The sequence below is a fragment of the Rhamphochromis longiceps genome, linkage group LG23 (genome assembly GCF_057381845.1).
Source record: "Rhamphochromis longiceps isolate RC_006_pf linkage group LG23, R_longiceps_female_GT1.1, whole genome shotgun sequence".
Lineage (NCBI taxonomy): Eukaryota > Metazoa > Chordata > Actinopteri > Cichliformes > Cichlidae > Rhamphochromis > Rhamphochromis longiceps.
The window spans coordinates 40,857,851-40,996,711 of record NC_140578.1 but is presented as its reverse complement, the minus strand read 5'-3'; the positions used below and the strand labels follow the sequence as shown (position 1 = coordinate 40,996,711).

At 41.9% G+C, this 138,861-nt stretch overlaps 12 protein-coding genes across 22 annotated transcripts in view; 4 read left to right on the top strand and 8 right to left on the bottom strand.

Annotated features, from left to right (window-relative positions):
• Positions 1-19,844: 19,844 nt before the first annotated feature.
• Positions 19,845-24,087, bottom strand: cpb2 (carboxypeptidase B2 (plasma)). The gene is made up of 11 exons (XM_085398128.1): positions 23,966-24,087; positions 23,649-23,724; positions 23,440-23,564; positions 23,241-23,349; positions 22,372-22,473; positions 21,815-21,919; positions 21,066-21,176; positions 20,887-20,983; positions 20,580-20,782; positions 20,398-20,482; positions 19,845-20,313 (listed from the first exon to the last, which is right to left on the bottom strand). Exons 1-11 carry the CDS (start codon positions 24,040-24,042, stop codon positions 20,102-20,104), a joined length of 1,302 nt encoding a protein of 433 aa, XP_085254254.1. The 5' UTR covers positions 24,043-24,087; the 3' UTR covers positions 19,845-20,101.
• A 290-nt stretch (positions 24,088-24,377) lies between these two features.
• alg11 (ALG11 alpha-1,2-mannosyltransferase) lies at positions 24,378-28,365 on the top strand. The gene is made up of 5 exons (XM_085399134.1): positions 24,378-24,513; positions 26,064-26,285; positions 26,369-26,740; positions 26,853-27,418; positions 27,507-28,365. The coding sequence occupies exons 1-5, from the start codon at positions 24,467-24,469 to the stop codon at positions 27,788-27,790; spliced, it is 1,491 nt and encodes a 496-aa protein (XP_085255260.1). The 5' UTR covers positions 24,378-24,466; the 3' UTR covers positions 27,791-28,365.
• A 1,457-nt stretch (positions 28,366-29,822) lies between these two features.
• spp2 (secreted phosphoprotein 2) lies at positions 29,823-31,226 on the top strand. Its single transcript, XM_085398895.1, has 6 exons — positions 29,823-29,969; positions 30,052-30,179; positions 30,256-30,378; positions 30,678-30,791; positions 30,885-30,933; positions 31,047-31,226. Exons 1-6 carry the CDS (start codon positions 29,918-29,920, stop codon positions 31,148-31,150), a joined length of 570 nt encoding a protein of 189 aa, XP_085255021.1. The 5' UTR covers positions 29,823-29,917; the 3' UTR covers positions 31,151-31,226.
• Positions 31,227-34,842: 3,616 nt separating this feature from the next.
• raph1b (Ras association (RalGDS/AF-6) and pleckstrin homology domains 1b) lies at positions 34,843-76,167 on the bottom strand. Of its 3 annotated transcripts, none has more exons than XM_085398757.1 (18): positions 75,907-76,167; positions 63,786-63,854; positions 51,409-51,528; positions 50,993-51,098; positions 50,716-50,910; positions 49,157-49,581; positions 48,575-48,661; positions 48,057-48,131; positions 44,290-44,367; positions 42,395-42,554; positions 42,067-42,188; positions 41,673-41,738; positions 41,423-41,566; positions 40,897-41,007; positions 40,174-40,272; positions 39,953-40,073; positions 39,358-39,494; positions 34,843-39,268 (listed from the first exon to the last, which is right to left on the bottom strand). In XM_085398757.1, exons 3-18 carry the CDS (start codon positions 51,526-51,528, stop codon positions 36,650-36,652), a joined length of 4,665 nt encoding a protein of 1,554 aa, XP_085254883.1. In that variant the 5' UTR covers positions 63,786-63,854; positions 75,907-76,167; the 3' UTR covers positions 34,843-36,649. The 3 variants fall into 3 exon arrangements, with proteins under 3 accessions (XP_085254883.1, XP_085254884.1, XP_085254885.1); XM_085398758.1 differs by lacking the exon at positions 75,907-76,167 and adding an exon at positions 75,384-75,498; XM_085398759.1 differs by lacking the exon at positions 48,575-48,661 and having other exon boundaries at positions 75,907-76,166.
• LOC146642575 (uncharacterized) lies at positions 73,294-80,430 on the top strand. Of its 2 annotated transcripts, XM_085398763.1 has the most exons (5): positions 73,294-73,448; positions 77,693-77,877; positions 78,683-78,982; positions 79,067-79,209; positions 80,101-80,430. In XM_085398763.1, the coding sequence occupies exons 2-5, from the start codon at positions 77,787-77,789 to the stop codon at positions 80,209-80,211; spliced, it is 645 nt and encodes a 214-aa protein (XP_085254889.1). In that variant the 5' UTR covers positions 73,294-73,448; positions 77,693-77,786; the 3' UTR covers positions 80,212-80,430. The 2 variants fall into 2 exon arrangements, with proteins under 2 accessions (XP_085254889.1, XP_085254890.1); XM_085398764.1 differs by lacking the exon at positions 73,294-73,448 and having other exon boundaries at positions 77,626-77,877.
• Positions 80,431-81,243: 813 nt separating this feature from the next.
• Positions 81,244-91,391, bottom strand: fastkd2 (FAST kinase domains 2). 3 transcript variants are annotated; one of them, XM_085398761.1, is made up of 12 exons: positions 91,209-91,391; positions 90,344-90,993; positions 90,143-90,246; positions 89,935-90,043; positions 89,593-89,716; positions 88,102-88,241; positions 87,809-87,981; positions 87,371-87,528; positions 87,060-87,296; positions 83,683-83,806; positions 82,070-82,184; positions 81,244-81,669 (listed from the first exon to the last, which is right to left on the bottom strand). In XM_085398761.1, exons 2-12 carry the CDS (start codon positions 90,962-90,964, stop codon positions 81,544-81,546), a joined length of 2,031 nt encoding a protein of 676 aa, XP_085254887.1. In that variant the 5' UTR covers positions 90,965-90,993; positions 91,209-91,391; the 3' UTR covers positions 81,244-81,543. The 3 variants fall into 3 exon arrangements, with proteins under 3 accessions (XP_085254887.1, XP_085254886.1, XP_085254888.1); XM_085398760.1 differs by having other exon boundaries at positions 90,344-91,391; XM_085398762.1 differs by having other exon boundaries at positions 83,683-83,779; positions 90,344-91,391.
• A 243-nt stretch (positions 91,392-91,634) lies between these two features.
• On the top strand, positions 91,635-95,672 carry mdh1b (malate dehydrogenase 1B, NAD (soluble)). Of its 2 annotated transcripts, none has more exons than XM_085397430.1 (10): positions 91,635-91,831; positions 91,921-92,033; positions 92,115-92,249; positions 92,334-92,476; positions 92,636-92,726; positions 92,801-93,143; positions 93,243-93,384; positions 93,716-93,888; positions 94,000-94,139; positions 94,260-95,672. In XM_085397430.1, the coding sequence occupies exons 1-10, from the start codon at positions 91,810-91,812 to the stop codon at positions 94,296-94,298; spliced, it is 1,341 nt and encodes a 446-aa protein (XP_085253556.1). In that variant the 5' UTR covers positions 91,635-91,809; the 3' UTR covers positions 94,299-95,672. The 2 variants fall into 2 exon arrangements, with proteins under 2 accessions (XP_085253556.1, XP_085253555.1); XM_085397429.1 differs by having other exon boundaries at positions 91,636-91,831; positions 92,558-92,726.
• A 105-nt stretch (positions 95,673-95,777) lies between these two features.
• retreg2 (reticulophagy regulator family member 2) lies at positions 95,778-105,750 on the bottom strand. Its single transcript, XM_085397428.1, has 9 exons — positions 105,405-105,750; positions 104,864-104,967; positions 104,235-104,265; positions 103,748-103,877; positions 101,256-101,340; positions 101,009-101,146; positions 100,630-100,718; positions 99,975-100,110; positions 95,778-98,620 (listed from the first exon to the last, which is right to left on the bottom strand). The coding sequence occupies exons 1-9, from the start codon at positions 105,656-105,658 to the stop codon at positions 97,854-97,856; spliced, it is 1,734 nt and encodes a 577-aa protein (XP_085253554.1). The 5' UTR covers positions 105,659-105,750; the 3' UTR covers positions 95,778-97,853.
• A 114-nt stretch (positions 105,751-105,864) lies between these two features.
• On the bottom strand, positions 105,865-113,123 carry prkag3a (protein kinase, AMP-activated, gamma 3a non-catalytic subunit). Of its 5 annotated transcripts, none has more exons than XM_085397434.1 (13): positions 110,599-111,131; positions 110,456-110,495; positions 110,155-110,255; positions 109,955-110,036; positions 109,810-109,868; positions 109,447-109,492; positions 109,289-109,343; positions 109,079-109,205; positions 108,824-108,989; positions 107,555-107,592; positions 107,298-107,444; positions 107,018-107,210; positions 105,865-106,897 (listed from the first exon to the last, which is right to left on the bottom strand). In XM_085397434.1, exons 1-12 carry the CDS (start codon positions 110,614-110,616, stop codon positions 107,094-107,096), a joined length of 996 nt encoding a protein of 331 aa, XP_085253560.1. In that variant the 5' UTR covers positions 110,617-111,131; the 3' UTR covers positions 105,865-106,897; positions 107,018-107,093. The 5 variants fall into 5 exon arrangements, with proteins under 5 accessions (XP_085253560.1, XP_085253557.1, XP_085253559.1 ...); XM_085397431.1 differs by having other exon boundaries at positions 109,432-109,492; positions 110,599-111,129; XM_085397433.1 differs by having other exon boundaries at positions 107,022-107,210; positions 109,432-109,492; positions 110,599-111,129.
• A 484-nt stretch (positions 113,124-113,607) lies between these two features.
• cnppd1 (cyclin Pas1/PHO80 domain containing 1) lies at positions 113,608-119,727 on the bottom strand. The gene is made up of 8 exons (XM_085398915.1): positions 119,530-119,727; positions 118,935-119,037; positions 118,568-118,649; positions 118,344-118,464; positions 118,093-118,221; positions 117,938-117,999; positions 117,697-117,814; positions 113,608-116,839 (listed from the first exon to the last, which is right to left on the bottom strand). Exons 1-8 carry the CDS (start codon positions 119,590-119,592, stop codon positions 116,195-116,197), a joined length of 1,323 nt encoding a protein of 440 aa, XP_085255041.1. The 5' UTR covers positions 119,593-119,727; the 3' UTR covers positions 113,608-116,194.
• A 394-nt stretch (positions 119,728-120,121) lies between these two features.
• LOC146642569 (ATP-binding cassette sub-family B member 6-like) lies at positions 120,122-131,133 on the bottom strand. Its single transcript, XM_085397729.1, has 20 exons — positions 130,905-131,133; positions 130,072-130,595; positions 127,880-128,020; positions 127,578-127,767; positions 127,310-127,402; positions 126,194-126,386; positions 125,858-125,979; positions 125,578-125,687; positions 125,391-125,456; positions 124,355-124,480; positions 123,937-124,013; positions 123,704-123,767; positions 123,519-123,604; positions 123,367-123,424; positions 123,171-123,275; positions 122,789-122,963; positions 122,116-122,228; positions 121,945-122,039; positions 121,779-121,847; positions 120,122-121,560 (listed from the first exon to the last, which is right to left on the bottom strand). Exons 2-20 carry the CDS (start codon positions 130,585-130,587, stop codon positions 121,401-121,403), a joined length of 2,559 nt encoding a protein of 852 aa, XP_085253855.1. The 5' UTR covers positions 130,588-130,595; positions 130,905-131,133; the 3' UTR covers positions 120,122-121,400.
• Positions 131,134-133,456: 2,323 nt separating this feature from the next.
• Positions 133,457-138,861, bottom strand: part of LOC146642568 (ATP-binding cassette sub-family B member 6-like) — a 10,461-nt gene continuing 5,056 nt past the window's right edge. The window contains exons 12-20 of the mRNA XM_085397728.1: positions 138,808-138,861; positions 138,623-138,708; positions 138,472-138,529; positions 138,276-138,380; positions 137,896-138,070; positions 137,536-137,648; positions 137,365-137,459; positions 137,198-137,266; positions 133,457-134,890 (exon numbers count right to left, since the gene is read on the bottom strand). The exon at positions 138,808-138,861 is cut by the window's right edge and continues 10 nt beyond it. Coding sequence (XP_085253854.1) covers positions 134,731-134,890; positions 137,198-137,266; positions 137,365-137,459; positions 137,536-137,648; positions 137,896-138,070; positions 138,276-138,380; positions 138,472-138,529; positions 138,623-138,708; positions 138,808-138,861 — 915 coding nt within the window. The 3' untranslated portion in view covers positions 133,457-134,730. The remainder of the gene's footprint in view (positions 134,891-137,197; positions 137,267-137,364; positions 137,460-137,535; positions 137,649-137,895; positions 138,071-138,275; positions 138,381-138,471; positions 138,530-138,622; positions 138,709-138,807) is intronic.

Below are 138,861 nucleotides of genomic sequence, written 5' to 3'. Positions count from 1 at the left end.
AAAACCTCATTTCTGCTGTTCAATACTGAACAAATTTAAACTTTTTAAAATTATTCAAAATGCAAAACGCTTAACCGTGTCTCTAATAAAACCGCTGTAACGTCAGAGGTAATGTTCATATGTTGATTAATGGTTTTCTTTCGTTTTTGATGTACTGCAGAATATTTTTATAAAATCCCAGGCCAGGAAAATCACCTTCATGTTTTTCTGTGTTTTATCTTCAGCTGCTTTGACACAAAGGCATCTGCTGTGATGCTTACACCTTTGATAAAGTCTTGCGTGTGTCAGCTTCCTTTTTATTGATACAAAAATATGTAAATGTACTGATCTGAATTATATTTCTGACTGTCAAAATTTCCCAGATTTAAATCGAATCGAATCGAATCGAATTAAATCAAATCGTGGATCGAATCGATTCGGGACCTTGTGAATCGGAATTGAATCGATTCTAGAAATCAGTGACGATACCCAGCCCTAGTTATTACAGCAGTGAACATGAACTCTGACAAATACTGAGATTCAGTAAAGATTCAAGTTGAAGTTATTTATATTTCCTATCAACTTAAATCTTCACTCAAAGACCAGTATCTTTGACAGTGTATATGTAGATGTATTATATATAAGATAAGATCTTATCTTATCTTATCTTGTCAGGAAACTGACAGACCTGGGCATCAGTTCCCTCATCTGCAAATGGTTACTGGACTTCCTGACTAACCGCCCCCAACATGTCCGGCTGGATAACCGCTGCTCATCTACCATCACAATGAACACCGGTGTACCACAAGGCTGTGTGATGAGCCCTTTCCTCTACTCCCTCTTCACCCACGACTGCAGACCGGCTGATGGTTCCAACACCATCATTAAGTTTGCAGATGACACCACGGTGATTGGCCTCATCAGTGACAACGATGAGGCCGCCTACAGGGAGGAGGTGGATCGTCTGGCTGAGTGGTGCGACAGAAACAACCTGCTGCTTAACACCGAGAAGACCAAGGAGCTCATCGTGGACTACAGGAGGAATGCTGACCCACATCCACCCATCCACATTAAGGGGACGGCTGTGGAGCGTGTGAGCAGCTTCAAGTTCCTGGGAGTCCACATCTCCGAGGATCTCACCTGGACGACCAACTGCTCCAAGCTGGTCAAGAAGGCTCACCAGCGCCTCTTCTTCTTGAGGACTCTGAGGAAGAACCACCTGTCCTCAGACATCCTGGTGAACTTCTATCGCTGCACCATCGAGAGCATCCTGACCAACTGTATAACAGTCTGGTACGGGAACTGCTCTGCCTCGGACCGGAAGGCGTTGCAGAGGGTCGTGAAAACTGCCCAGCGTATCGCCGGAGCACCACTTCCTGCCATAAAGGATATCTACAGGAAGCGGTGTCTGAAAAGGGCTGGGAAAATCATCAAAGACCCCAGTCACCCATCACATGGACTCTTCACCCTCCTGCCCTCTGGGAGGCGCTACAGGAGCCTCCGGACTAAGACCACCAGGTACCGGAACAGCTTCTTCCCCACAGCTGTCAGACTCCTGAACTCTGCCTCCTGACATCTGACCCACGTTAACACATGGACTGAACATACACACACACACAATGGACAACTGTACCCTCAAACACACAATAATAACATGGACTGAACCACCACTCACAACCACTAGCACTTTATATAGCCTCTGTAGAAACTATCTACACCCTCACTTATCTTAACTGCACTACTGTATAGCTCTGTGTAAATAATCATTCTGTACATACGATAATTTTTAATCCTACAACTGTTTACAACTTGCATAGTTCCCATTTCTGTATAGCTGTATATCTCAGATTTCTATAAAGTTATTTATTTCATATTCTGTATAGTTTTTCATATTTATATCCTGTTCATAGCCTGTACATAGCTTGTACTCACTACAGCCTGTACATACTTATAGTTATAGAATATTCACAACATACTTCATACCATGTACATTATAACATACCATAATAGACCCATTTCTGTAATATACTTACATATCTATATTATTGCTAATATATATTGTAATATATCTATATCACTAAAGCAATTCTGGATGGATGTAAACTGCATTTCGTTGCCCTGTACCTGTGCATGTGCAATGACAATAAAGTTGAATTCTATTCTATTCTATTCTATTTATTAGTCCCATAGGTGGGAAATTTGTTTCGTTACAGCAAAAGTGCAAAGTTATGTAGCAGAAATTAGAAAACACTGGAATGGAATAAAATAAAATAAAATACTATATACAATAAGATAAGATAAAACTATAACAAAATAATGAAATAGAATAATATATACAATAGAACACAATAGAATACAAATGCTATATACGGCTGAGTAAGAAAATACAAAAGTACAACTTTGTCAGAAAAAGAATTGCACTTATAGCAGTCTTATTGCACGTGTGGGTTTGATCAGCTGCAAAAGTCTTTGTTGTAGAGTCTGATAGCAGTGGGGAGGAAAGACCTGCGAAACCTCTCCGTGGGTGCCGCAGCCTGCCACTGAAGGAGCTGTCAGATTCTCCTGCATGGAGTGGGAGATGTTGTCCAACAGGGATGAAAGCTTAACCATTCAAACATTCTCCTGTCACTCACCACCTCCACTGGGTCCAGAGGGCATCCTACAACAGAGCTGGCCCTTCGAATCAGCCTGTTCAGTTTCTTCCTGTTGCGGCAGAGATGTTGCCGCCCCAGCAGACCACACCGTAAAAGATAGCTGAGACATAAGAGACAAATATTGTTCTTTTAATATGTTGGCATTACTAAATTTGGCTCAATGCTTACGTATATGTGTAAAAAGAAAGTGTACGAGCTCTGATAACTATTTCTGACAGAATAAAGAGTAAACTGATATATTAAATGTTCCTGTATTGGGTGAGAAAATCAGACCATGTCATAACTGCTTTAAGTCATACAGAATAGATATCAGAGCCTTAAACGGGGCGATCGTGGCTCAAGAGTTGGGCGTTCGTTTTGTAAGAAGAAGGTCGCTGGTTCGAGACCCGATCAACTTACCTCAGAATATATAAAGCATATAAACAATTACAGCAATATGATGCAACAAACACAGCAGTGCTACTAATCCAAAATACTCAAAGCTTCATAGAGCTGAAACAAGCATTTATTTTTAGGTCCATTCTGCTGCTGATACATACTTTAGATTTCTGAATATTAAACTTGTTGCTGTCTTTCATAGTGTGTAACTTGAAGGCCCTGAGTACTTTCTCCCACACTGAAAACACTGAAATGATAAAATATTTTGAACATTACCTAATGAGACTGATTCAGGACAGGCAATTAGTTATTTTTAATTTTCCTAGCAGTCCTTCACAAACAGGGAACAGTCTGTCTATTCTCTCCATCTGTCAGCTGCTGCTGGCTCTTCCTCCTCCTCTTCCTCACACACTGCTGAGTTTGTCCTGGTGGATCATCAGGGGTGCAAAGCCTCACAGGTGATGTGCAGCAGTGGCTCCCTCAGTCTGTCCTCACTCTGGACACTTGCAGTTGTCACACATGGAAATCAAATGTGTGATAAGCTGCAGGATTCAAACACAAGTGTGACTTATAAATACATGTTCATACTTTTATTCCACAATCAGAGAGAAAGAGAGAGAGAGAGAGTGCAGGACAGACAGACAGGTGACAGTCTCAGTTGTATACACTGCTACAAAACAGCACAAGAGAAGGAGGATTTAGTGTTTGTGTTAGCAGAGCGGCTCCTTACAACATTATGGCATAATAATTGTAAGGAAGAATAAAAGGTTGGCACACATATCTCATTCCTGACGGAGGACTCTACCACAACCCTTCTCCAGTCCACTCACAGAGTCGTTGCATGGTAAGACATGGATAGGTTATGGGCGGGGCCTTTTACCGTCATTTTATTACGATGCAAAGTACAAACACCTGTGGACACACAATCCAACACCCCCACTTGTACACAGGTTGGGAAGAACAATCCTCCAAAAAAACATCTTACATTCCAAACACAAATACAGAGAATTTTTCTAGCTTAGACTTTGAAACTGGTTTCGTCATCATATCTGCTACCATTGACTCAGTTGGACAGTAATCAATGAGCACTTTCCTTTCATGTACAGCTGACCTTATAAAATGATATTTCACATCAATGTGTTTACATCTTTGTCTGTTCACTGGATTTTTTGACAAAGCGATTGTTCCCTGATTGTCCTCCAATATCATAGGTGTTTCATACTTAAACTCATCAAGATCTTGAATCAAATAAGTCAAATACATACATTCCTGAATTGTTGCTGCTAATGCCATGTATTCGGCTTCACAAGTTGATAATGCTGTAGTTGTCTGCTTTTTGGTTTTCCATGATATCAAAGGACCATTTTCATTTAGGCTTACACAATAACCTGTCATACTGCGTCTATCAGAAACATCGGATGCCCAATCTGCATCACTGTATGCTTGTAGACCTAGTTTTCCACTTGAACATTTCCTAAAACACAGTTCTTTTCCTCGACTACCTTTTAAATACCTCAAAACATGTTTCACTGCTGTCCAATCATCAGCAGTTGGCGCATTGAAATGTTGTGACAGTTTGCTGACAACATAGCATAAATCAGGTCGCGTACAATAGCTCAGATAAATAAGACAACCTACCGCTTCACGATATCTCCTCACATCTGGTAATGTCTCGGATTTATCAGAATGAGCCCATTTCTGTTCACAAGGTGTTAACCTTGGCTTACAGTTTTGCATGTTAAATCTCTCTAAAATGTTCTCAATATATATTTTCTGTGACATTTGGACACATTCTTTTTCTTGAAGAAAATCTATTCCTAGGAAATGGTTAAGTTTCCCCAGATCTTTCATTTGGAATTTAGAAGAGAGCATTTCTTTCACGCCTGAAAGCACATTTTCATTGTTAGCTGCAATGAGTAAATCATCCACCCACACTATGATGATTACCTTTTCATTTTCAGTCTCTTTTGAATACACACAATGATCAGCAATATTTTGTCTAAATCCACAACTGCTTAAATAGTCATGTAAGGTTTGATTCCAGTTACGACCTGATTGCTTCAGCCCATAAAGTGATTTCTTTAGTCTGTACACCAGTTTATTAGTCTCACTTGATTCTGTCTCAAAACCTTCTGGTTGTTGTATATATATTTCTTCATTTATTGGTGCGTGTAGATAGGCGGTTTTGACATCCGTCTGGTGAACCAACATATCATCTTGAATCACTTTCTGCATCAAAACTCTCACACTCGATAAGTTAGCAGTCGGTGAAAAAGTCTCCTCATAATCAACTCCTTTTGTTTGACTAAACCCTTTAGCCACAAATCGAGCTTTATATCTGTCTGATCCGTCTGAGTTCTTTTTAACGGCATAGACCCATTTACCCCCCACTGCTTTCTTACCCTCTGGTAAAGTGGTTAAAGTAAATGTGTCATTCTCCTTAAGGGATTGAATTTCTTCATTCATCGCCCTTTCCTATTCTTTTGACTCACTTGACACAATAGCTTCACTAAATGATGTGGGTATTTCACACAACAATCTGTAGCAATAATCAACACTGGTTTGCATCTGTTCATTTTCACACTCTTTCACATCCGTGATATAATCACTCAAATAATCAGGTCTCTTTCTAATTCTGGATGGATAACGTGTAGCTCCAGCATCTACTTTATCATCAGTTTTAACCTCGGACTCAGTTTGACTGCTTTCACTACCATCTGGAATATCCTCATCCTTCGTCTGTTTGGGTTCACCATCTTTTCTGGATTCATAAACCTCATCTTCATACATCTGATCACTCTGTGTTTGTTGATCCATTGTCGCGGGATTTAGTATTTTTATCAATCTGTGCTTCTCAACCTTCCCGGTCTTTGGGAAATGGATCAAATATGCTGGACTATTTTTGTCATATCCCAAGAAAACACCTTTATCACATCTTGGATCCAGCTTTCCCCTATTTTGTTTATAAGCATAGCACAATGATCCAAATTTTTTTCATTCTAGAAAGATCAGGTCTTTTTCCAGTTAACATCTTATACGCTGTCTGACCTGTACGTTTGTTAAAACATCGGTTCCGAATCACTCCCGCGGTTTGTACTGCATATGGCCATAAAGACTTTGGCAATTCGCTCTCAACTAACATGCATCTCGCCATGTCGAAAAGTGTACGCCAGTTCCTCTCTGCTGTTCCGTTTTGATGAGGCGAATATGGCGCCGAAGTTTCCTGCCTAATGCCATGTCTACTTAATAAATCTCTGAACTGTCTGCTTGTAAATTCAGTTCCATTATCAGAACGAATGCACTTGATTTTCCCATATGACGCCATCTCTGCAATAAATCTTTCAGTTGCTTGAGTTGTATCACTTTTGTGTTTCAGATTATATACAAATGTTGCACCTGAATAATCATCAACAAACGACAGAACATACTTAAACCCTTCTTTAGAGTTCGGCGTAATCGGACCAGCTAAGTCCGTATGTACCAACTCTAATGCTGCCCTGGCCTTTTCATCTGGTTCTCGATTCCTAGTTTGAATGAACTTCCCTTGTATACAGGTTTCACATTGCATATTTTTGTTGATTTTACCCTTAATTTCCATTCCATCAACGACATTTTGCAGATTTTGAACATCCTCATAATTACAGTGTCCTAGAATTTCATGCCACGTTTGCATATCAAAACATCCATTACATTTCTCTTCAAACTCTTGCACAGTGTTTATAAAGAACAGTCTCTCATGTTCATATATAGGGAATTTTGTTCCATCAACATGTTTAAGAAAACTGTCCCCGTGTTTGAAAACCACAGTGGCTCCGTTACTAGTAGCTGCTTTTACTGAAAAAATGTCCTGTGGAAACGATGGAATGTAGAGTGCTTGTTTCAATGTTACCTTGTGACTGCGTCCTTTACTGTCAATCATACTTATCTCAGCATCTCCACGCCGCTTTGCAGCTCCTCTGCTCCGCCTCCCGTCAGCCAACTCTACACAATGAGCCTCGGGTCGAAATGTGTCATCAAAAGTCTTAAAACTCTCGATCTTCGTAAAGATATGTGACGTCGCTCCCGTATCCACCAGTAGCTGGTTATCCAGCATCTCTTGGCCGCCGTCCGGGACCCTCAGAGGTTCGGATCCCGTCTTGAACGCGTAGTCCTTCTCCACAACCCCTCTCGCTTCATCCCGTATTAGCTTCCTTCTACAGGTCGCATCTTTGTGTGTACTACTCCGGCAAAAACTGCACCATACTCTGGATCGGCACGTTCTTGCAGTGTGTCCCTTTAGTCCACATTTAAAACACACAATCTCATTATTCTTTGATCTTCGGTCATCTGCTCGCCATGAAGTAGCATCCTGGTCTAATTGCACTTTTGTCCTCATTACGTTGTCATCCGTCACAGCCGCACGCATTCTCTCGGTTTCTTCATAACTTCTGAGTTTTACTTTAAACTCTGAAAATGTGGTTTTTGCTTCGCTCTGTGTAACGTGCACAATCAGAGGTTTAAACATCTCTGGTAGACCTTTCATTACCATTGCGATCAGAAGTCCATCAGTTAATGACTCGCCCGCATTTTTTAACGCTGTGATAATTGCTTCTGCTCGGATAATATAGTCCGTCACACTTTCATCCTTTTCATTTGTGAGAGAAGTAAGTTCGGTGTACAGACTTATGATCCTCGGCTTGCCCACTCCTGCATAATGACCTCTCAAAATTTTTAGGGCTTTCCGTCCGTCATCCACTGCATCTCTCATAACTAACGATAAACTTTTGTCATCTAGAAATTGTATCAACTCTGCATATGCTTCTGCATTTTTGTCATCATCTTCACCATCGGCTTCTTCATCACCCTCAGCCTTCAAGATGACATCTTTCAAACCTTGTAGCCTGAGATGACCAAGGAACTTCGTTTCCCATATCTCATATTTCCTTTCATCTCCATCAAACTGCAAACGGGAATATCGACTGCCCGACTCTGCCGTGCGTCTGCTCATGATGCACAAAAACGCTTACTCACTCGATCGTGCCAAACTGTTAACACCTGCCGGTAACTTGCGGTTTCAGGAAACGCTGCCCTTCCTTTGGCAGTTCCAGGATCTCTTTCCTGCTGCTCTGGGCCCATAACCTGTTAGCAGAGCGGCTCCTTACAACATTATGGCATAATAATTGTAAGGAAGAATAAAAGGTTGGCACACATATCTCATTCCTGACGGAGGACTCTACCACAACCCTTCCCCAGTCCACTCACAGAGTCGTTGCATGGTAAGACATGGATAGGTTATGGGCGGGGCCTTTTACCGTCATTTTATTACGATGCAAAGTACAAACACCTGTGGACACACAATCCAACAGTTTGTGTTATTACAAGTGCTAAACAAGAAGAGTCCCAGATGGTACAGTGGACACGTGTGACTGCTGTGATTAAAGCATCTTTCTTTCAGCTTAACGAGTGAACCGTCAGCTGGTTCAAACACACGTTAAAGCCCGTTTGGCTCGACACCACAGAGGCAGCAATATAACATAGCTAACATTAACAGTGCAGTGGATCCTGCTTGTGCCGTGATATTTGGCAGCATTCACTGATTTTCAGCTTGTTGTGTTTGTGGATATATGACTGACTTTAATTATCCATAAAAGTATCACATTTTCTGTAAGATTAATGTCAGGTATATATATAGCGGCGTATATTTTAAAGTAAAGGTTTTAAAACCCAGTTAGTACTAACATCGCTAATGGCACATAACTTTGCCGGCATGTAGGTATGTAAAGTTAGGGTATTATTGTTTTTAGCGTTGCTTTAATGAATTTTGTATATTACAGCAACTTGTTGTGGTATGAGGCCACTTGTATGTGACCGTTTGTGTGGTGGAACCACCGATCACTTGTGAATGTGATTATTCGTGGCTGCTCTGATTTTGTGTTGTAGCAGGTTGAATAATCGTTTTGGATTTGACCTTTGTACCCCTTTATGTTGGTCACATGTTAGTCTTTGTGCATTCAGTGTGGCAACTTTAAATCCTAAGGCATCCTTGCTTAAAGATGCCAACTCCAAGGTTTGGAGTCTTCTCTCACCCCCATTCTCTGCGGCCTACTGGAGCGGGGGGGCTAGGAGGAGTGGGCCGTCCGACTGCGGTCTGGGGCCTCCCTGCTGCTGCGGAGTCGGGGCGGTCTGCCTCTCCCCACCGCAGGGAAAAGGGTAACACCACCTGGGTCTGGGTGCAGTTCCCCCCTCCAGGGGCAAGGGTACCTAGACCCGGTTAGTAGAGTACGCTTGGGGAGTGTGATCGTGTATACAGCGTCCCTTTATGTCTGTCTCCACGTCGGTTGAGTGTGAAGTACATATGAGAGCATGAGGGTGGGAATGGATGTTTGTGTCTGTGTGTGCCTGTATGTCTGTGTCTATATGTCAGGTTGGGTATCAGACGCCACCTCTCTGGGGACATCTCGAGCCCTCCAAGGTTTGGAGGCCTATCTCCACCCACCACCACTTCCCCTGCCAGTGGCGGACTCCCTCAGGTATCGGTGCGTTGGTGGTTCTTTGTATCTGGGGGTGGGCGTCCGGGTACACACCAGCTCACTCCTTGGCGGCCGCTTATTGGGGCTCGCTCGGGCCACCTCGGAGGTGGGGTGCCCCCGGCCTCTCGGCCTGGGGCTCGGTCACTCAGGCGCAGCTGGCTGCCGGCGGAGCTCACGGGCGCGTCACTGCAACTCCCCCTGACTTCTGCTCCGCGGCTGCTGAATGAGCCCTCATCTGGGACTCTCCTTAGCTCTTACTGGGACAGTGGCGCAGCTGCCCCTCTGTGGGTCTTCCTTGGTCTCTTGTGTTCTGGGGGCCTCTGGATGTCTGGAGTTTTGATCTCCTCCATACCTGCTTGATACCATAGAGGACAGGGCTGTGGCTCCCCACACTCTATAGCAGATCATTGCATGGAGAAACCTTTGGAATGCAAGCATGCTGATCCACACAGGTATGCACACAGGTGTACACATGGGTATTCACAGATGCGGACTACAGCTTTCTTGGCTGCTGCCTCAAAGCACACTGTGCGCTGTCTATCTTGCGTGCTGCACAATATCGTTTATTATTTAGTAACTATTGATATCTATGACTAGCTAGTTTATTGTGATGGTGCTTTTTTTTTTTTTTTCTATTATTATGTTGCTCTTTGTTGTTTGCTGTCTCCCCTGTTTTTTTTGTTTTCTCTCTCTCTCTCTTCCCCCCCTTCTCACCGTCTCTTCTCCCCTTTGGTTTTCTTTCTTTCTCTCCCCCTCTTTCTTTCATTCTTTCCCCCTGTCCTAAAAAAAAAAAAAAAAAAAAAAGGATGAAAAAAAAAAAAAAAAAGATGCCAACTTAAGAAATGCGAGTATTTAGTTTTGTGTCAGGAGAGCAGGTAATAAACTGCTCAAGTTTTGGCTTTGGCTTAATAAATTTAGGGGTCCTAGAGGAACCCTTTTGAGTGAGGTGGTGTTACGCCCCTCTGCAGCCCCTAATCTCCTCAGTGTGTTCAGCTGTTGCTAATTGGCCACACCTAGTAAGGTATAAATAAACGCATACCTGTGGCAGGCTATTCAGGAAGCTCACTAGTCGTTGCCTTTGTGGCAACAGCCATTTGAGCCAACCTGGGATGTCATTTTAAGCTAAAACCTCTTCTCACTTACACTCTGATATTCGTCTCCTTTTTTATGTTGCAGCCTCGAGCCGGGTCATAACACCTCCCCTTAAGTTTTCCAAAAAAAAAAAACAGATAGATGATCCTCAAGTACTTAGGGAAAATATTCTGTGGAGTCATGAGACAGTTTGTGGATAGTTTGAATTCTGTTATTTGTGGTAGTGAGATCATAAATGGTCAGAGGGCCCAGTGGCGCCAGTGTCCGGCAGCCTCGCCTCTGTCAGTGCGCCCCAGGGTGGCTGTGGCTACAATGTAGCTTGCCATCACCAGTGTGTGAATGTGTGTGTGAATGGGTGGATGACTGGATATGTAAAGCGCTTTGGTGTCCTTAGGGACTAGTAAAGCGCTATATAAATACAGGCCATTTACCAAAATACAGGCCATAAAGCTAACACAGTATTTCATAAAATGAACATCAAACAATTGATGGAACCATGATTCTGCTCCGTCTGAAAATCCTGAATGCTTTTCTGGGTTCTCCATTAGGTCATAGTAGTTCACAGCCCGGGATTCCAAGCATTCTGATCAGGTACTACACTGTGACGTCGTCAGACTACATGCCACCGATTGGCTGATAAGTAGCGTCAGTTAATGAGTCATTGAGCGCCATTTGCGAAAATTAAAACTGCAATTTTTGAATTTCGGTGATTATATTTGAATCAGGGAAATTTTGCCCCATACAGTCAGAAATATTGTATTTCTGATCACTTATCAGTACATATCCTTGTTTTTACATCTATAAAAACAAAGCTGACACTTGTGAGACTTGATCAAAGGTGTAAGCATCTCAGCAGATGCCTTTGTGTCAAAGTAACTGAGGATAAAACAGAAAAACATGAAGGAGATTTTCCTGGCCTGGGATTTTATAGCAGATAACCTTAAAAATATTCTGCAGTAGATACATTTGTTCAGTACTGAAGTGAAGAAATTAGGCTTACGTGTTGGAAATTTAAAAAACAAAAACCAGTGGCAGACAGCGCTGTAAACAACGGTAGCCTGGTGGGTAATAAGCAAGCAAATAACGCAGAAAACAGACTTTTTTTATGGGAATCTATTCCTGAGAGAGAGAGACGGAGAGCTCTGCATGACGTGTGATTTTTATCGTGGTGGAGTTAAAACAGCAAAAGTAAGAGGGAATTTAAGGTGTTTATTTAATGTTTATGTGAAGCGAAACGTGAAGCTAGTTTGGATCTTCTTTTGCTGCTGGTTCAGTCAATGTTGTTTGAAGATAGATCAAACCTGCAGCTTCAGAATCTAGCGCAAAAAAGACAAACACAAAGAGCGGAGCCGCCGAAGTGTGAAAATGTTTCACTCAGTACAGTGCGCTCCAGCTGTGAGGCTCCAGCTGCTGTTATGCAGCTGATGAATTGGTAATTGTGCACTAACTGGTCCTGGTATTCTCCTAACCCCAAAGCTGTTGCTGCTGAGAAAAATGTAATTTACACAGCTGGAGAAGCAATGTACAGGAAGTACCTCCCCACTCTGCTTTTTCTGATTTCACAGTAGTCCTCCAGTCTGTCTCCCAGTCATTTTCACACATCTCCATAATGATGTTGGTGGTACAGGACCACTGTTTTATCTACTCAGACAATCACTATCAGACACGTAGTAGTAAACAAAACTAAAGTAAACAAAATCAAACATCAACATTTTTATGTATTTCAAGATTTTTATTATTTGCATTGTAATGGCTGATGGATGGTGAAGACTTTGCAATATAACTGTTGTTGTGAATATTTTCACAACAACAGTTGTGAATATTTTCACAACTGTTGTTGTGAAAAAAAAAACCCCCAACAATCAAATGACCCCCTATGAGCAAGCACATGGCGACAGTGGGAAGGAAAAACTCCCTTTTAACAGGAAGAAACCTCCAGCAGATCCAGGCTCAGGGAGGGGCGGCTATCTGCTGCAACCGGTTGGGGGGGGGGGGGGGGGGGGTGTTATTTATATTTTACTGCTGTTAATATTTCCACGTCTCTAACATGCGTGGTGCATAAGGTGCAACAACCTCGTGTTGCTTTTTAATAATGGGGGCACGCTGTGTTTTCTGCGGTTTAATAGGAAGAGGAGGCAGGGGTGGAAGTAAATTCTTATTTGTGTTTATGTCCCACGTCTCTAACATGCGTGGTGCATAAGGTGCAACAACCTCGTGTTGCTTTTTAATAATAGGGGCACGCTGTGTTTTCTGCGGTTTAATAGGAAGAGGAGGCAGGGGTGGAAGTAAATTTTTATTTGTGTTTATGTCCCACGTCTCTAACATGCGTGGTGCATAAGGTGCAACAACCTCGTGTTGCTTTTTAATAATAGGGGCACGCTGTGTTTTCTGCGGTTTAATAGGAAGAGGAGGCAGGGGTGGAAGTAAATTTTTATTTGTGTTTATGTCCCACGTCTCTAACATGCGTGGTGCATAAGGTGCAACAACCTCGTGTTGCTTTTTAATAATAGGGGCACGCTGTGTTTTCTGCGGTTTAATAGGAAGAGGAGGCAGGGGTGGAAGTAAATTTTTATTTGTGTTTATGTCCCACGTCTCTAACATGCGTGGTGCATAAGGTGCAACAACCTCGTGTTGCTTTTTAATAATAGGGGCACGCTGTGTTTTCTGCGGTTTAATAGGAAGAGGAGGCAGGGGTGGAAGTAAATTTTTATTTGTGTTTATGTCCCACGTCTCTAATATGCGTGGTGCATAAGGTGCAACAACCTCGTGTTGCTTTTTAATAATAGGGGCACGCTGTGTTTTCTGCGGTTTAATAGGAAGAGGAGGCAGGGGTGGAAGTAAATTTTTATTTGTGTTTATGTCCCACGTCTCTAACATGCGTGGTGCATAAGGTGCAACAACCTCGTGTTGCTTTTTAATAATAGGGGCACGCTGTGTTTTCTGCGGTTTAATAGGAAGAGGAGGCAGGGGTGGAAGTAAATTTTTATTTGTGTTTATGTCCCACGTCTCTAATATGCGTGGTGCATAAGGTGCAACAACCTCGTGTTGCTTTTTAATAATGGGGGCACGCTGTGTTTTCTGCGGTTTAATAGGAAGAGGAGGCAGGGGTGGAAGTACGTTGTGCGAACCTTTGCACGGGAAAACGTGATCGTTAGCTCTACCATAAACGTGAGACATATTTAATAACGGTTGACTTTCAGCAGTATTTTAGACTCAGCGATACTTTAGACGGACCAACTTTGGAGTGCACTGGTGTAGAGTGTCGCCAAGGCTCTATTTATGCTATTTGGGAGCTCCTTCGAAGCACCTTTGTTGTGACGTTGCAAAGGCCTTTGATGTGACGTTGCAAAGGCCTTTGATCTGTCCGAGCTTAAGCCCCGCCCCCGTTGTCTGTGACGGTTCTCAGGCTGTGGCAGGGTCTGCACGCTTGAAGTACGCGCACTACGTACGGTGCGTACTATAAGTACGAGACGTGCGGAAGTGAGAGGCTTGTGAAATGGGACGATCTAGTCTCCGTCGCGCTTCCCAGGTTGCCTAGCAACCATGATACTAACTGCTGGAAACGTGTCATACAACTTTGTTTGACAGAAATGAAGGAGAACATATTTTGTTCATTTGTTTGTTTGTTTCTACAAGAGCTTTGTGTGATTTGATAAGTATCTGAGGCTGAGACCACAGGACAGTAAAACATGATTTTTGGGCTTCATTTCTGTACTGAACAGTCATTTAAGATTAGTTAGTAAATAAGAATTAGCTAATGTTGTTCATGAGACTAAAGTCATATCACTTTGGTAATGTAAATATAATATGGCCAATATTATAGTTATTATATTAATCATTATTAGCTATTACAGCAGTGAACATGAACTCTGTGTCAAATACTGAGCCTCAGTACAGATTCAAGTTGCAGTTATTTATGTCTTATCACCTTAAATCTTCACTCAAAGACAAGTATCTTTGACAGTGCATATATAGGTGTATCATATATAGGAGACAAATGTTGTTCCTTCAGTATGTTGGCATTACTAAATTTGGCTCATTGCTTACATACATTTATAAAAAGAAAATGTACAAGCTGTGATAACTGTTTCTGATAAAATGAAGAGCAGACTGATATATTAAATATTCCTTTATTGGGTGAGAAAATCAGACCATGTCATAACTGCTTTAAGTCATACAGAATAGATATCAGAGCCTTAAACAGGCTGGCTTCTGCTAAATGGGTCAAACTGGGCAGAAGTACATTTATTTTTAGGTCCATTCTGCTGCTGATACATACAAACCGGATTGCAAAAAAGTTGGGACACTAAACAAATTGTGAATAAAAACTGAATGCAATGTGGAGATGGCAAATGTCAATATTTTATTCAGAATAGAACGTAGATGACAGATCAAACGTTTAATCCGAGAAAATGTATCATTTCAAAGGAAAAATATGTTGATTTAAAATTACACGGTGTCAACAAATCCCAAAAAACTTGGGACAAGTAGCAATAAGAGGCTGGAAAAAGTAAATTTGAGCATAACGAAGAACTGGAAGACCAATTAACACTGATTAGGTTAATTGGCAACATGATTGGGTATAAAAAGAGCTTCTCAGAGTGGCAGTGTCTCTCAGAAGCCAAGATGGGTAGAGGATCACCAATTCCCACAATGTTGCGCAGAAAGACAGTGGAGCAATATCAGAAAGGTGTTACCCAGCGAAAAATTGCAAAGACTTTGCAGTTATCATCATCAACTGTGCATAACATCATCTGAAGATTCAGAGAATCTGGAACAATCTCTGTGCGTAAGAGTCAAGGGCGTAAACCCATACTGGATGCTCCGGGCCCTTAAACGACACTGCACCACAAACAGGAATGCTACTGTAAAGGAAATCACAGAATGGGCTCAGGAATACTTCCAGAAACCATTGTCAGTGAACACAATCCACCGTGCCATCCGCCGTTGCCAGCTGAAACTCTACAGTGCAAAGAAGAAGCCATTTCTAAGCAAGATCCACAAGCTCAGGCGTTTTCACTGGGCCAGGGATCATTTAAAATGGAGTGTGGCAAAATGGAAGACTGTTCTGTGGTCAGACGAGTCACGATTCGAAGTTCTTTTTGGAAATGTGGGACGCCATGTCATCCGGACCAAAGAGGACAAGGACAACCCAAGTTGTTATCAACGCTCAGTTCAGAAGCCTGCATCTCTGATGGTATGGGGTGGCATGAGTGCGTGTGGCATGGGCAGCTTGCATGTCTGGAAAGGCACCATCAATGCAGAAAAATATATTCAGGTTCTAGAACAATATATGCTCCCATCCAGACGTCATCTCTTTCAGGGAAGACCCTGTATTTTTCAACAAGATAATGCCAGACCACATTCTGCATCAATCACAACATCATGGCTGCGTAGGAGAAGGATCCGGGTACTGTCTGCAGTCCAGATCTTTCACCTATAGAGAACATTTGGCGCATCATAAAGAAGAAGGTGCGACAAAGAAGGCCCAAGACGATTGAACAGTTAGAGGCCTGTATTAGACAAGAATGGGAGAGCATTCCTATTTCTAAACTTGAGAAACTGGTCTCCTCGGTCCCCAGACGTCTGTTGAGTGTTGTAAGAAGAAGGGGAGATGCCACACAGTGGTGAAAATGGCCTTGTCCCAACTTTTTTGGGATTTGTTGACACCATGACATTTTGTATCACCATATTTTTCCCTTAAAATGATCAATTTTCTCAGTTTCAACTTTTGTTCTGTGATTTACGTTCTATTCTGAATAAAATATTGACATTTGCCATCTCCACGTCGTTGCATTCAGTTTTTATTCACAATTTGTTTAGTGTCCCAACTTTTTTGGAATCCGGTTTGTACTTTAGGTTTCTGAATATTAAACTTGTTGCTGCCTTTCATAGTGTGTAACTTGAAGGCCCTGAGTACTTTCTCCCATGATGATTTTTAGTGCTATCATCTAGTTCTGATTGTGGTTCTGTCTTGGTTAAGTCCTCAGTAGTCCTGATTTTGAACTGTTGTAGTCCTGTTTTAATTCTGGATCAGTTCTGGGTCTGGTTGAATTGGGGTTTAGTCCCTGTGTCTTGATACAGCCCTGACCTTGTTCTGCCTCGCTGCTTAATTAAAAAACTAGTTTAAGGTGTCCTGCACATGTGATATATATTTTTCCCTATATGAAGTCATTCTTTTTTGAACAAAACTCAAAACAGAGCCTATTAATCTTTCAGTCATTTCTACACCCCCCCCCCCCCCCCCCCCCCCCCAAAAAAAAAAAGAAAAATCCCACATGCATACTACCCTTTGGGCTAAGCCCCGGGTGTTTCAAATGTCTGGCTCCGCCTCTGCAGACTATCACCAAAAAAGAATAAACAAATTAAATTGCTGCACATTTTGTAGAATAACATTTTAAGATTATTTAAAAAATAAAATAATGTAATGATATGTTTATTATGAAAAGCAGATGTTTTGTTAAGACATTTTCAGATAAAATAAGTACAAAATCAACTCAAAATGCTCCCACATGACAGAACCTCCTCTCTTCCTCGCTGGCTCCATATCTCTCAACCTCCTACTAGACCTCCTACTACAATCCTTCTTCCCATCATTAAGCATTAAACAGCCAAAGAACTACAAGGGAAATGAACACGGTCGACAGCTGCCAGGCAGAAAAGGAATCATCAAATGTGATCCAACAGCTAATCTAGATTGATTAACTCTACATGTCTGTGACCAAGATGAACTTAAACATGCCAAATGACACTGAACAGTTGGTGGAATTCACAAGCAATACACACAAGTGTAATATTTTCCACAAAGAAGTCCTTACTACACCTTCCTAAAATGAATTTCTTTGACAGTACTCATTGGATTGATGTTACTCACAACAACAGGAAGATCTGAGAAACTCATTGTGTGTTTATAATAGTCTAAATGACTTTTGGAGCCATTTATAAGAAAGTGTGGGGTCAAAAGTTCAAACAGTTGTACATAAACACAAATCCTCCCAATGTGTCATTAATTTGCCATAAGAGGAAATTAATTAGGACGATAAGGAACAATCGATTGGCATGATTGAGCAAGACCTCGTACATTGTCAGCGGCCACAGTAGTCTGGGTAACAACCCAAACTGGAAGCACCAGAGCTTCAGTTTCCCTGGGAGTGCAGTGTTGTTAATCCGCCTGAGGTCATTAGCCATGTTCTGCCTTAGTTGTTCAAGTTGCCAGGTATCACTGAGGTCTGCATTAAACCACCGTCCCAGGCTCTTGATGGAATTGGTCACCCAATCAACACCCACAGGTTAACAGGGACGAAACTGGTGGAAGATTGTGTGACAGAAAGTCTCTGTGCTCAGCCAATGGAAAGCCTTTCCACAGGCTGAGAGAACATTTATCAATAAAACATATTAAAATACTTCTCTGAATGTAATAAACTAACTGGTGATGGTAAAAAACACAGGCCTTTTCCGCAGTGCCACGGCGCCGTGATCCCAGCCACCATCGATGAGTCGGAGGCCCTCAGGAGAATCAGTGTGGGCGCGGGAGATTCCGTCGGTCAGTCGGGAACTATCGCCTGGATGCTGAAGGTCCTAGTAGCCAGGAGAATGCAATGCGTTTCTTCTGCGAGTGAGCGGTAATCCTTCGCGGCCAGCAGCGGGGAGCTGTGGCCTAAACCCTTCATCCCTCTGTGACCTCATTTACACCAGAGTTCAGATACTGGCATAAATGATGTATAGTGTCACACCAATAGTCCCAACATCAGTGGCATCACTAAAGTTGCCAGGTGAGTTTATAAATAGAACCCATGACATGGAGCAGGTACTGCTGTTTTGGACAAAAGGAGATGACACAATGGGCAATTGCATAGGTAGGAGTGATCCAGACCCAATGCAGACAACTGTAATGGACATTCATAATCACAGCTGTACCTGCTGCAACTGTAACAGACAAGGTCTTTTCCTCCATTCGCAGACGCTGAAGACCCCACAAGGCCCCCAGTGTCCGCACTCACGGGAGAAGACACCGTAACAGACACTAGACATGTGGCTGTGGCTCTCCTCCTGAGACACAACTAACCCTGAGTAATTTATATATAGATTGGTGGTTCAATCCCTGCCTTTATTCCTGTATGCATGCTGTCTTTGTGGATATTCTAGATGTCAGTGACCTCTTTACTCATCTGTTTCTTTAGATTGTGGTATGATGCATTGCTTTTTGAGATCTACTTCACTTTGTCAGAGATGTTCTGTGTGAGTGATTTCTTGATTCGACAGGTCTGGTAGTAATCAGGCCCGAGTGTGACTAGTGAAATTGAATTCAGCTTCAACTAAAATGTAGTTAATGACAGTTAATATTTACTAGGGCTATCTTTGTTTAATATCAAAATTTGTTTGATGATTTGAAATATTTCAGTGTGACAAATATGCAAAAAAAGAAGTTGGGAGGAGATCAAATACTTCAGGAAGAGCTCAGCGGCCCACACCTCACTGCACATCAATGGATGTGATGTGAGATGGTCAACAATGTGAAGTTCTTGGGTGTGCACATGTCAGATAACCACCACCATCACGAAGAAAGCCCAACAACATCTTCACTTTCTTCGGAAGCTGAAGAAGACCAGTCTGCTTCCTCCCACCCTCCCATCCTTTTACCAGGGAAAGAAGTCTCTGCAGCGGCTAGTGAGGACAGCAGGCAGGATCATTGGAGGCCCTCTCCCACCCATCTCCCCCCTCCACATAATGCTATATTTGCATATTTTACATCTTGCACATGTCTTTGTTTCGTCTTGTCCACAATATCCTGACCATCACTTGAACCTGGTATTCAATAATAACTGCACAACATCTCACTTCACTGTAACTGCACACGATCACTTTGTATTGTCTTTTGTCCTGTCCTTGTTTATCACACATTCTTATAAATGCACCATGGGGGGCTTGAGGTGAAACAGCATTTCAATACGCTGAATACTGTGTATATTTTTGTATTGACAATAAAGACCTTGAATCTTGAAATAGGTCTAAAATAAGCCAAGGTGTCACAGGACCTTAGCTTATTTAGTTGGACTAATCTATTTAAATTTGAAAATTGTGGCATTACAGCAGGATGGCATGGTTGCCATGACAAATACTTTCATTTTAAAAGACTAAAACATTGGTATAAAATTAATATTAGTATTAATAGTAAGAAAAAGTGTTTTTCATATTATGAAATTAAATTACAGAGAAGTTGATTTTCTATGGATCATGTTTTATTCAGGGTAAGTACATCATTAACACCATTACATATTTTTTCTACTTCTTTTAAAACAGTTTTTCTGTCAACTAATGTTTTTGGATCCATACATTTCAGTTCCACTCAATCTCTGCAAGACAGACGTTATGTTAGAGGACTCCAGAAACAGAAATACCACAAATAACAGCTGTGCTGAACACAGGTTACAAGTTAACTGATCCTCAAGTGAAACTACAAAATTTGTTTAGTTACAATCACAAAACTGCTTAGATCGTGTGATGGTTTGCCGGAGCTTGTGTTTTCTCCAAAACCTTGACAGCAATGGTCTTGACCGCAAGCAGCGCTTCGTTGCAGGCCCCGGATATGTGAGAAGGTGGTAACAGGAAGCCGTATTCCCCACGGTCCTGGAGCTCAAACGTAAAGGAGTATTTGATGCCAAGTTTGTACGCCCAGTCGTCAGAGCCGCCAGAACATGGGTCTGAAGAAAGAATAGAAACACTCACACATTCAAGTTACAGTGACTTTGCTTTAAAAAAACGAAAAAGAAAAAAGGCTGTCTTACATAATGTGGCTGCTCCAGGACCATATGTGTAGGTGTTCCTGTAATATCGTTTGATCCTCTGGGCAGCTTCTTGGACCATCTCAAGCTTATGAACAATGTGTGTTCACAGAGGTTTAGACACAACAGTTGAATAAGTCTTTCACTGCTGTTGGATAGACTCGTGGATCATCCAGACTACTCACCAAATCGTTGTGGTTCTCCGCTTGATCAAAGGTGTAGGAATATGGGAAGATGAACATCTGGGAGTAGGAGTGGATGGTGATGTAGAGTTGAACTGTGTCCTTGTGTCTGCGCAGGAAGTTGGCCACAGCCTGCGCCTCGGGCTCAGACTCAGGAAACGGCCCGCAGTTGATTTCCTCACAAGGATTTTGAGAGGATCCCTTAACTGGGCACAACAGCGACACGTGACCTTGTGGAAGCTACAGAGACCCTTGCATGATCAACGAGTGCGTCCACACATGAGGAAAAAAAAGGGAAAGGAAAACTTACTGCCCCAATCAACATCAAAGTTTCTGTTGAGGTCAACGCCAACGCAAAAACCCGACTTACTGATGGAACGGTTCTTCCTCCACCACCTTCTCTTAATCTGAAAAATAAAAATAAGGAAAAATCATACATCTATTTAAAATGACTTCTTTTACATTGAAAAAATGATTCTGAGTTCTTACTGCCGTCCACGTGTATTTGTATCCATCAGGATTCATCACAGGCAGGACGTAGACATCCATGCTGTCCAGGATGCGAGTAATTTCCGAGTTTTGCTGATAAAATGACAAAGACTGACGGACAGATGGCGGAGCGTTCGTGAAACTGCTCCGAGAGAGAGCAGACTCCATTGCATTTACAACAAAGAGCATTTAGAGAGCTCAACTCCCCATCAAAGGCAAGGGCTAAAATAAAGTTTGATGTCAGCATTGTCAATATGGAAATCTAGTGTAGTGTATTAGTCTTTTTCTGTCATTGTGAAATTATACGTCTTCATTTGTTGCTTTAAGTTTGGAGATGATCCAGTGGAAACTAAAGCTTTTTCATAAAGCTTCATTGGATGTGATCCTGACCTTTGACCTATGACCTTGACGCAGTACATACTAAAATGGTGTATTGTATTGAACCCATATGATTGGAACTTTGGCTTCTATAGGATAATGTATTGTGATCCATAAGAAGCTGTGGGTAATATACAGTTTTGAATGACTTTCACATTTGGTGTGACCGTGGGGTTGACCAGATTAGCACCAAAATTAAATCATTTTGAGCTGTTACTGGTATCTACCATCAAACAAAATTTGAAAATGATATCTTGAACACTGTGGTGACTAGAAACTGCTAACAAAAAAACAGACAGACAAACAAACAAATGTAATCGATTACAGAGAACAGAGAACAAACGCAGACACCGCAGCTCAGTTGGACTCACGTGGTGCACAAACCACAAGCAGAAAGCCGGAGAGATCCACTCTCTTGCGTGGATCCCACAGTCAATCCACATGGCTTTCCTATTTGGCCTGTCATTGAAAGACAGCTGAGAAAAAAAGAGGCCATACACATGAAACTGTGCTCAGGAAGTAAACTGAGCTGTCAACACTGAACACTTTACAGCTTAAAGTATGTTTAATGGGATAAACAATGTTGATTATTTACCCCTATAAGTGTACAAAGAGTAAAAAAAAAAGGTCTGTGAGTGTTAAACATAAGGTTCGAGGGCCAAAATTAGCTCAGCAAAAGACTCCAACCCAGCCCACTGGATGGCTTTGGAAAATCTGATGGAGGGCATACATTTTAGACTTTTAACTGCATTTTCTTAACAATACCAAAGTAATTAAGTAATACATAATCAATGAAATGACAGAAATGTTCCTGGGTTTTTTTTCTTACCATGATCTGTTTTCTGTGAATGAACAAAAACTTTCTGTTTTGTAAATATGGGACAGTCTTATCATTCCTACAAGTTCAAGTTGACGGATGCAGCTTTACCTTGAGAACGTATAGCGGCCGCTTCTCGTATGAAGAACCAATAAGGATGGCTTTCACTGTTCTGGGGTTGTCTTGTGCAGTTCTGTTAATCCAGTCATAAATCTACAATGGAGACGGCGTACGTGGTTGTAAGCTGTAATATAGTATAACATACAGGGTAGCTGTGCATTTCCATGTAATCTAAAACAACAGCTCTGTGATAAACGGTGGCTGTGAAGTTTAGAATATCCTAATAAAACTACTGTGCGAAGTTGAAGAAAATATAAAAAATATCGGCAGCCCATCATCATCATCGTCACTAAACATGCTTAAAGCGGACTTATTATTCATCCAATCCGAACTGTCTATCCAACCTGTCTTAGGCCAAGAGGCAGAGGACGCTCTGGACAGCTCGCCAATCTATCGCAGTATCCCTCTAAACTATTTGGCAAATGTACAATGATTCAGCACATAAATCATAACATGCTGCTCTCCCCTGCATAACCTTTATAGGTTAAAAGTATAAGTATCAGTATTGGTATCGGCAATACTGCTCTTGATTTACTTGGTATCGGATCGTCACCAAAATTTGCAGTATGACACATCACTAATGGTCACAGCTCTGGCTGTGAACTCCACCCACCTGCCATTCAAATCTTTTGTTCACATGGGGCAGCCAACCAGAAGAAAGCTGGCTTAAATGGATGGGGTGGAGTTAAGTGATGAACCAATGGGGAGCACCAAGGCCCAGAATAAGGCTGATAGGGATTATATCGAACTGTGACCAATGAAAAGCTACTCTAGCAGAGGCTGAAAACAAAACTACAGAGCTGAAAATGAGCACATCAGGACTCCTTTCAATCTCATTCTTTTAAATAGGAAATGTATACCTCCTCAAGGGTGTGATATCTCTCATAAAAAGTTGAACCGCTTCGTGGGTCAGTGGAGTCATTCTTCATCTGCATTTCGGTCAGCACATTAGGATTAGCCAGTAAGACCCTAAAATAAACATGCAAACACAAATGATTCACTTGGAATGAAATGTGACTCGATGCTTAGTGAATGGTGTGCGTGCATTAAGCAGCATACTTGTGTGTTATGCCATGTTTCTGCAGTATAGCCTTGACTGTCACAGAGCTGTTTCCAGGGACATAGAGGTGGACCTGCACTTGTGTACTGATGTACTCATTTGAAACAGGCTGCCACAGGACTGTCTGTGAGAAAATATCTGATGTAATGAATCACAGAAGTAAAAACAAAACATTACAGGTGTATGATCACTTAACTTTAATGCCTACCTCATAGTGTGTGGATACATTCCTCAAGGTGTCCACTTGTTCTTGTGTTTGTGGGGTGATTGATAGAACTTGGTCACTAAATTTAAAAAATAAAAAATACTCATGCAGTTAAGATACAGCCATATAGTACCGATCTCACTCGGTTACCCATAGGGAGTGTATTTGCATGTGTCACAATATGGTTGCAGGTATTTACACAAGAGTGTCATAACCATTTTTAAACGGTTCAAAATGAGAGTAAAGACTTATAATCTAAAAAAACAACAACCCAAAAACCAAAACAACCACAGACAGAAATCTCTGCTAAGATGCCTCACCTTGTTTCTGTGCAGTATCCTGGCTTCAGTAGTATGCTCAAATTCATGAAAACAAACCAAATCAAAGGAGTCGACATGATGTCAGGGTCCAGCTGGACTGGAAAAGGCAGAGATCCGCTCAAAGTATGAGGGCAGGGAGATGATATTGATTGAAACTGTGTTTATTTAGAAGTTGAACTTTACTTTTAGAGAAGAACAAGGGCACGGGTCAGCTGAGGCAGAGCCCTCTGCTTAGTTAACTGCTACTGTTACATTGTAAACAACTTTATTAACTTATGTAGTACAAATCGCAAAAATCTAAAGTAACGTCAGCTTTGCACTTCTTCTTTTTAATCGTAGAAAACCCCAGTGGCGTAACACCTCCTCGCCTGTGGGTGGCGCCAGATAAAAGGGAAATACTATAGAGTTTGAGGTTCACGTGGGGGGGAAACGGGAAGAAAACAGCATAGGGGGAAAGTGGAAGCGATTTTTGTGATGTGTTGTTAAATTTCCATTGCCAAGATGTCGGGCCACGATCAGCTGGCCCACTATTTGTGTGAGTTAACAAGGTAGGATATATTTGTTTTTAAAGCACGCGCTCAAACCGGGATAACAGGATAAACGGTCGCGTGGGGAAACCGAGTTAGCTTGTGTCGTTTTCTTTTCGGGTGCTGCTGCTAGTTCTGTAGTAGCAGAGACGATCTTTGGTCAAAGACAAACGATTAAGAGCGGTGAAATATTGCACAAAGCTCTGGTTATTTAGCTGTTGAGCTAATTTCCCTGTACGGGGGGAAATGCATGTGCACAGACCGGGGGGGTTCCGATTTGTTAACAATATAATATAACGTCTCTATAAAATCCAAAAGGGGACTGGTGGACAGTTATTTAATCCAATAAGATTTTTTTAATAAGCTTTAATTATAACAATATATTATATTAACCTTATTTAAAAATGTAATGCAAGTTGAACACTCATTATAAATATGTAACACGGTTTCTTTAACCCTCATAAAACTGTTCGCGTCAAATTTGACCTGTTTTGACATTTGATAGCAGTAAAAACAACCTAAACGTCATTTCTTTAACTTCAAATTCGATGTTATTTCTTAAACTAACCCCGAAATACAAAAAGAAAAAGAAGAAGAATAAAAGCATTTTAAAAAGTATTGTTCGTGTGCTACATTTTTTTTTCTATACTGAGGCTCTTCCGGGTTAAATTTGACCCATATCTGTTGAATTTTAGCTCCACCAGCGGGTTAATAGTGACAGAGGTCGAGAGGAACCTGTTGTTCTAAAAAGTGATTGCCTGCCAAAAAATATAAACCAAACATATCTCGTTAATGATGTCAAATCATTTTGAGCCAGAAAAAAACATTCCTGATACAAGGTAGATACTGCAATCATTTTTTTCCCTGCAAAGTCAAGTCTCATTGACATTAAAACCAATGCGTTTTTCACAGTTGTATCAAGTTGTCTAAAAAGGACTGGATTGATTATAATATAGTTACAATAATGCAGGGTTATAAAGATACTTGCCAAACAAATCTTTTTTATTTATTTTTTGATTTTATATATAACCCCTTTGTAAATCCTGTTGACTAACCAAAAGTAAACAAATATTACATGTAGAAAGACTTTATCACTTTATGGCAAAACACCTTGACACTATCGCGAGAACTGCCTGTGTTTCACATTTGCTCAGGTTCCCGCAGAACCTGCTTTTCATTGGAAAATCTTCAAACAGTGTAAAGTAATACAGGTGTGATCATACATGGTGCATAAAAGAAACAGGGGTCATACAGGGGTCACAGAGTGCCTTGACGCGGACAAGAGAGCATGTCGGTGGAGGGGTTACCACTGTCACGTCACAGCTGGAGCCTTTCTGTGTGGTTTGACTGCTCTCCATGTCTCTGTGTGGGTTTCAGCTTCTCTTGCACAAAGGTTTATACCTTGTTTTCTGATGTCTTTTACTTTGTGGATTTTACCATGTATTGTCTTCTCTATCTCCTGGATGTATTTTCCTTTCTGGTTCTTTCTCTAAAGCTTCATCTTCAGTGTGTTTATGAATTATAACCCAGGTTAACAGAACTACTCAGCATTTTCTTCCCATGTTTTTCAGTTTACTGTGGAAGTTGTTGCTGCCTCTGCTGTTCCTCTGTGTTCTGCTCGTTGCTGTCCTGGTCCTGCTGGTGCTGGCAGTGCGTTTCTGGCTGCAGAGCAACAGGACTGTGCGGCGAGCAAGGGACGGACGTCCCACTGTGGCCTTCTTTCACCCTTACTGTAATGCTGGGGGAGGAGGAGAGAGGGTGCTTTGGTGTGCTATCAGAGCGCTGCAGAACAGGTAGAGCTGGGTGTCTTTTTGCTTTTCCTGCACAATTTTAAGGTGATTCTCAAAAGTCCTAAAAGACCTCGATGTCTCCACAGGTATGCAGATATCAATTTTGTGGTGTACACAGGGGACCTGGGGGTGACAGGCCAGCAGATCCTGGAGGGAGCACGACGTCGCTTCAACATCCTGCTCCCCCGCCCGGTTCACTTTGTGTTCCTGAGGCACCGGCTGCTCGTGGAGCCCGGACTGTTTCCTCACTTCACCCTGCTGGGACAGAGCGTGGGATCTGTCTTCCTGGGGTGGGAGGCACTGACAGAGTTTGTCCCAGACATTTACATCGACTCCATGGGTTATGCCTTTACTCTGCCTCTGTTCCGCTACCTGGGAGGCTGCAGCGTGGCTAGCTATGTTCACTACCCCACCATCAGCACTGACATGCTCTCTGTAGTCAGAGAGAGAAACCCCAGGTATACGCTGTGTTTAAAGAGCACGCTAACTGATTGTGTTCTTAATTAATTAATTAATTAATTAATTTTTAAACAGCTGTTTTCTAACCGTCTCACACTGTTAATGTCTCAGGTTCAACAACCCAGACTACATCTCCAACAGCCTCTTCCTGAGTGCCTTTAAGGTGGTCTACTACTGTCTCTTCGCCCTGCTCTACGGCATGGCCGGCTCCTGCAGTGACCTGATCATGGTCAACTCCTCCTGGACCCTCGATCATATCCTATCACTGTGGCGCTCCCCCAACCGCACCTGTGTGGTCTACCCGCCCTGTGACGTCAGCGCTTTCACAGACATCCCGCTCGAAGAGGACGGGGACAGGAAGTGCCACTCGATCATTTCTATTGGGCAGTTCAGGCCGGAGAAAGACCACCGGCTGCAGATTCGAGCCTTTAAAAAGGTGCTTGATAGGAGGAGGGAGGGGTTAGGGGGAAGAGAGGCACTGAAGTTGGTTCTGATTGGTGGATGCAGGAACCAGGAAGATGAAGACAGAGTGCTCATGTTGAGGGGGCTGTGCCAGGAGCTGGGCGTGGCTGACAGGGTGGAGTTTAAGCTGAACGTACCCTTTGAGGAGCTGAAGAGAGAGATGGGGGAAGCTACAATTGGACTTCATACCATGTGGAATGAACACTTTGGAATAGGTAATCAATCCGTTTGACATAATGTCTATTTTAAAACGGGATTTTCTTGAAAATATCCAACTTCTTTCTCTTTTTCCCCCCCTTCTAGGTGTCGTGGAGTGTATGGCAGCAGGGAAGGTGATTCTGGCTCACAAGTCTGGCGGCCCCAAGTTGGACATTGTTGTACCTTTTGAGGGGGGTCAGACTGGCTTTCTTGCTGATGACGAGGACGGCTATGCAGAAGCCATCCAAAGGATTCTGGCTATGTCGCCAAGCAGCCGCCTGCAGATCAGGCGCAACGCGCGTCAGTCTGTGGCTCGCTTCTCAGATCAGGAGTTTGAAGCCTGCTTTCTAGCCGCTGTTGAGCCACTCATAGGAACACTCGAGCGATGAGAGGAGGAATTATTCTACATGTGTGTTTGTGCACGTGTTGTGATGTTTGATACTTGGAGCACCTTTCCCCTCATGCACTTAGGGCTGCAGATCAGTCATGAGCTCAAGCAGAGAGCTGTGGATAAAAGACTCCCAAATACAGGTATTGAAAGGTTAGTTCCAGGATTTCTCCTAAAAGTAGAAATGAGAGAGGATAAAGTTTGAATCAGAACAACTGAAGGCTCTAATTTGGAGTGAAAAACCCACAAAACAGAACAAAACTAAGTGATGTTTTGAGCACACTGCTCAACTCAAGGATCAAAGTCATTCCCGTAAAACGTGAATATGACTCCGATAGTAAATCTTAATGTAAGTAATGAAAATGTTCTTCATGTAGTGGGTGTGAATTCATCCACAATCCTGTGTTTAGAAGTTGTAGTTAATCGTTGTCTGTTGTTCCAGTTTTGTTAACGTGGTGCGTGTTAAACGGATGTTTCACCCCAAAGTGGATCTACTGTGATGACATTGACATTTATCCATCTGGATTGTTTTGGTAGGTTTGCCATAGACGGTAGAAATAAAGTAATAAAACTTTATGGTTCTTTGAGCGTCATCGTAATTTTTTGTTTTTTTAAAGAAAAGCAGCATTTTGATCCTTCTGAGTACTACAAGGCCAGTGGCAACTATATTCAGAATATATTCTTTCATATTCAAGAGGCCTCCAAAACAGCTGGATAAAAGCACAACAGAGTGGTGTTAAGATGTGTTATAGTGGCTGACTGAAGCCTAAATCCCTCATTTAATGAGGCTGAGCATCATGTACTCCAATCAGAGATGTTATCAGATGATGATTAAAAAATTTACATTAAAATTGCAAGTAAAGCAGGAAAGTCATTAATATGGTGATTTAGTCCACAGAGTCATAAAATAAACATTTGAATTAAAGTTCGTTATTTTAACGCTGAGCGCGCTTTCAGTGCTGCTTTTTATTTCTAACGTGATCGCTGCACATTAGTGCTCTGAAACTTTAAACGATACTCCCCCACATGATTAAAGCGAAATTAATTTGACTGAACATTTATTCTTTGTGTGTTAGATAGAATCAAGTCATTTTGGGGTGAACTGTGTCTGAAGGGGAACAAATCGTGTGCTAAACTATGCTGAAAAGGGAGCAAAATAACAGGAAACATTCATTGTTTACAAGAGTTCCAGTTCCTCACATTTCCAGAATGTATTTTTGATATCAAGGATGAATGTAATAAACATACAGTGAGTGGGAGGGATTGTTGCTTTTGTGTCTCACTATATAAACTGCTAACAGCTGAGAACTACAGTCTGGACTGTTCTTATCAGGCCTATAAATTGTCAAAGTGCCCGAACCTGACCTGAAGTTGAAATGTGCTGTGACAGATGGGGTCAGTGATCTGTAAAGATGAAGAAAACCGAGGGGAGATTAACATGACTGAAATAAAAACCACTTTATGCAAAAGCATTTCTCAGAGCTGTTATCAGTCTCGTCATCGCTGCAGAACAAGTGGATATTTAAGGTGGATTGAGACAGTTTTCCTTAAATTGCATCATAAGTTTGCAAATATATATTATAAAGGGTCTCGAGTAGCTTCTAAATCATCAGAATTTTTCTCATACATTTAAGAAAGTCTCATATAGAGGATGCACAAATATTTACTAATTTAATTTAGCACATCAGCCTGGGCTCACCTTATTTTCCTTTCTTCTCTTTTTGTTTTTACACTCAGTACACATTTCTATCATCCTTACAATGGGCATGTGACTGGGACATACTGCTTTATCATATTGAACTTTGAACCTCCTACCATTCATGTAGAGGACTCAGGATCAGAATGACCCTAAAGCATGCCTAACATATTGCATGCAGCAGGACATCCCGGTTATTTGTCACATTGCATTTGACGTACAGTGTATTAGGACATCGTATGGTAGTGTGGGTACTGGAATGCACCCAAAGGACATAAAAGGAAGCTGGGCAGACAGGACAGTGCAAGAGAGGGAGGCTTTTTTTTAAGGGGTTATGGAGTTTAAGAGGCGGTGCACAGGTTCAGTGCTGAGTATATTTAGAGAGAAGTAGATGAACCTTTGAGGCATTTTGGTTTGGTGCCCATCGTCAAGATGAAGTCATACGTGCTCCTCCCAGCCCTGCTGCTGTCTCTTGGATGCACAGGTGAGTAACTTTCTGTCCTGATCACTTCAAAATAAGATTCAGTAACTTCACCTTTCCCTCCTCCTCGTCTGTGACTTTGAAGGCATCCCACTTCACAACTCTGAGCTGCAGTCTGCGGCAGACAGCGCCCTGGGAGCAGCTTTGGCAGAGGTCAACTCTGTGTATGCTGCCAGCCACCTTTACCGGGTCACTACAGGCTCTGTCGCAAAGGTGAGCCTGTTGTGTGCTTAATGCATTTAACAGTATGGCAACAGCTGATTTGTCCTGAATATCCCACGTGTGACAGGTCATCCCCACGGGCCTGGACACCGTCGACCTGCTGATGGTTTTTCGGATTAAGGAGACTCAGTGTGCAAAGACTTCCCAAGACGACCCTCAGGCCTGTGCCTTCAGGCCCGGCTTCTTTGTGGTGAGACATTTAAACCAATGCTTTCCAAATACTTCAGTGAGATAATAAATAAATTAGCCACGTCAGAAGCTGGAATATTATGTGGATGGTTCCCTGTGAAGGGCTGATATCTGTATCCTGGTGTGGACACATGTTGACTCAGTGCTACAGCCTGTTGTTTACATTGGCACGAGTTTACTGGGCCAGAATGTGCCCCTGTGTGATTGACGGGACAGCGGCCACCAGGTATTTAAAGAAATATCACACAGACTAATAAAGCAGGGTTTTTTCTTGTTTCTTTCTCTTTTACCCACCTTCAGCCCTCCTTCACCTGTTCCACCCGGGTACGAATGATGGCCAGGTCTCCCCAGGTGGTCTCTCTGAGGTGCGGCCACGATGGCAGCTCCAGCTCCAGCTCAGAGAGCAGCGAGGAGGTGAGTCAAGAGTCAGAGCGGCACAAATTAAAGAGCCAAACAGTTGTTGCCCTTTATGCACAGCGCATGAATACCCAGGCTTTGTTTCCACAGGTGTTCTTGAGAAGGAGACAGCAGTTCAATGCCCCATTTGCTAACAGAGGTAAGCACATTTTCACATTTTCTTTTGTCTTTTTCTTACAGTGATCTTTATTTAAAACGTTTTTGGATGTTAAGTGCAAATAAGTGGACTAACAACCTCAAAACTTTTGGCAGTCCCAGCTCCAGCTGCACCTTCAGCCCAGCCTGGCGGCTCCCGGTACAACCAGTTGGCAGAAGACCGACCCAGAGGAGACACTTTCAGCAACTATGTAGTGTGAAAGTTCAGCTATCCATGACTTTCTTTTAGGTGCTGATCATATATATTAAAAAAAAACTGAATTAAGATATTTTGCAAAATTTTTTTTGTCCCCCTTTAATTCTCATTTAATTTACAGAGCTGCTGAATGATTATTGAAACACAAAGAAAATATACCTGTTTTTCTGTCTGTGAAGGTTCTCAGTCATCCAGGTCCTCGTAGTCAAAGGAGCTTGCAAAGAAAAGCGTCTGGACTTCTTTAAGTTACTTGAAGTTACGAGAAGCTTCAGTTCTAAGGTCAAGTGGCGGAGAGTCCCAGATATAAACCTAGTGGGAGTTTCCCCCCACAGAGGGACAAAAGGACCCCCTGATGATCCTCTAATCGCCTGAGCCAAGGTGTGAAACTGGGTGTGGGTCCCAATCAGCCAGAGTTTCGGGTGAGTTCATTGTGGGACTCTGGGACTCTCCACCACTTGACCTTAGAACTGAAGAAGCTTCTCGGATGAGAGGTGAAACGTCTTCAAGTAACTTAAAGAAGTCCAGACGCTTTTCTTTGCAACCTCCTTTGACTACCTCTTTTTCTATTTTTAATTTCCATTCGTCAAACGTTATATTGAGCACCAATAAGTTTAGAGTGTAAGCAGGGGCGGTCCTAGCCTGTTTGGTGCCCTGGGCGAACACTCCCTCTGACCCCACACATAAAACATATTAAGGATTGTACATTAACATATTTTATTGTAAAAACTGTTTCGGAACCATGCTGATTTTAACCAGATAAACATACAAACACACACGCACACATATATATATGGAGAGAGCGAGTATGCATAGTAGTACGGCTAACAAACAGCCATTATAATTCGTCATACGATGAGAACAGGACAAATCAAAGTTGACAATGACTAATTAATATTGTGCCGAACACAGTCCAAAAGATTCAATAAGCTACATCAGTGTCTACTGTTTACTATCATAACCAAGTGGCTAACAAACATCACTATACCTACTAATTAATGTTATCTTGTTGTATCTCTGTTGTGGTCAGTGCTATCCTCTTTGCTGTTGCATGCCGGGGCAGCAGGTTGAGGGTCACAGACGCCAACAGACTAAATAAACTTATCCACAAGACCAGTAATGTTGTGGGGATGGAGCTGGACTCCATTAGGGTGGTGTCTGAGAGGCGGATGTTGTCCAAGATAAGGAAAATCATGGATAATACCTCCCACCCACTCCATGACATGCTGGCTAATCACAGGAGCACGCTCAGAGAGACACTGATATTACCAAAAAGCACCACTGACCGACACAGGAAACCATTCCTACCTGTGGCCATCTCCCTGTACAACTCCTCCATCTAATACACTCTTTTTGCACACGTTTTTTTTCTACTCTGTAATATTCTTGTCAATTTTCTTGATATTTATTTATAATCACCTCTGTTAATCCTTGATATTTATAATTGAGTGATCTGTATATATTAGTGCTATTTCTTAAAATCTGTAACATAATGTATTATTTGGAGTTTAGTCTGTTACTGTTACTATTTTTACCATTTCTTCTTGGAGCAACTGTAACTCAAGTTATTTCCTTAGGGATTAATAAAGTATTGTGATTCTGATTGTTTCAGGATGACCTGCCATTATCCAATGACACATCTGCTTACCTGTATCTTTTGCTCGTTTCTCCTCCTCTTCTTTTCTCTTTTTTCTAAACTGAGCACCTGATGGCTTTGAACTTTTCTTGTCCATCTTCCATTGGTTTTAATTTTGCACTCCAGTATGAACACCCATCCCCCAGCCCGAGGATCACCACAACATAATCTAACACACCTACACCTTAGTTCACAGATTCACTTTAGTTTATTTCTGGGATTTCACACAACCCAGGAACAAATCATGAATACATAATGGGCTCTGATTTACATTATGAATGAAATGTGCTCTATTTGGAAGCAGCCGCCCCCCTCCCCTTTTGACAGGTTGTATGTGAGACTTTAGATCATTAAACTGTAAATTATAAATTTTAACTTGTTATTGATCCCTTTACCCCGAGTCCTAAAACGTATATTTATTTTCTTACTCTTCTTATATTTATTGTTTGTTTTCGTGCACTGCTGTAACTGGAGCCTCGTTGTCTCGTCTCTCTATATACTGTTCTGTATGTAGCGGAGATGACAATAAAGTTTACTTTGACTTCAGCAGCAGCAGCGAGCATGCGCACCGAGGGCTCTGACGCTCACTTTTCGCGTATAGAATTTAGAAAAAAACATTAAATGCAGTGCAAATTATAAGTCTGTATCATAATGTCTGCTGTTTTCGTGTTTGTTGGTTTGTTTTTATTTTTTTATTTTGCGAGCTGGTTATTAAATCCCCCGCCGCCCCGTCCTGTCCTCCCTGCCGCAAGCAGAAGGCGCACGTCGCAAACCGATGGCGCCCTTAGTCCTCGCAAATGGGCGATAGAAAACCGACCGGTGCCCATGCAATCCCCAAAATGCGCTGTCATGATGTCGGGGCAGCATGGGTGCAAGCAACTTTCGTGTCGCCCATATCAAAAACCGCTACTGAGTGTAGTGTAGGGTAGGATAAAACCACTAGAGGGGGTGTGTGACCTACCAATCAAACAAGTCGGTTGTAAATTGCACTTGAATATAACACATCAAACAAACATCCAGAGATGTGCAAAGGTCTTAAGTGACCCCTCATTTCTTTATATTATGGTAGGAAAATTGGAAGTAGGTGCAATTATTTATTAAAAAGTATGCAAAGATACAGGGAAATACAGTATGTAAGGCAAGAACAGAGTTTGTACAATTCTAATGAGCTTTAAAGTCAATATTTGGCATGACAACCTTTATTCTTCCAGTCTGAACCCTCTAAGGGAGCTTTCATGTCATGTCTTCAGGAATAGTTCTCCAGGCTTCTTGAAGGACATTCAGAGCTTTCTTTGGATGTTTCTGCCTTTTGTTCTGTTCTCTGTTAACATGATCCCACACTGTTTCAGTAATGTTGAGGTGCAGGCTCTGGGGAGGCCAATCCAGGTATGGTTCTACTGTGTTGTTTAGGATCACTGTCCTGGTGAAGACAATGAAGCTGCTGCCAATCAGAAGCTTTACAGATGGTACTGCACGATGGATCAAAGTGTTATGTGCTTTGTATGTTCATAACTTCCATCAGTTTTCACTCCAACACCACTGGCTGAAATGCAAACCATGACACAGCTTTCATCATGTTTTATATGTGGCTGTCCATACTCACTGTTGTACCTCTAATAATAAATAAATTACCATTAAATATTGCCATTATCTGTGGCATTTTTCATAAATTCAACTCAAGAAATGGAAACGATGATGCGTTTTTGACAGGCTGCTAGCAACAAAGAGAATTTAAAAGTGGTTCCAATTTGTTTTTTGTGTAGACACAAACACTGGCTCATCCCACGAGTTAGTTGCTTTTTTTTATACTTCAATGACTCATAGGTTAGTGTTGGTGGCTTAACAAAAATATTCTTCAGAAAAATGGTCAGATACAACAACTGGAATGAAAATGAGTGAAGAAATGAGTGAAGAAGGAGCCAACATCCAAATAAAAACTTTGAAGAAAGGCTCATTGGAAACAAAATAAAAAGAAATGAGGGGTGACTCAAGACTTTTGCACTGAACTACACATAATCTTTAAATTAATTGAACAAACGACACAGAGACGGGTTGAGGTCTGGTTTAAACATTTATATTGTGATTTTCAGTTTATATGCAAGAGGAAACATTTACTCTCATCTGCAAACATTTTTCTTCATCTGGCCCCACGTGTTCGCCTCAGCACATCGATATAACTTACATACTGTACTGCAGCAAACATCCCGGTAAGGACAATGACGCTCAGTTATAAGAAAGAAAAAAAAAGATACACTGTCTTCAAGGCCTTGTATGGAATCTACACCACCCCACACCAAAGCCAGTCTAAATGATCTGAAATATTCATGATATGTCATCCTGGCACACACGGACATGTCGAAGGACAGCACTAGCACCCTAAAAACGAAGGCATCGCTGCTAGAAATGGAAACCCTTCATAGTCGACCCTCTAGATAACCTCTGACCCTGTGCACCAAGAGATGGAGCAGCAATGGCACCACGAGGAAACGAGATTCCATAGACACAAAGTTGAGTTGAACATTCAGATGATTTGTGTTATAATAAACTACATGATTCGATGCTCTGTACATTAACCGGATAAAATGCATCTCTCCTTCGATACTTCACGTGGCTGAATCCAGCCGGTGCTCGCCACTTCCTGGACGGGGAACTTAAGAAGGCGGCGGGGGAACCAACGGTAACGGAGCAGCAGCTGCAACTGTACAGATACAAACTGAAGGATAAGGTCCGAAATCAAGCCAGCACACAGGGAACTCACACAGTCCACAAAGATAACCACCCCAGGCCTCCTCCTCCTCTCTCCTTTTCTACAAAGTCCAGTACAAGTTTTGCATTAAATTAAATCCAGCTGCACAGTCCATGCCATTTTTTTTGGAAACCTTTAGAAGATACTTCCTTTCTGTTTCGACCTCTGTGCAAGACTTTAAGAGTAAGGCTTCCTTCTGATTTGCATTTGTCAAGTGGTGAAACAGTCTAGAAACGCTTAAGACAAAAGATTTTACTGAATCATTGCCTTTCTTTTCTTCCAGATACATTCCATTGTGCGCTAATGTTGATCTGCTCCTCTCTAGGCTTTAATCTATTTAAAAGACACTTACACATATAAAAAAAAATCCTTCCATTTACCAATCTTTAAATAATTTTATATAAAAGCAAACCTGACAATCCCTGTTCCATGAAGGCCCTCCCTAATGATGATTAACTACTACCACCATACCATCACATACGCATGCATGCACTCAATGCATGGATGCACGTTCAGTCCATTTCTCTCTCTCTCACACACACACACACACACACGCACGCACACACATGCACGCACACAGCTTCATGTTTTACAGCTTGTTGTTTACATGTTGTCCATGCAGTACCAAAGCAGAGAGATCATGATGAGTTTTTGTTGTTTTCTGTGTTGCGTCTCCAGTAACGTGGCACAAACTTGTGGCAAAGAAGCAGATGCATGATTTGGCTCAGACCTGGATCCAATAATATTTGCACAAAGTCTTATTATTAGTGTTTACTCAGAGCTGCTTGGTGTACCAGACAAGTGGGGTTATACCGTACGGGGCAAAAACTTCATGTTCCAGAGAGCTTGGATAGTTTAGACACCTCCAACTTAACCTGTTTGAGTCTAAAGTGTCCCAGTATTGTAAACCTCACTCATCCAGAAAGCCAAGCAATAAAAAAAATGAAGAACTAGCAAACACTAATTGAAGATGGTCTGGTTTGGCTTTTAGTATATACACAGTCATTTATTATCGTGTCCCCAGGAGAAGAAAAGAGTAGTCCACTAATGCATTTTTACTTCACTATATCATTTCATTGTCTATTCATTAGTCTTCATCGTGTCCTTATCGACAAGTTCAACTACTATCCAGTAAGCTTGGTGCCATCCCCTCTTTTGGGTGGGGCAGGAGGGGGTCCTCGTCGTAGTGTTGCATAGCCTGAGATGTTTCCGGACATATAGCCACCGTTTCCTCCGTTGCTTTGCTTTCCTTGGTCCAGGAGCAGCTCAGGAGGCGGCGGGGGCAGCGCCATGTCGTCCATGGTCCCCGCGGGGTCCAACTTGGCTGAGAGGCCGGCGGAGTTGGTGGAGCCCTGGCGTCCCACTGACTTTCGCCTCAGTGTCCTGTTCAGATCCTCCAAGAAGTTGGGCTGGCCTGAGCTACCTTTTGGGGAAGTCGGTGGAGGTGGCGAGAGCGGAGGTGGTTCTGGGGTGTTGTTACTACGCCGCCCGAGCGTGGGCGGAGGAGTCTTTTTCAGGGAGTTCTTTCCCCATGTTGAGTTACTGACGAGGGAGATGGGTGGTGGTGGAGGAGGAGCCTGGGGCTGGGGATTCACCACTGCTACTCGAGGAGGTCCGCCCGTATGGGCGTCATTACCTGGAGGTGGTGGAGGGGGGAAGAGCTCGGAGGCAGGTGGAGGAGGTGGGAAGTAGGCGCACTCAGGAGGTGGGGAAGGGAAGTCGCCACCAGACTGCTTTGCCTGGCTTACCTTGGCCTGCAGTGCCAGGGGCAGGTTAGCCAGGTTGAGCTTTCCTGGTTTTGGGGGAGCAGGAGGTCCATTTGAGGGCTCCTTTGAAGGCGATCCATTGGAGGGAGGACATGAGGAGGGAGGGGCGGTGTTGCCTTGGGGAGCAAACTTGCTGAGCAAATTTCTCCTGGATTCCTCGTAGGAGTTTGAGGCGTTGGACTTGATGCTGGAGTTCCTCTGGGGGGTGGGAGGAGGTTTCTTGCCTCCAAAACTAGAGGAACCAGAGGGTGACCTCCTTATGGGGGAGCCCATGTTTCCAGAAGGAAGGGGAGGAGGAGGTGGCGTCGGACCTGTGACTGGTGCTGGGGGAGGTGGAGGAGGAGGAGGAGGTGGTGGTGGTTGAGCAGGGAAGCCGGTGTTGCTGTCTGGAGGAGGAGGGGGGAATTCGGGAGACTGCAGCTGCTGGCCACCCCCACGCTGCCATTTTGGTTTGGTTTTAACTGCAGGGGGAGAGAGTGGGGCTTTCGAAGCCTCCATTTGATTGCCTGCTTGGGATGAAGCTCCTGGGAACTGACTGGCTAGCTGTTTCACCAGAGACATGGTGGGAGGGGCTCCTGTGGAAATGGTTGGTGGCTTAGACAAACTATGCTGCTTAGGCAGAGTTGGAGGGGGTTGAGTGGAGGTGTGGCCTGTCTGGAGGCTGAACTGCTTCTTAAGGGGTGCAGGTAGAGGAGGGGGTGGTGGTGGAGCTGGGGTCGGGCAACTCATTGTAGCAGGAGGCGGGGCAGGAGGGAAAGGGGAGACTGGTGACATGGGCTTGGGGGCAGTATGAGGGAGAAAGCCTGGGTTGAAGTTTTTCAGTGGTGCTGCCAGGGGTGCAGGAGGAGGTGGAAACTGGGCCGGTACTTGGAACTGTTGAGGAGGAGGAGGTGGTGGCGGCGGTGGCGGAGGTGGAGGAGGCGGGGGTGGTGGTGTGGGGGCAGGTGGTGGGGAATACTCGAGCCCGCCGTTTGGAGACGGGAGGTCCCGCGGCGGGCTGGGAAACCGCTCCTTCAGCGCTTGCTTGAGTCCACTGTGGTAGACAGGCTGACTCACGGGAGCAGCTGCAATAGCTGGTGGCGGTGGGGGCGGCGGAGGGGGAGGAAATGCAATTCCATTGGTCTGTGGAGCAGGCAGAGGAACTGGCGGTGGAGGGATGAAAGCCGGTGGAGGGATGAAAGCCGGTGGAGTAGCCGGACTGGGTGGGCCCAGTTTCAGCACAGCCATGGCAGACCCGGGGGTTGGCATGGACGGTGGAGGGGGAGGTGGTGGTGGAGGAGGCGGGGGCACATTAGTCCTTGCGGCAATGTGATTGACGTTTGGTTTGATGGCCTGCAGTGCAGGTGGTGTCAGAGTCGTGGGCAGAACCTGCTGGGCTGTAGCAGGGAGGTGAAAAGGTATCTTGCCTCCTTTCTGGTTCTGCAGCCTGGTGATGGTGCTGTATTTGTACATTGTGAGAGCCGGCGACTGATATGACACCGTCTGGACTGGTGGAGGGGGTGGGGGAGGCGGTGGTGGAGGTGGCGGAGGTGGAGGGGGTGCGGGAGCTGGTTGCTGCTGCTCCTGTGGGGGCATGTGGTTGTAGTTGCTGAAGGCCTGTGACTGTTGCTGCTTCTGCAGCTGCTGTTGATGTAGTTGAGCAGACTGTGGTGGTTGTAGCGGTGGCGGTGGTGCTGCCTGCGGTGGTGGTGGCGGAACTGCCTCCTGAGGAGACGGATGCTGGGGAGGCGGGTGCTGGTGCTGCTGCTGCAGCTGAATTGACGTCTGGGGTTGCACCAATGGGTGCTGATGCTGTGGGGGGTGCTGCTGCTGCTGATGTTGGGGGTGGGGCTGAGACTGAGGCCGTGATGGAGGCTGCGCCTGAGGCTGCTGCGGAGGCGGCGTCAGGGCTGAGTGGTCAACTGAATGCTGGCTGTGATGCCGGTGGCTGTGGGAACCGTGCGGCAGCGTGGCCCCTCTGGATGCCTCCATTCTCATCTGCGGAGAACAGAGCGAGTGTTAGGCTTTGTCACGTGACTCACACATCCTCCTGCAAACACGCGACTTTAACACGCTGAAACTCATACCTTTGAGTTTTCCTCAATCTGGGTACCCCTCTTCCAGGCCTCTGAAAATATGGAGCTCACCACGCTCTGGGAACGCCCATGAGAGGAGCCCGTATCCACCCCGCTGTCAGAATGGCCCGAATGATTCGACTGGGACTCTGAAAAAACAAATGAAAAACTGTAAAAAGGCCTCTTATCAATTAGTAATATTGGAAATACATCATAGATGAGTCACAAATCCTTCTTAAAAATTTAAAAGATTTGACATAGAATATTTATTATGTACATCTTTTTGCTGTTTCTCAGCATTCTCCAACACAAATGTGTTTCTTTTTAGTGAATCAAGCGAGTTAAAAGTCTAGTGCCTGTTTGCATTCTTGTTCTGTGTTCAGAGTGACCTCTAACAGTAGTGAGCATGTCTGAATACACTTTACAATACGCTCCACTTCTATCTGGTAGCATAACTAGCATAACTTAGCATTGACTTAGTAAAAAAAAATGGAAGTGCTTTTGTTTTTAAAGCTAAATTGCTTCCATGTTGAATTAACTATACACTGGACATGATGATGCGTTTAAAGGAGCCATTAGTGGTGCTTAGCCTAGCTCGTGAGCGAACCGGGTATGCTGGCGGAGCTGGAGCCAGATCTGATGCTAGACGTAGAGAGAGAGGACCAATCGTAGGCTGCCTCTGTCCTCTTCATGGCTTCCTGGTAGTTCAAATACAGCTGCTTCCCATACTGTATGAGATCGAAGAACACAGATGCATTTCATAAATTAAAACAAAACATTTATCTGCTTATTTCTTTGCCTTGAACAGTAACTCTGCTTCAAACCAACCTTTGCGATGCGGATTCCATTCACCCACTGGTGCAGCGTCCTCACATCATCGCAGCACAGATACTTGATGTACTGGGACTTCTTCTGGATTTGTGGATGCTGCAAATAAAACAAGTATTATGAACATTAAGTGCTCTGCACAGACACTGCAAAACGATTCAAAATAAAAGGATTTTTTTAAACAAATAACATGTGCAATTGACATCGAAGCATCCTCTTGCAATTTATTAGACAAGTGCTTATTCATTACATTAAATGCAGTCAGTAAATAAACTTTCTATTCTGATTAAACTAATCCAATCAGCTTCTTTGGAAAAGATCTCCAGAGACATTTTCTAATAGCAGACTAATGGTACTAAGTGCATGGGGGTAACAGTGAAGCGCTAAGACTGCATATCTCTGGGGACTACAAGAACCATTTGATGTGTTCAAACCTCTACTTTAAACAGATGCAAAGGAGGACACGTGTACATCCCACCCATGTTATAATGCCTCATTTCTCTTGTTATAAATTTCTTCAGATATGCAGACATCTAATTATTTGACTTGCAAAATGTGTTTACAAGATCTGTATCACACACAGAACTGGACATCATCTGTAGCTTTCTTAGCCAAGTGCTCATTTGTGCCGGTTTAGGTCTCTGGAGGAACATTAAGACCTGCTGTTATTTGCAGGCCAATCAGGACAACGCAACGTTTCACCATGCAGTTACAGGGATTCACCTTCAAGGCCAGGCAGTAGTCAGTGGGAGCTTTGTATTTGCTGCGGTAGTCCTGCCCGTAATACACGTTAACATGGTCCAACTGCAGGAAGCACACGAGATCTCTGGATGCCTGTGGAGAAAGAGAGGCAGGGGACGGTGTCATGTACTGATGCGTGGTTGACCTAAAAGAGACCGCTGTTGGCTGCTGCTGCTCTGTGTGAAGAAACTGAATTTTACCCACCACGTTTGTGCTGTCGTTGTATAGAAACATGGAGCTTCACTCAAGCTGTTTTAGTGCATGAGTGAAGCAGTTGCAGAATGGCTTGAAATAATTATGCAAAGTCCTTCATTTGTCTACGTTTTGTGTGTATATGCTATTAAAGGTCTAACTTACATCTAGAATGCCCTATTCAGTATCAAAGCTGGGACTGAAATGCCACAAATCATGAGTGGATCTGCTTCTCATAACCCTAAATGCCACATTTCTGTTCCTAATCTTCATTTCTGCGTCCGAGTAGCATGATCGTACACCAGCCGTCACTGACCTTGGCTTTGCCTTTGGGGACATAGTAGATCCCCGAAGCCCTGAGGAGGAAGTAACGCTTCTTCCATGACTTTTTCCCATCTTCTTTGAGCCACAAGATGCCCTCGATCTCTGGCACAGACACTGAGCCACCACAGAAACATTCCTGAAGTATTGCACAAAAACCCATTAAATAATTCATCTAAGTAACGCTCCAGATTAGCAGGAATGATAGAAACGTCTGCAGTTTGCTTTATAAAACACCATCTTACCTCTAATAAAGCCTCTTTGTTCCTGTCGGCCATTTCTGATGTCTCCTTCCGCCCCAGCAAATAGTTCTGGAAGCAATTGAGTAAAACAGTGAAGTCAGTGGAGGGATGGGAGGGGGAGAAAGTCTCACCTTATCCTATGTGTAAATAAATTATTCACTTTCACTTGCTTTGACCTACTTCTGACACTCCTACACAAACACACACACTGTTATTCACTCTCTGGCTCTATGCAGGCACTCAGCATGCATAAACAATGCTTCTGCGCGTATAACATACACAGTCGGCATTTGCACACCGAACGCAGAGCAGTTAAAAGAGGAGAGGATGTTATCTGCCCCTCGGTCTGTTGAACACGCCACCATACGTGTGCAGCTTTAACGTAATGGGCGGTCACCTGAGGGTTCTTGAAGAGGGCGTATTTCTCAATGCGCTCTATGAACATGAGCTTGTTGTGGCTGTCCCGGGTCCAGTTTAGCAGATTCTCCACCAGGTTCTCGTGGTCCTCAAAAATACGCTCTGAGAAAAAGGAGGAGCGAGAACAGGTAATGAAGAACAGGCGAGAACAGGTTTCTTTTGCCGCCCTGGAACTGGGGCCGTGACTATTACATATTACTTTGTGTATTATGCTGCGAGAACCCCTGAACTTCGACCCTATGCTACAAGCGCAGATTAAAGCAAAACCATAAACAATGTTTATTCAACTCAGGCGATTGCTCCCTTACCCATCTGCAGCTCAGTGATGGTTTCCACCAGAGACCAGTCAGGGCTGTATCCACAGTGGGACTTATCCAGCAGGCTGTCTAGCACCTGCCTGACTGTCTGCCGCTCGTCTACCATCATGGTCTTTGAGCTCTCGTCGGACATGTGGACCCTGATCACCAGCTGAGGAAGGCCAAGAGGGAAACGCTAAAACATGATATCAATATGTAAGATTTATCGTCATGCATGCGTTAGATCGGGAGGGGGTCAAACATAAGGCTTGGGGGCCAGAATTAGCCCAGCAAATACTCCAATAAGGCTCAGCTTTGGAAAATGCGGAGGGAACGGTAAACCTCAGCCTCCTAGTAGATGCTAAGAATTTGGAAGTGTTAGGTGATCTTCAGGAAATTTGACCTTTAACCTTCATGTCAAGGTCACTGGAATTCAAACTCTTCTGAGATTTTTAAATGGTAAACAGGATGATTCCTATACGGCGCTCTTCTACTCTCCCGGAGCACTCAAAGCTCTTTAACATGCCTCATTCAATCATTCACACTACCATTCTTAAAAGCTTGTAAGTGCTTACTATCCAACATTCACACACATTCACACTCTAGTGGATACATCGGTTAGTATCTTGCCCAAGGATATTTGGCATGCAGACTGGAGCAGATAGGGATTAAATCGCCAACCTACTGATTAGTAGACCCACCCCACATTTTGTATTTTAGTAGATACACCTATGGTATCAATTTGAAAATATTTTTTTTGTGTAAAAAGCTGAACATTTTCCAATTTGTAGCTTCAGTTTAGTGAAAGAATGACATCTTATCATGTGTTCATGAAGATCATGACCATGTCCCACATATGGCCACTAAACATGACTACGAATATGGCTGTAGTTTGGGCATCTTTAAGCAACCAGAACACGAAAGCTTAAACTAATCTGAACGCGACACACTCGCACACGTGCCAAATCCTGGATCACACAATCGCAGCCTCGATGTGTGAAACCAAATAAAGCCCCGGATTCCTTGACCCTCCTGCATGTCACCTCCCACTGCGACCCCGACGTCCAATCGCGTGCCAGTACGGATGATTGAAGTGAAGCGCAGACCAATGAGAACGCAGGGACAGCGATGAGTCTCAGACATGGGGGGAGTCTGACCTACATTTCTCACAGGAGACCCCCCCCCCCCACCACTCAGAGGGAAAAAAGTTAAATTAAATCTAACATCTAAATCCTTTAAGATCCATTTCTTATCCAGATGAAGTCAAACTGCTTCGGTGAAATTCAAATCATTGCTGGTCGTGTAAAACGCCGACAACAGGGCACGAATAATTTAGCACGTCAAAGCTCTCCTGTGTTAGCTGAGGTTTTTTTTCCTTCGCGTGTCCTGTCTGTACCAGTACCCTTTATCTAGCCATACTCTAGCTCTGTTGGCTGTAAAACTATTGGGCTTCAACCATTCATTGCATGCAAAAAAGGACACCATTCTGTTAAATGGCATTGGTCTCATTCAAAGAGACTGTTCATTCACCGGCCTGGGGGGGAAAAACAAAAGGCCTGCCTGTGTGAGGAGTCCCGTATCGACCTCGCAGTGGAAGCAAACTGTCAGTGTGGCAAGGCGCTCCTGTTGTTCAGCTGATACGCGGGATAAATAACATGTCTTATGTGGATCTGCGTTATATTTCTGAAGCCCGTCTCCGCTTCCTTGCTCCCTCCTCCAGCAGACGCACACACATAATCAAACACTGCAATGACCTATTTTCTGCATGTTTCACTGCCTCGCTGTGAATGAAGTTCACAAAGAAATGCGGCGTGCACGAAATATGACAAGACGGCAATTATTCAAAGTCAGAAGGGCTTCATATCCCTGCACTTTCTAAGAGTCAGCGAGTTAAGAGGTGGTTCTACCTTTTTGACTTGTGCCTCCTTGATTTTCTCCAGGGCGACTCTGATCTTCTCCGCCTTCAGTTTGGCAGCTTGCTCCTCCTAGATGAACGCACAGGAGTGTGTTAATACAGCACGCACATTAAAAATGCCTTTTGATTTTATAGCCTCATCCTCGTCATACATCCGTCACTCCTTTGGCAGGAATAACACATGCAGCTATGCACAACTTCATGAAAAAAAGCATCTGGAATGATGGCGCCTTGTGTCACGGGCAGAAATCTAAATTTCCCCCATGCTCCAGGCTGCTTACCTGCCCCCTCCAACAAGATGCCATCACCTCCATTCCTACAGGTTGTGTAAGCTTCCACGTGTGTTTTATTACTTTAGCGTGAGTGTTCAATTAGACAAATAGACGGAATTATGATAAAAGACGCCGTGGCGGCATTGGCTCCTCAAAAATGGTGCTCCGCTTGCTGTATATGGTTTCATGCCGGATTCATGTGGAGCTGCGGCGGTTTCTTTTGATCATGCTATACAGCAGAAGGGGAGACAATAGTAGAAGATCCCTCAAGGGTGAGAGGCTGCAGATGAATGCAGAATCAGCTCAAAGAGCATCCATGCAGCCAACTTAAAGATGCGAACCCCCCCCAAAAAATGCTCAAAATGGGAAATATCCAGATGTGTCCGTAACTTGATTTAAAAATATGACAAAAGCGGTTTCTTCTATTCAAATGAACAAAAATCTGTTTGCCACCTTTCACACCAAGATTAAAAAAACAAAAAGTTATTCCAGCGTGATTCCCAGTCGATCCAAGTCCGCCTTGCATCCACATCTGCCGTCACCCAGAGATGACAGCGGTCGAGCTAGCTGAGACGGTGCTGAGCGAGGACTTTAGTGATGGCATGGGTTCACTCACACGCAGACATGTGTGGCCAAGACGAGCACAATTTGACTAAAACGCCAAGTGAGACAGTAGGGAGGAAAATGCCCCTCCCCCTTCCCGCTTCCTCCCCTCTCCATCACTCGTTTCCTCTCTTTACAGCAGATGCAGGGGTTTGGGAGCGTACCCAATCGAGGGGAGCATAATCCCCACAAAAAAAAGGTACCAGGAGGAAGGGCCGCCCAACCAGCAAACTCCGTTTAAAGGACCCTGAACCCTTTAGCCAATCGGGACGAGGCGGGGGAAGACCATGACCGACTATGGCCCTGAAGCTAACTCACAGAGACAAGGACGGAGAGAGTGGGTGAATGAGAAGCTGAGGTGCTGAATATTTGAAGTCATGTGTACACACGAGCATGTGTGTTCAAAGAGAGAGGGTGAGGGGTATTAACAAGTGCTCCCCAAGCCTCTTATCTCAAGAAGCCCCTGCCCACTCCTTGACCCAGACTGCCTTTTCCACATGACCGACTCTAGGGCACACACACATTAAAGCTTTAAAACCAAGAGTGTGTTTGGCCAACACATAGTGGCAGGCTTTTACCCACCCCAATGTGTGTGTGTGTGTGTGTGTGTGTATAAGACTGAGTAAGAGCAACAGTGACCAAGAGGTCACGCGAGTTGTACAGATTACAGTCGGGAGTCAATTTGAGTCCCACTGTGGGTTCAGCCCCAGAAATGTCAGCGTGGACAACCCGCCCCCCTCGCTCTCTCATCTATTATTCCCTCTCTACACGACACATACTCCCTGCTTTTTATTAGACATTAGACCGACTCCGATTCGACAGGCGTTTACCCTTCCACTTTCACAGTGAGCCACACCAGAGCCAATTTAAAAAAAAGAAAAAGCTCTTCTGCCTAGTCTGTAAAAAAAAAAAGAAAGAAAAAAGAAAAAAATCTTGGCAGCCACTTCCTTTGATGTTTTTCCACTCTCTCCCGCCTCGCTTGTTCCCAAGCATCCCGCGCTCATTCAATATTCTGATTCACGAGCGAGGAGAGGTAGAAAACTTGTGAGTCCAGGCGATCGCGGCTCGCCTTCTTCTGTTCTCTGGTGGAAAGTGTAACACTAACACATAAACCCCCTCACAGCCTGTAAAGATGCAGGCTATCACTCCTCTCCCCTTAAAAAAACAACAACATAATATACAGCTGAGTGCTCTGTTTACAGCAACAGGCACCAATGTTTTGAACCACTGACTCAATCCAAAAGATTTGGTGACTATGTCCGTGTAGCATCTCAGTTATCGTGGTATTCTAAGGAGCTTGGTGGATGTCACTAGGGGGACATGTCCTTGTCTATGGCACAACATAGAAGAGCCACCTCGAGAGGACAAGACTCAGCTGTACGTCTGCATCTAAAGGACAAAGGTCACTCTTTCAAGGATCCCAATATCCACATTTTGGACAGAGAAGACAGATGGAAGAGGAGCGAAAGAAGCCATCTATGTCCAATGTGAACGACAATCCTCGAACAGAGGGGATGGCTTACAGCACCAACTGTCTAACACCTAAAATTAAGGACGGCTTAACGCCCACTCATATCTTGCGTCAGTCGATCGCAACAGGTCACATGATAGGGTGAGGCAAGGTCCACCCAAAACCTCTGCTGATAATAACCCTTTTTCACACCTTAGCTCATGTGACGATGAACATGATCATCAAGAAACTTAAAGAAGTCCAGTCGCTTTTCTTTCCCAGCTTCTTAGATAAGGTGACTGCAAATCTTATATCCAGCTCTAAAACTTGAGGGCAGATGAGCTGACAGTGTCGCTGCCGGCACCCATTATATTCAAATAATAAAGGACATCACTGAAAGGGCTATTTTACTGCCAACAGCCACTAATGGAGATCTCTGTGTGGAAAAATGCACTGTAAACTTTCAGTTTCTAAAGACACACACTGTAACATTCTCTTCTAGTTAATCAGCATTATAGAATTTAAGGATTTAATATCCAACCAACTTGGAATCAGCTGATTTGTACTTTCTTGCTATGCATTGTGTATTAAAGGTGGGATAACTCACAAGCAATGAGCTCCAAACTACAAATATACACACATATGCTCAGCATAAACTTTGCAAAGAAGCCAAAGGCAGCGGCCAAAGCATCTACTCAGAGGTTAAAAGAGGTGATGGGAGCATCAGACACGACTTGGATTATAGAGACATTTGAATAACAAAACTAAGCTGGAGTCCAACTTAGATTTGTTTTTTCAGTTAAACACAAATTCCACTTTTGGCTAGCACGTAGGGTTATTATCTCAACTATGGGTGAATCAAGTAATGGTTTAGTCTCTATAATGCGAGAAACTCATTGTGAGCAAGCTCCATCTGCTGAAGACTGTGACATGTGACCAAAACCCACAGAGAAATCTATCAAGTAGACTTTGTTCACATTTGTTTTGCCTCTTGTGTAACCAGTTTTTCTAAAGCACAGATGAACCTTTCAAAATAAGACAAAGGCAACAAATCATGCCATTTAAAGCCCTGCAAGCCCTGGTTTCTGTTTCAGACTTCTAAACAACTCAAAATATTAAAAGTAATGATTTAATACTGTGTAATAAATGCTAATACATTAAATTTTCCCCTTGTAAGCTTTTATTGCTCAAAGACTGAGTGCAAATCAAAAGCCAGCAACATGAAGTTAGAAAGAAGGATCGAACAAAATGAAGGCCCACAGACAAAACACCACATGTGGAAGCATGTTTGAAAAAAATCCTCTGTTCTATAATCACTCTCAGCATGGACTTTACCAAAAAGACGAGCAGAGCAGAAGACAGGAGCAATGCACACAGACACAAACACGAATGCACAGGAGAGGAATGAAAGCAAAAAGTGTATGAGGAAGTCACCTTGGTCAGGAGGTGAGAAGGCTTTCCAGCTATGCTTTTCAGAATGAGCGAGGTTTCTTGGTCCAGATAGGAGTGCTTGGGTGGAGGAGAAGATGGGGGAGGAGGATAAGAGCAGAAGAAGAGACAAAATATAGAGAAGTCAGTGCCAGGTGATTCTGTGAGGCTTATTAATCACAAGTGTTTTGATCTGTTTTTGTACAGAGAAGCGTGGAAGCGAGAGAAGGTTTCATTAATGCGCAGCAGCAATGGTTGTCATTAGATACAGCTGTTGGAAAAGAGGCAATGATTATGAGAGAGAAAAGCGTGAATACACGGTATATTCTCTGAAACCTAGACTCCACAGCTACGCTATCACACCACACACACACACACACACACACACACACACACATCAAACACACACACAACAGCTCAATTGTAAAAATTCTGTTGCACCTAACGTCCATTAACCTTGAAACAATTAACTGTGCACACCAACTGGAGAAATTGCTCAATCATTCACAAACACACACACTTACGGTGGCCCGATCCACTTCGCCCTCTCGCGAGGTGAAGTCAAGCTGCCGTCTGGCCGGCTTACTGTTGGCTCGTCGCAGCGTGACATGCTGGAAAAGTCGGGTGGGTGCAGGCAGGTGGGGTGTGTGCGTGTGTGAGGACAGAGGCCGTGGATATAAGAAAGGATGCAAACACAGACAGTGTAAACACATGCAGGCGAAAACAGGGGGGACATGCGAGAGACTGTCATGGCCGTCCGACCACGGCATTGCTTTTGTTAGTGAACAATAGGTAGGTGTTGACATTGTAATCCGAGTCACACTTGAGATTGCAATGCATTCACCGACAGCATCGAATGCACAATACAGAGGCTGCATTGTGCATTTACTTTGGATAGACTTCAGGCATGCAGTTCCTTCCAATCAGTATGTGTGTATAAACATGCTTGGCTTCATTAAGGTCTATGCTTAGTACTTTCTCACTTCTCCTGACTTACAAACTGAACTGACCGCAGTCCTTGTGTACATTACACTTACCGTCACATCTGGAAAGACTCATTTAAACCGTCTGATACGTCTATGTGTGTGTTTCAGTGTGGCTCGTACCTCTGTATTGGTTTGGTTTTGTCCTTGTGAGATTGGGCTGCCCTGGCTCTCCACCTCTCCTCCTGTCACTTTATCCGTATCCAGGGAGTCCATGCTCGAAGCTGAGGCACATGCTGAGTTCACACTAGACCGCTGGGATGGTGCGTCCTGCTCGGTGACAGCACCGACCGAACCAGTCCTCCGATGCTGCCCTCCGCCGCCGGACGATCCGGACGAGGGCCGCCGGATGGTGCTGGAGGAAAATGAGGACGAGGAGGAGGAAGAGGAGGACGTCTGACGTGCCGCTTCATCCATGCTCAGGGAGGCCTTCTCTAGCTGAGAGGTGATGTCATCTAGGGAGATGTTAGAGGCCGCGGGGCGAGCAGTGGCGCTGCCACCTCGTACCGTGTTGGCCGGTGATGCTCGAGTACTGCTGCTTGCACTTCCTGTTGGGGCGGGTTTCAATTTGACAGTGAAATTAATATTTGATTGAATTAAATATTGACACAAGAAAGATCTCAACAAAACTGACTGTTTTCTACAAAGCTTCACCTTTTCTCTCTCTGTTATAACTTTGCAGGTGTTTATTTCTCTCAACCCCAGTTTTACACTTTTGTTTCATCCCACAAAGACTTCCTTCTTTTTGATGCACAGCAGTGTTTCCTAACCACAGGGGGTATATTTGTGTTGCAGCTAGGGGGGACATGGAAAGATTACCAATGGTATCAATTTCAAAATCCTAAACATGAAAAAATGGTTGATATAGGTAGCCTAAAATGTGGATAAGTAATTGAACTTGTTTGCTAAATGCAGTATGTATATGGAATACAAATACAGCTGCTGAATAAACAGCAAAAACTACAAGCTAGCTAAGAGCATGAATAAAAAGGTGGAAACCAGCAGTGTAGAGCAGGGGTGTCAATATAAGGCCAGGGGAACAGAATTCCCCCCCCAAAGACTCCAATCTGGCCAGCTCGATGGCTTTTGAAGATTTCAGACTTTAGTTTTACAGCTCATACTGCCCTACTTTTTCTTACATTAAGATATTTCAGGGATTTTAAATGTGTAGTTAAAGAAAGGGGAGTTCCACAGGTCCAGCGCACCTAAGATCAAAGTGGGCTGCATTGTATATATTCCTCCTGATTGCTATTTATTCCTGCTGTCTTACTATTTATATTTTATTCCTGCACAGTTGGTGTGGAGAACCCATAATATGATTGTACATGGACAATGACAATAAAGGGTTATTCTTATATTCTATGTGGGCCACCCATGGTGTAAAATATGGCTAGCAGGTAAGCTGAATGTGATGGTTCAATAACAGATGAAACATTCCCGATCAAGTTTAAAATTAGGTTAAATGAAGATGAGGTGGAAGTGATGGAAGGGCTCTTGAGCTCATCTGAATGGGCTGCAAGCTGGAAGCCACTGCTGCACAACAATCTCAGACATCATGCCTTACAATTGACTACTATCTGAAAGGATACCAAATGATAACAGTCTCACTTCTTCACATTGAGTATCAAATTGTTTAGGAACTGCACTTTTTGTTTTAAAAGCCCATAATTCAGCAGGACTACCTCCGCTGCTTCCTCCTCCACTGGTGCCTGTGTGCTTAGTGCTAGCACTGCGCCCTCCAGCTGCCCTCTGCTGGCCTTTGCTCTGGCTGCGAGAAGTTGAGTTTGGTTTGGAAATGGTATTCAACTCCTGCTCGATGGAGCACAGGTCAGCCATCAGGGCATCCAGGTCCACTGTGTCACCTTGGTTCAACGCCTCTGCAAGGAGCAAAGCAAGAGTTATTGGGTTATACTAATAAGTGCATCTCTGTTCTGTTGTTATACTGAAGTGAGATCTTACCATTTATGTTATACATTGAGAAGCGGTAGGAAAAGTTGGCCATGTTCGTCTCCTGCCTGAGAGGAGGTTTCTGCAGTGCTTTCTGCGGCCTGCCATCATCCAGACTCTGCAATGTGCGCACACACACGAAACTCATAAGATGCACATTTGCAAAACACACATTCACACTCTGACACTACAGTCAAAGCGCATCGTAACAACCTCGTCTGCCTGCCAGACTCCTCAGTTACCCACAGACCTGCACAAATACTATGTGGTGGTGGTGGGAGTGGAGTTGCTAGGATACAGTAAAGGGAGACAGGATTAGCAGTGTTAAGGTTGCTATGGATACAGCCCCATCCTTTCTCGCGGTGCTCTGTCTACGTCTGTGTAACAAACCACCCCCTTAGTGTGTGTGAGAGTATTTGTATTTTAACCTGTGTGAGCTTGTCCAGCTCTCCCAGCCAGGCTCCAAACATCTTGTCCAGGTCCTGGTCCTCCTTGTCACTGTCTTCCTCTGCTCCATGGTCCAACTCATCATCAGATACCTGGTCCATCTACACACACACACACACACACGCACGCACGCACGCACGCACGCAAAAGACGCAGAAAATTTCACATGATTACAAGTCACACCCACATAGCAGGAATGATCTAAATGAGGAAAGAGGGGGAAAAAAACAAAACAAAACGCAAAAACAACTTAATCTCATGCCAACCTCACTGCCTGTTACCATGACAACCGTTCGCAGACCCCTAGCGGGCACCTTGTGCTGTGCGATCACCCTGTGGTGTCTTGTGTGCTGTGCACCACTGACACGCCCAGGACCTCTACTACCAGCTCAAGAGCCAACACAGAGGGAGGAGCAGAGCATCTTCCTCATGTCTGCAGAAAAAAAAACCCCACTCTTTTCTTTGGAGGCCCACAGATCACTGTTAAATTAAGATATTAATCAGACCACACGGAGCAATAGCATGTGCTGTTAAAGGCCGGTGGATAATAGGATGGAAAGCATAGCTGGCTCGCTGAGAATGCCCAGCTGTTTTTAGTCAAAGGTGATGGCAGAGCTCCCTCTAGTGGGTTAAATGGAAAGTGGCGCAACACCAGCATGCATCTGTTTGCCTGGCCGACTTAAGTCTCATATATCTAACAATTAAACAGAATCCGAATAAAATCAGGAGGAAATCTGACGCTCTAGAGTCAAAGCTAAAATGTCTAACCCAATCCTTTTTCATACACACAAGGACGCCACAGTAGACAAAACACTGAATGAATGATATGAAGGAGGCAAACATAACAGAAAATGGCTCCAACTGACAACGCAAAACAATCTGCAGCCTTGATGTGTGCCTACATTCATCCTCATTTCCTAATGCGATGGTCTCCGGTCCATGTGAAAAAAATATGTTCACCCAAATGCCGATGTGCACCGAGGAAGATCGTTCACCAATCTGGTGACAGACCTGTCAAGTGGAAGCAAAGTACGGTTGAGCACAGGAGGAGGAGGAGGTCATGGCTCTGATACCCTGTCAGATGCCAGAGGAAGTGCCGAGTGCAGAAACACATTTTCTTACTGCACACTTTCAGCTTGGCACACACAAAGAAAAATATTACACCACTGTATATTCAACACTGGATATTAAACAGACTAAAGCAGAACGCTCAACCTGTTTTTCCCTTGGTGTGCACTCCTGTCTTGGCATAGTCCGGAGTCCCCAAAACAGGCGAGTCAGATGGAATATTCCAGAGTAATCCCATTGATGTTTTCAGAGGGTGTCATTCCATGTTATCCCAGCTATGTGGTGTCAGTCACTAGAGGGGACTGTACCAAACTGGGATTAACCCCGCTGACGACCCCTGTTCTTTTGATCTAGCAAAACGTCTGCTTGTATGTGCGAGTATTTGTGTGCCGTTGCCTTTATGGCTAAAATGAACACTTGGTGATCTGAAAGCTATGCTTTGTTGTTAGAATGTGATGAAGGTCGTAGCAAACCAGATAAAAGATGAAAAGCTAAGCAGCTGAGGGGTGCTTATTTCAGACAAATTCCAGCATGCTTACTACTAGAAATCACTGTATGTGGTGCATGTAGAAGACGTACCCTGAAGCTGGTGCTACAAGCTTGTATTACGGACCAAAGCTGTCACTGCAGAGTGTTTATTATACTTTAGATGATGGATAGCTTCCTTCTTCCGGCACTCTCATTAAAACACATGAGAAACATGAACTTGTCATCTTGTGGAGGAAAGAATGGAGTCAATGAGTATGTAAACAAAAACAACCCAGTGTGTATATATGTGCGCTTAAAATTACATCCATGCACTCATGAACGTGTGTGGCAGTCACAACAGGAAATAGCCAGGATGTGCAAAATTCCTAATTTCCCACATGGCCTTTTTCCTTGCAGGAAGCTCCAGCTGTCCTCCAGCTTATCCATACCACTTATAGTGGCGGTAGTGGTGGGGGTGGCACTTGTACATTTGTAGGAATGGGGGGGAAGAAACTTGAGGTGTTGAAAGTGAGATCCAGACCTCACCACCCTTATGCCCACACATGTTACATCGTAACACAATTTGAATCGTTTGTCTCCTTGGCTACCATGAAATGTGGCTCCATATGGGGACCCTTCAGTCACAGCCATGATTTTGTAAAATCAGGTGAGTATCTCAAGCTATGGCATCAAGACGAGCACAAGAGGAAATGACTAAAAATCAAATGAGCCTGCACTGCCATTATTCCCCAAGGTTATTCCATGTGTAAATACACATACAGGAAATGAGTCGCACTGCAGGACACTTAACAGCTGTGTGTAAACAGCCTGGAGTCCTTTATAAGAGTCTCTTCCACACACATACACACACAGACTTGTGGTCAGGACAAAAAACAAGTACAAATATATATAGATATGCTGTAGGTGTGTATTCAGTCCAGATGCAGAAAGAGTAAAAATAGAGCAAAAACGATGCAGAGCCAAAAACAAAGAGCACTTTGGAAATAGCTGCTGTCATTCTAATGGAATCACGGCCTTAACAGAAGATGCTGCTGCAGGTTTAAGTGAATTACCACCTGAGGCCCTGCTTTTAAGCTTATGGAGCATGACCTGAGAGAGACACGGGGATAGGAGGTTGTGTTTGTGTATATATGCGTGTGTATGTAGTCTGCAAATGCACTCCTACAGGCATCATCGCAAACTAAACACCGGCCGTGGCCTTTTCCCTGCTGATGCTGCACGGTCCCGTCTGTCTTGTCTGAGCATGACCGCCATTCATCTGTCTCCTGTGACTACTGGGCAGCTCAGAGATCTGGGGTGAAAGAATAAAGGTCAAAGGCCTTTTCCCGTGGAGTCTCCTTCTGGAGTCTCTCTTTTTTTTTGGTTTTCATGTAAACTCGCAGTGGCTGCTCATCTATTTATGCAGCGTGTTTTCTAAGAACAAAAATCTCAAACTGTTAAAGAAAACGCAGTAAGCACCCAGCGCTGAGGAGGTTGAGTATGTGGGAGGAGGAGGAAGACGTGTCTATCTTTAGTCCAAGTCATCCAGATCAGAGCGTATCGAGAGGATTAGAAAGGGAGCAATATGAAAACTCGATGTTAAACTGTTGTTTAATTAACAATATTAAACCCTGTAGGGAAGCACAAATATGCAGGAATAGCTGCAGTCTTGGGTCTTTATTCTCTTAATATTCAGATGAAAATGTACTACGGTATATTAAGATCAAGAGTTATTTTGTGAAAGTTATGAATTCATATGATCTCAAAGTACGAGAGAAGGGGAAAACAAGTGCCGACTGTAATGCACCGACAGCTTCAGCAGCACCTGTTCTGCCTGCAGTCGACATACAAATGATCAACTACTCTTAACATTTGAGTTACAAATAAAGCCTCTCATATTTCCATCGCACAGGAAGTCAAGAGGGCTGGGTGGTGGAAAATGACTCGAGCTGTGTAAACACTGTTGTGACCAGATACTCCACTGACTGAATGTTTCCCCAAGTACTTCTAAATATGCTATTTTTGGACAAAAAACTCCACCAAGCCTCAACTGTATGTGTGCTGAAATGTTGCAGTGAGGAGTGTAGGGGTCATCTCCAAAGCCACCTATTCCTCACCGCTATTTTTCGCTTCTCTCAAACGATCTTTGCAAAAATAGCTTAACGCCAGTGTCTGACACCTCTCATCTAAAAATATTCTCAACAACTTATATCACCATTTCAAAATACGGCAAAATGAGAAACATGAGGCAATAAAACCAGAAACAGCGTGACAATAACAAACTCTGAATTTCTGCGATGCCCACACTGTCGTGGTGCTTGGCTCTAAATGGAGAGTGGGAATTCTTGAGAGTTTAATGGGACACAAAATGCTCATGCCGATAAAGGTCTCTGGGGGCAGATGCAAACAAAGCTGAAACAGAGGAAGCAGACAAAGCATCTACAACACCCATAGACAGGAATAGCTCCAAACACACACATATTACAGTTTTTCTCGATTGCTTAAACACTATAACCAGGCTTTTAAACTAAAATTTCAAAACCGTAACGCTATTTTTCAAAAAGCTCACCCATTTCCCTGAACTATAAACACTATTCCCTGCTTTGACACATGAGTCAAATTTGGTGAACTGTTACTGCAAAACTCTACACACAAATCCCTACATTTTTCAGTGCTTACACCATGTAGTCATTTAGAAAGCACTAGCATTCAATAATGTTAACTTAAGTCAGCATAGCTTGAGCTCAATTAGCACACAATTAACCAGGTGGAAACACTAGGAGTCAAAATTTATCACACACCAATCAGAACCTTCGAATGTGTGACAGTTACAGTAATGAGTGCTTCTATTTTTGTAGGACACAGAGACGACCACCTGGTGGAGGCAGGTTAAGGCTTTTGTCGGAGGGGCAAGAGAGGGAACTTGTAAACATGGTAATTGCAAATAATGTAATCCGCCTGCAAGAGATTCAAAGGAGAGTGATTGAGGATGATCATCTTTTTCGAGGCATAAATGCCATCAGCCTCTCCACAATTGACCGCATCCTCCGAAAGAATCAATTCCGGATGAAACAGGCATACCGAGTCCCTTTCGAACGAAACTCTGACAGAGTGAAAAACCAACGTGTGGAATATGTTCAGGTATGAGTTTGGATATTGTATAAAGTATTGTGTACCATCACAGCATGGCAGTTTATGCTGCCATTTCAGCACTCTTGAACTGTGGTTCAGGGTACCGATTGACTCTACTGTGTTATGTGTTTTGCAGAGAATCTTTGAGATTGAAGGACGGCCTGTTCCCCATGAAATAATCTTTGTGGATGAGGCAGGTTTTAACCTGACCAAAAGAAGGAAAAGGGGGAGGAACATAATTGGCCATCGGGCTATTGTAAATGTCCCTGGTCAGCGTGGGGGGAATGTCACTATGTGCGCAGCCATCAGCCAACGAGGGGTACTCCACCGCCATGCCGTACTAGGACCCTATAACACTATGCTTCTCCTTGCTTTTCTTGATGGTTTAAGACAACATATGTTCCAGCTGGACTACAGGGAACCAGCACAGCCAGAGCAGCCTCACTACGTTGTTGTGTGGGATAACGTCAGCTTCCATCGCGCTGCTCTGGTTCGTGACTGGTTTACCAATAACCCAAGGTTTTCTAATATCTTTCTGCCTGCATACTCTCCCTTTCTAAACCCGATAGAGGAGTTATTTTCGGCATGGCGGTGGAAAGTGTATGACCGAGAACCTTATGTCCGTGTTCACCTCCTTCAGGCCATGGAAGAGGCCTGCCTAGACATATCAGTAGATGCATGCCAGGGGTGGATCAGGCATGCAAGAGGATTTTACCCCCGCTGCCTGGCTGGGGCCAATATAGCCTGTGATGTGGATGAGATTCTCTGGCCTGACCCAGACCAAAGACAAGATGCTGAGGTGGGATAATGTTTCTGGTGTGTGTTGTACTGTATAGTACATGAATGACAATGTGCCACTGTACATACATTGGTTGTGTCTTTTGTGTTTATCATGTGACAAGGGTTTTGAAGGGGAGAACCATAAGCAACCTATTTGTTTTGGAACTATTGTTTTGAATTAATTGTACCAGTGTGCAAAACTCTGTTGTGGTGTGTGTGTTTTTGAGGGCTTGTGTTTGATGTCTGAGGGCAAAGTTTGGTTTTTCAGCAGGAGTGAATAGTTTTGGGTGTAGAGCTTCATTTTGATCTGGAAATAGGATGTTTGGGAAATTGAGTGAGATGTTATGGATTTGTGTTTACTGTTGTGAGGATATGAGGCGTAGTTTCAAGAAATGTGTTTTAGCAATCGAGAAAAACTGTAATGCATGTCCCATGCTGTAAATGCTGCTGATAACCTCTGGGGAATGTAGTGTGTGGAAAAAAAAGTGAAGGAATCTATAGGGGAAAAACAGACAAACAAAACCATGTGATTATGCATATCTGATAGGCCACTTTTAAATCCACCTTATTTATATCGATATGGATTGGGTAATCTCTTAGAAATGAAAGGATACCACATCAGTTAATGGAAATTAAACTTATCAACCTACAGAGGGCTGAATTCAAAGACATCCTAAAAATCAAACCCCATGGTGCCAGGCAGTGAGCATAGGGGCCCATAAGAGGAAGTCAAGCCCTCAGGCTGCACTGCTACTGATTGTTTGGTCAGAGACAGTCACACCAGCATCTTGCTGGAGGTCATTTTGTAGCTCTTGCATGTCTGCTCACTAAGGAGCAGACAGCGGTCCTGGTGATCGGTTAAGGGTCTTCTACGGCCCTGTCAGGCTCTCCTAAAGTAAATGCCTGTCTCCTGAAATCTGTCTCCTGTGCTGGGAGAAACTGCAAGCCTTCAGGCAATGGCACAAATTGATGCACCATCCTGGAGGAGCTGGACTACCTGTGCAGCCTCTGTAGGGTCCAGGTATCGCCTCGTGCTACCAGTAGTGACAATGACCGTAGCTAAACGCAAAGCTAGTGAAAAAATAGTCAGAAAAGATGGAGAGGGAAAAAAGTCAGTGACCTCTAACTGTAAAAACCATTCCTGTTTTAGTGGTCGGGCCATTGTTGTCCTTCTAGTGCACCTGCTGTTAGTCTCATTAACACCAAAGCAGCTGAAACTGATGAGCAAACCCCCTCTGCTACTTACCAGATCAATATCCCACAAGTTTAACTGACTTGATGTTGCACTCTGATTAAAAAAAAAAAAGTTTCTTTTTTTAGCAATGTATTTATAAAATAAGTGCTGTATATTCTAGCACTGTAGTGTATAAAAACATGCAAATCTATAAACACAAAAACAGCCTCATGCAGGTTTCCTGGTGATCGCCTTCCTTGTTAAAAATTCAGCAGTTGTAAGGCCCGTCTGTTCCATGTAATACAGCTCATTTGCAAACTCTTGGTAGTTACAAAGGGAAACTACATGTTAATTGAAAATCAATTCAATCAATTGTTTCTGAAAATCACCCTCTCCTTTAAAATAAATTTCATGCAAACATCTCTTCTTTTTCTCATGTCAGACCATCATCTGGTGCAAGCTGCACTTCTAACCTGTCAGACTATGATTCACCTTTCACACATGCATGTGTTTGTGTCATCACAGTAAAAACACCACGCTGAAAAGCCAAGTGTCAAAATATCATAATGACATCCTGTAGCCGTTTGAAGGCAATAGGCGCTTTCGAGCGCGTCTTGTAATCTTGTTTGTGGCTTGACAGTTGAAATAAGGTCTTCTGTCAAAGAACAAAGCCTGGAGCAGACAAATGCTTGGTTTCACTACCTTTAAGATATAAAAAATAGATACGATCTCTTTGTAAATGTGCGAGTGCGTGTCATTTCCAGGCTTGCATTTGCCATGCAGATGGTGATTATTTGCTCATTTCCACTCCCATCCCTGCTTTCTGTCCCTGCCCTGCCTTTTTACCCCCGGTCCCCTCCCTTCATATACAAAGTCACACCAGGAGACGAGAAATGAAAGCCAGAAGCTGCCATCCCTGCGTCAACATGTGGGCATTATGCAAGTAAAAAGAAGGAAAAGAGGAAACTTCTAAGTGCCAGTAAAAGAACTCTTTGAACAAGGGAGTGGCTGGACCAAAAGTCCAACTAGGTGTGGCTGGTTTGTCAGCCTTGGCTGACCTGTAGTAGCCTGTGATGTCTGACTCAGAAAATGACATAACACACTGTGCTTGTTTGCCCATGATGAATGGGAAAATTTAGCGTGGCTGCAGCCCTAAAGGTTAATGAAGAAAGCTTGTGACAAGATGATTACAGGTTTAATTTAAGAAGGGGTGAGGGACATACAGTATGGGTGGAGCTCATTCCTTATTTGTGGCATGGGGAACACTCAAAGCTGTACACTACACAAGGAAGATACATTAAAGTAAGAGCCATGCCAAAATAGAAATAAGCCTCACTTGTGATAGTTTCTGTTTTATGCTACACAAGGTGTGTTTACATACTGATGTCATGACCAGCAGCACCAGCAATACCTGAAAATGAAACTAACACTCCCACCGCCTGCTGTCGATTGATTCGTCAGCACTGCCAGATGTGTAAGTTAGACTACCACATCATTACGTTCTATATTGTTGTTTTTAATGAAGTATTTTTTTCATATTTTGCCCTGAGTCATCCAAACGCCTGTATTCAAGCTGTAAATTCCTAAAATAAATGTAAAAAAAGTAAACTCGCGCTTGTATGTTAAATCTACGGCCTGTGTACATAATGGTAAATTTTAGGCTTTAAAACTAGTGGGGCTACAGCCTTCTTTCACACACGACTACGGCAGCACTAAACACAAGATAGCGTTGATGGAAATGTGCACCGAAATCTCAGCATTGTCTCAAATGTTGAGACAGTCCTGTAAACATAAGTCAAAAACAGAACACGAATAAGAAGTGGCATGTGTCACATGAAAGCAAGCACATCAAGGGGACGGACTACTTGGTTGGTTGGTTGGGGGTGGGGGGCGGGGGGGTTATATGAGATATTTAACAGGCTGGAGAGAGAGCAGAGAAGGAATGATGGATGGGTACAATAATAATGGAGGAACGGAGCCAGCTATTAGATTGTGGAGGGGGGGCTGGCCGAAACAACAGCTCCCATGTTATTAGTCAAGCACGAGCAACAGCTTGTAAGCAGGGAAGAGACACACACACACACACACACACACACACACACACACACACACACACACACACACACACACACACACACACGCTTGAGTGCATTCAGGATCACTCAACCACTCCGGCTTACGCAGCCAGTTAGGAAGGAGGGGCAGAGAAAGAGATGGGGGACAGAGAGAGGAGAAAGATGGGGAGGATGTCAGAAGCAGACAGATGGAGAGAGGAAGAGCAGGAGAAAGTGAGACTAGAAAAGAGAGGGAGTGTGAAAATGCACGGTCACACTGGTGGGCGGTAAGGTGCGAGGACTCAACAGCTCACCAGCATCAGAGCGAGCCAAATTTCAGCTGCCCTGCATCTATTCAAAGAGAAACTGCCATGGCAACACACAAGCACATCTCTGTGCTGACAGCCCTCACATACACTGTAACAACCTACATTGTTAGTACAGTGTTTGAACATCTGTTTGTAGCCATGACCACAAAGCATACAGTCGATCAGCACTTCATAATATAGTCATTTATGCGCTTGGTGAAAAAGCTGACGTCACTTTGAAGCAGCGAGCACGCACATGGGCAAGTCTCTTCTTATTTGTCTGTGTCACTCTCGCTTACACAGAAACACAGCAACGATGTGTCAGCGTCCCTGCTTCCTTCAGGGCATCGGCCCAAATGTGAAATCCATAGTCTTGTCCATTCCCTCAAGAGATCAGGTTACGTCAAACACTTCCAACTACACACACACACACACACATACACATAGATGAAGGGGCTCAGGTGGTCTGCTGCAGTGGGCTCATACACACCCACACAAACTTTGTAAAACATGATGCAGCACTGCAGCAGCAGACAGCAGAGGCTGACGAGTCGAGAAGTATAAGCCAGACATTAAAAAACAAAAAACAAACAGCCAGTGCTTAAAAAAATAGATGAGACCCATTGATCTGGTAGCATATAAAGAGCTGCAAAGCCACGGCGTAAACACTCTACCGATTTCCTTCTCTTGTTTTCTTTTGGTTGAATTGATGCTCGCTGGTTGGCATTGCATGCAGTCTTATTTTGTGCTTGCTCAGACACAAATATGAACCTGGGGCAAGTCATTTCAATAAAAAAGGGGTGTGTTTGCATCATGAACTCATCAAGAGTAGGAGTTTTTAATGCCACACTATATCCTAGAGGTATTCTTTAAGGCCCTTCCAGCAGAATATAACAATAATTCTTACTTATGTAATTAATTATGGGCCGATTATCCGCCAATGCCAAAATGTCAGCCTTCAAAATGCTCTAAACACTTGGTTTCTGATGCTTCTTCTAGAGTTCTACTATTCAAGTAGAGTGAAAAAACAAAAATGCAAAGCCAGAAATTAGCATTGTGGTGAAGTAAAGGGAAAAAAACCCCCCAAACATATTGCCTGCTGTCTACAACAGACCATTTTTGATGAAAATAGATGCAGATGCCCCCCAAAGAACCCCAGGCTCCAAAATGAAAATGGATATATGCAAAAGCCTCATTTAAGTACTTTTCCATAATTAAATCATCCACTTTAGACAAATGAAATCATTATAGTGCCAATCATTTTTCCTTCTTCATTATCATTTGGTTACTTGGTCAAGCTGAACAGTACGTTTACATCTGCCACCTGTTAGGGAATAATAAAAAAAAAAGCCCACAGTGGGTGCAACAAATTGCACGAACACCACATGCTAAAACACACACAGACACACAAACCAGCCATGTGTGATGCACCCTGCACGAAGGCTGAGAAAAAACTACATATGCATCCCCCGACCCCACTGGCAGCTGGGAATGGCTTCCTCCGTTACTACATTTCCCATGTCTCCCTTGGTCTTTGCTTCTTGGTCTTTGCTTCTGTCCATAACCCCTGCAGCTGGTGTGCGTTTGCCTCTCATGACACAGACCCCTCTTCCTGGCACGCCAGGTCCTGCATTCCTGCTGTGTCATTAACGCGCACACGTTTAAATAATTTTTTTCATTTCAGAGAGGTCTCCGTGGCTGCAGCTTGCATGTCTTTGGGACAAGTCGGAGAGACTGTTTAAAGGACGTTTCTTTTTAAGAACATCCGCCTTCCACGAAGGCGTTGCCAAGACAACTGTGACCCAGAACAATCACTCGTTAACCGTGCCCCCAAAGCACGTGATGGACATGTTGGAAGGAAACTGACAGCTGAGTGTGAACTTTAGAGGCAGCCCCACTCTAAACACAAGACAGTGACACACACTGTGTCACCACTCCCTGACAGACACAAAAGCATCCCTACTTCCTGGAACAGTTTAATTCCAGGGCGAGGACACTTCCTTCTTTAGGCCCCAGGCTGCATCTCTGCAAGGGGCCCTCTTAAATATCCAGCTCTCACATACATTTGTGTCTGGCTCTTTCTCTCTTCATATTTTCCTCCCTTTTTTTGTTTAGACATTTTTTCATTTTTCAAATACATTGACCAGACCTCTCTTTTCACATCTGATTTAAAAAAAAACATGAATAGGAACACTGTATGCAATCCTTTGGACAAATGGAAAACACATTAGGTACTAAATTTGGAAGGGCTTCAGGTAATAGACAGTGCCATGAGTGGATAAAGGGCATTACTGTACAAATAACAGCATCAACAAAGAGGAGATTGTTTCTGTCCTGTGTCCCACTCTAGCAGAAATCATCTGCAATCAACAATAACCCAACCAGACTGGGATCAGAAGATTTGAATTAGCTTGTTTTTGTGAATCACTTCAATAAACAAAAATAATAAAAACCAGTGTGGAAAATAGCAGCCAGCAAGCCGTAATATTTGCAGAGCGGCTTTTCTTTTCTTTTTTTTTCCCCTTACAAAGCTGTTCTTAAACTTCCTGGATCTTGTTGTTTTATTCCAGTTATGGAAAAAAAAAATCAGAGGTGTGAATGTCTGTAGTCATCTGTGCATTTACTAACATCTGTGTGGTTAACACAGTAGCTAAAAATAGATTAGTTTGCATATGTGCAACTTTTCAGAAAATAAGTACAGTACTTGATCTGTGGGGGTGGGAGAGTAAAGTCAACAATCTCAGTGTAAATTAGAGTGGAAACTTTTGAGACCACAGATTGCAAATTCAACACAGATCTGCGACAGTGAGAGAAATAAAAGCTTACTGTGAGGAGCATCTCTTACTACAGACCCCAGCCGCGGCTCGACTCACATGGTTCCACTTAAATCGGGAATTATCTCCTTCGGCGAGGAAGACTCTCCCCTGACAAGATCCTCCGAGGCTTTACTTCTCTTTGATTTGGCTTTGATTTTCAAGGTCCTCTGAATCAAGGCTTTGAGGAGGGGCAAAGCCTCCCTCTGTGCACCCCCACTTGCTCCAGCTTTGTGAAATAAACATGGCCCCACACTGTTAACTTAGAAAAAACTGTAAACCAGTGACACGACAGGCGATATGATGGTTTGAGCACATGGTGCGCCAGACATGCATGTCAGGGGCACTGCAATAAAACAGGCATTTGAAACCACCTTAAATAGAACTTCTCTTTGAGTTTGCTACGCCAACACAAAAAACAACAATCTGCGTGTGTGATGTGTGCAAAGAGGTTTCGCAAAGCTTACTGGCAGCAGCGTCAATAACAGTTTTTCCTTTTTCCTACACTCAAGAGTTTATAACCCACAAAAAGTAGTCACTCTGCTTTACAGGAAGTCTTACCTCTGAAGTGGCTTTTCCTTCTTTCTATTGAGGTTAAAGGTCAGATGACACTGCCACTTCACTCTGGGGCTGTGGAAACAAAGAGAAGAAGAAATTCGATTAGATATGATTTAGTGCCTATTTTGAGTTGCAATGGCAAAATACAATCCCCGCTTTTGGTCACCTCATCGAAAGCTATTAGTCAGTGAAACCCCAAACTTGTGGATCACCTCCTATTGCTCTCACTGCGCTGCAGGAGGATCGAGAGGCATGGCTGCCAGCAGCTGGAGACGAGCAGGGTGATTTCACTGTCACAAGAATGCAGGGGATTAACCGGAGGGTGCTCGAGAGCGAGCGATTTAACCAAGCACAGACTTAAACGCCGCGCGTGGCCAGAGAGACACTTATCATAAAGCTCTGAAAGCAATCAAGTGCGGTTCGCTCTCCATCATAAACTCTCTCCATCATTACGGCGAGATTAACAATGTGACATTTGAGCTGTGGAGTCCGCCTTCATTTTACTACAAAGCATTTCCCGCCAGCACACGCATGAACACACGTGCGCAGCTAAAACCTAATAAGCATGTCTAACCGCCACAGGCTAATCATTTCACAGCGTGAGTCAGAGTAGAAACCTTGTCAAAACTCTTAGGTGTGCACCGACTGTGACTCACCAGTCACCGGCGACAACGCTGACTAGGCTTTAACCATTTCATTCGCAACACCGTTGAGTCACACCAGCCCATTTTTCCCCCTTTTTTAAGATCTAAAAATCAATCTAGATGTTGAATCATAATCTGACAATGAAAAATAATGGTAGTATAAGGTTAGAACATGCTGAGCAAGACAGGAAATATAAATGCTGTATATTGGTGTGCATTACTGTGTGTGTGTGTGTGTGAGAGAGAAAAAGAGAGGCCGGCAGCTGATGTTATGGCTATTCCCGCTGGTCTCAGCTGTTCCTTCATTTTTCTACGCACCAACTGTTGTTGAGCCACAGCATGAGGCCCCTCCCGGGAGCAAAAACAGAAAGAGGAAAAAACCTGGCCTGTGTAACTGTGTGTGTTTTCACAGCAAACAGACTTCATGTAACAAGGGAAGAGTGTTAAAGGGGATGAAAGATCTCATGGGTGCGTTGTGCACATGCACGGCATTACTGACACTTGCATCTTAAAAAGACAAACAAACAATAAAAAACATTACAAATTACAGATCACCCTCCCCCCACCATTTCTGTGTAATTTGCACACAGTCGACATGTGATATCACTCAGTCAACACAGGGCCATTGAACAGGTGCGGCAGTGACACACGGGCCTGTGCAGCTGCAGGGGGGGGGACACACAGTTGTTTCAGTCACAACAGCATGGCGGCTGGTGGGGCAGCTGAAAACAAAGGCAGGCCTGCGTCACATGCACAGACAAACATGACCAAGTTATGATGGAGATGCACTGTATGGAGGAAGAGGAGGGTCTTTCTGATGTGAACAGACAGTGTTGTTGTTGAACCACGCATTTAAACAGATGTTGCTATGAGAGGTATAAAATGGTCAGGTAAGTGTGCCGTTATGGACTCAGTGTATTAAAAAAAGCAAACAAAGAAACCTCCCCAACAAACACTGTCTTCCTTTGACTGGAAACTCAAGTTGTTAACTGGGCACTACAAAAAAACCCAAACAAAAACCCCCACAACTGTCCCAAAAAGGTGCTCTGTGCCTCGCTGTCAACAACATCAGCAGATTTTTTTTTTCCTTTCATTATTTTTTAATGTGCTTTACTTTGGTGCCCCATTCAACACCAGACTGAGGGGAAACACAGAGTCCAGTGTAGTGGACACAGGTGTGTCCTTGTCCACCCACACTTCCCCAATTAGCAGCACTCCTCTGGGGCGGCTCATTTCCTATCGGGCCAGGAAGTGGGAAGAAGGGCAGTGCAGTCGGAGAGCATGGAGTGATGATGTCACAGCAGGAAATAAAGACTCAGATTGTTGTAGGTGAAATGAGCAAGCGGGCGAATGAGTTAGAGGGCAGGGATAAATGCATGACACATGTGCACTACGCTTCATGGTAACTATATCAAAGCCACAATCTGTGACTCCAGCATGAGCAACAATCTGACTCTGACATGCAAACTTTGACACACAAAGACAGCTGAAGCAGACTGTTCAAAGTTTTGGTGGACTACGTGCAAACTTGTGTCATATTTAAACAGCCGAATGGTGTTGACAAAACAACACCACTACATTCAAAGCAGCACGCTATCCAGTGTAAAAACATTAACTTTAACATAAGATTAATACATTGCATTGGTATCCAGAATTTGCTGCGTGTCTCACTAGTCAGGCCCCATCTGCTCTGGTTGTAGTGGTATATAATCACACGCTGACCTATCAACTCACCTAACCTCAGCTTCACAAACAAAATGTCAAGGTGACACAATACAAACTAGAGATTACTTGTTTTTGTTTTTTTTTTGTTTTTTTTAAAGCATTAGACTCATTCGTGTGGGTTGGATGACAAGCTATTTTCTGGAAAATTTATTTACTGTATAAAATTTAACTGTTGCAGAATAGATACACACCTTCATCTGATCTCAAAGGACCCCGAGCGTTCTTGTGAGGGCAGATGATCAATCAATCAGCTGCCTTCATGGTTTGATCCAGTGCCGATTCTCACCGGTAAGGCATTAGTAATGGTATAACTGCATTGCATTGATCAAGTCAAGTGCAATTCTGAGAAGTAGCTGCTTTCCTTCTTGCACAGAGGCCAGCATGACCTCCTAAAAATTACAACTTTTATGTCAGCCGAGGCTGGGAAAGAAAAAAAACCCCAAAAACCTCAAATTACCTTCTTACTACCTTCAAAACTCTATTCATATCACCCTTTTACTCTCAGTACAGGGCGCTGGGAAGACTGCTTTCTAATATTAAAATACTACCCATGTGGGTCCCTAATTTTACTTTTTCTATTTAAACAGCTAAATCCTTATTCAAATTACGGCACCAAGACTCTACTGAAGCTAGAAACACAACCTGCCCTGCTTAGCAGCTTTTCCCAGTGGTTACTATCACTCACAGGCTTCTTTAGCAATACCCACTCGCACACGGCCAAGTCTGGTTGCAATTACAAGGAGCTGATCTCCTCTCCTCTGTGGGATTCTCCACGGCCCATGCAGTGAGCACTGGGCTCTGGAAAAACCACACATGGTGGGAATTATGGAATAACGCTGCGTCAGGAATGTTCCCACGATGGCCACTGGGATCTGATGGAGGTCCCACCGGCTGGCTAGCTGCCGACAGGGTTTATTGGCAAATGTAATGTAACACTCACACACATACAGAATTACATGATGAAATGCCTCTTGTGTTAGCGCACAGCTGGATCAAAATGTCTCTTTGTTTCAAAACGTTTTTGCACACTTGTCATTTAAGTGCAAACAAATCCGTGTGTCGAGCTCTCAGACTTCATCATTAGCACAGCTTGATCACAGCTGATCAGCTTAAAGCCTGAAATCTCACTTCTTATTTACACCATTTCATCTGAATAATCTCTTGATGGGGATGACCAAAAAGCAGTGAGGGGTGAAGCTGACAAATCAAACATGACAGTGACCCTCCCTGTCACCCCAAAGGCATGTTGCGGTGACAATCTCAGGGGCAGCTCTCGACTCATACACCGAGTATGGTTGACTGTGTGACACGTGGGTCAAAATAATCAGGACTCTCTAGAGAGTGAAGATCAACGGAGCAGAGAGAGATTAGCAAGCTACTCAGCCACGAACTTAACCCAGAGATGCAGTCAATAGGCGCTTGCGCTCCCTTGCTGAGCTGCCGGGGTATTAGTGAATGAGATTTGCCAAGAGGCAGTCACACAAGCACCCACACACACACACACACACACACGTTATTTTGTGAGATTAAGCCTGTAGGTTTGACTAACCGTCCGGGGATTCTCTCAGAAAAATGTGTCAATCCACTTTTACCGCACAGAGCACGGCTGTTTTCACTCACTGCGCTGTAGGTCACTGCAGTTACTAACTGAAACTCTAGATTCCTTCAGTGTCCTACATGAACCCTGATGTTAACACACGCACAAAAAAAAAAAAAAAAAAAGGAGGAAAAAATGGAACAGCCTGCCAAGATCAGTCGGTACAGTAATGCAGAAACTGAAGCCAAGCGTTGTGAAAAAGTGACTTCCAGACATTGGCAAAGGACGCGAGGATAGGAAGACTGACCTCAGTGTTTCCAGGCTGTCGTATTTCATATGACATCAGCTCCACTGATATTTTATAGGTTCTCATGAACCCCTCTCATCTGTCTTCATCCTCCATATGCTACTTCTCTCCTTCAACTCTCTTCCTCACAGGTGTTTCTTTGACTTCCCAAAGTCTTTTTGGCAGCCTGTATAATTGTGAAGTAAGTGTCACGGGGATGTGTGGTGAGCCCTGTGGCAATGAGACAAGGACAGGCTGCTTTCCAGTCCTTTTGTAAGTACCACTTGCAGAGAGTAGTTACTTACTAAAAAGACATGAGCTGGGGTAACTTTCATGATTACGGAGGAGGGTGTAGCTACAACATCTGAGAAGGGAAAGTAGGCTACAGTGCATATTTAATGGTAAAGCAGGACTTTTAAGCCCCAGTTTTTGCTGCGCTGCTTGTTTGCTGCTTGAACAGAAACACTTGAAAGAGTTGGAGCATTTCAATAATGTAGGGGTGCATCTGTTTCTGCTTTTACTGTATGCAATGTAAACAATATCCTTACTTAATATAAACTAGTGGGTTCCACTTAACTAATGCCTATGTGAACATTTTGCCCACAAACTGAGCAGCTTAGCTGTAAATACATGTTTCATTTAATAACTTTTGCCTGACTGTACAGAACTCTTCTGCAAGAGCAGAGACTTGTGAGTCTATTAATGTTTAACTTTAAATTTATAATTTAGTAGTGCTGTAATCATGATGTTATTTATGTTGTGTTTAGACTTTGATTTCTCAGGATTTGTACTGCGGTTTTAGTGTTTGTGAGAGTTCAGCTTAGCAACAGGCCACCAAATGTTCACAATTATTATAAACCCATTGTTCTTGTACTCGTGCGGTGTATGGGTCACAGGAACAGAAGAAAACCTGAGTTTATGGTCTCTTAAAACCAAATGTAAATATTGCAAAACTTTCTAAAAACTAATTAAGCTATTCATAGTGATACTTTCCAAGTCTATGCAACCACTTTGTCAGGTAAACCTGTTCAACTGCTTGTTAATGCAAATAGATAATTGGCCAATCACATGGTAGCAGCTGAATGCATTTAGGCATGTGGACATGGTGACGATGCCCTGCTGAAGTTAAAACTCTGCAACAGAATGAGGAAGAAAGTTAATTTAACTGGGTTTGACCATAGCAGTTGATGCCAGACAGACTAGTCTGAATGTTTCATAAACTGAAAACAAATACCCAGTGAGTGCCAGTTCTCTGGCTGAAAATTTATGTCACTTGCTATAATCAAGTTAAGCAGAAGCGCGTCTAAACTCACAACGTGTTCAGCTTTGAAGCAGATGGGCTAAAGCAACAGAAGAGCACACTGGGTGCCACTCTTGTCAGCTAAGAGCAGGAAACTGAGGCTACAGTTTACACAGGCTCACCAAAACTGGACAATGAAATAAAACGTAGCCTGGTTGAATGAGTTGATTTCTACAGAGACACTCAGACGATAGGGTCAGAATTTGGCATAAACAACGGATCCATCCTGGCTTGTATCAACAGTTCAGGCTGAAGGTGACAGTATATTGGTGTAGGGGATATTTTTTCACACATTTTGGGGCCCTGTAGCAGCTGAGGATCATTTAAGCATCATAACCTACCTGAGTGCTGCTGCTGACCAAGTCCATCCCTTTATTACCACAGTGCATTCATCTTCTTACAGCTGCTTCTAGCAGGATAACACGCGATGTCACAAAGCTCAGAAACTATTTTACTTGCTCATCTGATATCTACATGCAGTTTTTTTTATTGCTATCAACTCTATTCTGATTTTCTGTTACATTTTAATGTTATTATTCCTAAATTATTATTTTAATTCTACAGCACTTTGTGAGTACATGTGTGTGAAACGTGGTCTATAAATAAACTTCAATTCAATTAAGATATTTAAGTGATTCAGGGCTGTATTTAAATAAAGTTAAATGTTATTTGATGCATGCCCCTGGTAAATGCAAAGTACGTTCTTTTATACTAAAACATCATTAAGCAACAAGGTCTCAACTGTCCGCCTCTCTGTCTCCCTTGGGTGTGCGGTGTTGCTGTTATTTAATAATTTTGAGGCAACGAGTTTGCATTTTCTTTTAATATGAAATCAACTTATCAGATTTTAACAGTGTGTGTTTGGAGCAGAATACTATTTGGAGCTCAAGTGGATGACAAATTAAATCACGTGCATGCCTGAGTTTGGAATATATTTTCTATTTGCAGCAAGATTTTGTTTTTTTCCCAATGCTTCAGACATACCACAACTGCCACTGTAACCATACACACAAATCTGACACTCCATCACAATGCAAAGCCATCCTTTACCTCCCAAAGGAGACTCCAAGAAAGAACACTGTATCTGCTGTAACTACATCCTTGGTTTTCTCTGACAGTCTTATAATGCCAATATTGTTAGTGTTTTCAAAGTGGTAAATAAACCCAGATCCTCAGTGGATTTCCCTGGTATGTAACCCGGAGGTCGATGGTTAGAAAGCAACTGTACAAGCAGGCGTGCGCTCCTCCAAACAGAGGCAATCTAAACATTTCAGGCCCAAAAGGAAGGCATTTCACAGCTGGGTGAAGGGACACAGTGCAGATGAAATTTGTTTGCATTTGCGTGCGATGCTTCAAACCTCTCAAACCACATCTATGCTGAACAGTTATCAGCTAGAATGCAAACAAACACATCAAGCCTGCATGCACGTGACCACGAGGACACGCACGCTGCTGTCACGGCTTCATGAGAACCAAGTGAACTCTGATCAGACGGGGAGCAGAGAGGAAACACTGAATGGCTCTGCTGATGTTTATCCCAGGCTAGAAATCATGCTTCTAAAAGATATTTGACTGTTTAATTTAATTCACTTGCAAAATTGTGAATTGCTTTCACATGCACCGAGTAGGAAATAAATCCACCTTCTCCTTCCATATGTAATTTTTAGGGCAGACAGATCATACGTCACTCCAAGTCTGCACTTTGCACAGTATTCATACTACTCCCGCTCGTCTGAAGCATTTTTTGTTGTCTTCTTGTCTAAGAGGCATTATGAACTTCTAAAGGCTGTCCATCCACACAGACCAGCCATCTCATCCATCAAACAGTCCCGTGACTGTTGTGGCCTTTGGAATCACCCTACGATACGATATTATCACACTACTTCACTCCCGATACAATATATTTGTGACAGCATTTTGCAGAGAGTATTGCAGTAAGATATATTGTGACTTATCTTTTTTAAATTGCAAGATATGTGCTCAAAGTTAAACTTTGTCAATATCTGTTTTAATCAATAAGATGAATTTCTCTCACTAAAACCTGCCATAAATGTTGCCATAAGATGGATCTGATATCAGTCTGTCGTTGAATTGTGTCAAGTTGGCAATTACAAGCAATTTGTTTCTGATAATACAGCAATACACGTGTCCAACACCCTCAAGCTCTGGGCAACCATTTAATCACCACAAGTTGCAATCGGTTGCAGAATGTGAAAAATATCAAACAAGCTCCACCCCAAATACCCCCCCCCCCCCATTACACAATGCAACGTAAAGTTAACAAAGCAGTGAAATAAACCATCTGCAGTACAGTTAAGAGGGGAGGCGGGGTCGCCACCAGCCACCCAGCTGTGAGAATCAGCCACCTGCCATTGTCAAAGTCATAGTGATTAATAGCTGCATAAGCTGCTTAAACAAATTGTACAGTAAAAGAGGCAACAACAAAGAGACAATTAATGACTGAAGGATACAAAAGGCTAAACACGTATCATAGCAGAGCAGATGAAATATCGGAAATAGGTCAGGAAAGAGGCTCTGTGACCATAAAGACTAAGTAGTTATATAGACTAACCAGAGTAGCATGGTCTCAGTGACTTGCCCTTTGAAACAACAAAAGTTGGCAAGCATCTGCCCGCTTATCGAATAATGCAATGCAATCTTTTTTTTAACAATCCCAGGAAACTTACCCTTTTTGCCCACTTGGCTATAAATAACAATGGTTTCAAAAATCTAAAATCTGCCATATAGATTAAAAAACATTTGAGAAAAAAGATCTGATGCAGGATTTACAACAAACTCGTCAACATCACACGCTGACATGCTTTGGCCTCAGGAACAGCCACAGTCTTGCCAAACACATCGAGAGTTACAAAGCAAAACACATCATGACTTACTGAAGCCCCCTCCCCCTTCAATAAGTGAAGGGGTCCAAGTGTTTCCCGAGAAAAGGCATCGTCAGTTCAAATACAAAGTTCGGTTTAGATAAATCAAGCTGCTGCTTCCTTGACTTGTGATTGATGGAATATAGCGTGAGCTTCAGCGCCTCAGAGTGCGCTTTTCCTTTAAGAGCTGAAATCCCACCAGAACTGACCCGTACTAAAAATGCATACTCGTGATACTGCACTCATCCATTAGCACAGATAAGACCCAACATGGAAAAGAGATACGACTGTAGGTCAATTATAGCTGTGTATTTTGTCTGTGCACTTGAGCTGCCGAACGAGGACCAAGACCACGCACTACCCGAGAGGAGAGCAGGAGGAGAGGCTGATGCCCTCCTTCTGCCTCCTCCAATCAGTAGTACAGCATACAGGGAGCAGGCTGCACTGTCTATGTGCTGCTGTAGCACAGGTGGGCTACAACAGCTGAGTGCTGAGCTTTGAGATAGTAAGAGTCTATGCTTGTTTTAAAGCATGCAAGGCCTTGTAATCAATTTCCATGTAAGAGAATAAAAAACAATCGACAAAAGAAAATATGATCAGAATCTCAGTTGATTTCCAGCCAAAGAAAGCACTGACACAAGTCTCTACATTTATATAAAGGCTAACAGGCACAGCCTCTTGCTATCTGGAACAGCAGAGTGTTTGCAGGCTGCAGACAGGCTGGCTAGCCATTTGTCTTTGTCTGTAAATGGAAGGGGCAGCTGTCACCAAAGGTCAGCAAAATGTTACCAGAACAAGGCCCTATAGAGGATAAGCCCACGTGCCTGCAACAAGGAGGGGGGACACACCCAAGTGGAATGAGACCTACACACTTTCTCCTTCTGCGCATTCACTCAAATGCAACACACCCACAACAAGGCATCCTGCTGGGATCATTGGGCAAGTCTCCGATGCAGCTGGTGGCCTTTTCAAGTTTACTCTGGGCTGTCCAACCCGAGCAGTGGTGCCTCTTACTGGCGTGGTTACATCGGGTTACAGTCTTCCCCTCCAGCTCTCCATCAGGGTCAGCTGAAAGATACGTTTGAAGTGGCATCCACCCCGCCCGACCCTCCATTACCCACTTACACCTGCGGCTGTAACACAACCTGGGTAAACTTACACCATCTTTGAGCTTTCGTGCAGGGAAGTTTCCTGCTCGGGGACACGGGTGAGTGGATGGATGGATGAGTCGCAGCTTGCACGACAGACCCAGAAAAGTGCTGACAGACAAATGGACGAGCATGCAAGAGATGGTAACACACACACATACACGCCAAGAATAGCTTTCAAAACTTTCCCGTCTCTGGAGATCAATCCTCAAGCCTGAATTTTCTTTGACAACTGTTATTCCCATCTAATCAACTATATCCTGGGGAAATCAAGCAAAAAATAAAAAAGGCTGAAAAGCAGCAGAGGGACAGCAGGGGAAAAACATAAGAGGTTCCCCCCCCCCCCCCCCCCCTTCATCTTTGGCAAAACAAGACAGCATGGACCAATAGGAAAACGTGTTTTATGTTCTATATTTTTGTTGGAAGCTGATGGTTTTTCTAAAATATAACCTTCTCTCTCACTATGTCCTGTTTTTCTCCAAAAAGACAGCTTGCACTGCAGTTAAAGAAAAAAATGCTTTAAAACAAGGATAGTAAAATGACACAGTACCTTAAAACATGGTTTAAAATTTAATCCACAACTGGTGGGTTTTTTTTTTATTACTAAGCAGTATGCCATACTGCCAATACACTGTGGCTTTGGAAGCAAGTTTACCATCTCATAGTACAACATGAAAGTCTGCATTAATTTTCTCTTGACACAAGCCTTTGTGTTAGAACACCTCCTTTTGTTTATAGTTATGACTTTGACATGAATAATGACACTGAATTAAACAGGTTGTGTATGTTTTTTGCTGCAGCTATAAAAAAAAATGTGGCTGGCCACCCAAAACATCCAAAACAACAGAACAAATATCTTTTGGGCCTTCCATTTTACATAACCAGCTGATAATTAAGTTCTCCAGAAGCACATTCATAACAGGAAACAGAGCCTCAGTTGAACTGCCCAAAGGAATATGCTGGGTTTTCCAGATGTGTTTTGGACATCATTCATTTCAGGACTGCTTTTGTGTCACTGACATGACAAGGGAGTGAAATTTGACTCTGGTCTGCTGCCAAAAATCCCCATCCTTAAAGGCATGTATGTGCCTGACAGCGAGAAACCAGAAGTCCAGTAGTTATTTTCAACTCATTGACTGCACTGTAAGCAAACGGCCTGCATTGTTGCTGCACTGTCTCAATGCCCGGAATAATAGTACTTCCAGTCTAGTGCTTTGTGGATGCAAATCAGGCGTGCCTTAAGGACACAAACGGTCTATTATAAAGCCACTGTGGGGAATAAAGACTGTCGGGGGGCTGCTTTAGTGGCTCATTTTGGAAAAGAAAAATGCTGCTTGTTTTTGTTGTGTGTTCAGAAAAAAACAAGGAAAAAAAGCTGTCCTCAATTGGCTTTGGTAACATGCTTTTTTTTTTTTTTTTTTTTTTTTTTTAAAAGAAAAAGGCATACGTCTGCCAGCCAGCCTCTGCCAATGACCTTTGAACCTTCCCAGTCAACGGTTCATTATCTTTGCACTATTAGCATCTGGCTGCAAGCTAATTGTAAGAGTAAAAATTCAAAGCCATGCGTGCGAAAAGGCTTGTTATGAAGCTAAATTAGTGTAAGCACAACATGTGTCTGAGCTCTAACTTTTCCCACAGACTTCAACTAAGACTCCACGAACAGCGCTAGTTTTTTTTTCCCCTTCATACCCCCACCCACACACCAAGGTGTCCACTAGCTAAGGTGGATGCTAGCATAAAACTGGCGATAGCCACTGGTCAAACTGGCTGCATGTTTTATCCAATCTGCTGCCGGCGGCGTCACCCAACAAAGGGAATTAAAGCTGTGCCCATGAGCTGCAGTGGGGAGGCAGGCGACAATGGGCTCAAACCAGCAACAATAACACACCTCTCCCCCTCATTTTACCTGGTTTTAGGTAAACTATCGTATTTCATTAGGGGAAAAAAAAAGAAGATAAAAACATTAGCGCGACAATACCGTCGGCCATTGTAGCCTCCTCCCCGCTAAACAGGGTGGAGACTAGCCACACATCTTTCTGTTCAGCTGAAGGCAGAGGATGAAAATGAGGCTGGAAATACCTGTAGACGTCCACGACAGAGGCGCAGGGTTCAGCTTTGGCAACAAAACATCACACCAGTAACGGGCTCGTGTTCAGCTGGCACTCCCATTTAAAAAAAAAAAAAAAAAAAAATGCGGCTCTTTTCCCAGTCGGCGCAAACGCCGCACACCCTTCCTCCCCAAGAAAAGCAGCGTTCAATGGCCGCATAAAGGGGGGGGGGCACACAAACCTCCCCCCTCCCATTCAAACAAACGCCCTACCACAACAAACACTTTAACAAACAGCTAACGACGCATTCACAAGTGAATGTCTTCTTTCCCAATATCTAGCGGTTCATCTTTTAAAGAAGTGCGTCCGTTCCCTTTCCCCGAGGATACAGTCTAGGATGGGCTGGAAACATTAACTGACATTTAGGTTTTTTTATTCCCTACCATGGTTGACATTTTCTCTGTATAAGTTAATAAGTTAGAAGTGAAGGAAGGGGAGGGGGATATCATTTTTAAAATGCCAGAGTAGTGAGGTGGGGAAAAAAATCCACTTACAGTGAAACAGGATTCACAAAGAGGCTCCTCTCCTCTGGTCTGCGCTCCAATGGGAGTAAACGTCCACAGCGAGAGGGGAAACTCCTGATATGTGTATTTATCTATTTTTAAATAAAATCTATTTAAATTCCGCCCATTATCCTCATCTTTTTTTCCACGCGTTGCCCTCGTCTACACGAACACACAGAGTCCACTACTCTATCCCCTTTTTCCATTCTTCTCAGCCGGAGACACGCTGCGCGTCTCCGTCGTTTCCTGTCCAGCCCAGGATCCAGCGTTGCCTTCAGGATCTACCGGGAATATTGTGGATTAGAGATGACGAGGAATGGCATAGCTAAAAGGCAGACGAAAGGAGACACGATAAGCTCCTCTGTTTGGCCAATAAGCATGGTTTTATGCTTAATTCTTCAATATAAAGTTATCATTTGCCCCTAAATTAAAAATAAATAAATAAAAATGACAGGCTATACAGTTTTGCTTTTCTAGGGTCGGTCACTAAAGTATTATTATTTACAGATTGTAAAGGCAACATCAGCATTCAAGAGCTATTAAATAATAATAATAATAATAATAATAATAATAATAATAATAAAAAATAATTACGCTTTTCAGTGCGTCTGAAGAGAAATTCAGGTGAAACATCTAAAAGTCTGAGGCGGCCACAATGCACCGATTTAATTGTACCCACCTAAAGCCGCCACGACCACCACCATCAGACATAGGGGGCATGTTCCAGATTAGGGGATTATTTTTATCCATATGGATGTATTACATTCCCAATCCGTCCACCCTTCCAGCCTCTCAGTCATCTTTTGAGTTAAAATTCCTAATTCATGTGAATATTGTCAAACAAAATAAATAGTTACCATTGTGCCATTAACGCCTATTAATGCCTAGAAGCTATGCTTATCTGCATATACAAAAAGAAAAGCAACTTAATAACTATTTCCCATAACCTGTTACGCTGGAAGAAGATTGGGGTCGGATTTAAATGTTATGTGGCCATCTAGTGGACAAGAGAATACATTGCACCCAAATTACAGCTTCTGTGGATGTGCGGCTTTTTAAAAAAAATGAATCTCAGGTCTTGGTAATCCCTTTTAGGAAACAGTTACAATGTACTGACAAGAAACCTGTATGGCACAGCACATTCACACGTTTTTTCCCTCCTTAAAACAGTAACTGTGTCACTGACTGTGCCATACACAGACTGTGACTCATACAGTGTACAGACTTCTCCTAAGTGCCTTTTTCTCTGCCAGTCAGCCTTTCCTGTAATCACACTTTGGCTCTCACACGAACCACTTCAGTACCTGCCAGTGCATTTTAATTTAAAAAAAAAATCCTGTTCAGTAAATTTTCTCAGGTGAAACAAGGTCATCGCACCATTGAACGCTCCGCCTTCACAAGAGGAGCAGCACAAGTCTTATTAAAATCTGAACTGTAGTAGGATAATGTTAACACCCGTTCCATGTTATTGTTTAAAACACAAAACCTGAGTTTAGCTCGCTCTACACGACCAACAAGACTAAAGTTAAGCACGCTGATGGCATAAAAGGTCACAAACTGGGAAACAGCAGAAACTTCAGTGGAGGAGGCAGGTTTTTTTTCTTTTTTTCGCCACAGGATGTTTTCTGTCAAGAGAGGGTGTGTTTGTGAGCCTCAGTCACTGCTGCACTGTGTGGGAGTGTTTTTAGTCAGAAGCAGAGAGGATCGAAGGCATTGCAGTCAAAAGAACACGTGCGTGATGTTATCGGAGTAACGGATCAGATTTTTTTTTGTGCAGGTTCGCTTGGAGGAGCTCGGAGGTTTTAGGTGATGAGGGGAAGCCTTGGGGGCATCATTCTACTGGAGGCAAATTCCCGCTCTTGCTGCAGAAAATGAGGATTTCATGGATGTTCATGTGCCTTCTGGTTTGCAAGTCATCGTATGGTACTCAGGATCAAAGTGACTCCAACTGTGATTGGAGCGGTAAGCGGACTTTATTATGATTACACCATGAGCATTATTATTATTAATTATTGCAGGTTGATCTGTGCATACGTAGGGACAACAAAATTGCTTGTTTTCATTTGTAAACACTGAGGTTCAAACTCTGAGTACTGCAGTAGTACTTGAGTATTTAATGCCTTTAGATTGCTGAACTACATCAGTTGTGTAAGTACATATCCTGGCTTGAGATTTCAGCCGCTCTCGAGTTTGTTTTGTTTTGTGGTTAAGACACATAAAACACATAGGGGTTAAATTTAAAAACAACACACATTTATCCATGTGGCGCCCGAGATCGTCCTTAAATCGACAAATGCCGTAGTTCAGAAAGCGTGTTTCAACATATATCCATGCAACAGATGGATACGTCACCAAAACTGCATGTGGTTCATGTGTTACAGTGCTAAATGTGCGTCTGACTCAAGTCTGCCATTTGTATCACACATCTTGTTTTTCATGTGAAATGTGAGTTTGGCCGAAAGAGGTAAATGTGCTGATATCAAACAAATTCCATGCGGGGGAGGAGCTGCTCTGAAATGACTGGTTTCAAAGCCTGAATTTCAGTAAGGGGAATTAAATGCAAATGTCTGAATCTTTGCAGGAGCTCTGGCTCTATGAAGCCTCTGCCAAGCGTTTGGTGCTGGTTACTGGCGGTACTTTTCCAAGCCTTAGATGAAGTTAACTTTTGGAAAAAAAAAAGCAAACAAATGATTTTTTTTTTAAAGTATAACATGCCACGTGTAATAGGCATTTATGATCACACAAATTCTCACAATTGTCTCTCCAGGATTGACGCTTCATGACTCTTCAAATGACAACGTGACTGTAACGTGCCCGTTGATACTGCCCAAGGATGAAGAAATTTCGTTTTACCTTCTGAAAGATAAAGACATGATTTACAGCCATACATGCAAACAGAATTGCACTGGGATGAAGTGGGATGCTGGGGAACTGCACACAAATGGATCACATTGGTTTTTCACAGTCAAATTAGGACACAATATCAGAGGACTGTACAGATGCAACATCACAAGGGCGTACCCTCCTCCTCTTACGAAAGACTATGGTGATCCTGTGCTCGTAATAGGTAAAAGAGTCCTAAAAAAGGTTTTAAACAGTCTGTAATTCATAGTGCAGTACACTAAACACTTCCTGAATATGCTTCTTGCAGAATTCCCTCACCAGTGCCCGAAACCCACATGCAATCCCACAGGAGTCGAACCAAACACATGCCAAGAATGGATTTGGATAATGGTGATTGCAATTGTCAGTATCTACGGTGTAACAGTCAGCATCATTGCAATGTGTAACTGGGTAAGATATCCTTGATCCACAAGGAAGAGAAAAAATAGAGCTCAAAACAGTCGTTTGTAGCAAATTATCTTAATGTTTACTGAAGCCTGGCCAATACTGCAAGTTTATGAGTGAAAATGTACTTTCTTTACATGTAAATATACACAACAGCAACGCCAAAACAGGGAAACATTGAGGTTTGCTAGTCTGCCACACACAAACACTGACGACCCATTTGAATTTGCTCCGATGCTACTCTGCTACATGTGCTGCAGATAGCGCTGCAGGTGTTGCAGGGGATGAACTATCATGTAACACTATTTCTAAATGACTATTTCATAAGTGTTTGTTTTAAAGAGACAAAAACAAGTAGATTTTTTTGCGTCAGAGAAAAAAAATACATTGATTTTGATGTATCTACAACGGCAGATGCATGTGTGTTATATTCACCTAACACACAAAAGACTGGGAGGAGAACCAAATCCCTCGGTATTTGGGTCAGGAAAGATATCAATCATAAAATTCTGCCAAATCAAATACGCAGAGCTTTTCACTGTGGCAACGCCTTGTTAGGGCCGATACGGTCTGCTAACCTTGGCATATTTATTTAATGTTCAACATTTATCGTCTTTTATCAACTGTAAGAGAAACATTTTGTTGTGTTCTTGTTAGTTTTACACATTTCTATACAGCCAATAGACAAATCCTAACCCCTTTGTACATTTTAGAATCGACTACTTTTTGTCAGATTTTAGGAAAAAAGGCACAACCCTCCCCCCCTGCATAGTATGAAGAAGATTTTTTTTTCTTTAAAATGTTCAAATTGAAGGTGTTCTCCATTAACATGGTATGACATTCGTTTCCCTTTCTGTCTCTGAGACAGTTGCTCATCTCTCTTCACGTGTCTTGCAGCTCAAGTTGAAGAACACAGAAAACCAGAGTGACTACATGAACACAAAACCCAGAGCGCCCAGGGACCGCAAGAAGAAAAAAGGTCTTCAGAATATACAAAGACACTTCTAATGACTTCATCGGATCATTTTGCACAGCTTTAGTTTAGACCTAAACATTCAGGCTGTCCTCGCTGTAGCTTATTTTTGTCAAACACATAATTGTGAGGTTTGTTTTTTGTGTTTTCATATTTCGTTGTCAACACTGTAGTAAATCTGTACCTACACAGCAAAAGTAGCATTTTTCTTTAAAGCAATGGCTGTATTAAAACTAAAAAAACAACAACACACACACACACTCTGGGTTTCTGGTTTTGCTCACTTCCTGTTTCAGTTACTAAGTCTGCCTGTCTCTTTTTCTCACACACACACACACACATACATGTAATTGGGAACCCCTATCTTTGTGGTCGAAACAGAAGGTGGTGTCTGATTGAGGGGACTTAACCACATTTGAAGCATAAATGAATGTGCTACAGTATGGACGCTCAATCTGTTAAAGAGAACTCCCAAAACCGCAGCATCAAGAATCTAAATGTCATGCGAGCTGTTATTAAAGTGTTTGACTTCTCTTTCACTTCAGCGAGCTCTTACATCTCTCTCAAAGAGCTGATATCGCCGGAGCTGATGAAAGCCAGTTACTTGAAACAATAACAACGTGCACAATTTCCTGCCTTCCTCGCTCTTAGTTTTTCCTTTTTTTTTTTACCCGTCGTGCACTCTGCAGATGTAGCAGCTTCAAAGGGACGCCACCTTTACCTTGCTCACCTTGCACTTTCTGTGCAGTCACTGCAGGCGCTCGCACCGGGTTTCACTGGTTTTATTCAGTAGCAGGGTTTTACGCAACAGCTACCGCAAGCATGAGCGAGATAGACATAGTTTCTGTTAGGCCTTGAAACAATTTTTAGGGCTTTAAGCAATGATTAAAAACGAATGCTGACTATAAAAGATTTTTTTTTACCTCCCACACACTCAATTCTCCTATGAAGAAGGGCACCCTTTAAAAAAAACTGGAGGCGTAAGCACAGAAAAGTTCAGGTTTTCAGTAAAAACTTATCTGAAATCTGCAAAGTTACTTTCATGCAACCAGAGAATCACTTTTAACTCTTTTCAGCATCTTTTTAATTAAAAAAAAACAAAACAAAATGATGTCCTACTATGTGTGCACAGATGAAACAATCTACTAATGGACACAAAAGAGTTTTACTCTTAATTTTGAACGACCGTTCAAAGTGTGTATTTGCTCTTCACGTGTCCCTCATCTTTCTTTAGCTAAATGCATCCAAAGCTAAACAGTCATTTTAAAAAGTTTCATATATTTTCTCCTTCTTAAATACTACCACAAAACCTGTCTGTCATCATGAGGATTAGCCTCTTTCCTTCCATTTAACGCTGACATCTGGCTCTAAGATCGCAGGTGCTCCTTTTCATCAGGCTGTGTTTCGGGTCTGTGGTGTTGTGGAAAAATCCGTTCCCTGAGGAAATCTATCCTTGCTTCCTCGGATACAGACTGCAGGTCCTGCTCCGTTACCTGGAAAATAGGATTAGGATCATGTAAATCATCCACTCTGATACTTCTTCCAATACTTGCACTACAATCAAGAGAGAATAACCTACCATTAAAATCTACAGGGAGCAAATCTGAAGACATAATATTTGAGTTTCTCTTCTTAATTTTAGTAGTTTAAACATATGATACAAGTATAGGATATAAGAGACCTGAATTCTAATAAACAGGTAATGCAGTGCAGCCATACATTAGCAATGTTCTGCTTTTTAAACCACATATCCAAATCTAACGTATCCGTTAGATTTGGATATGTAAACACAGGCATTAGTCATGAGCTGCAAAAAGGTTTAGAAGTGAAATAAGCAGAGATTGTGCAAAAATGTGAGTGCGACATTATTTTCTGAAGGTGCCAAAGTCTCACCAGGACAGAGTTATATCCCAGGATCTTCAGATGGCGAATCTTCACAGCCAGCGGACCACGGGGATTGGACGTGCCGTAACAAAAACCAGATTGCGGTGCATACATTACTGCAATTCTGGGAAATAAAGAGAATGATTTGTAAGCTTTACCAAAAAGAAAAAAAAAAGGTCAAAATTTGAATAAAATTACTGGGAGACAAAAATCTGAAAACTGACAGATGGAGAAGATTGTGGGTTTATTGTCACTGATGAAAATCAATGTGTTCTTTCTGACTTTATCTGCTTTACTCAGCATGAATCTGATATTAGGATTTTACTTTTCATTGATGTTGACATCTATTTTTTCCTTTAATTACTTTACAGATGGTTTATTTAGTCAGTAAAGTCCAGACAAAAAATTTCAACGAAGCAGAATTTAAAAGAGCTGATTCATTTTTAATCAGTAGTTTGACTCAGTTCCAATAAATGAACGCGCCTGTGCTGTATGGAAATAAATAACAGATGGATAGTTCTGATTACGCTCTGATACTTTCAGTAACATCGATTATGTCAGCAGAAACACATAACCTTTACATTGTACCAAAAAACCTATATGCATTTCTTAGACTTCTACCTGTAAAACCCCTCATTATATACATTTTTATGTTTATTTCTATTTATTTATTTTTGGAAAATATTGAGGTTGTCTGTCTTTTGACAAATTTATTTTTAGCTGTGCTGTTTTACTGGAAGAAGGTTTTGGCTGCAGCAACACAGTGGAAAAAAAGATGATAGAAAACTTATTCTGCACATTTTACTATAATATGAAGAATATTATAGTAATATAATATCCCCCCCCCCCTTTAGGGCTAAACAAAAATAGACATTAAAACATGCATCACCATAAAGAAAGTGGACATTAAAAAAAAAAAAAAAAGCTCAGATGGGCATAAAAATATCAAAAACACAAAAAAATGTCAATGCAAAGTTAAACTTCAAGTTTCAAACTTCAAGTTTTAATAAAAATATTAATATTAATCTACATGTATCCTACATGATTGAACACATGCAATTTTAGGAAAGTCTGTAGTCCATGTAAAAAAATGTTGAATACAGTAGTTGCACACATTTTTCCAACAACGTGTCCAATTTAAGAAGGTGAAGTTTTCCACAACACATATTTTTCAGTTTCAGCTGCTTATTGCAAAGAAGTGCCTGAAAGCCAAGAATGGAAATATGTTTAAAAGAGGCGGTAAAGTATCGCCTGTAATACATAACGGTGTTCAAAGAGAGCAAAAAAGCATGCACTCCTGCTTGATGTGTTTGCTTTCAAAGGCTGCTTTTGCGTGCCTGAATGAGGTCTTTACATGCTTGTCTTAGTTTGAAAACGAGATTCATGGTGCTTTGCTGCAAGCTCAGTCAGATATTACCAATCACGCAATATAGTTACATCAGTGCCCGACACTGGAGGAACAGAAAAGTCCCAACATCCTCTTCAACTACCTTCATTTCAAAAAATGTTGCATAAGCACAATTAAATCAAGAACAATATGAGGAACTTAAACACGACTTTACGTGCGTTCGAGACATGCATGCAGTGATGCTGTCAGCAGCAAGCTCATGCTGATATCTTACCGCTCACTGCTCTCTGCTGGAGAACACCCTTCCCCTCCACCGCTGCGTGCTTCACACACAGAGGTTTGGTTTGGCGTAGGTTTGGTTACAGCAGCGTCTGGGAGACAGCAGACACAGACGTTTGCTGTCATCACAGTTTCAAAAGCAGGTTAAACCGAGAATATAGAGAAGCTGGTTGTGACAAAAAAGTCAGGGCTTTATGTCTGATGGAAAAAAAAAAACCCCAACATGTCAGATACTGAAATTTTCAAATTGAATAGTTTTCTTAGTTTTGTTTTTTACATTTAAGAGAATTTTGAATTTGTGGATTCTGCCACACAGTTCTGTCCCAGACTTTGTAAATATGTTTCTCACTGTTTTGCTTCAAACACTTCTTTAATGACAACCTGCAAGAATTTGGGCCCTGAGGAGACCACATACTGTCGTTTTTAAGAGCCAGTGTTTTTCTGTCTTGCTTAATTTCATCTGCTCAAAGGTTTGGATCCTTTTTCTGTCAAATTTTACTCCAGTTCTTGTGTTTCACTGGCTTCCACTTACACACAGAAGTTAATTTAAGGCCTTCTGTTCGTCTATAAATGTCTCATTTATGAAATGAAAGCCTACCGAGGCTCTTAGATCAGCAGGAAATGCTTAGCTGGTGGTGCACTAACATCAAACTTGACATGATCTAATGGGTTTTTGCCATTATGCTGCCATCTACTGAAATCAGCTCCCATTTAAACTCAGGGTTTTATGACTTTCCTCGTTTCTTTCTGCCACTTACTCTGTAAAATCTGATTTAAAGTGACAGCAGTAATGACTCAAGAAGAAATGTCTCCTATCCTTGTTGCGAGCATTTTCAAGTTGCAATTCTTTTCTGTATGATCTCTCTCATTCTGAACATTTAGCTTTTTAAGAAACCATCATGGCTCAACATAACAATGAAAGATGGAAAAAACACAACAGAAATAAAAACAACAGAAGTTACAAATAAATAAGAAAAAAAGAACAGAGGTTGAACAAAACAAAATTTTAAAATAAAAACCCCACAATGAAATTTGAATAAAAACAGAACAGAAGTTAGACAAAACAATAAAAAAAAGTTGACTGAAGTAAAAAAGAAAACAGTAAAAGACTAATAAAACACAGCATAAGCAAAAAAACACAACAGAAATCGAAAAGACATGGGGCAGGTCAAAATTTGTCTTAAAACAAAACTCTATTCTCTGACAAGATGTTAACATAGTTCACGGCTGAGCTCTGCGGTGGCCCTGAGAGGTCAAACATCCTTTAACCAAAACCTGAAAAACAATGTTGAACAAAACACAATGGAAATAGAAAAAAGCAAAAGTTCAATAACACATAACAGAAACTGAAACAAAAACAAGTTAAACACACACACACACACACACACACACACACACACACACACACACACACACACACACACACACACACACACACACACACAACGGAAAGTGACAAGAGTACCCCCCCCCCCCCCCCAAAAGATAACAACAAAAAACACAAAAACAATGGATTTTGAATAAAACATAGTAGAAAAAAAAATCATAAAACTGATTGGAAATAAGAAAACACTACAGAAATAGAAAAACAAACAACAGAATTAAGGAAAAAAAAATAACAAGTCAAATACAAATAGGAAAAAACTACATAAATAAGAAAAAACGAGCAAATTTAAAAAATTGAGAATGTCAATTAGAAAAACACAACAAAAGTAGGAAAAAATATAACTGAAGTTGACAAAAACAATGAAAATAGAGGGAAGACCCCACAATTGAATTGTGGAAAGAAAATCCTAACGTAAGTAGAAAAATACAATGAAAGTTGAATAAAACAGAATAGAAATAAGAAAAACAGAACAGAATTTAATGGAAGTAGAAAAACAAAACAAAACAATGAAAGCTTAATGAAACAGCAAAAGTATAAAAGGCACAACAGAAATAGAAAAAACAACACTATGGCAATAAAAAAACAAGTTAAACAAAATGCAAGGGAAATGGAAATAAAAACAACAAGTTGAACAGAACACAATAGTAACAGGATAAACACAATATAGATAGAATAAAAACAAACAGGTTGAAAAGAACACAATGGAAGTCTGAAGAATAGAATGAAAGTTAAAAAAATAACATAAATAGGAAAAAATCAAGAGAACTTGAATAAAAAAAAAACAATGAAAATAGCAAAAATGAAAATAAGTTGAATAAAACTAACAGAGGTTGAATAAGACCCAACGCAAGTAGAAAGAACAGAACAAAAGTTAAAAAGACACAATGGAAATATTGAAAAACAATAATGGAAGTTGAATAAAACCCAGTTGAAATGGAAAAAACTACAGAAACAAGGAGAAAAAAGGAAAAACAAAAAACAATGAAACTTGAAAAAAGCGCAACAGAAATGGGCTGAACAGGAGAATGTTCAGGACAACAGCTTTAACAGCCTCCTTGGCTGAGCTGCAAGTTTCTTCTGGCTGGTGCATGAATACGTTTCTATGTAAAGTGCTCACAATGAGCTCTGTAGAATCATTTGCATTAATGGGTCATTTTGTCTGGAAAGACACATTGTTGCTTTAATTCAGAATCTAAATTTAAATGGGAACCAATTTATGTAGTGAACAGCAAACTGGGTACAAGCCATCACACTGGGCCTTCTTTTTTTATAATGGCCCTTTGAGCCCATCAGTTCCATTATATTCAAGAAAAAATTGATTTTTCTAAAGATGATATCTCTAAAAGTGACCATTTCATACAAAAACACTTTGAAAAATTGTGTCAAACACAAGGCAGAGAGGCCGGAAATGCTCTCTGCTTTGAATTCACAAAAACGTTCATAATTTTAGTTATCACATTTATTTATTACAATTCAAGCCCGATTTTCTTTACAGCAGTACTTTTTTTTATTGTGTAAAACAGCTGACACGTATATTTGAAATTGCACTTCTTCTTTAGGGATTAAACATAGTTACACTTCATTCAAACAACAAAAGGGGAGTTTCACTGGTCTGGACTACTTAGGATCAAAGTGGGCTGCAAGTGGCCCACAATGTAAAATGAGTTTCACATCCCGCTCTAGAAAGATTAAACTGTATAGAAGAAAAATAAGCAAGTCTGCATTTAGATTAAACTGCCACTTTAGACTTACCTGTAATTTTTGTTTGTTTGTTTTATTTTTTTGCACCATCAAATTTCCATTTGCCTTTTTCGCAACATTTTAATACAGTATGTCAAATACTTTGAGTTTCCTTTATGGATACAATATGTTATAATAAGAAAACTGCCTTCACTTGAAAAGCTTTTCTATAGCAAGACAGTTCAAGTATCCAGTATGCTGCTGAAATGTTCATTTTTTAAATTCTTTTCTCAAATTTTTCTTACCTATGAAGTACAAATTCTCCACCATCACCCCCTCCTGTAGCATCATATGCACCTGATCCTCCAGCAGACTCTGCAAGTCCAGCAAGAGCCTCGGGTTGACCGATGGAGTGCTGGGGGTGGGGTCTCCCAGGACTGATGCAGGAACAGTTAGGGGCTGAGGAAGAGGAGGATGGTCAACACGCAGGCACACGTCCACCGTCTGAAACATTCTCTCCTGGCTCTTTGGAAACTTCGAACCTGAGGAGAAAAGGAGCAGGTGAAGACCACAAACCCAGGTGTAAGACAAGAGCAGTCAAAGTGAACTGTTTTACCTGCAAGCTTTTCCAGCACACTGCTCTGCAGAAGCTGCTCCAGTGGTGCGTAAGGGAAGTGGCCCAACAGACAGAGGCAGTAAACGGCCTTCAACAACTCAAACGCAGATATTTTGGGCAAATAGGAGATCAGGACTCGACTCAGACTATCGAGAAACCTGCAGCAGCAAGAAACCCAACAAAGACAAGCAACAGTAATTCAGTTACAGACGAGGAAAATGTGTTTATTTTACAGTTCAAAAACCAGCAAACTAACAGCTGTGCCTGTTTTCAACTGTGATCAGCCTATTAGCGTTCTACTTCTGCTGCTGTCTGTGTTCGCTGATCGGCCTCGGCGTTGACAGATGTGGGATAAACATGCACACTGTTCTCCCTGAACCTCTACTCCATGTCTACAGCCACAGGGACACATTTAGATGAGACAAATGGTTTACGTACTGTTGTCTTCTGTCCTGCAGATCGTAGCTCAGAGAGGAGTACACCTTGAGGACACAGAGCAGGTCTTTAAGTGTTAGGACGTCAGGGTTGGCGATCACTTTGTCAGCATAAGCATCCATCAGAGCAGCAGGGCAGAAGATGAGGTTCTCGAACACAGACAGAAAGAGAAGCAGCTAAACAGAAAGAAAGAAGTGGAGCAGTAATAAATGTCATGTGTGATGTTTTTAGTTCCTCCTCCTGAAACCTCGTATTTACTATTTGGACAAGAAGGCAGGTCAGAGGATAGTTGTCACCTGTTTGTTGGTCCAAATGTCCAGTGAGGAAGCGACATAGTCCGAAATGCTGGTGAGCAGATGAACGTCTCTGTAGCGGAGCTCCCTACAGGACTGCAGCAATTTAAATATTCTGTTGAAGGGGATACCATGGATGTTCTCTAACACAGAAGTCGGGAGTAGGAAAAGGAAAATCATTAAATTAAATTTAAGGCGCTTTTTTAATTAATCCACAATAAATATAATTCTTGTAATTTCTACAATCATCACCTATTTACAAGCTATTTCTGGTTATTAGCAGGTTCAAATGAAGACTGATTTGACATCACTGTTAATGAAAGTGAAGGTATATATTTTTCTATTTAAACATATTGACTTCAAGAATTTTGCCCATGTATTGGAAGTACTCGTGTTAAATTACAACACAGTGTCGAAAATCTGAAACGCCTCACAGTGTATGCTGTGTTTTGTTTAATAAGCATTTCCAAACACTGACTTTAATGGCCGAGAGTAGAAATTTATCTTATGATGTTTCTTTAAACCAGCAGGATGGTTTATCCATCATCGTCGTCTTCTGTATTGTAAAGTTGGTCCAGGCACTGGTGCAGGTTTCTTTCTCTCATATTTAAGCATTTTATTTTTAATTGGCCTACAGCAGTGTATCTCATTGTAGATCACGGCTCTTCTTCTCTCACATCAGCTCCTTTTAAAGTCCACCACAGCAGATAACCTGCCTCCGTCTCACTCTATCCCTACCATCCTCCTGTGTCACAACAACCCTCTGCGTGTCCTCCTTCACTGCATACATGTATCTTGCCAATGGTCTCCTGTCTGGCAGCTCCATCGTCAGCATCCTTTGTTTCTCCTCTGCACATGCCCAGATCATCTCAGTCTTGTCTATCTATCTTTGTCTCCAAACTGCTCAGCCTGAGCTGTCCCTCTGATGTGCTCATTTCTAACCCTGTCCATTCTGATCACTCCAAATGAAGATATTATCATTTTCAGGTCAGCTGTCTGTCTTTTTGTCAGAGACGCATCATAGCAGGTCTCACTGCTGTCTCATAAATCTTCCCTTTCAACCATTGCTGCTTTCTGACCACAAGTATTTAAACTCATCTATCTTCACTACCTCAGCTCCTTGCATTTTCACCTTTCCACCTGCCTCAGTCTCACTCAAACATGTATGAAAATTTGATTACAGGTAAATAAAGATTAAAAGCTAAGTTGAATAAAGACGACCTGTATTCACTTATCTGCCTGCTTTCCTAGGCGGTCAAATCTATTCTTTATCCTTCGTTCAGTTTTTCTTGTCCACCTTCTGTAGGCCAGTCGCCCTGTTTCCTGTGCTTTAATTGTTTGTTCTCTTCTGTCACTTCACCTTTCAGGCTCTCACTAATGTAACCTACACCCCATCCAAGCCCCCATCTGCTTCATTCCCACCACCAACAACATCTAGACGCTGGGGCAGGGTGACACTGTCTGGACATTATTTTCTTGTGGAGAAGGATTTACCCGTGATTTTTTTACTGCAGACATCCAGCAGTGGCTTAGAGAAGAAGCCCATTGTGGCCATAGTGGAAATCATGTATTGGGCGTTGGGCAGGCTGAAGTGGTCTGTCATAGATAAGGCCTTTTTCTGGAGGAAGCACAGACACGGAAAAGATTCAGCAACAGCAGTTTTTAAACATTAACTACTTTTGAACAATTGTCTGTTAATTCAGCTGTGCATTACACAGGTAAGCAAATATCATGCAAAAAGCACAGCTGAGGGCAGCTGCACACAAGGGCTCAGTCATAAATGTGGAGAATATTTAAAAACAGCGAGACAGAATGCCAAATGAGATCAAAACTAACCTCTAGTTTCCATTTGAGGTCCTTTGGGGCATCGTTTCCCAGCAGACGCATCATGGTCTGGAGAGCCATTACATTCTTTATGCCTGGAAGACGGGCCTCCACCACCAGCCTAAGACGCACAAAAAAAGAAAAATCAATGTAACACGTGACTTTATGATACAAGGCATCTTTGAGGCTAGACTTTTTTTTTCTTCCCATGATCTCATACCTCATGCCCTCCTTGAGCGCACGAACATTGGCTCCATCCTCCATTTGCTCCAGGCTGGAGGCCAAGATGGACAGACTCTTCTCATCAAAGTCATTCAGTTTCTCCTGTTAGTGAACAAGAAGACACATTTGAGTGCACAGAAAAAACAAAAACATCACCAAGATGAAGAATAATTTGTGCATGTGGTCGTGGACCGTCTACCTGGCAGGTTCGGAGAAAAGTCTGGACCACTCGGCTACGTTGGGGAACGCCCAGGTTGACCATACTCAGGAGAGAGTAAGTCACGTCCTCGTCGCGAATGTGCACCAGAGTCTTCATGGCCCTCTGCAGCAGCTGGTCAAAAGCGGGATGCTCAAACATCAGCTGCAGCTCGTAGCGGCGCTGCTCATCTGTCATCTTCTTAGTGGTGGCCCACATGTGGGTCAGGCAGTGGCTGACCTGTCGGGCTGTGGGCGAGTACTTGCCGGTGAGGTCTAACACGTCTGACGGGGAGCCGCAGCTCTCCAGGAGCTCCAAGAAAGGAGACTTCCTCTGTCTCTCAGCTGATGCTGTGTCAGCAGGTTGAGAGGGAAGACGCTCCCCATCTTCCAGATCATCTCCATGATTGGCTCCCTGTGAATAGAACCTCACTGAACTGACAGGACTCCTAGAAAGCCACGTCTGACTCTGTCTTGGGCTCCAAAGGTGGAAGAACTGTTTATCTGGAGAACACGAGTCCTTGATTGGCGCAGACAACAGGAAGTTGCGCTGTTGCCAAAGAGATCCGCGGCTGCAAAAGCGCAGGCCCCGTCTCATGACCTCCTCTGTCACCCATACAGACATGGTTCTTTAATAACACAGAGCGCTAGCAACTATTGAAAAAAATAAACAGAGACAGAGCCAAATAAATTAGAAATAATACCACTGCTCTTACAAATTAAATGGCTTGACACTTTACATTCATAGCCACAAATGCTCTTAAATTATGCGTGGCTACCAATGTTGCTTAATTACAAAGTCAACAAGGTCAATAAACTGCCAAGTTATGAAAACATTGACTAGCTGCTTTTAGCTAAGTGATGCTAACCTTAGACGCATACAAACACGTATAACGAAGCGACGCATTGTAGTTTCCAGACCGTGAAAAATCGGAGAGAAACGTAGTTCAGCAAAGAGATAAACAGCTACATGACACCACAGAGTTCATCAGTGCTAGGCCAGTCCATTGAAGTTTTCTCACACATGCTAGTAGGCGCCGTGTGCACCGCCATAATTCGTCCCCCCCCCCAACATGTACTGTCACGATAGTAGAAAAAAACCCCGCAAATATACAAATTATTAATATATTTCTATTTTAAACGAGCGGAGTAGAAATATGTTTAATGGAAAATATAACACTTTTGTATGTGTATTTATTTATTGTCATTGCATTTTGTGTGGCGGTATTCATATTTGTTTGACAAGCAAAAGGTCGCTGGTCCGATTCCATCTGAAGACACAAATCCCTTAGGACTTGCATCGGGAAGGTAATCCAAAGTAAAACTCAACCCGCTGTGGTGATCTCTAAGGACAAAGGAGTAACAAAAAGTGGCTTTGGTATTCTGGGGTTTGCCATACACGGACTCAAATAAGTGCAACGCCGTCCATCCGTCTCCTAGCAACAAACCTTTTTCACCTAGACGCACAGCATGGCAAAATTTGTACTCGCCGGTAGAGCTTTAATTTCATTTTAATCTAATATTTGCCAGTATTTCCGGTACATACACGTGCATTAATTTGTGCAATTTTACCTCGAACAGGAAAAACAGACTGCCCTTATTATGCCAAAGCAGAGCTTTTAGCAGACACCCTCCAGCAGTGTTTGCCAGACTTCAAGATCCATAAGATCTCCATCCTCCCAGATGAATGGAAGGTATCATATTTTCAGGCGATCGTTTTAGGCATATAAATTTAAGGACGTATTGTCACCTCAGCATGACCTCTCTCTGGGCAGGAATGGCTGGGGGCCACGTGTGAAAAAAATAACTGGAAACATGAGGGCTCCCCTTTGGTTTGGAGGGAACTAGTGGAGCAAGGGGGCAAAGGGATGCTCTTGGGGGGCTTCAATGACTTCCTAGAGCACTGCCAGGTAAGCAAAAAATTGATTTTCTCAGCTACAATAACGTAAACTTTTAAAACTGGAAATGTCATCAATTGAACAATGGTTGTGTAGGATTACTACGGCATCACGTCAGACATGACCACAAATGTGATGCTGAGTGTTGCAGCAGAGAATCTGGAGGCCAAAATGAATCTCATCAAAGAAGAGCAGCATCGCGCCAGTCTTATTCAACCACTTCATGTTTGGATAACTGGGTGGGTCTGTTGTAAAAGCTAAAGAGAAAACTCTATTTCCTCTTTTAGGAAACTTTTAAGGACTTTAGCGTGTCTTTATAGTGCTCTCAACCCAACATGCCAAGTCCTGATCCCCAGTCTGCTCTCCCCCGAGGTGTTTCCCAACGTTTCTGCAATCAGCCTCCGCTTGCTGGACCTGGAGGGAAACGAGGAGCAGTTACAGAGCCTGAGGTTGGAGATCGAGGAGCTGGCAATCAGCATGCTCCACCAGGTGCACTAAGACTTACTTATTTGTTTGGTCACATCGAGAGGAAAGCAAAACCATGTCATTAAATTTATTTACAGGTGACTACTGGCACAGATCTGGAGCGAGCCTTCAGGAAGGCGGATGTCATCCTCCTTCTAGATGACGGTGGGCACGATGGAGAAAATGAGGGTGAGGAAGTAAAGAAGAAGAAGGTAAAGGTGATCTCAGAGCGCTACAAAGAATACGGGCAACTGATCGATGCAACAGCCAAGGAGACGGTGAAGGTGATCGTGTCCGGCGACTCGTTTCTCAACCTGAGGTGCTCGCTTCTTGTGGACAGTGCACGCTCCATCGACAGCCACCAGTTTATCGCTGCTGCAGCTCAACTGGAAAACGAAGCCAAGGCTGTACTTGGGAAGAAGATGAGAATGAGGCCGTCAGGTATCTCGTGTGAATTGGTTGACTCATGTTCATGTTGCATTTTAGCACCAGCCCCTGAAATAAAAGACGAATCAATTCTTATGTCTTCTCCTTCTGCAGATATTACAGATGTAATAGTGTGGGGAAATATCAGCGGTACTTTCTACATTGACCTGCAGAGGGCAAAAGTTTTCAACCATAATGGGCCAATCACAGGACCAGCTTTCTTTTCCCAGCCACTTCTAAGCATTTTTCCTGACAGGTCTGTTACCACGGAAACATAAAGACCTTAATTTGTATTTTTTCAGTGCACTTTTAATTCTCCAGACTCCTTGTGAAGTGAGTCTGGAGTCATGAAGGTGGTTATTTCCTGGTGCCCTAGATTTACCGCATTGGTAAGCTCAACCCAGCTGGGGCTTTGGCAGGGTAAACAAATATAATATGATAAAGTCTGACACTGGCCAGCCACTGGCATGATTTCAGTCTGTGCAAATATTGATTGCACAATACATCTGTCCAGAAAGCTGCCTGCTCTGATGGGAAAAAACCCCATCCTGTGTTGGCACACAAGATAATCTTCTTCTCCTTTTCAGGAAATGGTTGGAAACAGACTTTCAGCACTTGGTACGCAGGCGGCGTCTAGCTGTGACTTCAAAGACAGGCCAAGCAGCCGCCACATCAGCTGCCAATGGGATCCTCACTGTCTTGAAAGCTTGGAATGGTGCTAGTGATCCAGATGTTCTGTCTTCGGGTGTAGCTTGCCCAGGTTGAGAATTGGTTTTCAGTGTGACAGAATGATTTTTAAATGCGATTCAGAGTCTCTGATTCAGTGTGATCTAGCTTGTTTCAAAATGTGATTGTTTTGGGGTTATTTTAGGGCATTACAGTCTCCCTGATGGCATTGTCTTCTCAGTTCCATTAACCTTCACAGATGGCAAATGGTCAGTAGTGTCTGAGTTGACTGTTGAAAATGAGCTCAAGTACAGGCTTGAGCTCTCAGCAAGTGAACTGCAGCAGGTAAAGTTAAACCAATAATATTAGATGTAGCGCATTCTCGTTGCTTGAAATGTTGCTAACATTTTGACATAATTTAGGTAATTTAAGAAAAATGTATTAATACTATCTTTTCTTTCTCAGGAAAAGCAATTTGGATCAGACAGCGGCACAACTGAATAAAGCTGTTGTTTAAAGCAAGCATGCTCATTTCCACGTCTATATTTTATATTTTTATCACGGGACTTTTCATCATTCAAATGTTTTTTTTAAATCCATGTTTACATTATCCTGGCCCTTGGTTTTTCTCTCTGAAACAAGCTGTTTTAGCTCATTTTCTTCAAATATTCTGGCAAATCAGTTAGCTAGTAAGCCCCGCCCACTTTGACCACCAAATAGGGAAATCTGTGTAAAGCTTACATCATCGTGGCACAACAGTAAGTGAATTCAGAGCAGTCTGAAACCAGACCTTTGGCTTCAAGCAACTCCTTTTACATATGCTTTGACTATGTTGTTTAATATGAATATGATTCTCCTGTAATCATAAAGCAAGCTCTTGCATATATACAGTACTGTGCAAAAGTCTTGAGCCAACCCAAATTTCTTTATAAAATATATATGTGTGTATTATTTATTTCCCCAAAGGGGCCAGAGTTTCTTCAGCACTAGTATTTTTGCACCAACAATGTGATTCCCAAAGGAATATTAGCCAAAAACATGGCATAACTTGAGGAAAATGTAAAATTTCTTTCAAATATTTGAGGAAACTCGATAAGTGAATGACAAAAGGAAGAAGTGACAGGCATAACAAATATCTACAGGCGATGAACAGTACCATAACCTTAAGAAATAGGAAAAATCAAGCAATGACCTGCAGAAATACATCTGGCTCTTCAGTCCAAAACATCTACTGTTCACTGAAGCCTCATCAGAAATGTCTCAGTGGAAGGCCGGCCTCATTAAGCCATTCTTAATAATGAGAAACAGGGGGAAAGGATGAGGTATGCCACATTACACAAGAACTGGACTGAAAATCAGTGGCAACAGGTCTGATAGAGTGATGAATCCAAATGTGGAATTATGGTAAAAATGATCAATAATATACAGTATACTTGAGGTCAGAATGAGTGTTTACACTTATCTGTAAAACACAGCGGAGGTTCTGTCATGGTTTGGGCTGCATTTCGGCCAGTGGTGTTTGAAAGCTTGTTAGAAATTTTGGAATTATGAACGCAGAAAACTATCATGAGATTTTGTTCCACCATGCAATACCATCTGGAAAGTATCCGATTAGCGAAAACAGCTTCATTTTTCAGCGTGACAATGATCCCAAACTTGGATCGGCCTCCCCAGAGCCATGACGTCAACATTACTGAAGCAGGATGGGATCATCTTGGTGACAAATGGAAGTGCTTTGAATGTCCTCCATTGGAGAACTATTCCTGAAGACTAAAGAAATAACAAGAAAGCTGTCTAAGAGAGTTCAGCATGTGCAGAAGAATAAAGGTGGTCATACCAAATATTGACGTTCAAGCTTGTTATATACTGCATTTCCATTTATGTTTGCACAATACTGTAACAGACACTCTTAAAAACAGAATTTGAAGACCAGTTAATGATTAAAGGTAGTAATCCAGATACGTGTCATTGCAACATATTAAGTTTGTTTCAGTTTGTTCTTTTATTTTCACATGTGCAGTTGCAGTTTTATATCACAGTCTGATCACATTAAACCCGTCCCGCTTTGTGAAACACGTCCAGAGGTTATATTTTTAGACATAAAAGATCAAACTGAGTACTTTATGGAAAAAGGAGAAATTAGAAAATATATTCCTTTTTTTAAATTTTTACAGTTCAGTAAGTTACTTTTTTTTTTTTTTTTTAAACGTTTAAGCAGGATTTTAAACATAAATCACAGTACTACCGTACACAAACTAGTCAGTTAATATCGTTCTCTAAAGCCGACGTCACCGCTCACCGTCCATCTCCACGTACAGATGGTTGGCCTTTTAAAAGTAAGGACACATCAAAACGTTTACTCTCCTCACTGATAATGAAATATTAAACAAGCTGAATTTAATGCACTCTTTAAACCTGAAACATTCAAACTGATTTTTTTTTTCTTCTTCACAAATTGTGCAGTACTTTGTCAGCCGACAAGGAGAACTTGAACAGGGTGCCGTTTTTACATGCAGAATGTACACTTTTTGCATTTCTACACTATGCACAAGGAGGCGCTGACTGAAAAAGAGGAGAAGGTTAGTACAAATGCAGTGCACTACGACAAGTTGGGGGAAACAGACACATTTTGCGCAATGGTATGTTCACTTTGTACAACCCAACCCTGAGACTTGGATGCTGAGTGGTTCACAAGAGCAAAATCGGCTTTTCCATACAGTTGAACAAGGTGCTAAATTTCTTGTTGATGATCTTTTTTTTTTTTTTTCCCCCCATCTTGTTTTTGAATACAGATCCCAAACATTGGCCCAGGTACATGACGCAGAATGACAGTATTATTCCCTACAAGAACAGAAAAAAATTCTGCTCTAGTAAAACTGAAAAATCAACCTCAAATATTGATGTTAAATACATGCGTGATGCATGGCATGCATGAACTTGTCATGGCACAAAGGAGGTTATTTGGTAAATATACAGATCCCAGTAATCACTGTACAAACAGTACACGGGCATATCTAACAGGTCTGTAGATAAATAACAAATTCAATTACACGTGGATGTATGAAATTAAATCCTACTTACAAATGTAAATAAAAATGAGGCATTGATCACACAGAGGAAACTTGGGAACACTTCTCTTATCGTGTCACGTTAAAGAACTCGCATGTGGGTAAAGATCTACTAGCTGTCAACATCCAATGAAGTCAGAGAATCCGTTTTCAGGCAACGAGTGAAAAAACCAGCAACGACTGAATGGGAATTTCTAACTTTGAACCCTAAAGGTGTGGACGCGGATTGGTGTCGTTTTACTCGTCTAACTGTGGGAATGTGCAACTACGATTCAAACCTGGTGTTGTCGTTAAAACATTTACATACAATCTTTATATGGATAACCAAAGGGATAAAATAGACTCTTAAATTCCCCCTCTGCTTTAGTTATAAAGTTTCATCGACTGCCCATTAAATTAAATAATTTATAGCATATATTAACAGTTAATCCAACATTCCAACTCTTCCTAACGCCACCTATATAGATAGACATCTGCCTCTGAATGAAAAAACAAGGTGGATGCTTTTAGCCGTGGTACAAAATAAAGGCATCACTGTTGTACTAAAGAGACTGAAATCAAACGGGTTCTTAAAAGAAAAAAAAAAAAGTTTCTAAACTTTTAATTAAAGCCACAAACCTGCTTTTCATTGAATACACTCCTGTCAGGGGAGCACTCAGCATAACACAAAACCTCTTTACTATAAATGCAATATGAAATGGTGCATTTAATTGTAAAGTAAAGCTGTGTAATTATGAACGCTGCCCGATAGAAGCTAATGATGGTCCTGGTGTAGACACGACTCCCAAGACTTTAACAGACTCTTCTGACGTGAGGCTATAAAAGCAGAACGCACCGAGTATCTCAACCATCTGCCACACAATCACTGACCAACACCCTTTAACTCCAAACTCATTGATAAATGGGTTTTGTATAGCTGTATGCATGAATATAATGTTGTTTTAACATACAAATAAAAGCAAAACATTGGGGGAGGGGCGCAGCAGGGCAGCTATGACTGTGGTTGATGCTGAGGGGATGGAGGTGTGTCTGGAGTTTCTCCCGCCACCTGTCCTTCAGGGCTGATGTCCAACTCCTCATCCAGTTCACTTTGGTCCAAAAGCTCAAAGTCCTCTTCCTCGGTCGGAACTAGTGTGTCGTCGGGGAACTCCTCGCCGGTGCCACTTTCCGTTGTGATCGCCTCATCTGGTTCCTCGTCAGGACCGAGCTCCTCTGCCGTGGTAACTGTAGTGTTAGCAGTGGTGTCGGCAGGTGTCTCCAGAGCGCCCGGTGGGGTTTCGCTGGGAAGAAACTCAGCCAGAGAGGGCTCCTCGCTGGCCTCGCTGGAACGCAGCAGGGCTGACAGAGTGTTCTGCACGACAGTGGAGATGGCAGTGCTCACTATCTCCTCGCTCAGGGCCTCCAAGGAACGTTGTGCACCCTGGGTGACTGCAGGCTCTGTCTTCTCTCCTCCCCCATCCACGCCCGCCACAGGCACCGCGCCCTCTTCGCCCCCAGGTGGTCGACCGTGTCCGTTGAAATGTGTGTTCACAAAATGGAGGGGGGATGCTAGGTGCTGGATAAGGAGGCTGGCGGGGCTCAATGGTTCCCCTTCGGACTGAGTGTCAGCCTGGGCTCCCTCTGCCTGGCCTGAACCTCGCAGAGGAAAGTGAAGCAGACTTTGCTCAATGGAGGGGAACTCCTCCACTGAGGGGAACTCAGGGAGATCCCGCAGGTACGACTCCTCTGGGTCACTTTGTAAACTCTGCTGGTCCAAATCTGCAGTAGGCAAGAGACAGTATAAAACCATAAATAAATGCAAGTCGTGCACATTTAATTTTCACAGTGATATCTTAACGATGAGAGGATGAGGTGACATTGCCCTTATGATAACAATCTGATGCACAGAAGCACGACAATCCAAAAGGAACACTCGCCCACATACTGTCATACTTTCTTTGAAAAGAGCAAAGGAAAGACACTCGGTCTGGCCAAGAGAGAGTTTTGTTGTTTTATTTCGCTAATTCTGTTGGTCTGCATCTCTAAAAATTTGATACTGGTGAATGACATTGCACAGAGCAGCACACACACCTCTGCACACACTCACTATCCAAATTTATTTCTTATATAGACCTCTTCAACTGCTTGTTGACCTAATTATCTAATCAGCCTGTCCAACAGTATCAACTCAATGAATTTAAGCGTACAGACATGACCAAGACAACCTCCTAGAGTTCAAACTGAGCAGAATGGGGAAAGAAGGTGATTTAAGTGACTTTGAACATGGCTGTTGGTGCCAGACGGGCTGGTCTATTTCAGAAACGGTTGATTTACTGGGATTTTCCCAAACAATCAGAGAGTGGGCTGAAAATGAAAAAAAAAAAATCCAGTGAGCGGCAGTTCTGAGTGAAAAAAGAAACTTGAGGACAGATTCCTTTGAGCTGATAAGGAGGCAACAGTAACTCAAATGACCTCTCGTTACAACTAAGATATGCAGAAGTGCATCTCTGAAAGCAAACATGTTTAGCCTTGAAGCAGATGGGATACAGCAGCAGAAGACCTCGTCAGGTGCCTCGGCAGGTTGACTGATATAGAAGATTAGAAAAATGTTCCCTAGTCAAATGAGTTTTGATTTCTAGTGCCACAAATAGAATGGTGGGGTCATAGTTCATGTGAAAGCATAGATCCCACATGCCTTTTATCAGTGGTTCAGGTCAAAGATGGTGGTGTAACGATAATATTTTATTAGCACGCTTTGTGCCCCTTAGTATCAACTGATCATCATTTAAACACCACATCCACATGTGAGTACTGCTGCTGACAATGTCCATCGCTGTGTGACGACACTGTACCCGTCTTCTGATGGCCATTTCCAGCACGATAACTCGCCATGCCACAAAGTTGAAATCATATCAGACTCAGTTCTTGAACATGACAGTTCACTGAACTCAAACGGCCTCCACAGTCACCGGATATCAAACCAACAGAGCACCTTTGGGATGCAGGGGAACGGGAGATTCAGATCATGGATGTAGCAGCTGTGTCGTGCTGTCAACTTGGATCATAAAAAAATGTATATATATTTTTTTAAACAAGCTTTAATCAAAGTTCAACATTGACACATGACAACTACCTTCAGAGACGTCGGTGAGTTGAGGAGTGGTGGCTCTGGACACCGAGAAGCCTCCACTCTCCAAGATGGATGCCTCTTCATCTGACAGCTCAGAGTCTGTGATGGCCATAGCCAGAGCCGTAGTTTTCACATCCACCTGACCAAAGAAAACAAAATAAATAAAATAATGACGCATTATTTTCCATATTTCAAAACCTGAAAAAGATAAGTATAACCAGACTCCTCTGGTTACTCCACATGCAACAAGTTTGAATTTATTACAAGGACTATAACCTTCATAGCTCGTAGAAGTAATCCAGATTATACTAGTTTGTTTATTTTATTACGTTTGCACCATGCCCTGCAAGTGTTCATTCACAGCATAGCGACTGAATACCTGACATGACACTGTCAGTTACTGAACTGAACCGTGTACTTTCTGCTGTTGCGCAAATGGAATGCAGTTGTACTGGAAAGATAATCCTTCAGGTCATTTGGCACAGCGCAGAGCTCCATTCCCATCAACACGTCACCACATTCATAAAGGTCGGTGCTGACTTCAGCACACTGTGCTGCTGCTGCAGCTTCCTCTGCTAGTCTTACACTTTAAAGCGGCACCCTTGCATATACGTACTCTCTGTGCATTGTGGGTTGTGTTGCAGGTGTGGGTCCTTACCGTTGGAGCAAAGCAGGACAGCTCCTCCTCGCTCTCGCTCTCCGTTTCAGCTCTGGGCTCGTCCCCCTCCTCTACCTCCTTCTTTATCTCTGTTTAAAACCCCCCACACACAAACACGTGTTTTCAACATGCCATGAAGGACACCACCACAACAACAACAACAAACCACTAAAGGAAGTGATTCAAAGACAGCAATATGAGAATCAAGTAACCAAGGGAAACTGCGGCTTTACAATGGCTCCTTTTGTTTGTGTGTGCAGAGCCCCTGATGTTGGGTATCGCTGAGAGGACAAAGAAAGGTGAGCTACATCGATTCTTGCGCAACGACGCCGACTTCACTTGAAAGCACGTTGCGGCTGAAAGTGGCTCTCTCACTCACTCCTCTTATCGTGTTTGCGGTGCTCCGTGTCTCCCTTCATGCTGTAGTCCAGTTTCATCAGGATCGGTTCCAGACCGGTGTACATCCTCTGGATCAGCTCATGGTACACCACCAGCGGCCACAACAGAACGCTCAGCGCTGAAAAGCAGCGTGGAGAATGAACATGGGTTTTTTTGTTGTTGTCGTTTTAATTACTGCACTGACTCCTATTATTACTCACTGCCAGACACCCTCTGTTATGGCTCACCTATAATATAGGAGATCATGATTCCTGGTACGTAATGTCCAACCACAGCCAGAACAAAACAGCCACTGCACATCATCACACAGAACTGGAAAAAAGAGAAAGCGAGAGATATCTTCAGTGTGTGCTGTATTTATGTCATAGAGAACACTTTACTATAGCCGTTTCTAAAAGTGGGATAGTTTATATCACTAGCATTACCAATCGGTTAGTGTGATGCTATTTATATAGTTGACTTTTCCCCCAAAACACCGCTGAAAGGAATAACAGCACTACTCATGAGTTTTATTTTTTTAAACCCATGATTAAAAGGTCCTGCATCCGACATGTACTTATGGAAATGCATCCAAACACTAGTAAAGCTGTGCAAAGGAATCAGGTGATTATTACAGTGCAGCTCAAAAACACTGGCTGTGTGTGTCACTTCACTCGCCTCACACAACGCCCACAATCCTATTTACAATTCAGTCTTTATGATGGATATTAAGTTGTAACGACTGAAGATAATTCACTGTAATTAATGAGGTTATCGACTTTGTGCCACGTGTGCAAATACCTACAACTCAAAAGTAAAGAGAAAGACTTCTGCAAACAGCTGGAAGCAACAGACTAACTTCACCACAGGGTAACGGTCTCATTTTCATTAGACACATCTCTCTGTTATCTGAGCTCTGTTATCAAAACATGTAAAGTTCTGGGTGAAATGTGGCCAAAGCCTAATATTGGAGATGTCATGTTCACTGCAGGGGGGAAAAAAATCTGTTTACCACAAAGGACTGATTCTACGAGACAGGTTTGGGCAGAGTAGAATGATGAGAAAGAAACTGGAAGCTTTTTCAGTTATTTCTCCAAAAGGATCCAGTTTTTCAGTTAGTTGAGCAACTTGCTCAAGAAGGGAGAACAATCACAGTCTAATCTCGTGCGTGTCTATTAACTGACACAATGGCATTCTTTAAGAATTGTGCCGTGTTGAAAGTAATGTGTAAATGTGACTAGATTTACCTTGGAAGTCCGCCATTGTGAGTTTTCCAAAAAGTAACCAAGGTGCACTTTCAGACATATTCTAATTCTGTCATATGATCGAAAACACTTTAAAAGGACATTTAAGGAGTTGTTTAATGTGTTGTTAAGCCTACATTACTTGTTTGAGATTCCCAAAGTCCAATGTCCAAGTCATGTGTTCGTTTTTTTTCTTGCTGTAGTCTTGCACTACAATCAGACTCATTTAGCGAGAGGAAAACGGTGAAGGGGAGGAGTGGAGATGTGGACATTACTTTTATTTTTAATGTACAAAAGCACAAGAACATGATAGTGAAGTGGGAACTGTCTCCAGGACAGAAACAATTGCATTATGCTGCTAATGCAACATTGTCTCTTTGCAAGACCTGCACATACAGCATGTTAACACAAAGCTAGCCAAGAACCCAGAGGGACGTTATAGCTGAGTATATGCAGACCTCAGCCCAGCAGCTAAAACCTGAACTTCATCAGGTAACAAAGGCAGCAGTCAGGCTTGCATCTGGACACATTTCTACAGCGGAATCATTGTGGCAGTTGCTTAAAAGTCTCTTTGGGCTGGTTTTCAACTTTTCTTTGTGTTGTTGGCTTTGTGTTTACACATAAAAACTAAAATATAAAGATTGTGTGTGTTTCCTTATTCGGACAGGGATCTGGGCTGATGTGATGAACTGTATCCTCACCTTTACATTGTAAGTTGCTGATTATGAGTGTGTGTTTAGGGGCGTTTTATGGAGTAACAAGAAAGTTAAAATAATGAGTAGTGTAATGAATTACTTTCTTTGAGGAATAATTAAGTAATATGCTGCATTACTAAAAGTAATAAGCAATTCCTAATACATTACTTTTGTTGTGTAACAACCCCAGCACTTCTCATGACTACGCTAAATTTGCCTCTCCTTATTGACAGTCTTAGCTTAGTTCATCTTAAACCTGAATATGAATCTCAATCCTTCAAGTAATGAGGCCAGCATATATACAAGTAGTCCCATTGAGCTTCAGACTCCACTAATCACTCAGATACTGAGCGGATATCCCTGACAAGGTCATCTCAGGGATACAGCTCTCAGAGGGCCCCACGCACCTATTGTTCAGAGATTTTTTCAGTTCAGGGTTTTCAGTCAGAAAGTTGGCTTGAAGGGTGGGTGGCTCTAAAGTAAGTAAAGTTTCAGTGCACAAACTGAGAGGAACTAAGAACTAAGTCCCACTGTAATACATTATACAAGTACTATTCTGAACTTTGTAAATAATCATGCAAAGCTCGTCTGTTAAAGTCTGAGAATAAAAATACAGAGCTGGAAAGATGGCTAGAAGAATTGGCTTTTTTCTTAAGAAGAAAGAAAGAAAGAAAGAAAGAAAGAAAGAAAAAAAACACAACCTGACAACAATCGCATAAACATATATACTTGGACTATTAGAGATTCACCCCAATAACATGTGTGCATATGCGTTTCCATGGTCACACCAAAGCACCGTACCTTGCCATGGTTCTGTCGTTTGTACTGCAGCATCTCCTGCAGATACATGCAACAGGTCAGATAACTCTCAGCCAGGTGGTGGCTGAGCTCGGGGATGCTGAGCAGACGCTGCTCCGCGCTCATTGTCTCACTATGATCAAACAAGAACACACACGCACACACGGGAAGAAAAAAAAATTCAACACCTGTGACGGACACAGATCTGTATTTGAAGCAGTTCAGGCTGTACTTATGTTAGCAAAGGTGCAGGTTAGGATTTCATGTTTGCGTAATGATGATGGAGGGAGACAGATGCACACAAGTGAACACAAACACAACACACTAAATGAGGCAGGGAGCCTGAAATTAATTATAATCACAGAGTGTTGTGTGACAAACGGGTCATAACATCCTACATGGACAGACTTTAATGGATGACTTTTACACTACATTAACACAGGAAAAATCACTGCTTAAGAAAACAAAATCAACTTATTACACTACAAACCTTTGTGCAGGATGAGCGTCTACATGTTGAACTGTAGAAGAGACACAAAAAACAAACAAAAAACAACCCACAATTAGCAAAGAATCTGTCGAAACATCTTTTTTTTCTCCTGCAACCCCAGTTCCACAAAAAGTTGGGCCGCTGTGTAAAATATAAACCGAATGCAGCGAGTTGCAAAAAGTTCCTCCAGCTGTTTCTTTTTAAGGACCGCTTCCTTTTAAAGCCTTTTCCTTCCCCTGTCCCAACAGTTGTGAGACGCGTCGCTGCCATCAAACTCAAAAGGAGCTCATATTTTTCCTAAACATGTTTCTACATTCTATTGTGAATAAAATTGGGCAGATTTGCAAATCACTGCATGCAGGTTTGGTTTGCACTTTCAAACAGCATCACAACTTTTTCAGATTTTAATGATTCTCACATTGAATATTAACAGAATTTTTTCAGCCTTGTAACATATTTTGTGGATGTTTGACTACTCAGTTAAAATAATACCAGAAATCACACGATGTGTGTGAGTGGAGGAACAACTTCAACTTGAATAGAATTTTAGCTTTGTCAGCAATACCTGACAGACAACATTACGCGAACTATTAGAGGAAGGCATCATTGTGATTACTTTGAGACCTTACCAGTAATGATGGGTAACTTGGGCTTCCATCTCTCCAGCAGCATGAGCCCCAGCAGGGACACGCTTATCAGAAACAGAGGCCGCAGGGAGGTGGAGGACAAGATCCTGCAGAAACACAAACACACTCATGTATATAAATTCAAATACGGGGAATCTATTAAAGCCCTATTGCTGTGGTTGAATATGAGCCAAGGGAAAGTAATCAGATAGCAAACTGACAGCTGGTCAACCAGGCCTGAGCCACTCATCTTTACGTCTTCTCTTGAATTGCGGTATTAACAGGTGTGACACCTCAAAATAACCTTTATCTATATAATATAATTCCTTATAGTTAGCAGGGAACATATGCCGTGCCGAAAAGGAAGTTTAAACTGGCTTGCAACCTTCGTTAGCATTAGGCTAAAGACGTGGGATTAGCTAACTTATCTTGACATTCACTCGTAATACCCTCGCTGACGTTAGCCAGATAGCTAACAATGCACTCCAAAGCAGCCTTATCAGTGTGAGAGACAAGCGTGATTAAACGCAGACTCGACGTTTACCAGAATAATGTGTTCAGTGTCAGGGCGACAAAGATGCTGTACAGCGGCCTCTCCCAGACCAGCAGCCTCTGCACCCACAGCAGCAGGAGTTCATACTGCGATAGCCAACCCTGAAGACGCTCCCGCAGGCGAACGAGCTCCGGGTTTCCGTCCCCGCACGCCTGCTCCGACGTCCCCGCAGGGAACAGGGCCTCCAGGCCGACCGAAGAGGAGGTAACCGAGGGGCGTCTTCTGGCCTCCTCTCCGCTCGCCATGTTTCCCCCACTTTGTTATGTTGTTTTGGAGATCACGGGGTATATGGAAAGATGAGGGTCAAGCAGGGCAGAGTGAAAACGATAAAGCTTCCGGTTAAAACTTTCAAAATAAAGTGGGTTGATAAAGAGCAGCGAGTACAGTCGCGTCTTTCTGTTTATGTTAGTTTATGTTAAAAGAAAAATTGACCTTGCTTCCGAGAAGACCGCCATAAGATATTCTAATAATAATAAAATGACTAAAATAAAGGTGATACTGAAACGTGCCGTGAAACTCTGATAGCTAAATTTAACTAAACGGAATAGAAAAATGCAAAACTGCAAAAATAAATAAAAAAAATACATAAATAAACGCCAACTTATACCTGAAGTTATACAGATGCATTTCCATTTCCTATAACAATTGCACAAACACTTGATTATGTTTTGTGTATGTGTGTGTGTGTGGGTGCAGACTGTGACCTGCGAGTGTATTTTATTTTGAAGGTAACTCCTCTTCCGATCCCAGTCCGTCGCAAAGACGGGTACACAGATGGGCGGACGGATCATACGGCCCGTCAACAGAAAAAATAGAGTCACGTGTTTCCTTGTTTACTGTGTAGAGAAGACGGGGTTAAAGAAAGCCAAAGAGTACCACCCCGTGGTTAGAGATACTGATTGTTATGCAACATTTTATACAATTTTAAACTATTAAATTTAACGTTTTTTTTATCAAGATTTCCTCACGCACGTGCTTATTTTCGTTTCATATTAGTTGTTTTTAGAAAACAGATTATTTGTATTTGCACATGACAGAATTCTTTTTTAAATAGCAACGCTTATAAAGATTAAACAGATTTAAAATTTCATTAAGAAAAAACCCAAAGGAAATTAGACTTGAGGAAAAAGAGCTTTTGATGCTCACAAAGCAGGAGATGGATATACAAAGTTATCAGAGCTTTTTCAAGTATCAAAAACTGGAGTGACTTGCCACTGAAAATCTGTGAGATAAATTGAAGGCCAAATACTTGAGGGTTTCTTTTAGAGGCGAGGCACTGAAAAGACAACACAACAAGCTTAAATACAAATTTAATTGAGAAATGTTATCAAAATCAGTAAACATTTACTGATCAAATGCTGCTTTGTGTTGTGGAGCTGTGCAGATGCATTGAGGCATTAGGGTCCAGAAAGCATATAAACAGCAGTAGAGTTGGGGATTATTTCTTCCTGGTATGAGGGCTCATTTCAGTCACATGCCAATTTCTGTAAAACAAAAAAGAACATTTGTAATCACACTACTTAGAATTGATCTTGGGAGTATGTAGAAAATGAAACAAAGCATCAGTCAAACAGCACAAACACAAAAGAGGGTCATGAGCCAACCTGCCTGGGTGCACTGCCAAGACTCAAGCCTACACAGGTGCTAAAGGAGGGGAGGGGGGCCCTCTTTCCCCTGGTGCTAGGACAAGAGGGCATCAATACCTGCAGGGGTTAAGACCATTGCCTGCAGCAGGTCAGACAGAGAGATGATGCCTTTCACCACATCAGCCCTGTCCACCAGGACCAGCCGATGGACCTGGGATAAGCACAAAGGACTTTTCTTTTATTATCCTTTGACCTCATAATTTCACGATAAATCTTAAAGAGGCTGAAAAAAGTCTACCTCAGCTTTAACTATACGGTCTATAATGGTTTCCAAGGTTTCATATGGATAGCACTTAATAACTCCCTCAACGCAACATATCCGCTTTTCAACAGCCTCCTGCATCGTCATGTCCAGATTGTTGTAGGTCTTCTGGGCTGCTAGGTTCTGCAATGGATCAAAAACGGTATCTAGGAAAGTGTGTGTGTGAACAGTGCTTTGATATTTAAGGAAAATAAGTGGAGTGATAAATATAGTCACGTTAGATTTGTACTTACAATGACATCAAATCTTGAGTAGAGTGCCACCACTTTGCCTGGGAAAACAAATAGTTTGACAATGTAATAACCGGGTTACAAGTCTAACAGTCTTTATTGTTATAGTTTTTTTCTGTCATGTGTACACTGTTTCAGTGGTGGATACACATTAAAGCATGGCCAAAGTGTCAAATGAGGGGGGTGTCATGGTCCCTGGGTCTTGGATCCAGGGCTTTGTGTTCTTGGTGAGGATCACTTATGTTTTAATCGAGCTGTTTTGGATATTGGTATAGTCAATATTTTCCTTTGGAAATTATTATACCATCTGTTTAGTCTCTGTTTATCTTCTTGTTCTTCTAGGTTACGCAATGTTTTGTTATCGTGCTTTGTGCTCCCTTCCTGTTCCTCCGGCATGTCCCTGGGTCTGCCTTGTCACTCTGTGTTCCGTCTCCCTGGCTTTCTGATTTCCTCTTTTGTATTTCCATTTTGTTCCTTCTACCTTATCTCCATGTTTGTTTATCTTCTGTCTCTTTGTCAAGTTCCTATGGGTCTCTCTGTGTGTGCCCGCGTTTATTTTGATAGTGTTTTGTGTGCTTCATATTGTTTTAATTCCCCTGCTTTGTTATCCTGATTTGTTGCGGCTGTCTTCCCTGGTGTTTCCCCATCTTCCTAATTACCTGGTGAGTATTTAAGTCCTCGGTTTCCTGCTGGTCATTGTGTCCTCCCTTGCACACTTCCTTGAAGGTTTGTAGTGGTTGGTTTTGATCTGGATTATTTTGTACTCAGTTTAAGTTCTGCAGTAAAGCTGTTTCTTAGAGTAAACGTAGTTTCCAAGTCCTTCATTTGGGTCCAACACACAGTCAGCCTTGATAAGTGTATATACAAGTGATCACTGTGAGCCAAAAGCTCAGGCTTCAGACTGGCGTAAATTATTCTTTCCAGTAGGTTTTTCTTCACGGTATGACATCATATACAGTGGATGTCCCTCAGGACTTACCCATCTGCTGTTCAAGCTATTGTTTACAAGGGGCAGGCAATCAGAAGCATCAATCTATCTTTGGATTGTGGGAAGCACAGGGAAAGCATGCAAACTCCAAACAGAAATGCCTCTGGCTGACTGCTCACTTCAAACCTAAGACCTTCTGGCTGTGAGGCAGCAGTGGTAATGACAACGGCACCATCTCAATATAAGGCAGATAAGCATTATTGTGACCAGTGAATCGTGCAGAGCTACTCTTGTGGTTTTGTAGAATATATACATGGTGACAGCGACAGCTGAGTATAATGTACCTTGTTCATCCACCACTGGCAGCGCAGACACCCGCCTCTCCACAAATATAGAGAGGGCATCATAAAGCGATGCAGTTTGCTGGACAGTGGCGATGTTCCTGAAAGTTCCTATCCCAAGTTCCTGGATCGGCCTCTTTGTGAATGCAGGCTTGGGAGGTTTTTTCCCCTAAAAAAATCCAAACACCCATATTTGAAAAACAAAGTATCATGGTACTCAAGGCTACAAAAAACATCATAACTAAAGCTTTTGCTCACAAATATATGGAGGAACTTGAGGATTCTTTTGTGGGTCAGAATGTGCAGGACATTCCCAGACTCTGGATCGATTACGGGCAGCCTGTGGATTTTGTATCTGAGTAAGGAATAGATGGCTTCGAAGAGGCTGGATGGAGAAGAGATAAGAAGAGGAATGCCTGCCAACTGGAATTTGAAACAGAGGTGCCTCAGAGTGTTGTGTCCACTCACCTGGCCTCTGGAGAGATACTAATGAGGAAGTTATTGGAATACTGCAAATAAACATCTAAACAGAAGAGGAGAAAAACGGCTCAGATGAATTTCATAGACCTCTGGGCACAGATGATGCCATTCATTCCTGCTTGCATATTTACTTCGAAGGGAATCACCTCTCCATGTTTCTATCTTGTGGCTCTCAAGCTCATACATCTGAACCTTAAAAAAACAAAGACGACAGGCATTTTTATAGTTGCTAGCAAGAAAATAGGAACTTTTCTGTCATTTAATAGTTTATCTGTCACATGGGTGTAGTATGAATGGCTGTGCGGGAGGTCTTTATCCGTAGGACAAGTTGTAAAATTTACGAAAGTTAAAAGTCAGAAATGTATGCCCTCTTTCACATGTTTCTAAAACGTCCAGTGGGCCAGATTGGAGTTTTTCCTGGGCTGATTGTAGCCCCGAGTCCTTTGTTTAACTCTACAGTAGGGGCGTCCAACCTGAGTGGCTTCAAACTGTGGGAATTTAGTGCTCACCATGGGGGACTTGTAATAGCAGTGAAGGATGTTGATGAAATCTGTAATAGTCAGCATACCTGTGGCAGAGGAGGATTCACATTCCCATTATTACCAGTGAGTGAGCCCAGTCTACCATATCTGTCCCATTAATCCGTCATCTTACCCACAAATCTCTGCAGCTTGCTGTCCCATAGTGGTGCAGCCCTCAAGCCATTTGCCACCAGTGCATAAAAGGCTTTTTTCACCTTTTGGGGTTAAAGATTTTTCAGTCAGTGATGTTTTACAGGTAAATAACACTACTCTGTGACAATTCAATATGAAAGTCTAGATGTGCAACAGCTCATGGAAAAGCTTCAGGCTCACTTGTAGTGTGGTATCAAATATGACCAGTTTACAGCTGGTTGGAATGGCATCATAACAGCGGTGACTTTTCATGAATTTCATGTAGACTGTGGCATCAGCCTCTAGGAGAAAATACACCAGCTGGTCACAACACACTGTTTGAACAGGGTTCAGCAGTTATAGACGAGGACATATTCATGCGTGCACACACACAGCTATAAAACGAAGGAAAGTGCTAACAGCACAAAGCCAACAAATGCAAATACACATATGCACATTTCCATGCACAGATCCAAACCCAGACAACTGCCAGGCATTGTACCTTGACTCTGTATTTCCTGCTTCTTTTCTGGGAATGACACCTATAACATATATCACTGTCAACAAAATCCCCATGGCTACTCATTTCCTTGGTTTCAAAAATAGTATCAACCTCCCAGACACCCCCAATCATATACATTTCACCTGTGAACGAGGCTCCATGACTCTGTCTTGTGTCCATGAAAAAGTGGTTTTCAAAGCAGGAAACTGAGACCGTTTGTTAGCCTTTTCTACAAAGCAGCTGGGTCTATATTAGGAGTTCTCAAATGGTATGTGTCAAGCCAGGAGTGTAGGGGAGGGGTAAGAGAAGCTTGGCATAGAGTCAGGGGGGAGGGACATCCCATATTCAACCAAAACCAGACATCTGTTTTCCCCCTCTGTAAAAATGCTCATCCAAAACGTTTATCCTGGCCCTTAAAAACATGGAATAGCTTTTCAACTGTTATGGGATCACTTAGTGCAATCCCATAAACCCTCATTTCTTCATATTTTGCCAGGAAAGTGTGATATACAAACATACTTATATATATATATGGAAATACAGAATATAAGGCAAAAATAGTTTGTACAATTCTAAGAAGCTCGAAAGTCAATATTTGGTCAGTATTAGACTACCGTTTATTCAGTCTGAACTCTCTTAGGCAGCGTTCTTGTCATGTCTTTATGTAGTGTTCAGGAATAATTCACCAGGATTCTTGAAGGACATTCAAAACTCTTCTTTGATTGTTTCTGCCTTTTCTTCTGTTCTCTGTCAACATGATCCCACGCTGCTTCAATAATGTTGAGGTCCGAGGTCTAGGTAGGCGAATTTATCCGTGTGTTTTCCTACCCAGGTACGCTTTTACTGCATTGGCAGTGTGTTTGTGATAAATGAACCCACTGCCAATCAGACACTTTTCAGATGGTATTGCACGGTGGATTAAAATATGTTCCATCAATTTTCACCACATATCCAACACCACTGGCTGTAATGCAGCCCCAAACCATGACAGAGTGTTCTGCACATGGCTATAGATACTAACTGTTATACCTCTTTCCTGACCTCCTCCATAAATACTGAGGATGAGTTGAACAAAAAATAAATAAATAATTGAAAAATCAAATTTGTTCCCCTTCACTTGTCAAGTTTCCTCAAATTTTTAAGGATACACTGCACCCCCTGCCAAGACATTTCAGGTAAGAGCTCTTTGGGAATTACCCCAAAATACCATTTAATACTAGGGGTGCAACGATACACAAAATTCACGGTTCGGTTCGGTTCGATACTTTGGTGTCACGGTTCGATATTTTTTCGATACAAAAAAATGTTCATGCATTTTTAATTTGTCATTTATTAAAATTATAAATATATATTTTAACTCAAAAGTACAGTTTTTAAATTTAACCCTAACCCTTGTGCGTGTTTTTTATTTTGACAGCGAATGCGCACCTGCGGACCACTTATGTGCAGCCCTGGTTATTTAGCTCATCATATCGCAGCCACAGAAATTCTTTTGTCCATGAAACCATAAAGCTGCACTTTCTTTTTGCCTTATAGTCTGATTTGTCATAACTTCTCCGTTTTGTGGTAAGCTTTTCTTTGGCTGTCACTTCTTCACCCTGACCTGTCTTATTTGGCTCAGCAGAACTGAAATGCTTTTACACGCTCACTCACATAAGCTCAGCGATTCTCTGCGCGATCAACCTCTCACATGTGTAAGCTGCGGGAGATTTCACTTGTCATGTTTGCATAGTAAGCTAACGATTAATAAGACGATGTCAGAGGAATTGGTACACAAATTATCATCACTCACAGATCAGTGCTGTCGCTCTCTATACACAGTTCGCACGATTGCAAAGTGAAAGCAAAAAAACAAGCGCAAATTCAAACGCGACTTCAATATGTCACATATTGACAGTGGCTCACCGATGCCAATGACATAATTACTCAGCTACATTTCTGAAAGAATGCAAAAGCATTGACATATATTTTTCCTACAATAGCCCGACGGGCAGGGAAGAGATAGATTTTGGTAGCCCGACTGAAAAAAATCGCTAGCTCCAGGACGTCGGGCTAGCGATATTGCAAGCCCTGTATCTGATTGAGGAATCACTCATCTTTGGAAAAGAGAGTTTATTACAGAGAAATGGCTCTTTCCAAAATAAAAGCTATACTATCCGCTTCTTCTGGGCTATATTCTCAGCAGCATAAGGAGAATCATGTGCTAACAGCTGTCTAAATGACTCGGCTAAAGTTAGTAGCATGCTTGTTGTTTTTGTCTTTGCACTAGGATGATGTCGGCGTAAATGTGCAGTCATATTCGTTGTGTTCCCACTAGTGCTTTCAGGTTAATCTCGTTGAAATGACCTTAACGCCACAACACGGCAAATCTCCGTTAACGAGCTACCGCCGATCACTCCGTGCATGGGGCTAGACGGCCAACACGTTAACGAGCTAACTGCGCTAACACACTAGTTCACACCAATGTAATTGAGCATTGCATGGCACATCCAACATACTGTTTTACTTTAGTCTATGACTCGCTTACCTTCAGGGTCATACATCACATGAAAACCAAAATAATTCCAAACGCCAGATCTGAATGACGTTCAATTTGCCTGTTGCAAGTAGAGCTTAACTTCTGTCTCGCTAGCTTGCCCTGCGCTCTTCCTTCTGACTATGCTGTCTGTGTTGAGCGCTCAGTGGATCTGCGCTAGACAGTGCAGCCTAGGCGGAGTAGTCGAACACAGATTCACTGAGCGCTCAACACAGACAGCATCGTCAGAAGGAAAATTGATAAAAGAAATTACAAATGTTGTATTGTTCGATACATATGCGTACTGAACCGAAAGCACTGTATCGAACGGTTCAATATCGATACGAATATCGTTGCACCCCTATTTAATATCTGTAAGAAGAAATGGGAATAAATAGTGTGTTTTTGCAGTAGGCTGCAAACAAAGTGACTCAAGTTGTCTGTTATGTCTAGATACAACATTTGTTAATTCCTTGAGTTTGGTGCCCTTATTTAATGCTTGGGACATTGGTCAGAAGTGGTTTAGTCTGTTTTCTCTCATTTAAAGGTTAAAAGTTCAAACATACAACAAACATACTGTTTCACATTTACTGAGATTCAGCGTGGCTTCATTGTATGTTGACACAGAATTATATACAAAGTATCTCAAACAAATGCGGTCTTTATTCTTTTTTTTGCTACACATTTTACATTATTTGCATTTTATAACATGTACAAAATTTAAGGGGTTCACGATCCAAAGTGTATCAAATTCAAAATTCAGATCAATTTGTTAAAGGTTCAATTACAAAGGAAATGTAGATTTGTAGCGGTGTAGATAAAAATAACCATTTCCCCTCTGGCGTTGAAAACATGACAATAATGCAGTAACAATGCAAGATGATGTTCTACATCAATGAAAATGGAGCCAAAAAGTGCAAATCTCCCGCAACAAAGGAAGGTTGACATTTTCCTTTAAGACATTACATGCAAACAAAAAAAAAGCTAGAGACTGCATGAAATCACAGGAACACATCCTTTACAAAGGTGTTCCACCTGGCTAAGACCCTGTTACAGGAAAGTGACGTAAGTATTATATTTTGTTGCCATATCACATCTGGTAAAACAGAAAAAAGACAAAAATCAGCCACCATAACCAGAATATGTGGAAACGGTGTGGCATGTGACATTAACACAAAGACACGGTTTCAACTGTCTGGTCTCCTGTCCAACCATTTCTCTTCCATGATGTGGAACGTTCTCAAACCTAGAAGACAACCGGATTTTATAACTAGCTATCAGTGCCAACAGTATGTGTATGTGAATGACCAGTGTCTATTGCAATCCTCAAGCTGCATCAAAGAAAGGTATATGGCTACACGAAACGAATATGAATAAGAAAATTTAGCCTGGTTTAAGTCCCTTCTTCATTAAAAAAATAAAACAACTTACTATGAAACTTTCAACTTTCATATATGCTTGGTAACCACCACACACATTCATTAACCTGCCAAATGTGAACAGCTTAACGTGGACATGAAACACTACATATATAAAAGCTAATTTACACCATTGAGCCCTGCTCTCAAAAACTGACGTGGATTTAACTCTGTCTGTGAAACTGGCTTTAAAAAAAAAGTGCCCAAATTGAAAGTTTTTAGAATATGTTTAGCGCCATCTTGTGTGAGTACAGAACGTTGTGTCACTGTAGTTCATGTAAGCTAACTGGTAACAGAAACAGTAATTCAGGGGAAAATAAGGACACTTAAAATAAAAATCAGTTTAAGGGGATCACTTTTGTGCTGCCCCTGGCTGTAACAATGAGATTTATGTTAGAAATGAGGCTATACTTTCTACTTTAACTCTCCATCTCTTAAGATGTAAATGGCTCGTTGTTGTTTGGCTAGCTGCACCGAATGGGAAAATCCACCTGCTAGCTGTAAGGGCAGGTTTTTAAAGCTCTTTATAAACGAGAATAGTGTGGAGGAGAGCCTGTTTGAGTCAGCTGGAGGGTGTTTCAGCAGACCGACGACCGGAAGTCAGAAACTCTGATTTTTCCTCGTCTGGTCGTGTGTACCAAGCTGCACAATCAGCTGATGTGATCAGCGTTATTTTATGCATTTTTTAAAATCTTACAAGTGAGGAAAAGTAAGTGAAGGAGATTGTAATGTGGATGTAACCTGTGATATAAACTGTTTAACTGTGCTTGGGAAAAGACAGGACATTTTATTAGATAAAACAGCGCTGATCACATCTTGCAAACATCTGCTTTGTCAGCTGATTGCACAGCTTGGTGAGAAAAAGCTGTTGTGTTGGACTCCAGTTTGTCAGTCTGGTGATTCAAACAGGCTCTCCTCCACACTGTTCTCATTTATAAAATGCATCAGAAACCAAAACATAACGACTAACAGGTGGAGTTTCCTGTTTTGCGTGCAGCTAGCCAAACTACCTAAAACCACTTACTGCTTAAGAGACAGAGAGTGACAGTGGAGTCGATTTGTTAGCATGAAACTCATTGTTGCAGCCAGTGGCAGCACAAAAGTAACCCCCCAAACCGATTTTTAGTTTTAGTGACCCTGTTTTCCCCTGAGTTATTGGTTCAGTTATTAGTCAACTAACATAAACTAATGTAAGTCTTTTTTACTGCAACCAACCCGACGATATCACGGTCTATATTGACACAAGATGGCGCTAAACATGTTTTATAAACTTTAACTTCACTTAATTCGTAAATCCAGCTTAACAGACAGTATTACATCCATGTCAGTTGTTGAGAGCAGGACTCCATCATGTAAATTAGCCTTTACACATATAGTGGTTCATGTCCACTTTAAAAATTACCGCTGTGACACAGCAACTCGGAACACATTCAATTCAAAAGCCCTACAACAGCAAGCGACAGTGGCGAACTCTTAAAACAGAAGGGTGATAATGTGAATTTAGTTGCTGCAGAGAATTAAATGAACCAAACTTTACAACACTTGTGATTAATCAAGCATTGTGGTATTTGAATTGAATCAAATTTACCCTGCAGTATTTAACTATATAGAAATTTCCTCCCTGTGAACCTCTTGGAAAAGTGCCCAACTCCTCTCGTCTTTTCTCCTGTATTCTAGATCTGGAAATGTAAAAAAAAAAAAACAAAAACAAAAAAAAACAAGCCTTGAAGCAGTAGATGAGTGACAAAAACAATGCTGGTTTCATTTCCAGAGTCCATTACTACAGGATGAAAAGCTCTGCCATTTCTAGCCAGGCATAAGCAGAGCTTGGACTTTGTCAACTGGCAGCATAGACTTTGGGTGGCAAGGTCGCAGCTGTACAGGAGGAAAAATATCTAGATGAGAGTCCACACTTGGCTTGGTAGCACCGAGGAGGCTGGAGGAGAACCACGACAAATGAGGCTGATGGTTTTCAAAGGGGCTGTGAGGGAGGACTGATGAGGTGTTTCGAAGCCCGCAAGCAAGAGGAGGGAGTGTTGCGAGACAGCCAGGACAGATGAAGGACACAGGAGACCAGGTCTGGGAGGCTTCCACATCAGGTTTCGTTTCAGGATGTATATGACCCATCGAGGCAAGCAGGGAACCCCAGAGACACAATACAGATGTTTGTGTGGAAGATAATGGAGGCCTTTGACTGTGGTGTTGCCTGCTTCCAGGTGAGCCAGTCTGACGGTTAACACTCTTGTTGGCCAGAACACAACAAGGGAGGCGGCGGGCTGAGGAAGAGGTTTCTGGACTCAGGTTGGAAGCCAAAAAGTGGGTCAGGCTGATCTCATCTGGTGGAAGAAGAGACTGGCCTCCTCTAGAGAGACTGAGCTGGTGAATCACAGCACTGGTGGCAATAAGGCCAGCCACACTGGTTAGATAGACCAGGCCAAGCATACAGGATACCTGAAAATGAATTGAGATGAAGTCTTATGATGAAACGCAGAACTGCATTAAGGAAAACCCATTATGTTTTCTTTATTTTCTGTCACATATACACTGCTACAATGAAGAACGCTGATATTTAATAGGCTCAAAGTTTAAATAATGAGGTCAACCTATGTATATTCACTATGAACCAAAAGAGACGGTACTCTTGGATGTCTACGATGGCAAAGAAAGATATTCGTCAGCTCAGGCACACAGCTCAACGAAGCCCCACCTACCTTTTCTTCAAACCATTTGTTTGAGAGGTGCAGCCAATCAGACAAAGAGTGGATTTAAGGGACAGCAAACTGATGGCTTATTTCAGACAAGAAATTGACTGAGTGCCCACATGATGGCCCATAAGAAGGTAAAAAATATCCAAATAGCTTTTGCCCCCTAAAGAGCAAGGGCTATACTAAAACTTTGATGTTTTATGATGTTTTTATTGTAATACGTCAGCCTGTTATGGGATCATTGTGACATCGCAGGGCATTGTATTGAAAAAATAAAAAGTGTGTTAAAGAGCTCTCTCCATGCCCTTTAACTTTGGGGGGAAAAAACAGCTCAGAGAAACCATAATGAGTAATGCGTTATATTAAAGTTGACCTTGGGGAAAAAAAAACAACCGGGACAGACAAACAAACAAACTGATCCTAATATGTACTTCCTTCCCTTCGAGGAAGAGAAAATATGGAACTGGAAATGGGCATAAAAGGTCTCCTTCAATACTTTGTGCACTTTGCTTGGTTGTAAAACTATAAAATGGATCAATTAAAAAAGCACTTAAATATAAAGGCTAAATATTAACGTTGTAAAAATATGTGTCCTCTTCCTACCTTAGTAAAGTGCTGGTAGATGGCTGTGAGGGCTTGACTCCATACAGAGTGCTCTAGCAGCACACAGAGGTCAGTGTAGCTGAACCAGCCGCGTTTCATCCCCTGCCGCTCTGCAATGCTGGAAATACACATCACAAACAGATATATTTGAAATGAAAGGCTTTAATCAATCCTGTTGTGTTTTGTAGGCTAAATGTAAATTCTTGTAAATGCTGGATTTTAGTGTTGAGTTACAACAAACCTGGTCTCCAGTTGACTTAGTAAATCAAAGAAGTCATTCGGGTCAGCGAAGAGGCTCCACTCCTTGAAGATATGACAGGAAGGTTTGGACACATCATTTGAAGCAAATGTTCGTGCAGGCACACCTTATTTACACACGCACACACAATCACTTACAATGGCGTTCAAGAAGTTCATCTCCAGGTTGTTGACAGTTTTGACATCCAACTTCCCAGCTGCTCCCCATTCATCATTGAACACCTCCTCTTCTTCACCTTCATCATACAGGTACTTGCTGGCAACCATCTAAAGCATGAATAAAAGTTTACAGTATTTCATGGCACTATCTCGACATTATGCTGGCTTAAAAAAATAATAAATCATAACAAAATCTCACTTAGAATGACATCTGAACCCTAAAAACATACCATGGAGATCAAGAAGAGGTCAGAGGAGGAGATCTTTTGGAGGTATTCAGGGTTTCTATGTCTAAGCCTTTCTATGTAAACAAGAGCCAGCATCATGGCACACGGAGAAATGCAGGCCTCCCTGAAACAAAAACAAATTGTTTTAGGGACATGATTTAGGGACAATCGCCCATTTCTAAAAGAATGAATAATATCTGTCTACCTTTACTTAGTACAGCACAAACCTGGCAACATGGGCAGCATACTTCTTCTGGAGCTTTCGTATTGGGCTTGGGGCAGACTTTTGGAAGATTTCGACGGCAATATCTGAAAGCAGAAAGTCAGAAAAAGTCAAAAAGAAAGCGGGCTCCAAGTGTGATTTTTATAACCCTCTTTTATCAGTGGTTCTGATCATTTAAAAAAAGACATTGTTTAATATACAAACTATGCTTTAAGCACCTGAAATAATATTAACAACAACATTAAACTGTCTTATAATAAGTCAGAAAGAAGAATTCATCCGGAACAGATTACTTCTAAAGCAGAGCCAAAAACTTTATATGTATAATAAATTTGGCTAAAGCTTTAAGTGACAGTAGACGCTTTGCTTACCTGTAACAGGGCAGGAAAGGGCATCTAAAGAAACATCATTGTCCAGGCCATAATATAATCGCTTTCTCACTCTTTCGGTCAATTTCTGGTGTCCAGGAAGAAACTATACGAAACACAAAATCCCAAATTAGGTATATTAGCTTGACTATTATGGAAACTGTTGGGTGAACTTAAGCTGCTAGGCGATATCAACAAAGAAAAATAAAACAATTAAAAATGATACAAAAAATTAAAAAAACAAGCTTAGCATATTTAAACCAATGCTAAAATGCTAACAGCAGAGAGTAGCTCTTGTTTACCATAACTGCTGCTAGGCTTGGGCTGGCCCGCAGCTCGTCGGCGGAAGTCTAAAATAACAGCTACCACTAGCATTATGCTATCAACGGACGCTTGCTTACCTTAAGGTTTTTAAGATTTACACATGGTAAGACTATTTGTACAGGTGAATACGTATCACACAGAAGAGTAAAGCATCTGTCTTCGCCTACTCGGCCAATATTTTGGGACAGGAGCTTCAAAGTTTACTCGCATAAGTCAGCTAACGCTAGCTAAAGCGCCTAGCCTTAGCTAGCGTGGTGTTAGCTCAACAACTTACCGTGAACTCTTGGAAATCCGAGAACTGAAATGTATTCTCGTTAAATAAAGCGTCGAAATCCATATCTACGACAGGTTAAACATTAGTCCGCCAAATAATGAGAAAAGGACAACTTGGCCTGGCTCCCTCCTGTTTGGTAAAGCTTGCAACGCCCTGACTGAGGGACACAGACGGTGACAGCTGAAACCTCCAGCTGTTTCCCTCTCTTTCCGGGCACATACAGATGCTGGGACTCCAGGGGGCGCAGTCTGCCGCTGTTACGCGAAAGTTAAATGCAGGTCAAAAGTTTTTCTTCCATTTCGTCCTATTTTATTTCAATTTTTTGAGTATATATGGCCCATTTAACCCTTCGATGAAACCACAGCCTCAGAAACTTGAATTGTTGTTATTGTAACGGAGCAGAATTCACTGACATCAAGCCATCAGTTGCAAAAAATTCACATGGTATGGCATGACTTACCAAAGATATACAACTCAGTTAATTCATTATAACACACAGTCCAGCCCATAATAATAATTTCCTGAATCTATCAGTAATGTGATATACTACCACCTTAATATTAAAAAAAAAAATCTAAAATGGACAGGAAATTGTTTTAATAAAAAAACCAAAAAAGTGGAAAACATATCATTTATTGCTCATGTGTACACAATGAAATGTAATATGAATATGAAATAGTTCCACAAAACTATAACTATGAACAACATACTTCGTGAGGTAGATACAAGACAGCACATTAACTTACTTAGAAGTGTATGGCTGTTCTTACTTAATAATTAAACATCTGTTACTGCATAGACATTTGATTTTAAGACATCTTAATTCAGATATTTTCACTTGTTAATTCAGCACAGGCACATATAAATAATGCTATTGCTATGTCATCATTAAAGAAAATAAAATATTTATTTTTAATCAGTGTCACAGGAAACACTGATGATAAGTGCCCGTTGTTTTATTTCCTTAATAAATGGAGATGTACATCAATGCATTACCAGCTCTTCTATCCTGCTTTATCTTCTGCCTAGCTGATGACCTAAAGCCTCAATGTGCAAATACGCTTTTCTAAAAGACTAGTGTCACTTTAAAGAACACAAATTCAGCAAACAAAAACTTAAAATAACAAAAAAAAAACTAAATCCCTGATGGCATGCATGTAATCTATTCTTATCCACAAATCATTCACAAGGTTCCATTAGTATCTCAGTGCACTAAGATGTAGTGTCAAGGCTGAGTTCCCTTTCATATGCCTCAGGTCATATTATTGCTCCAGAGTCGAGGCAGAACTATATGATCACTGCAGTTTTTCATTAAAAATAAATAAAAATTAGTAAGGTGATTTTCATGAAACTGGCATCATAGAGCCATGAATAGAACAAAAAGTCTCAAACTGAGCTGAGCAGTCTGAAGCCTGTGCTTTTGGTCTCCTGTATACGTTAATCTCTGGCTGTCTTTACATGAGCATCCACAAATAGTATATCTATGAAAGAAAAAGCGCAATAGGTCCTCTTTTAAAACTGTGAAAAAGAAAAAAGAAAATACGAAGTAAAGTAAAATAAAGTAAAATAAATGAAGGTAAGTATAAAAATAAATATGAGGAATGTCAAATAATTGGAGGTGATTTGTAGGGTTAGGAGGATTATACTAAAAAAACAAAATAGAAAACAACCTCAAAGCTAGGCATGATTCAAGCTCCACTCCTGTTTAGCAGTTTGGTTTTTAAAATGTCAAATCATTTGTCCCTCACTTTGTAAAATCTATCAGAAATATTACTTCCACCTTGCTGAATGCTTAAATCAAACATAACCTTTTCACAATCACAACAAAGAATAAAAGTGCTAACAGTTTTTTTTTCTTAAAGCAAATACATTCAGTGCCCGTGGTGTCCTGAGGACGTCGATGGTGGCTGCAGTTTCTCAGACTTGCGATCTTTGGTTTCGGTGTCTGATGATGAATCTGGGTCCTGAGCCTGTTGTTGCTTCATCCACATGTTTGCATATAAACCTCCTTTTTGTAGCAATTCCTCATGTCTGGGATGGAGAAAATGTTGTTATTTACTAACTGTTCAGTGAACACAGAGATGTGCTAATGCGAAACACAAAGATTACTCAGTACTCATTGTAAGTCCTGTGAAAAACTAAGTACGCCTTTACTGTTTCCACAGGAAATTAAGTCCACCATGAGAAAGATTGTATGTTACTGGATGTTGTTTACAGGAGTTTCATTCAAAACAATCAGGCACACTTACCGTCCACGCTCAGCAATCCGCCCTTCATTGACAACCAGGATCTGGTCTGCTGCGATGATGGTGGACAACCTATTACAGAGCAATAACGGACCCACAAGTCATCGGTGAAATAAATGAAGATGGATAAATTCACTTAAAAAACCTGACAGTACATGAATTTATTTACCTGTGAGCTACAACCACTGTAGTACGATTGGCACAGACTTTGGCCAGAGAGGCCTGGATGTTGCGTTCTGTCTGTGTGTCCAGGGCAGATGTGGCCTACAGAGAGATAATATTAGAAAACTGCAACTAACAGCAATGAGTTTACACTTGAGATGACAGTTCAGTCACATACCTCATCCAGCAGGATGATTTGTGGTGCTTTGAGGATAGTTCTGGCGATAGCCACCCTCTGCTTCTCTCCTCCACTCAGCTTCAGTCCTCTTTCCCCCACCTGGGTATCATAACCTGCCTGACAAAAACACAGGAAGAGGCTGAAAAAACTTCTTGCAAAGTATTAAAATACAACAGTCACCTCAAAGGCACTTTATATTGTAAGCTAAAGACCAAACAATAACAGAGCGAAAACCCCAACAATAACATCAAATCCCCTACAAGCATGGACTTAGCGACAGGGGGAAGAAAATATTCTTTTCAAAAGTAAGAAACTTCTGGCAGGATTGGCTGCAATCAGTTGGGGGTGAGGAGAGGGAGACAGAACAAAAGACACACTGTTAAAAGAGGTGAGTAAAGAAGAAGCATAAGAGGGGCCTGAAAGTTAAAGGCTCCGCCTCCCATTCTAATTTTAAATACTATAAGAACCACAAGTAGGCCCGGAGTCTGAGGACATGTGGTACTATAAGGACTTTCAGATAAGACGGGGCCTTATCTGAAAGCTTTGTTCAGAAATATGCATGTAAATGGTATAAACATAGATACATAGAAACACCCACAATGTTTTCAACAGTATGAAACAAATCTTTGAAGTCACAATGCTGAATAAACCAAGGGATTAATGTGCACATTACCATCAGGGAAGGTCATGATTTTGTCATGGATATCAGCAGCGAGTGCAGCCTCCTCCACCTCCTGGTCATTAGCAGTGGTGCGACCGTAGCGAATGTTATCTCGGATGGTGTCGTTGAACAGCACGGTATCCTGGGGAACCACGCCGATATGAGATCGCAGAGATGTTTGTTTCACCTGAGGAAAGATGATGAGAAAGTAATAAGCAGTTTAGACTCCGTGTATGTGTGTGTGTATATATATATATATAAGCATGCAGTTACAGTAATATTAAAGACAAGACTTTATGACTTCTGCTTATATTATTAATTTTACTGGTTGTTTGTTAATGTCTTGAATTTCCAAATATTTCTCACACAGTAGCTCTGGTGCCAAACCTCTTACCTTTGATATATCCTGGCCATCAATGCGAATGCAGCCTCCCTGAACATCATAGAAACGGAAAAGCAGTCGAATGATTGTGCTTTTCCCAGATCCCGACGGCCCAACCTGAAGGTATGTTAGTAATCCGTAATGTTAGCAACACCTTAACTGCTCAATGTAATGCTGGAAAGCAGAAAACATCGCGCCTCAGACTCACCAGTGCAACTGTCTGTCCTGGAAGAACTGTGAAGGACACATCCCTGAGAATCTCCTTGCTGCAAAGCAGTAAAGAAATCTAAGAATGAGCCATGCAAGAACACACTGAGACTGAAGTTTTAATAAAAGAAATCAACGCAAAAATAAACCAACCCGTTTATGTAGCTGAAGTAAACGTTTTCAAACTCCACTTTCCCCAGTTTAAAGAGAAGGCTTCCTGCATTTACTTCATCCTTCACCTGCATCAGGCAACATATAAAGACCATAAAAAACTCAAAACACATAAAAACCCCCCACTGATATCACCGCTGCAAATATTTACCCATCTATAAACATACCTCTTGATCTTCTTCGAAAAGTTGGAACATGTTTTCCATGTCAATAAAGGAAGTCTGGATCATTCTGCAGGGAAAGAAGAGAGAAACCAACAGTTGGCAAAAGGAGTCAAACAGAGTGTGGTTAAATAGCTTACAGTATATAATGTGTTATCCTCCTTAAAAATACATAAAAAAGCAATATCTTTAAAACAGCAAACTATTTATAATCTAATGACTTATCTGTATTTTCTTACCTGTAGTATGTTCCAAACCAGTTGAGTGGAATGTACATTTGGATGATGTAGGTACCGAAGAGAACATAATCTCCAACCTGAGGTTAGAGTTGTTTTTATGGTCAAACTGAATTGGACAATTCCAACTAGCATTGTATTTCTTAATGTTCTGAGTATCTATTAAACATAAAGTTCATCCACTTTCTGAAATAAGCAAATCAGCTCTCTGCCCCGCCTTTTAAAACAACTTTCTTTTAATCGGCTGCCCCTCCCAAATGAGTGGATGGGGCTGTCTGAGATAACCATATTAGCGATATACTAAGGATTTACTTGCACAGATGATGATCCTAGTATTTGAAAGTTTGGGCATGTTCATTATCAGTGTCTACCAACCAAATGTGGACAAGCATAGTGTGTGCCATTATTACAAAGTCAATACCTGAAACTTGCCCTCTGTGACAAAGTATGCACAGAGCAAGGAGCCTGCTAGCAGTCCTAATCCAATGACGACATTCTGGGTTTGATTGAGCAAGGCCAGAGATGCCTGCGCCCTCCACTCTGAAGCCTACAAACAATCAGAAACATGAGTCAAGACTTCAAAATATAGACTTCCAATATACAGCTACTGGTATCTTTGCAAAAATGTCTTATTCTCTGATGCTAACAAAAGCCAAGAACCATTAAGTACACAACTCCAGAACTGAGACCACTAAATAAAACACTTTTGTCCAGATCAGACAACAAGTGTAAGTTTTGTTTTTGGTGAAATTATGCTGCTGCTTTTCTGATTTTTATCAGTATGTTCAAGGACCCCTGATGCCAGCACGTTACATGCAAAGGATTAAACTGCATATAAATTGTGGTAAGAGACAGGTATGGATATCAGGCTTTTGCACATGCATACAATCTCACAATGACTGGGATCCATAAAGAAAGGACCATGTGTATGCACAGCTTTATGAATATGACAAAAGGAAAGTTCATGTTTATCTGCTTTTGTGTAGACATGCACACACATACAGGCTGTTGTCTATGTACATTGAGCTTTATGGGCCCAGAATTTCCCAGTGAGCTAACAGGTTTGCTCTACTGGCGAAACAGCAGCAGAATATTATGGATTGTCCAAATATTGTCCCAGGAAAATCAAAGCAGTAAAATCACACAAAAAACACTGAATTCCAACATCCAGTTATTTCATTTTGTCTTTGTTTTGAAATCAAACCTGACATAAATACTCATATTTTCTGGGTTGGCCACCTGGTGTGAGGCAACCTACTACATTTGCTTCCACTCAACATCTTAATACTAAAAGCTATCTGAAAGGTAGCAATAACTAGAAAGACTGTAGCAGAGCAGGTTTGCTCTGACTCCTGTTAAAGTAAACAAAGACATTTTCTAGTGATACAGCTGAAGAAAGAACAGCAGGGGAAGGCGTGGCAAGCCTTGTAATGCTTTATCTGCCTGACCTGACTTACCTGATAATTTAAGATTGCACCCTCAAACCGGCCGACCTCATAGTTCTCTGCATTGTAGTATTTTACCTTTTCAACAGGAATAAAAAGCACAAACAGTGACGAACTGTAATTTAGGTGCATTTTAGGATGAAAGAATAAAAAAACAACAACAACAAAACTTTGTGAACCACAAACTTATTTAATGTACCGTCTCAAAGTTTAACAAGGAGTCCACAGCCTTGGCCTTGGCAGCGTTATCCATCCGATTCATTTCTCGTCTGTACTTGGTTCTCCATTCAGTGATGATGATAGTCATAGCTGGCAAACACATTAATGTGAAATTACTACACAGTCAAAGAGGATCTGAAAAATCTATCTCAGGCCATGCGGAACTACACAGAAGATTAGCACACTTGAAGGTTTTCATTATTAAACTGGGTCAAAGCAAAGCTAGTTGAGGTTCAAAAGGTTCAACAGGCATAACTTACTGAGGTAGAAGGTCATGCAGATGAAGATAATAAGGCCAAGCCAGGCATTGAAATAAGTGATGAAGTAGATGATGGCGATGATAATATCAGCAATGGTTGGAAAGATGCTGAACACTATGTAGCTGTGGAAAAACACCAATACCTGAGTTTAATTTTTCTTCAGATTCTAACATGAGAGAAGCATTTATGGATAAAAAAAAAAACATTTATGTTGGGCATAAATGTTTTGGGCATTTATGTTGTAAACCTTGTTGGTTGGTATATTTTGTCAGCAGGTTCGTTTATGAGTTACTCATTTGTTTATAATTGTTATGATCCTGACCGTTACTATCTCACCTGACCAAGTTGTTAACGGAAGATGTGCCACGGTTGATACTTCTCAGTACTTCACCAGTTTTGCGGCTCAGATGCCAGCGCAGAGAGAGGGAGTGCAGGTGGCCAAACAGATTGACTTGAACCAGTCGATTGGTGTACTGCTGCACGCGGATCCAGACGAAAGTGCGTACGTTACTCAGAAATCCAGAGGAACCTGAGAAGAAGAGAAGATGACGGCATTGTACTGCAGTGATTTGAATCATATCTGCCTAACAGAGTACAGTTTGTTCACGTTAATGGGAAGTCTTCTTCACAAACCAAGGTTAATTATGGCGTTCCACAGGGTTATTTGCTACGACCGAATCTGTTTACATTATACTTGCTTCCCTTAGGCTATATTATTAGAAGACATAGCATACATTTTCACTGCTATGCAGATAACACCTGGATTTATCTATCCATGAAGCCTGATGACACACAAATTAGTTATGCTAAAGGAATTTCTAAAAGACAATTTTTTCTGTTTGTAAATTCAGATAAAACTGGCGTTATCATACTCTGCCTTAAAAAACTTTATGGTGTCTAACCACTGTGAGGAATCTTGGAATCATTTTTGTCCAGGATACTTCCCTCAATGCACATATTCAGCAAATATGTAGAACTGCTCCATTGCATTTGCACAACATCTCTAACCTTAGACACAACCTGTCTCAGAGTGATGCTGAAAAACTAGTTTGTGCATTTATTACTTCTAGGCTGGTTGTTCTTAAAACTCCCTGAAAAGCCTTCAGTTGATCCAAAATGCTGCAGCAAGACAAGTGACAGGAACTAGAAAGAGAGAGCAGATTTCTACCATAATAGCTTCTCTTAACTGGCTCCCTGTTAAATCAGGAATTAGATTTAAAACCCTTTTCCTTAAAAACAAGGTCTTGAATTATCAGGCCTCATTTGATCTTATCTTTAAGTCCTCACAGTACAGTATCAGTACAAAAGTGGAGCACTTCGCTCTGCTGGGTTACTTGTAATTCCTTGAATTTTTTAACCTTAACTCTACTTGATGTGACATGTGAGGCAGAAATTCATTGTGCAGCTCTCTACAATGTTCACTGTCTACACTGGGCATCCATGAGGTCCTACCTGCTCCTCCACCCTGCATGAGCTTGAGCAGGACATAAATACACACTGTAACAGCTAAAGTGTGCCAGCTGCTGCCATCAGTCAGTTCATCCACTGAAAACAGATGAGACAAAATGAGGCTTTCAAGCTGTGGTGAAAAGATTCAATGAATAAATAAAAAGCATTATGAGATTTTAATTTGACTGCAACAATGTCACTGCAGTGCCATCAGTGTGAGTGACTGAACATTTGAGTCTATAGTGCATGATGATGAAGACACATCACTCACCAATATACTTGGAGTAAATAGGTACAAAGATATTAACAGCCCTCTCCACTCCCAGCAGCCCCAAACAGAAGAGGACCAGCAGCTGGAGAAACTTGTTGCCTTGTGGCCACATGTAAGGAACAAGCAGACGGACCTTTTTCCAAAATCCCTTCCAGGTGGACTGGTTCTCCTCTGATCTTCCCAACAGGCTCTGACCCAGAGAAAGATATGAAACCATTAAAACAGCGTTAATAGAGTATAAAAGCATAGTTGCTGATGTGTTTCAATATACAGTGGAAGTGCTGCAAGTGCCCTGTCACTACCTGTCTACCGTTTTCTACGTCACGCTCATCTTCATTTATCAGTAGCATGTAAGGTCTCCTTGGCAACCCTGGAGCTTTGAGACCAATGAAGAAGAGCAGCCCAGTGCTAATGTAGCGCATCATCCACAGGAACAACTGCACCTGAAGTTTTCATAGATGTTTACACACACATCAGCATGGATACAAAACAGCGTTTAACACAGTGGTAACACAATGCTAACTAGAAAAATTTGCATTTCCTGCGAAAATGCAGTGTGGATGCTTTAAAGCTGAAGCTGTATGCAAAAACTAGCTGAAAAGTTGCAGAAATTGTAAAAACTTTGCAGAAGCAAAGGAACTTTGCTAAAATGGAATAACTTAGCAGAACTGCAACATCTTAGAGGAAACATAATACTTGGCAGAAATACAATAGCATAGCAGAACTTAGCAGAAATATTGTAACTTACCAGAAACATGATAACTTCTCAAAAATACAAGAATTTAGGAAAAATAGTATAAGATAACAGAAAGAATATATTTAGCCAAAAATACTTAAACATTACGGAAACACTATGATTTAGAAAAATAGTACAACAGAGCAGAAATACTGTGATTTACCAGAGACACTGTGATGAACTATGAATATTGTCATTTTAAATTAATACTATGGTTTAGCACAAATACTATCATTTGACAGAAATACTATCATTTGACAGAAATACTATCATTTGGCAGAAATACTGTGTTTCAGCACAAATACTCTGGTTTAGCACAAAGGAGATTAAGGAGATATGACAATTCGAAAATGCCTCTCATTACAGAAATCAAGCGGTGATTTTGAACAAACTCTCCATTGACTTTCTATGGAGAGTTTTCCGACTTTCTGTTGGTCTGAGGAGATTTGCCAAAATTCTATAAATTCCACAACAATGATAGTGACATTTTCAGAAAGCCAGCAAAAATACCTACATTTTGATGTATAATTTGTGGAAGTTGAGTGAAATTTGAGCAAGTAGCAAGAAGTTGTTCGGACATGAAGAGAAGACTGCGAAACCTTCAGTGGCAACAATAACAACGCATGTATTTTGTGAGAAATCACAATTTTGCAACTCAAAACTTTAAGAAGCATAAAAGTAAAACGGTAAAAGATTTGAAAAAGCTGATTTATACCTGAATAGCCCAATAATTTGAGAACATTTTAAAGTTTGAATGGTTGTTCTACGTGAAAATATGAGGAAGTAGTTAAGTTTCAAAAACAAGCTAATTTTAGCAGAATTGCAAAGTTTCCCATTCATTTCAAATTAAAGGAAAAAAGCTTAATATTTTAAAAAGTATAATAGTGAAAAATACCAAAAGACATAGCTGTTATTAGCAGAAATAGCAGAATAGTTTAAAATTTGAACGGTGAAAATCGGCTGAAAATTGTGGAAGTAGATCCACGGCGAAAAATGTACGGAAACACCAAGAAGGAACTCAATAGTGTGGATGCTTAAAGCATCCACACAATAACACAGTAATGTGAATATGCTGAAGACTGTTAAGTGTTTTATTGAACAGTTACCACACATCTAGGTAGTTTACTATTATAATATCATTTACTATTAAAATAGCACTTTCATAATGTTGACTTTATGGGATGAAGGATGCAATACAATAACATTTTGCATTTGCTTAGGATCTGAAAGTCAACTGAGCAGTGACTCAGCAGAAAAGGCTCAGGCATGCTTATCTTCCATGGCACTTTGTTTTCTTTTGTTTACTGAGCAGACACTTGATACATGAGCCTGACTGTACTACTCTGAGGAGTGGCGCTAAAAGCAGACTCATTTTTAATATATAACTAACCTTTGGCTCATAAAGACTATTTAATCACACACCGAAGAGCTTTATTAATATGCTGCAAACACACTCTGATCAACTTATCTTAACGCTAAATAAATAGAAATGGAGATTTGAAGGGATTCATTCTAAATTCATGAGAATGTACTTTGCAATTACACAGTAATCATCATATATTTATAAATACATTATTTGTTTTCTACTAAATAGTATTAAATCACTGTACTGTTAACCCTAAACAGATAGGAATGGAGATAAACTGCATAATGCAAGGTAAATGCAAGTATCAGCATGAATATTTTGAAAGTAGTCTTCACTTCTTTGTTAGGTTCCTGGAACACAATGTTAAAAAAATATCTTATGTGAGTGTTCACCTGTTGTGGTTTGTTCTCCAGGCCCCACCACCACTGAGGACTGTACCAGGACACAAAAGCCAGGTTCTCAGCACAGAAAGCTACAGCCCAGAACAGCAGCAGGACGGCACTGTGTCCTCTTGTCCGATCCGACACCAGGACCCTGCACCTCTCCACCCTGAGTAGAGCCATAGCCCAGGCCCATCCCAGGATGGAAAAGCAGCCGTACAGCACCACATACCCTGGAAGCTCATCTGCATTCGTGGCTCTCCAAATCATTCCACCCAGAAACTGGATGATCAGAAAGACGTGGAGGACCTGCTGAAAACCATAGAGGCAGGAGCGAGGAATGAACTTGCGCTCCATTTGCGTGCCATACTTTTGGTAGCATATGCAGTGGATGGTGCCAAGGAGGAAGGAGAGGGAGAGCAGGATGGTGGGGACCAGTGTGAAGTAGAAGCAGGGGGCGATGCCTTCATCCACCCAGGTTATGGAGATGGAGGAATTTGCTTCACAGTAGCTCTGCACAAACACCATGGCTGCAGCTAGGAGAGAGAAATCATTTTAAAATCCTAGCAGCAAATCCTAACAAAGACATCCCGCCTGTACGAGGTGTTTTATAGTATACCTAGAAAGGGGAACTGCTTTGGCTCTTTTACATTAGGCACTGATTTATGCGATAGTAGTAAATAAATACCGACATACAGCTAAAATGTGTGATAAATACTGTAGGCAGATAAAGAACAAATAGTGTAAGCAATTATAATTATTACCTTATAAACTTATAACTATTAGACTACATTTCAGAGGGTCTAGAGATAAAACCGGCTGTTGTTGTTAGTTTTTAACATTACCTTTCCCAGGCAGGCAGCTGTGAAGTCCAAACACTGTACACAGTCCACTTGTTAGTAACCGAGGCTACTCCAGGGAGACGAGCGAGTCCTCCGAGCTGTTATTAGCTTGCTTATCGTCTCTAACTGTAGTTCAAACGACCTTCAGTAATGACACCCAGAGCACAATAACTCACAGCTATGTGTCTGTCATTACTACCACCAGCTGTGTGTTACACTGATGAAGCCGGTGTTCGGAGTCCTCCCAGTTCTTCTTCTTCTTGTCAAATTTTCCTGGCGAAACCGTGGAGTAACGCTGCCAGCTGGCACGGAGTGTGAACACACACAGACACACCAAATAAAAAAACAAAAACAAAACCCTTTTAAATCAAATTAGTTTGTCTTAAAAACAATGTATTAGAAATTGTACACGGACCGCTAGCTTTTAAATCAGGTCCAGTATCATTTTCATCTTAATTAGGATCAGTAGTTTCTTCTTCTCCACTGCCTGGAGCAAATTTAGCTTCACACCTTTGCCATTGCAGTGCACTGCAATTCATACATTAAAAAGCAAGAATAGTTAATACATTACTTTCAATTAGTGCACCTGTTTTAAGGTGCACCCTTGAGGTATCAAACCTGAGACAAAGGCTCAATACTGTTAGTTAAAGAACAATTTGCAGCCATGGACATACGAGCAGAAACAAGGACACAGTCAGTCTTAAACACAACATCAAGCAACTGAGGCAGCATTATTCAGAAATCACACTGCCACTGCAATCACCTGAACAAACGGCTAAGAAAGCTGCCTTTTTACATTAAAGCTTATGCATACAAACCTTTATTTTAGTGTAAAGACTCGACAGAGACACAGAGGCATTCCAGTTCAAGAGTGCTGCTATAAAAGCACACAAAGCATCTATGAAATGCATGTCATTATTTTTCATTTACACTATCAGTTAATAAGGCAAATAAGTATTTGTGACATAGGTTACTATAAAAGCAGGCTGGGGAGAATCCACACTTGATATGAGTGTAACACTGCTTACTTATGTGAAATCATCATCAGTGAATGCTTGCAAAACAGAAACTACCTTGGTATTATAACAAACGGCTTGACATTGGCCACACATCCACACTTGCAGGTTTCTTTTTCCTCTCTCTTTTTGCTATCTTCACACCGATGTCTCTCTTTCTCGCCTGGCTCTTCTCTCAGTCTTTGTGCTGTCATCCAACAGGTCGGTGTAACACTGAAGCAGGGTTCAGTTATCTATATCACCTATCCACCCATATCAATTGCATTATTCAAGCTGAGTATCAGGCTTTTACTGCTGGCGGTTGACATAAGCAGTTCTTTTCACCTTTTTTCTTACCTTTTTAAATTCATTTTTATTATTATTTATGTCTTTTTGAAGAGATCTGGCCACGAAGGCAGCTGAAATAGCAACATATGCAACATCACAGGTTTATCAAGGTATTTTAAGTAGCCATAAAAGACTGGATTGATTATAATGTAGGTGCAAACTTTAGTCATGGAGATACTTGCAAAGCAGGTCATTTCTTTATTTTATATATAACCCTTAATAATAATAATAATAATAATAATTCATTTTACAAATATAAGCAAAGAAATTACATATAAAAGAGTTGTTGGCACAACATCATCTCCAATAGATAGTTTCCCTGAATATGTAGCATTAGAGGAAAATGAAAAATAATACAAAAATACGTTATTGTTCCGGCTATTAGTAAAGTTATTTTTAGGGGTGCTAAGATGAAATTTAGGGATGCTTGAGCACCTCTGAAAAGGGTCTAAACTCACCAATGTCCACCACAGACACAGTTTCCAGTATGGTGTCTTACTATTATAAATAAATTCAGTGTATCCAGGTCCGAGTTGTGAAATGATCATCTCCTGTCTCAGCAAATCTTCTCGAAACAAACAGTATTTTAGTCCAATTTACAGACACAGTTTGCTGCTATTACACAACAGGTCTAAAGTTTTACTGCTGGATGGCTTCAGGTTTCGGCACTTTAATATCCCATAAGTGAAACATGCACAGAATTAATTAACACCAGACCATCCCTATTACCAATAAATTAACGTGGTATTACACGACTTATCATAGATATAACAATTCAGATTGTAAACTCATTATGATGCAGTTTTGCATCCATGGACTAAGTAAAATAATAGTTTGTTAAATGCATCAGTGATGTGAGATACCGTCACATTAACATTTCTTCAAAGTCTAAACTGGACAGGATGTTGTTTTAATGTAAAGACAGAAAAAGGATGGAAATAATGCCATTTATTGCTCATGATTACATGATAAAACAGTATTTCCAAAACCTGTAACTATGAACAACACCTTTCGTGAGGTAGATATAAGACAGCAAATAACTTATTTAAAATTGTATGGCTGTACTTAGATCTATGGACGTTTAATTTCTAGACATTCTTTTTCATGCAGATATTTTGACTTGCTAACTGAGCACAAGCGCAGATCGATAACTTGGCCCCATTACATCCACATACCGAGTGGAAACCTCTGCCGTGAGAAATGTCTGTGGTCTTTCTGCCAATGGAAGGCTGGACTGTACAACTTCAGGCATGAATCAGTATGTCTAAAGATAACTGAATGATGAAAAACAATCAACAAACCCTGACACAACAATGCTATTATCAAAGAAAATGAAAAAAATATATATTTTTGTCAGTGTCACACAGAAAATGATGATGAATGCCCATTATTTTACTACCATAAACATGGAGATATATATTTATGCACTACCAGCTCCTCTCTCCTGCTCCAAGAATGTACAAATACATACAGCTCAAAATTCAGCTAACAAAACTTTAAATAACAAAACAAAATCCCTGATGACATTAACACCATTCTATTCTTAAGCATATAGTATTCAGCAGGATTCAGAATTAACAGTCTGAGCACACCAAGATACAGTGTCAAGACTGATTTCACTTTTCATGTGTCTCAGGTCATATTATTGCTCCACAGCAGAAGCAGAAATATACAACCCCCATAGCTTCTTTCTCATTAACAATAAAAACGAATAAGCTGGTTTTTCATGAAACTTGGTAGAGAGGTGGAGGAAAGACGGGAACCACCCCACCACCACCACCACCACATTTTATTCAAAGGGGACCCATTATGCTTTTCTTGCACCTCCATATTTGTATTCTAAGACTCTAATAGCTCCAATAGTCCAACTCTTTAGTCTAACTTTCCTCTGCCCAGCAGGTGGAGCAGGTGGGTGGGGTTTCAGTGCTTACTGTGAGAGTTGTGTGACTGAGATAATTAGGGATTTCCCCTCTCTTCGACATCATAGAGAGTCACAACAAGAAAAAAAAAGTCTCAAATTGTGAATTTAAGCAGTCTGCAACCTGAACATCTGGCTCACAGGAATAATTATACATAAACTGATCTTTTTGGATCTTTGGCGGTCTTTAAATGAGCATCTGCACATGTAACAGTACATCTATGAGAGAAAAAGCACAGCAGGTCCCCATTATGTTTAGTTTGTGAGCACATAGTATCATCTGTCTCTTCTCCTGTGCCAATTCTTTTTAGTTTTAGATCTTTTGTTAACTCCTGGCATCAAAACCGTAGCTGGAATCACAACTATTGGATAAAGTCTAAAAGGTGTGAATACCTCTTCAGTTTCATTAGGCACCTTAGCCTGACCTGTCATTGCACATTCACTTTAGAAAATCTAGCAATAAATAACACTTTCACCTTGCTGAGTGTTCAAAACATTTAAAATCACACATTGCCTTTTTACAACCATAACAAAGAATACAAAAAGATTTTTCTTAAAGCAAATACATTCAGTGCCCGTGGTGTCCTGAGGAGGTCGATGGTGGCTGTAGTTTCTCAGACTGGCGATCTTTGGTTTCAGTGTCTGATGATGAATCTGAGTCCTGAGCCTGTTGTTGCTTCAACCACATGTCTGCATACAAACCTCCTTTTTGTAGCAATTCCTCATGTCTAGGATGGAGAAAAGATTGATATTTATTTGTTTATTGGTTTGCTGGTCTGTAGCATTCAGGTGAGTGCTAACACAAGGCCACGGAGGAAGGACATCAGCAATCATCTTAAAGAAGCAGCTGCTGCTGCCAAGCAGTGTTTATAGGGATATTTCCAAACAACTTGAAAACCATAATTCTACAGTGGAAAACCTTCAAAACAGCTGCCCATTCATGCAAGGAGTGGACGTCGCAGTATATTCACTCTAACGTAACACTGTGCAATGCTTAGAGAAACCACAAAAAGAGCTGCATCTCAGACTCTACAGGCATCCGTTAGCATGTTAAATGTTTATGTTAAAAGTTCATGTTAAAAATTCATGACATTGTGATTACGAAAAAAGAAAAAAGAAAAAAAAGAAAATCGCAATCGACAGATGAAAACAAAGTGGAGATATTTGGCCATAATGCACAGCACCACATTTTGCAAAAAACAATATTGGCAAAAGACCTCATAACAACTGTCAGCACTATAGCAGTGATGACTTGGGCTTGTTTTGCAGCCACATGACCTCAGTACCTTGGGCATGAATTACATGGTCATGGAAAACTTTTCTTTTTCCAGGGTAGAATGATGGACGGCATAAATTTTTAGTGACTTTAAATCACAACAATTGGGTGCACGTTTGAATTTAATTTGAATTTCCTCTAATCCACTCAGCAGCAAATTTATGGACTACCTCCAAATTCAACTTTGCGTTAAATGAACAGACAGGACACAATTTGATGTTCCAGCAGAACAATGATCCCAAGCACACATCGGTGTTTTTTTTAATGGATAAAGCAAGCAAACATTAAGCTTTTGAAATGGCCTTTCCAAAGTTCTGACCTCAGCCCAACTGAAAATTTATAGACTATCAGGGCTCTAGACTAACTTTTTGCCACGGTTGCACCAGGTGCACCAGCACAAAAGTTAGGTGCGCCCACTGGTGCGACCAAGGTTTTTATTTAGTCGCACCATTGAAAAATTTGGTCGCATTTGCGACCCGAGGTCCCGATTCACAAGGTCCCGATTCAATTCGAGTCAATTTTGCCTCAGACAGTCAGAAATATTATAACTCTGATCATATGTGAGACTTCATCAGAGGTGTGAGCATCACAGCAGATGCATTTGTGTCAAAGTAACTGAGAATAAAACACAGAAAAACATGAAGGAGATTTTCCTGGCAGATAACCTTAATTAGCCAAATTTTAAAAAATTTACATTTCTTCAGTATTGAACAGCAGAAATTAGGCTTTCTTGGCCGAGGACATTTAAGTAAAAAAAAACAAAACGCTGCAAACAATGGTCGACTGGTGGGCAATAAGCGAATGAATAATGCTGAAAACATGCTGATTCAGTGAATTTTGGTTGGAGAGAGACAAAACCCACAGCTCAGAATCTAGCACAAAAAAGACGTAAACACAAAGCGCAGACCCGCCAACGCATCAGAATCAGTGAGCTGTCAGCGGTCAGCCCCAACGGCGTGTCCGTGTACGTGCCGTCGGGTGAGAAAGCCGAGAAAGAGAAATCTGATTCTGATGCGTCGGGTCCGCTCTGTGTTTATGTCTTTGTGTGGAATCTGTTTAGCTGCTCTCATTTACTGTTTCAGCTGTTTGGTGGTTGTTAAAATAGTTTTGAGAGCTTTAACCTGAGATTCTGGCGTTTCTGGCAAAATACATTTATATTTAAAAGTCTTATAAAAGTTTTTATATTAAAAAATTCAGGATTTAATGAATTGATATCGCTTTATTCAAGCTACTCACCTCCCTCTTCCACCTGCACTTTCAAACGTACACACAAAGGACTACGGGACAACTACAGGACCACGGTCAATCATAGAGGTCCCGCTCCTGACTATCTCTGATTGGGACACACGATAGGGGCATGATGTCTGTCAGTTGTCAACACGGAGACTTTCAGAGTTGCCGGGACTTTTTTTTTTTTTTTTTTTTTTTACTGGAACAGCTGGTCGCACCGGTGTGACAGGATTTTATTTAGTTGCACAATTGAAAAATTGGTCGCACTCTAGAGCCCTGACTATGCTTAAAAGTTGTAACAAAACTAAACAGTTTCAATGATATCGACCAATTCTGCCAAGAAGACAGTGAGCAAAAATCAAGCCAGAATAATGCCAGAAGCTTGTTGATGGCTAGCCCCAAATTATCATGAGATTAATGCTCATGATGACCCTCTGTAAACTTTTCACAGATTCCTATGAATGCTTTAGTTTTCACAACTGTATGCGTTATGGCAGGAGTTTCCTTCAAAACAATCAGGCACACTTACCGTCCACGCTCAGCAATCCGCCCTTCATTGACAACCAGGATCTGGTCTGCTGCGATGATGGTGGACAACCTATTACAGAGCAATAACGGACCCACAAGTCATCGGTGAAATAAATGAAGATGGATAAATTCACTTAAAAAAACCTGACAGTACATGAATTTATTTACCTGTGAGCTACAACCACTGTAGTACGATTGGCACAGACTTTGGCCAGAGAGGCCTGGATGTTGCGTTCTGTCTGTGTGTCCAGGGCAGATGTGGCCTACAGAGAGATAATATTAGAAAACTGCAACTAACAGCAATGAGTTTACACTTGAGATGACAGTTCAGTCGCATACCTCATCCAGCAGGATGATTTGTGGTGCTTTGAGGATAGTTCTGGCGATAGCCACCCTCTGCTTCTCTCCTCCACTCAGCTTCAGTCCTCTTTCCCCCACCTGGGTATCATAACCTGCCCGACAAAAACACAGGAAGAGGCTGAAAAAACTTCTTGCAATATAGAAGAGACTGCAGTTACACAGTGATCATCACTAACTACACTTTAGAACATTTTAAAAATATGGCTAACTTCAGAAATATACATTTAAAAGATATAAACTTAGATTCAATTTAAACACCCACGATTTTAGTAAAAGTATGGAAAACAAATCTTTGAAGTCACAATGCTGAATAAACCAAGGGATTAATGTGCACATTACCATCAGGGAAGGTCATGATTTTGTCATGGATATCAGCAGCGAGTGCAGCCTCCTCCACCTCCTGGTCATTAGCAGTGGTGCGACCGTAGCGAATGTTATCTCGGATGGTGTCGTTGAACAGCACGGTATCCTGGGGAACCACGCCGATATGAGATCGCAGAGATGTTTGTTTCACCTGAGGAAAGATGATGAGAAAGTAATAAGCAGTTTAGACTCCGTGTATGTGTGTGTGTATATATATATATAAGCATGCAGTTACAGTAATATTAAAGACAAGACTTTATGACTTCTGCTTATATTATTAATTTTACTGGTTGTTTGTTAATGTCTTGAATTTCCAAATATTTCTCACACAGTAGCTCTGGTGCCAAACCTCTTACCTTTGATATATCCTGGCCATCAATGCGAATGCAGCCTCCCTGAACATCATAGAAACGGAAAAGCAGTCGAATGATTGTGCTTTTCCCAGATCCCGACGGCCCAACCTGAAGGTATGTTAGTAATCCGTAATGTTAGCAACACCTTAACTGCTCAATGTAATGCTGGAAAGCAGAAAACATCGCGCCTCAGACTCACCAGTGCAACTGTCTGTCCTGGAAGAACTGTGAAGGACACATCCCTGAGAATCTCCTTGCTGCAAAGCAGTAAAGAAATCTAAGAATGAGCCATGCAAGAACACACTGAGACTGAAGTTTAATAAAAGAAATCAACGCAAAAATAAACCAACCCGTTTATGTAGCTGAAGTAAACGTTTTCAAACTCCACTTTCCCCAGTTTAAAGAGAAGGCTTCCTGCATTTACTTCATCCTTCACCTGCATCAGGCAACATATAAAGACCACAAAAAACTCAAAACACATAAAAACCCCCCACTGATATCACCGCTGCAAATATTTACCCATCTATAAACATACCTCTTGATCTTCTTCGAAAAGTTGGAACATGTTTTCCATGTCAATAAAGGAAGT

Excerpts from the sequence above, each read along its gene's own strand:
- cpb2 (XM_085398128.1), bottom strand. The coding sequence starts at position 24,042 with ATGTCGACTCCTTTGATTTGGTTTGTTTTCATGAATTTGAGCATACTA. Across the intron at positions 21,177-21,814 it reads GCTTGTGGTTTGTGCACCAC|TCTTTGTCATTTTATCAGCA; the intron begins GTGAGTCCAACT and ends TCTGTCCGTCAG. Across the intron at positions 20,984-21,065 it reads ACAAATACACGTGGACGGCA|ATTAAGAGAAGGTGGTGGAG; the intron begins GTAAGAACTCAG and ends TTTATTTTTCAG.
- alg11 (XM_085399134.1), top strand. The coding sequence starts at position 24,467 with ATGTCGGGCCACGATCAGCTGGCCCACTATTTGTGTGAGTTAACAAG. Across the intron at positions 26,741-26,852 it reads GTCAGAGAGAGAAACCCCAG|GTTCAACAACCCAGACTACA; the intron begins GTATACGCTGTG and ends TTAATGTCTCAG. Across the intron at positions 27,419-27,506 it reads GAATGAACACTTTGGAATAG|GTGTCGTGGAGTGTATGGCA; the intron begins GTAATCAATCCG and ends CCCCCCTTCTAG.
- spp2 (XM_085398895.1), top strand. The coding sequence starts at position 29,918 with ATGAAGTCATACGTGCTCCTCCCAGCCCTGCTGCTGTCTCTTGGATGC. Across the intron at positions 30,792-30,884 it reads GCTCAGAGAGCAGCGAGGAG|GTGTTCTTGAGAAGGAGACA; the intron begins GTGAGTCAAGAG and ends TTGTTTCCACAG. Across the intron at positions 30,934-31,046 it reads TGCCCCATTTGCTAACAGAG|TCCCAGCTCCAGCTGCACCT; the intron begins GTAAGCACATTT and ends AACTTTTGGCAG.
- raph1b (XM_085398757.1), bottom strand. The coding sequence starts at position 51,528 with ATGGACCAGGTATCTGATGATGAGTTGGACCATGGAGCAGAGGAAGAC. Across the intron at positions 51,099-51,408 it reads AGCTGGACAAGCTCACACAG|AGTCTGGATGATGGCAGGCC; the intron begins GTTAAAATACAA and ends CGCACATTGCAG. Across the intron at positions 40,074-40,173 it reads ATGGAATCCGCATCGCAAAG|TATGGGAAGCAGCTGTATTT; the intron begins GTTGGTTTGAAG and ends GATCTCATACAG.
- LOC146642575 (XM_085398763.1), top strand. The coding sequence starts at position 77,787 with ATGAGGATTTCATGGATGTTCATGTGCCTTCTGGTTTGCAAGTCATCG. Across the intron at positions 77,878-78,682 it reads CTCCAACTGTGATTGGAGCG|GATTGACGCTTCATGACTCT; the intron begins GTAAGCGGACTT and ends TTGTCTCTCCAG. Across the intron at positions 79,210-80,100 it reads TCATTGCAATGTGTAACTGG|CTCAAGTTGAAGAACACAGA; the intron begins GTAAGATATCCT and ends CGTGTCTTGCAG.
- fastkd2 (XM_085398760.1), bottom strand. The coding sequence starts at position 90,964 with ATGTCTGTATGGGTGACAGAGGAGGTCATGAGACGGGGCCTGCGCTTT. Across the intron at positions 89,717-89,934 it reads ACCTCAAATGGAAACTAGAG|AAAAAGGCCTTATCTATGAC; the intron begins GTTAGTTTTGAT and ends TGCTTCCTCCAG. Across the intron at positions 81,670-82,069 it reads TGGGATATAACTCTGTCCTG|GTAACGGAGCAGGACCTGCA; the intron begins GTGAGACTTTGG and ends CCTATTTTCCAG.
- mdh1b (XM_085397429.1), top strand. The coding sequence starts at position 91,810 with ATGGCAAAATTTGTACTCGCCG. Across the intron at positions 92,477-92,557 it reads CTTCATGTTTGGATAACTGG|TGCTCTCAACCCAACATGCC; the intron begins GTGGGTCTGTTG and ends GTGTCTTTATAG. Across the intron at positions 93,144-93,242 it reads GATGAGAATGAGGCCGTCAG|ATATTACAGATGTAATAGTG; the intron begins GTATCTCGTGTG and ends CTCCTTCTGCAG.
- retreg2 (XM_085397428.1), bottom strand. The coding sequence starts at position 105,658 with ATGGCGAGCGGAGAGGAGGCCAGAAGACGCCCCTCGGTTACCTCCTCT. Across the intron at positions 103,878-104,234 it reads GACGCTCATCCTGCACAAAG|TGAGACAATGAGCGCGGAGC; the intron begins GTTTGTAGTGTA and ends GTTTGATCATAG. Across the intron at positions 98,621-99,974 it reads ACTCACCGACGTCTCTGAAG|ATTTGGACCAGCAGAGTTTA; the intron begins GTAGTTGTCATG and ends TGCCTACTGCAG.
- prkag3a (XM_085397431.1), bottom strand. Across the intron at positions 107,593-108,823 it reads GCCAGTGGTGGATGAACAAG|GCAAAGTGGTGGCACTCTAC; the intron begins GTACATTATACT and ends TTGTTTTCCCAG. Across the intron at positions 107,211-107,297 it reads ACCGTATAGTTAAAGCTGAG|GTCCATCGGCTGGTCCTGGT; the intron begins GTAGACTTTTTT and ends TGCTTATCCCAG.
- cnppd1 (XM_085398915.1), bottom strand. The coding sequence starts at position 119,592 with ATGGATTTCGACGCTTTATTTAACGAGAATACATTTCAGTTCTCGGAT. Across the intron at positions 118,465-118,567 it reads TATGCTGCCCATGTTGCCAG|GGAGGCCTGCATTTCTCCGT; the intron begins GTTTGTGCTGTA and ends TTTTTGTTTCAG. Across the intron at positions 117,815-117,937 it reads CTAAGTCAACTGGAGACCAG|CATTGCAGAGCGGCAGGGGA; the intron begins GTTTGTTGTAAC and ends GTGTATTTCCAG.
- LOC146642569 (XM_085397729.1), bottom strand. The coding sequence starts at position 130,587 with ATGGTGTTTGTGCAGAGCTACTGTGAAGCAAATTCCTCCATCTCCATA. Across the intron at positions 127,403-127,577 it reads TATTTACTCCAAGTATATTG|TGGATGAACTGACTGATGGC; the intron begins GTGAGTGATGTG and ends ATCTGTTTTCAG. Across the intron at positions 124,014-124,354 it reads TCACAGAGGGCAAGTTTCAG|GTTGGAGATTATGTTCTCTT; the intron begins GTATTGACTTTG and ends CTCTAACCTCAG.